At 44.5% G+C, this 141,844-nt stretch overlaps 6 protein-coding genes and 1 long non-coding RNA gene across 11 annotated transcripts in view; 3 read left to right on the top strand and 4 right to left on the bottom strand.

The window, feature by feature from the left end:
• Positions 1-22,257: 22,257 nt before the first annotated feature.
• On the top strand, positions 22,258-58,615 carry CARHSP1 (calcium regulated heat stable protein 1). Of its 2 annotated transcripts, XM_068206724.1 has the most exons (4): positions 22,258-22,377; positions 41,095-41,287; positions 44,332-44,454; positions 56,927-58,615. In XM_068206724.1, the coding sequence occupies exons 2-4, from the start codon at positions 41,115-41,117 to the stop codon at positions 57,087-57,089; spliced, it is 459 nt and encodes a 152-aa protein (XP_068062825.1). In that variant the 5' UTR covers positions 22,258-22,377; positions 41,095-41,114; the 3' UTR covers positions 57,090-58,615. The 2 variants fall into 2 exon arrangements, with proteins under 2 accessions (XP_068062825.1, XP_068062823.1); XM_068206722.1 differs by lacking the exon at positions 22,258-22,377 and having other exon boundaries at positions 41,050-41,287.
• Positions 58,616-59,156: 541 nt separating this feature from the next.
• On the bottom strand, positions 59,157-60,051 carry LOC137483542 (uncharacterized). The gene is made up of 2 exons (XR_011004504.1): positions 59,566-60,051; positions 59,157-59,535 (listed from the first exon to the last, which is right to left on the bottom strand). It is a non-coding gene; the product is annotated as an uncharacterized lncRNA (long non-coding RNA).
• Positions 60,052-60,138: 87 nt separating this feature from the next.
• Positions 60,139-65,612, bottom strand: PMM2 (phosphomannomutase 2). The gene is made up of 7 exons (XM_068206721.1): positions 65,455-65,612; positions 64,506-64,582; positions 63,837-63,928; positions 63,051-63,150; positions 62,526-62,601; positions 61,289-61,404; positions 60,139-60,303 (listed from the first exon to the last, which is right to left on the bottom strand). The coding sequence occupies exons 1-7, from the start codon at positions 65,549-65,551 to the stop codon at positions 60,199-60,201; spliced, it is 663 nt and encodes a 220-aa protein (XP_068062822.1). The 5' UTR covers positions 65,552-65,612; the 3' UTR covers positions 60,139-60,198.
• A 292-nt stretch (positions 65,613-65,904) lies between these two features.
• TMEM186 (transmembrane protein 186) lies at positions 65,905-69,440 on the top strand. The gene is made up of 2 exons (XM_068206715.1): positions 65,905-65,913; positions 66,507-69,440. Exons 1-2 carry the CDS (start codon positions 65,905-65,907, stop codon positions 67,242-67,244), a joined length of 747 nt encoding a protein of 248 aa, XP_068062816.1. The 3' UTR covers positions 67,245-69,440.
• On the bottom strand, positions 68,541-118,254 carry ABAT (4-aminobutyrate aminotransferase). Of its 2 annotated transcripts, none has more exons than XM_068206713.1 (17): positions 118,128-118,254; positions 96,300-96,428; positions 85,757-85,854; positions 84,890-84,919; positions 84,166-84,283; positions 80,223-80,272; positions 78,641-78,721; positions 78,435-78,527; positions 78,006-78,068; positions 77,408-77,471; positions 76,633-76,781; positions 75,313-75,450; positions 73,983-74,150; positions 73,111-73,257; positions 71,985-72,096; positions 70,269-70,702; positions 68,541-70,226 (listed from the first exon to the last, which is right to left on the bottom strand). In XM_068206713.1, the coding sequence occupies exons 2-16, from the start codon at positions 96,367-96,369 to the stop codon at positions 70,581-70,583; spliced, it is 1,503 nt and encodes a 500-aa protein (XP_068062814.1). In that variant the 5' UTR covers positions 96,370-96,428; positions 118,128-118,254; the 3' UTR covers positions 68,541-70,226; positions 70,269-70,580. The 2 variants fall into 2 exon arrangements, with proteins under 2 accessions (XP_068062814.1, XP_068062815.1); XM_068206714.1 differs by lacking the exon at positions 118,128-118,254 and adding an exon at positions 110,609-110,732.
• Positions 118,255-123,476: 5,222 nt separating this feature from the next.
• On the bottom strand, positions 123,477-132,184 carry METTL22 (methyltransferase 22, Kin17 lysine). The gene is made up of 10 exons (XM_068206712.1): positions 131,913-132,184; positions 129,132-129,482; positions 128,731-128,771; positions 128,501-128,645; positions 127,984-128,055; positions 127,835-127,888; positions 127,222-127,302; positions 126,477-126,579; positions 125,526-125,694; positions 123,477-123,810 (listed from the first exon to the last, which is right to left on the bottom strand). The coding sequence occupies exons 1-10, from the start codon at positions 132,040-132,042 to the stop codon at positions 123,775-123,777; spliced, it is 1,182 nt and encodes a 393-aa protein (XP_068062813.1). The 5' UTR covers positions 132,043-132,184; the 3' UTR covers positions 123,477-123,774.
• Positions 132,185-138,704: 6,520 nt separating this feature from the next.
• Positions 138,705-141,844, top strand: part of TMEM114 (transmembrane protein 114) — a 15,387-nt gene continuing 12,247 nt past the window's right edge. For 2 of the 3 annotated variants that reach the window (XM_068206717.1, XM_068206716.1), the window contains exons 1-2: positions 139,250-139,512; positions 140,568-140,648. In XM_068206717.1, coding sequence (XP_068062818.1) covers positions 139,329-139,512; positions 140,568-140,648 — 265 coding nt within the window. In that variant the 5' untranslated portion in view covers positions 139,250-139,328. Of the gene's footprint in view, positions 139,013-139,249; positions 139,513-140,567; positions 140,649-141,844 lie in introns of those variants that run through there. The other variant, XM_068206718.1, reaches the window with a different exon arrangement.

The raw sequence follows: 141,844 nt of genomic DNA, 5'->3' as shown, positions 1-141,844 counted from the left end.
CATATTTCCTGTTGCAAACTCTTCACCTGGTTCCCTTTTCTTGTCTGTTGACTGCCTTGACTCACTCCCTGATAAGTGCACTCACAAGGCTGCTGGAAAGACAGGCACTGCCTGGGTTTTCCAGTCCTGTCCCACATCAGATGTTTGTGTTAGGTTAGTCCTTCATGAAGGGAGCCCTGGTCTATAATTCAGCACATTTACTGCTCCTGTCGCTCTCACCTTAAAGCAATTCAAAACACTGTAAACTTTCACAAACCTTCTAGTCTGGAATTATTAATAGTAGTTTCTTGCTGTGTGCTATTGTGCCAGCATCATGCTTTTACAGAAAACCTTCTCCCCTTCAGCCAGCCCAGAGAATGTTTCTGTCCCTTTGCAGCCTCCCCTTCACAGGACTAAGCAAGGTTTGAGTCCTTTTCATTTCTGTACAGTGAATTCATCCTTCTTGTCCATGAATGGTTGGTGACCTCTGTCCTCAGCCTATGGAATGGTATGAATGTCATCTTGTATTTAATGGAAAAGTTGTCTGCAGCATAATCCAGCAGCACTTACTTCCTTTTCCCAGCCACCTCACGCTGGTGGTTTGTATTTAAGTTGTCATTAGCCAGCAGCAGGTCTTTCTCCTCCAATGTCATTCTGTACTAATGAACTCCCAGCTTGCAGCTGAAATTTTTGGTAGTTTTAAAGTGGGCTGCTTTGTTGCATTATAATGCACACAAATACTGCCACAGCAGGTCTCTAACTTTTCTTATTCCGTGTAATAGATTTTCTGCTCCCATAATTTGTTTCTTAACTCATACATTTTATTAGCCACTCCTATATTTCTGCCAAGGTTACTAATTATATTACTGAATAAGATCCATCACTGCTTTCTGTGTTAACCTTTGATGCCAACCAGATTTATCTATTAAACTTTGTTCCCTAATTTACTGTTTGAAGTATAATCCCTTGTGCCCTTGAGATGACCAACTTTATTCACATTTGAAGGGCACTTGCTGTGAAGGGTGAGCACAGCTGAGCCCTGGGATTGCATTAAAACTGGTCCCTCCCTAATTACCATTCCAAAAATAGAGTAATAACCACCAAAGGGAAGCATTGTCCAGTGGTTTGTGCATTAACCTGGGCTGAGGAAAAAAAATGGGCTCAGTTCCTGTTCTGCCACAGTGACGTTTAGCAGTTAATTAGTCTTGGTTTTCCTTAGCTCTGTTGTGGACAGAAATACTGTTCTGGGGAGATGCTACATAAATTCTGCTGTGATATGGTCACATTTGGTTATGCCTTAAAACTTGAGCAAACAGAAGATGGGAAATGCTGAGTTTAGATTCAGCCTTTGTCCTCTGTGAACACAATTTTGTCTTTCACATTCCTTTTTAGCTTTCAAAACTGAGGGCAGCCTTACACAGTTGTTTCCAGCACTTAATCAGTACTTTAAAAATTGATGTTTGCCAACTTTTCATTTAATTCCTTTACAGATGAACATTCCCTCACCAACAACATTGACTCATGGGTAGGCAGGATTTCATTTACACCCTTTTAAAAATAATGTCCATAACTTGTCCTTCAAATGAAAGCTGATAGAGCAGCTCAAGGAATGTGTCCTACAGCACCTGGAGCTGGTTTAGCAACTCTTAAAAAGTTATTATGAATAAATCCACTTAAAGCAAGCAGGTATGTGCCCTGCTTTTAGGTGTGAGCTAAGATCTTTCCTATGGCGCATTAGTTTTAATTTCTATCCTTATTACTGCTCCCATTTCCACCTTCTCAGAAAGCTCCTTTTCCTCTCTTCCATCTCTGATCTGTTCTAGGAGAAAGAGGAAATATCCTGAGAAAAATCTTTGTCTCCGGATTTTAGGAACAAGAGAGAGGCTTGCAGATTCTCAGAGCTTGCCACGAGAAGTTAACATTGACAAGAGAGAGCCACAGCTGCCCCACTCCCTGAGCTCACAGTCTGCTCCAGCCCTGTCACCTCCTTTCTCTGCCTCCCGGGGAGCAAACACAGCGATGATCCCAGGCCATTTGAAAGCTCTTACCTTTCTGTAGCTCTGGCAAATCCGGGGAGGAGAAAAGCTTCAGCAGGTGGTCACTTCATCCATGTCTGTGCCCTGGCTGTGCGTGGGGACAGAGCCCACGGCTGGGCAGGGGCATGGCCCTGGCTGCTGCCCGCTGACATCCGTGGAGGCTGCGAGTCAGCCCTGCACAGTGTATAATTACCAGTTTGTCACAGCCCCAGCCTCTGCTCACACCTGCTCTGTCACACCAGGAATGCTGTGGGACTGGCTTGCACCAGAGCTTGTTTTTGTTGGTTTGTTTTATTCCCAATATCCCAGAAATTTTCCTCTGTGCTGTGCTGAAAGCTAACGGAGGTGATGAGAAGCAGCACAGAAATAACTTGAGAGCAATGGAGAGAAAAGTGTGTATCCTCACCCTTGGTGCTTCTCTGTGAAAAAAGGAGGATGAAAAAACACAGGTACAGGTGTATCTGGGGCTCTGAAATTTTATTATTGAGATCAATGATCACTTAAAATTTCTGACCAATTGAGTGTGCTTAGATCAGCAAGGATCTCAGCGCAGGCTGGTAGCTATTGATATTTTAGCTGGGATCTTGGTAACCAGGTCTGTGGCTGAACTGGGTTTTTGTTAAATAGATGCTTTGTGGTGGGTTGCCAGATGCCCACCCAGATGTTCTTGTTCTCCTTTTCAACAGTGAAAATAAGATGGAAATGTTCTTCAGGTGAGATGAAGTCACATACCAATCACCATCCCAGGCAAACCAGACTAGGGGAAAATGAACTGAATTTATTACCAATTAAAATATATTGGAAAGGTGAGAAACAGAGACAAAACCACCTCCCTCAGATGCCACACATTTGGCACCTCCAAGTGTAACAATGGCTGTGTGACCCTCTCAGTAAGAATTGCTTTTATTCATCTGAACCTCCTGCAAAACTGTTTTGCACAAAGATCTTCCTCCCCAGGAGGAGCCTGTCCCCAGTGCTTCCTGCAAGGATGGAGCAGGATGCCCTGGGCTTGTCTGGCAGAATCACATCACCAGCACAGAACATGCTGCTGGCTCGGCTCCTGGGAAAAATCTTGTCTAAGAAAGGGCTGCAGCAGGGCAGGAAGCCCCTGAGCTTGGAAACTCAGGATTGCACAATAATTAGCAAAATAGAATTTTTTGTTTCCCAGTACAGCTGGGAAACTGCCATGGGAAAAGGAAGAAGGGAGGGAACTGTTGTGCACTCCAAGTCTTCATGCCCCTTTTGTCACCACAACTTGGAAAGTCTGGAAACAGATTTTTTGTTGTTGTTAATGGATGTTTTGGTGGGTTTGGATGCTGTTGATGGTGACAGCACATCACCTGCCTCTCCTCACACTTACTCAGATTTGCTCCACTGCCAAAGTGGAGGCTCAGCACTCAGTGCATGACACACATCATCAGAGCAGCTGCAGACTCACCTCTCAAGAGTCACTTCTCCAGGCTAAACTAAGAATGTGAAAGGATAGCTGACAATATCTGGGGCTGATCCCATTTCTGCCTTTCAAATCTTTGCTCCTTCACAGGCTTCTTATGTGTTATTAGACAAGTTATTCACTTCTCTGTGTTGTCTTCATGTAAAGAAAAATAATAGACTGATTGTAATAAATCAATTTTAATGGAAATGTTAAGATGCTGCTTTATTGAAACTCAAATGCTTTGTGGAGAGGCTTTATTTTGACAATATTTTCTTAGGAAAGTCACTGCATATTCATCATGCAATGTACTATTTCTTAAAGAGGTGCTTTAAGGTCTAGAAAAAACACTCTGGAAGAAAAAAAAAGGAGAAGTATCAAAATAGTAATATCTGTAGAAAAAAACTGATTTAAGAATACTCCTTTTATACATTTATATATCAGAAAATCAGTGTGGGGAAAGGGGCCATTTCTTAGGGGATGGGTGTCTTTTCCTCTCCTTGAACAGCAGAGGAAAAGAAGTGATGAAACCACGAGTGCATCCAGAAGTACTCATGCACCAGAAATTCTGGCTGTGGTGTAGGATGGCTTCAGTGCTTAAATATTTAGAGCAGCTTTAATTCACTCAGCGTGCTGCCAAGCTGGCACCTGGGAAAGGCCCTGCCGTGGCTGGAGCTCCCAGAGCTCTGTGCAGGTGGCAGTGCCAGCTCTGTCCCCCTGCTCCCGGTGGCACTGGGTGCTCTGTCATCTTCAGCCTTTGCTGCAGCTGAGCTGGAGGGGTGCAGAGATCCTCCTGTCTCCTGCCAAACTGCTTTTGTCCCTCTGTGCTCCCCTGCCAGTGATTCCCCTGCCTGTGGGGGGAAGTCGGTGGTTTTAAACTTGGGTTTACACGTGTATCACTGGCTTTGTTTCCCAACCTTGATTACAGTGCTTGCTCTGGAGAAACAGTGTGCTGCTTGGGAGGAGAGAGATTGTATCAGCCCCCTGAATATCGTGTCTGCTATCAGGGACAAACAAGGGTGCAATAATCGTTATAAATTAGTCCATCAGATGATGACTGCTTTTCCTATCTTTGTAAAAAATAGCCACTTGCTGCATCTAGGAGCTGTTCACCATTATTGGTGGCTTCTTTCCCATTTTTGCTTACATTTTCTCATAGGATGGGAAAACTGGATTCAAGATTTTTATGGGGTTTTTTTTTCCTGCATGAAGCTGGTAGCCCTGTTTCTGACTGTGGGTGTTGTAACTGTGGAGTTAAGATCAGAAGGATCTTTGTGTGAGATAAAGACTGTCAATTCTCACCTGGGGATTTCTGCAGAGCACTGCTGGATATCAAGCCCTACGTGACCCAGGTAGGGGAAGCTGCCCCTGGTGAGCTCTGTGAGGTTTGGAACCTGGCCCAGGACAGGACAGATCACCCATTAGAGCAGTGAGGACAGATCTCGTTCACCCACCTGTGCAGGTGGAATGGGGCACGAAGGAGATTTCTGTGGCTCTCCATTGACTTGAGGGGGCCTCAGACAAGTGGCTCATGCTGTGCTCCTGACTTGTAGGTGGGTGAAATTGAGATTTAATTCTCTCTTTGATCCCATTTAAATAGTTCATATGTTCTTTGAAGCAAGATCAACAGATCATCTCTTTCTTGCTGTTGTATGTTCAGGTCTAGCCCAGCTGACTGCAACCTCTGTTAAAGCATGACAAAAATAAAGTTGAATTGAGATCTCATTAGAGATAACTCATATTTTGATATAGCTTCTCTGCTCCCGGAAAACTAAAAATGGGTACAGGTCCTTTCCTAATAAAGCTTGGAGAAATATCTGAATAGTTTTCCCAGTTATAGAAAGCAGAACCCTTGTGCAGTTGTCCCCCTGTTTACAGCAGCAGGTGTTTGTGTGCAGCCAGTGGGATCTGGAGCTGTGTTTTGTAATTCAAGAAATTCAGTGTTTGTGAATATCCCCGCTATTGTCTGCCGTAAATACAGTGCAGGGAGAAAGAATTCCTTTCTCTTGTAAAGTGCCAGTTCACTACAGGTGAACCCAGCTCCTCTTGGCTGGAACTGGCCTGTCCTGTTTGGTATCTGAATGCAGCATTTTCTTGGAACACTGATTACACAAGAAGGGTAAGAGTGACTCAAATATGAAACACCATTCTTCTCAGATAAGATCTAGAGATGAGTTGCTTTAATGTGCAAAGTAAATATTTGGGTGACACATGGCACACAGCTTAAAGCAGAAACCACTTCTGTGCAATGCTTTCCACATGAAAAATTATCTTCATTATGACAAATTGGACCCTGGCTTTTATAGTAATTTGCTTGCTGAAATAAGATGTAAAAACAGCACCAACAGCACATCATGCAGGAATCTGAAAAATCACTGTAGCCTCTGCAACTCATCTGATCTGAGACCTCAGCCAATAGCTAGTTTTATTAACAGCACAACAGTTATGGGTTTTCCCTTTCTTTTTTGTTCCTTTTAAAATAGCAGTTTTGAAAGCTCTGAGCTTGGTGTTAGAAAGATGGTTATAACATCCATGTAGTCTTACTCATCAATGATGTGAGGCAGAAAGCACTTAAGAGTTTAATTCAAAATTAATCATTGAATCAAAGGAAAATGAGTGAATGTCTCTCTTGGTTTGCAAGGAATACATTTATGAAAAGTATTTTATTGTTTTCTTATTTTTAATTTTGAAAAAAATCCACAATCCTGAGTTGGTATTTGAAAATTTTTGAAACAATACATGGGAAAAGTCAGTGAGAACATTTCAAAATTTATTCTTTTTTTTTTAATTTTTGCTGGTTTTGACCACCGTGGCTGTTAATGGTTTTCAAGAGCAGACTGTTCTCTTAGGTGAGAAGCCCTTGCACTCACAACAAATTCTAATTTCCTGCAAATACATCCCTGCCACCGACAGAAATTCTTGTGCTTTCTGCCCAGAGCACAGTTTGGTTTGGACAGGGCAGGCAGAGCTGCAGGGAACCTGTGGGAGCTGCGAGGTCACTGCTGAGCCCTTGGTGCCTTGGAGTGATGGAGCACAGTGTGAAACCCACAGCAGACAGCCTGCTACAGCAGTGGAATTGCATCTCCTGGTTATTATCACACCTTAACAACTGCTAGAGCCAGAACTGTGAAGGATTAGACTCACAGACTGGAAAAAAAAAAGAGAATTGTGAAATTTCATGCAGGGAGAACAAAGCCTGCTCTGCTGACGTGACCGTGGTGCTGACAGTGGTGATTACACACTCGGCTGTGCTTGGCATGTCCAAGAGGTGTCACATTTTCTGCTTGCATTAAAGGGATTTCAGATTTTTCTAACAATGGGAATCAACAGGATTGCCACCTACATGATGCCCATGACAAAAACACCTTATAGATCATCATGCTGATCTGGGAAGGAAGAGGAGTGGACCCTTAACCCTCAGGGTCATTTGGGAAGTTCGTTATCCAGATCCAGGTAATTAACTTCAGTGGTGAGGACTGAGACGCTGGAAAGAGTTGATCAGCAGAGCTGGCTTGCAAGTGTGGGATGTTTCTGATGTAAGGAACAGTATGTGGTCAGATGCCTGAATTATTGTCTAATTGCACACTTTGGTGCACCACAGGAATAAGTATCTCAGGATTCCAGCTGTCCCTAGAACTCTATTTTATTTTAATTATACAAGTGGACAACGTGGAAAGGAGATTGAACACAGTTTAAATAGGCCAAGAATAGGACAGTGCTGACTTAGCACAGGCTTTGCAGAGACTTGTTGCAAGTGCAGTCCAAATATTTTAAAAGTTGCTTCCCCCAGGGAACCCTGCTATACATAGAGGTGTGAGTGCATTCCTGTCTTCCACCACAAAGTCGAAGGATGCCAAAGGCACAAAACCACAGACTCCCAGTGCCTGATGCCTCTCATCAGAGGGGCAGCAGGTTCCTGCAGCCAGGAGGAGCCTGAGCTAAGGGAGCTGAGGTAGGCTCAGCCTGGGAGAGGCTCCCGGAGACTCTGGAGTCCTCCAATTAACCGGGACAGGAATTAACCTGAGTCCCTGCATGGGGCCCTGCACTGGCAAATGCACCCTTTTGTTTATTTTGAGCATCCATAGTTTAGGAGTTAGATGGACTTTTTTGGTTTGGTTTGGTTTTGGTTTTTAGGTCTGTGATTCCTAAGTTTAATTTTCAGTAGTCCTGTGAAGAGCAGGGAGCTGGATTTGATGATCTTTATAGGCCTCTTCCAACCTGCCATATTCTGTTTCAGCCTCTGGAAGCAAACAAAATTATCTGAAAATTATGCTTTTTTCTTTTTCTTTCCAAGAGAATTAAATTTAAATTGTGAACACCTGGACCTTCCTTCGATTTCCTCACTTGAAAGAAGCAGCAGGTTAGAGCATAGTTCCTATAAGAGAAAGCATGGAAAGAGCTCAGCACAGCTGCTGTTAGTTGTGGCAGGTTAATGGTTGAATTACTGCCATAATCAAGGATACAAATCCCAACCAGTAAATCCCTGGAAATGCAAAGTATTCTTGGAATTTCTATGCTGAGATTTTCTTGGAAGGTTGCTTCACCTGCCTGGTAGGTAGAGAACGACATTTTATAAGAGAACATACATTCCTCTTTTATAGTTCATAACCATGTCTTTTCTTTCTTCTTTCCCTTGACTGAGCTTGTAGAGCACTTAGCAAAAAATCTGCCAGAAAAGAGGTGCCACTTAGGGAGAGCAGCATTCCCTGGGCTCTGACTTGCACAAGGGACCAAGCAGCTTTTCTGTGTGCCTGGTGTCTTGATGAAGATGGTGCTGGCCAAAGAGTAATTTACACAAGTTATGTGCAAATTTAACTGTATACAACTTCAGTTGTTGAGATTGTGACTGTGATATGTAGAAAGCAATGTAATAAAATCCAAAACCAAAATGTGCATTAGTATCCCGTTAGCAAGTAGAACCAATATTGTATGAAGATGGAAAACCTCGCTGGAATTGTGCAGAGAACCCAGCACTCGTTGTGTAGGAGTGGATTCCAAGGCAGGAGCACCCATGGCCTTTGTCCTGGGTGCAGCTCACCCTGCTGGGGCTGGGTGAGAGGCTGCTGCCCTCTGCAGCCTGCAGAGCTCCAGAGCTCCGGGACTGTGGCACTGACAGAGCCAAGACACCTCTGTCCCTCTGCTTCTTGCTTTTAGAAGCCTCAGGTTAAAATGTATTCATATTTGATATCCCTAAAGGTCTGCGTCCACGTAGTTTTACAGAATAGTTAACAAAATTAGGGAATTACAAAACCAAACAGAAGTAATGAAAAACCCAGAGCCATTACTTAGATCTTTTGTCATCTATTCCATCAAAAATAAACCAAGAAATACTATTGCCTATTAATGGTCACTCACAGGGTCTGTAGTCCAGTATCTCACATCTTACATGAAGATTACAGCTTAAAAGCAACGAATCCTTTCCATCACTGAGTTCAAAGTAGGCCACTCAAAGATCTGTGTGGGGACAGGATAATGGGATTTTCTTCTGTAGCTGAAGTTGGGGCCAGAACCTGCAGTCCTCCATAATCCCATTCCTCACAATTTAGGTACCTTTAAAGTTATTTTTGGACTTGCTCCAGGAGCCCTCTGATATCTGAATGACCCTGTTGTTGAGCCTTGAGCAGCAGCTGAGGTATCAAGACCTTACTAATTAAAATGATCCCTTCTACTTTATATGCAGTGTTTTTCTTGATGGAAACAAAAGACACAGCAGGAAGTTAGTTTTGTGGCTGGAACAATTCTCTGAAACTTGTCCAGCAATGTCCAAATGTTTATCCGTCTGTGTCTGAAACTATGTCAAGAGGGACTTGTAGAGAGTTAAAGGTGTGCAGAAGTAGTCCAGGAGATCAGGGAGGGGATTATCCTGAAATCAGCTGTAAGCAGGACAGGTGTTAAGGTACTTACTGTACTGAACTTGCCTAATGCTCTCCTTCAGGCTGTGAAACCACATCTTTATCTTGGGGTCCCTTCTAATTTGCAACTCACTTCTGCTCAATTTAAAGCCATTTTCTGCTATTTCAGGTTTGAGTATCAAAAAATACTGAAATTCCACCCTTTTTTATGCAGTCCTTGCTCTGCAAGCCCTGTGAAAAAGTAACCAGGTACCTTGCAGATGTAGGTCGTTGTGATCACTGTGGACAAGTGAAAACCACACTGATCCAGCTTTTTTTTTTTTTTTTCTGGCCTGAAGAGAGAAGCTCTGCCCCTTTTTACTCTTGTGGGTACCAGCTGGCTGGGCTGCTGTGTCCTTCACTTGGGTGGCAGCTGTTCCAGCCTGCTGAGTGAGCCATGAAACACCCCTGTATTTGGTGATAGCAAAATAATTAACCCCCCCAACCCCCACCCATGGACCAGAATTTAGGCACACTGAAGAACTGACCAGGCTGGGTAATCCAATAAGTGCAGGAATGGGAATTGTCCTGGCTATGTGTGTGAGCCTGTACAGAAAGAAAAAAAGAATAAGACAAAAGAATATGTCAAAGAAAGAGTTATTGTGCTCAAAACTCCCTGGGTTGTTCCTTTGGAAGGTCCTTAAAATCCTGACCCAGGAAGATGGAGATAACTCCAACAGAGCACATCCAAAGGTAATTTGTGTGAGCGTTGTCAGGAGGCACTGTGGGAGAGAGCTGATGACTTTGTGCCAGCACAGGGTATCTTGAGCACCAGCCAAGTGCTTCAGTTGTGAGTTTAGCTTAGTTTTGAAGTGTCTCAAGCTCTGTAATGCCGTTATTAATTTTTAAGTGGTTTTGAGTATGTTAGGCTGAAAAAGAAGATACAGAGAACTCCTTCAGCACAAAACTCTGACCTGAGTCAGCTGTGTTTTACTGGACACTGGTTTCAGGAGGATTTCAGGGCTGCACATGAGGTGCTCTATTTGCTTCTCAGATATTTTACCAGGCAAGATGCCCAGTGATTATGCACTGAAAGATCAAGAGACACACTGGTGCTCCTAACCAAATGATTTCCCTTTCATGCAAGTGACAGGTCAGAGAGCAGATTAATTTGAACACTCTGTGCTTCTCTTGAGCAGCCCTGCTTGGAGGGGAAGTGTTTCTTCTCAAAAAATAATAATTAAACAAGAGTGAGTTAGATGATGTACCTCTGGATATGCTTTGCACTGCTCTGTCTCTCATTAACTCTTGCAAAATTACTGGTCAGAGAAATATATTATAACTCATCTGTTTCATGGTTCTTCTGTCAATTAGGAGCAATGACATTATGCAAGAAATTAAAAGATGATAAAATTTTTAATGGCTGAACCTAGTCGTTTTCCTTGACCCCTTTTCTCCTGGCATCCATTTCATTTTATTTCTCATAAAATGGTCAAATCACTGATTAATTGATCCACCAGTGGTACTGCTCTGAAATACAGATTTTTTTCTGCAGAGCAAATGGAAGTATTTCTCTTGCTGTGCTGTTGGTTGAGTGCTGCTCTCAGTGGCTCGTGGTAAAAGGGCTCAGAGTTTCCTGGAGCAGTCAGACAGACCAGTGCATTAAGAAGCTCAGAAATACTATTTTTCCCCCTTTTTTGTCTGTCAGCTGTGACAGTTTCCCATCTGCCTTTGCCACCCATCTCTGGCTTGTTGTAACAGCATTAATCAGCAGAGTTGACAAAACCCAAATGACAGAGAAAGACCCAGAGCTGCCTCATCAATGCTTTTGTAGGGGCTGATCAGTCATGTTCTGCCCGGTCTGTCAGCTTGCTGCCCTGCTCTGAAACACTCCTGGGTATTCCCCGAGCAGCAGAGTCAGGGAGCTCAGCTTTGGGCTCCCAGTGTCTCACGGGGAGGGGCTGTGCCAGGATCTGCTGGCAGGAGGAGTGTTCCTGGCCTGTGCCTGCCTGGGATGTGCTTTGTGCAGAGGAATTACTGAAAATAAAGCAGCAGCACTCAAACACACAAACAGTGTGAAAAGTTCTATCCCTCCCAGCCGAGCTGGAAGGATTGGGTATCAGTACCCTGTCCAGCTGGCATCCTCTGGGAACAATGTCACTTCTAGGACAAAGCCAGGAAATGTTGATTTAAGCCTCTTACATTTACTCCTGACAAAGTCACTCATCAGTCACTCCCATAAAACCAAAGCTGATGGCCAAGGACAGTGCCAAGATGTGTTTCCACATTCCTGGGAACCCTGTACCCTGTTCCCCTTTCTTAGCCAGCTTGGTGCTCCAGCCAGCAGTAGCACAGCCATTCCAGCTTAAATTTATAACCAGATTTTAAAATCTTTTGCAGCATTTTTTGAGTAAAATCATTATCCTGTGACTTAGAGTCTGCAGCATCTAATGCTGCCCACCCCTTAAAATTAAGAAGGGTTTTAAGATGTGGAGCTGCAGCATCCTAATCACTGAGGGATGGCTTGTGTCTAGAGCAGACTACACCCAAAGCAAAGCTAAAAGCAACAGGCAGTTTCTAATGATGATTTATGATAGATAATATCTTTAGCCCTAATTGTGTTTACTGTAAGTGAAGCCCTTGAGGGAAAACCAATATAAGCAGTTTCTCAGTCAAGAATGGAGCCACAAGACAGGCACATTGTTTAAAATAAAATCCACTGCCTGCTTGTGAGTTTTAAATTTTTGGAAGGTGGAATACTTGCAGAGTAAATATTTGCCTGTTAGGGTGATGCTGACTACTAAATACTTGACAATTGTGTCAGCATTTGCAGAAATGGAGACATCCTGGCTCGGCAGCTTCCTGGTTCTTGTGACTGGGAAATAGCTGAGTTTTTGGCCCTGGGACAATGGATTTGGAATAACTGACAATAGTGTAGTTTCCTGTGTTGCCATAAGAAATAGTCCATATTATCTCAAATAGTCCCTGTTCCAACACCCCAAATTAAGACTTAGTCCATGTTCTCTCTGCAGACCACAGGCTGTAAAACACTGGTATGGACTGGACACACGTGGTAGGATGAGAAGCCCCAAAATAATACCAAGATTGCTCCAATGCAAGAGCATTTTTTGGGTTCTGTGCAGAGAGTAGCCATGGAGTTAATTAGGGAAAAGGAGAGAGGAAGCATCAAAGCTGTGAAGATGCTTTGTCAAGGAGCTGTTGCTTCTGTGCCAAACAACTGGCTGCCCCCAGATTTTATGCTTGAGAGACAGCACAGTGTTTAAAGAGCTGAGAAATGTGTGTAGCTTGAGAAGATGGAAAAACTGCACCAGGCTGTGGCCTGGGATGGGAGGGGAGGGCTCTCTCTGTCTTTCTCTGTCATTTGGGTTTTGTCAATTCTGCTGATTAATGCTGTTACAACAAGCCAGAGATGGGTGGCAAAGGCAGATGGGAAACTGTCACAGCTGACAGACAAAAAAGGGAAAAAAAAATAGTATTTCTGAGCTTCTTAATGCACTGGTCTGTCTGACTGCTCCAGGAAACTCTGAGCCCTTTTACCACGAGCCACTGAGAGCAGCACTCTCTGAGCTGCTGCTCAGATCCTCCTCCTGAGCTGTCCTGGTGCTCTGAAGAGCTGGGATGCAGACTGCTTGCCTTCCCCAAATTCAGGAACATTCAGAGAGTGAATGCTGCAACCCCTGAGCAGGGAGTGCTCCTGCTGACTCCTACTTTGAAAAAACAGGTGTTGCTGGGGTATTTGAACTTCAACAGGGTTCAAGCTCTTTATTTTCAAGTCTGTTTTATCAGTACATTTTCCTTTGTTATGAAAGTGCTTGAGTACATCATGAGGAACTTGAAAAAAACAAATAATATCTGGTTTGGTTTGGTTTTGTTGGGGTTTTTTGTTTGTTTTGTTTTATTTTGTTTTTCTTTTTTTTTTTTTTCATTGTTGTTTGTTTGTTTGGGGAGGGTTTTTCTTTTGTTTGTTTCTTTTCTTTTTCACATGCATAGATCGTGAATGTCTCAGGCAAGAGGGAGATCTGGGACTGACCAATTTTTTCAAAAGAAAAGCAAGTCATCCCTGAACAATTCAGTACCTGGTGGCAGCACAGTGGTGAGGCTGCGGGGCTGCTTCTTCGATTGCCTGGCTGAAGTGAAAAATTGAAAGCAATTTCACTCTGAATCAGCTCAAAACAAAACATGGATGGAATTGGAAAATATGGGTTTCACTAAATGGAACATTGTATTTGGCATAAAGCATCTCTGCCATCATGCTATTAAGATATTTACAAAGTAAGAATAAGAATAAGAATAAGAATAAGAATACAATAAACAACAATATAAACAACAGTGATAATAAAATAATAAAAATTTTAAAATAATAATAATAATAATAATAATAATAATAATAATAATAATAATAATAATAATAATAATAACTGTCTAAACCTATTACTGAGGAGGTATTTCCAGACACTGTAGAGTGATAGCATTGATGGAGTTGCAGCAGATTTATCAGAATGGGGAATCACCTCACTGCTCACAGAATTAATTTAGTGAGCACTTCTCTCGAAGTCAGCCCAGAGATTTTATTCCTCTCGTGTCCACTGAAACATTTATGTGTCTAGGTTAAGTATTGCACCACGTACAAAAATGTATTTGATTAATAAAATCAACCTTTATACAGCAAATTCTGGTGCATTGGTCCGGAATTTGAGACTGCGGGCGGAGGATTAATGGAAAAGCACAAGGTTACAGGAGAAAATTGTAAAAAGAAACAAAAAGCAGTGCTGCAATACTGTTGTCACCTGGAAACAGCTTATACCTGGAGAAACCCTAAAGAACAGGAGCCCTCTTCTTTCTTTAGTGTTTATGATCTGGGACGTTGATTCCTATTTATTCCTGTTTACTGCTCTTTACTTCAGCAGAAAGTGCAGGTAGTCATGGGATCATTTTAATGTTTAATTGAACCAAATGCTGATTCAATGCCATCCTGAGAAAATCAGAGCTGGTAAGGGCTTCTGCCTCTCGTGTACCCTGTTTTCCCCAGGCTTAAGGGTGTGAGACACATCCCAAAGGTGTCACTAACACATCCAAAACTGGGCATGTATTGGAGTTATTGTTCTTAAACAACACTCTACAGGGGTCACTTTCTACAGGCTGACTGTGAAATCTTTTCTAGGGACAGAAGATAATTAGAGAGCAGCAGAAAGGAATCAAACACACACAGAGTTATGCAGCTGCAAATCTGGAGAGAAGGATGAGGTGCAAACTGACCTGATGAAGTAGTAGGAAGTGTAAAATTGATTTATTTTTAAATATATATTTTAATTCAAATAACGTCTCTGGGAATTTTAATATTTTCCAATTACTTGCTTCATCTTGAGGAAATATGGCTGATGGAAAGAGAGTAGGTATAAGAAATTCCCTGATCAAACCACTCTTATTTTGGCTTTCTCCTTGTCAGCTGCCACAGTGTTGGCATAAAATAATTTTCAATATTCTCTAAAAAGCCAATGAAGACGTGACATTTCTGCACCACTGAAGCTCATCATAAGCAGAAAGGACAACCTCCTTAAGCTGTCATCTTTGTGCAAACACTTCTCTTGTGTTTCCAATCTTCCCCTGCTTCATACCCTAGTGTGATGCAAACATGAAATCCTTCTATCCTTGCATTTACCATACAAAGAGGAATTCATTTTTTAGTGCTGCATTAATGCCTCAAAATTTTCTGAGAACAACAAGAAATTGTGGGACTGCATTAAATTCTTTGGTTGTTTTTGTTTTGTTTTGTTTTTTCGTGAAAATAGAGCCAGTGGCTGACTCTGCTGAAATAACTAATGAAATTAAACACCTGGAAGTGTCAGTTTAAAGAGTTAAAAAAATACTGTGATGCCTGCCCCTGCATGGCCAGTTCCCACTGCCAAAGGATCCCAGCCTGTCACTACAGAGAGAATATTCATGAACCATTTCTCCATGCTATGAGAACAGCCCTCAGCTGAAAGGAAGGAAAGGCTAAAACTAAAAGCAGATGTTGCGAGCCCTCCTGGTTTCATCCTTCTTTTTGCTCCTGCCCTTTTCCCACCCTGAGGGCAGGAGGAGGGAGAACCCCACAAGACACTGAAGGCTCCACAAGAGAAAGCTGAACTGTGGAAGAAGGAATTTTCGTAAACACTTCTCTCCCAAAATAGGCAGGGGCAGGAAGCAGTGAAGGAGATGGCAAAAGACTGGGAGTAAGGTAGCTGAGTATTTCCTCTTTGCTTTATCTGGAGCAAAAGGGCTGGGAAGCATTTCCTCTTGGTGATGGGAGCAGGGTCAGAGTGGGAAATGTGTGTGTGTAACATCTGCACAGCCAGGGCCAGCCCGAGCTGAGGATAACTCAGCAGCCCTCTGTGCTGCAGGATGTTCTGGAGCTCGCTGCTGCTGCACAAACAAGGTCACAGTGACACGGTGGGACTGAGTGTCACTGACCTTTGCAGGCAGCACTGCAGGGGACTGAGGGGCTTCCTGCTGGAGCACCCTTGTTCTAGATCCTTCCCCCAGAATGGCTGCAGGGAGCCTCAATACTCATCCATCTAATGGACATGGTGCTGTCTGGAGATTTAAAATCTTATTTACTTATTTACTTGTTGACTAAATACATTTACTCCCTTACTCCATCAAATTTGTACAGAGGATTTGACCTGTCCTTGACTCCCTCCACACACACACATTTTTGATCATTTTTTTCTGATATTTGAGCTCCTGATGAGGATTCAAAATTAGATGAACAATTTCTATTCAGTTTTTTAATTGTCAGGTTCTCTGTCAGCCTTTGGTCTTTCCTTGCACACAGACTTGCAGGAAGTACATTGAATTCCTTGCATCAACTGTTGTTTATGTTTGCCTGTACCACATGTGAATGCTTCTGTCAATATAAAATACAGAGTGAGCAACATCTCTACTCACTCTGTGCAGTTTCCGTGCATTCAACTAAATGCTGATTTACAGGATTAAATGGTTTGTTGTATTGGGACCCCCCTTATGTGTTTGGAGGGATTTCCTCTGAGGTGGAATGCAGCAGCAGTTTAAATGGAGAAGTGTGCAGCTCTGCAAGACAATGAGTGAAAATATTCCCATACATTTTCCACCCCAGTACACTAATGACTATTTTCTTACCGCTCATCTGATCTAGAAAAGTACTCTCTGAGAATGTTACAATCATATTTAAACATGTTTACCTTTATCAGCTCATCCTATTGATCAGTTTGTAAGATGCCATCAGTTGTGGCTGTCCTGGACTTCCCCCAAAGGACTGTACAATTGTCATTATTGTATAAAAATAAAGCACAGCTACATTTTTTCCTAATCTCTATTCAAATTGTACAGTTGAGAAATATGAAGTACCATAAAAAGAACCTGAGAACATTGTGGAAAGCATAAACAAACTTCTTTCATAAGGACAAGCTGCAGTTAAAAAAAAACCCAACAGCCCCACTGTTTATTGGGCGGCTTTATCAAGCCAGATCAATCCTGCTGCTCTGTAAGGAGAGGTTTTTATCCTTGCATACATCAGCCCCCTTTTCCTGCCAACCAGAATTCTCACTAAACCTCTTTCAAACCAATTTTGGTTTCTGTTATTTAGACATGAGTATTCATGATGCATCATCATCTAAGCATCAAATGCAGGGTGCAAAACCCTGGGCCCAAAGGCAGGCTGTGCTCATGAGCTCTCACCAGCTCAACTTCACGGGGCTGTAAGAGAAATGCCAGGGTACAGAGCACTTTTCAGTTTGCTTCATTTGCTTCAGTTAGAGCAAAATCATTTCCTAGTAATTATTCTCTGCAATGCAAGATGTCATAAACCTCAGCACTTCACCGAAGTGTTGTGGAGGGAGTGGGGTTTAATCTGTTCTTCTGTCTGAATTGATCTGAGTCTACACCCGGAACGTGAATCTCTTGGGGATCTGTGTGGTCTTCAGTCCTGAAGCTCTCAGTCAATGCAGTTCTTTTTGCTAAGAGTCCAAGGTTCATTAATCCAATGGTGAAGGAATTAAAGGATCATCTACTGATGAGAGGAATCTTCTGGATGAAAAGAATCCAGAACTCAAGCCTCCCCTCAGATGATTTGTGCATTTGGGCCAACAGAGACCAGCTGAGAGACTCAAGCAGTCTTCTCTTCCCTAGGAACTGCCCTTGCTGGAGGATCCTGTATTCATTGGGATGGGTCAGGAGACTAAAAAAAGGGGGGAAGCACCAATCCCCCTCTGCCTATTGTTCTGCAGAAAGGAATGGGGTAAATATTTGGCTCCAGAAGGGAGGAAGAATTGGGAACCCAAATCGGAGGGGGAGGAGCATATGGCTGGAATTCCTCAGTTCTTTTCAAAAGATGACTTCAGACACACTTTTCTGACTATTTGTCAGTTTTATTTCTTCTATTCCATCAGCCCCAAGTGTGCTCCATGCGGTTCTAGAACAAATGGTGTGCCCCACTGCCTGGCTGAACCCAGCCCATGTCTGTGTTCACCCACTGCACAGTTCTTCTGCGTGTGAGGTGCTTACATATGTCCACTGCTTCCCAAGAAAGAATTTTCCTTATCTCAACATTTAAAAAGTTTCCATTTCATTTAATTCTACGTAAAAAATGCCACCAACACGAAGGATATAAAGAAAAGGCTTTGTAAAAGCCAATTTATCTCAAGGCAATCTGCCCCTTTTATGGCTTCAGTTTGCCTCTAATGGAACAGGGCAGAGAACTCTGCCTCCCCATCTCTCTTCCTGGCAAGTGTAGCCATTGACTGCTTGGTGTGAGAAGCCTCTACATCACAGCCTGATTGCACTTTCTCTACAGACTGGTATCTAAAAAAATAATTGATTAGGACAGTGAATGCTAAGACTGATCATTAAATATTTAAACCTGGTAGGCTTTCAAGAGTGACAGGCTTGCCAGCCTGTGAAACCACCCTTGTTTTGCCAGATCTAACTTGCCATTGTCAGTTTTCAGAAGGCTTGAGGTAATGTGTACATGAGATTTAATATGCAGAGTTTTTTAAGGGAAAAAGAGGACAGAGACTGTGCCTTTAATTGTATCTTGAAACAAGATACAATTGAAACAAGATTGAAACAAGTAACCATACATTAAGAAATGTAGCTAGGAGAATGCAGCTCTCCCTCCCTGATGTGGGAGTGAAAATGCTGATGGGATCATTGCCCAAAATTAAACAAACACAAATATTCTAAGCCATATATCACACTGATCACTAACACAGGAAATAGCATCTTGTTACATGGACTGTGACTGTGGTTTCTGCTCCAAACTTCTGGAAACAAGAGAGCACAGAATCTTCTGGATGCTGGACATTGGAGCCTGGTACTTCTCTCTCTCTCCATTGCATTATTTTCCATCTCTGTTTTCATTCACTCGATAGTCGTAGCACCATGAGAAATTTTATCTAAGCCTTTTTTCAGGAAAAAAAATCCTGTTGTTGATAATTTTTTCTTGCTGTGTTGTGCATTGCATTTTCAAGTGTTTTGGAAGAATCTATTTGTCCAGTCAATTCCTATTGCTAATATGAGCCAGTCTTTCACCAAAAGGGAGGAAAAGATATTTGTATCAGTTTAATCACAGCTATGACAGCATGTCAATTTATAATGAACGGATCTCTTTGCAGGATAGAGAGTTTAAGTGCAGATGTGACCTCTGTGTGCAATTTGAGATCTAAACAGAATTGACAGACTGGGAAATGAGGACAACAGTGCATAATCTGAAGATGGACAGGTAGACAGGGAAGAAGAAATATGGAAATTCCCTCAGAAGAAGAAATGTGGAAATTCCTTTCCCTTTCCTTTCCTTTCCTTTCCTTTCCTTTCCTTTCCTTTCCTTTCCTTTCCTTTCCTTTCCTTTCCTTTCCTTTCCTTTCCTTTCCTTTCCTTTCCTTTCCTTCTTTCCTTTCCTTTCCTTTCCTTTCCTTTCCTTTCCTTTCCTTTCCTTTCCTTTCCTTTCCTTTCCTTTCCTTTCCTTTCCTTTCCTTTCCTTTCCTTTCCTTTCCTTTCCTCTCCTGTCATCCTTACAAATTATGTGATCATTACCATCATTCTTCATCACCATCATTCATCACTGTGAATTATGAATACTATCATCCAGTGTGTGGTAAAACAAACGTATTGAAATGACTGCAGATAACACAACATGATATATATGAGCAGTTTTTTGCAGAGTGCTCAGCAGTCTGACTTGATGCCATCTTTGGATCATGACAACTGTCGGAACTAGTTAAATATGAGTCAGTTGATCTTTGCTTCAGTTCAAATTTGGAAACCTGTATGAAGGCCATGGCAATATGTTTGTCGAGCAGCTGCTTTTATATTTTGTATTGCAAAAAGCAGCTGCCTGATTCAGTGCTGTGCACAGTGAGTATGCTCAGAAGGTTCACCCCTCCTCAGTGCTTGTCGTTGCTTTGTGCCTTGCACCGCACTTGTAGATTAACCCCTTGGTAACACTCTGTACTGGAAAGGAAACTTCAGCTGTGATGCTGCATCTCTCTTCAAATGTTAATGCCTTTGCCTATCAGTTCCTGCCTGACCCTCCAGCATGCATAATGCAAACCCTGCGGGTCTCAGTGAAGAATGGAAAGCAAGCTGCTTGGCATCTGATGTTGAGCTCCAGCAAATAGGTCTGATGGTGGGTGCAGTGCTGAGTTGGTCAGGGCTGACTGGAGGCACAGGAGAAGCTTTCAGGACAGGCAGAGGCTGAGGGATGTCAGTCTCCACAGAGCAAGCAGAGTGGCCAGTGAGGCAGCTGGTGATAATGACTGAGAGTAAATGCAATCAACAGGAGGAAGGGCAGAAGATGGCAGCTGAAGAACAGGGAGCAGGGGACAGTATTTTATATGTGTCAGGTAGTCAGTATTAACAAAATAAAAAGCAAATGACAGAAACAGTTCTTCTTTAAGGCTGTGTTTTTCTACTAGAATGGGTTTGGGTTATTTTAAGGAAGCCTATTGCATGAGAAGTAAAACCACCAAAAAGGCGAGACATGTGGTCTTAAAACATCCCAATTTCCCTGGAGCTCACCTTGCTCAGTTTTTCTGTGTTTCTACTTCAGCACAATCCATAGGTGTTATTTTTCCTGAAGTAAAAAACCTATCTTTTTGACTGTGAAGCAAATCACCTGAAAAATCAGATTTGAGAGCTGAGTATTAGGTGACTGTATCAGGACCAACAGAGAGACAGCCTAACTGACCTTAGAATCTTTGGTAGCTGTGTAGCTTCTGACTGATTTCATGCATCAAAAGATTCCTCTGCTCATGATGAACATAATCTTTCTTTAGAAGGAGTGGAACCTGAAAAAAAATAGCAAAAAGAAAAAATAATCTGCAGTGACTGGGTGGATTGTGCCACCTGCCAACCTGCTCACTGATGACTTCTGCGCTGTCCCTTGTTTCCTGATAAAGAACCTGGAACTGTTTTAGTGTAAGAAAAGCAAAAAGGGACATAAGAAGATATCCCTGCTCAAAGCAAGCTTGTACCAGCTCACAGTGTTTCACTAGCCAAATGAAATAGCCAGCTGGCCAGATTAGGAGTTAAGCAATACCTGTTTGGTAGGGTTTTGCTACACCTTCCAGGATGACAAAATGGGAGGTGATTACAACCTGGAGCTGACCTACTCCTTGTCCATGACATTGTGTCCCAGTCTTGGCTGTGGGGCTCAGGAACTAATTTCTCACCCTGCTATTAAGAGTGCTCTGGATTTGATAACTAAGTGTGGGGGCTAAATCCTCCCCTGAGGGAAAGGTGGAAAGATGTTTGTTAAATTCTTTTTGAGAAGGTTGTGTTAGTGCTACTTTCAGTACACTGTGTTATTGATGACTATGGGGCAATTTGGGTCTTTGTTTTTATTGTTTCAAATCTCTGTAAACTATTTGCAAGATTATTTGTACCTTTTGTTAACATGAATTGAATTTTAACCCTAACCACAGAGGAAGATTTGTTTCTTTGTGAACATTTGTTTTCCTGGGTCTTGCTGCTATGATTTATCTGAGAACAGCAAAGACATCCTCAGTTCCTACGCTTTGCAAACTGAGAGAGCTCATCTGAAGCATGATTCAGAATTACAGATGATTAAGATAGTGAGAGCACACAATAACTTGTCAGATGCCTGGTAGGAAAAAATTGATCTGGTAAAATAGAATGAGTGAATCCCATTGTATAGTAAACAGCCTTAAATGAAAGGCAGATCCCACTCTTGGGGCTGGCACAATGTGGGTTCCAGCCTGCCTTGGGACTGGACATGAGAACATGAAGTGCAATAGAGCAGTCTGGACTGAAGCATACTTAACATGCCACATATTCAACGAGTTAAGGGTACTTTTCCTCCTATTATTCTCTATTACAATCTTATTGCTCTAATCTTTAAGAGCCTGCTCCTAATTTCAGGCACAGTTCATTCATGTCCAGCCTACACTCTGTGCTTGTGCCAACCATAGCTTTTAGATTAAATATCTCTGAAGCCCAGTCCAGAACAGGAAATCAGGATTGCCTTTGTGATGTGTGGAGCAATCCTAGACCAATTCATGCCTTTTTAATAGAGGTGTGCAATATTTGCCCATGTTGACAAGCAGCACCCATCTAATTATTTAAGAGTTGTTCAAGCCACCTCATCCTCAGCAGCACAGGGACATGTATCACCCACCATTACTAATGAATCACATTACCTGATACATCTCCCCCCTACACACTCATTTCCTCGACTCAAATTGTGTAAGTAATTTCACTTTGAATACTTTAAATGAATGAAAAGGGTTATAATGATGCTGTGCTATCAATAAATCCTTCTGGTTTTTTTTTTTTTTTCCCCTGTCAGGACTGTTGAGGGAAGTGTTCAGTCCCTGCAACTGCCTAGAGCTGTGTCTGAGTAAGCAGAGGATCATCCAGCAGGAAAGGAGAGAGGCAGGCGAGTCCTGCAGCTCTCACCTCCTCCTGCCCTCCTCCCAGCCGTGAGGTGCTCCTTGCTGGCCCAGCCCAGCACACTGGCTTTAGGGAAGATTCCCAGCTCTGCCTGCATCCTGGGAAGGAGCTGCCCTGCTGCCGGCCACCCCACACCAGGGACAGAAGGAGCAAGGTAGGCACGTGGAAATGATTTACTGATTGCCAGTAACTGTACTGAGAGAAAGGAGAAGGGGAGAGAGACAAGTTGGAGTTTGGGGAAGCTGGAACCTCTCCTGTCTCCAGCAGCTGTTGAAAAAAGAGGCAGGCAAAATCCCATACCCTAGCTGGGGGTACACACACACTCACACTCTCGGGAGGGTCCCTCAAATCCCCCTCTGCTGTTGGAAGCCAGCCTGAGGCTGTGGGCATCCATTGCCATGGATCTGCCATGGGCTGTGCTTCTGCCTGGGAAGCAGAGAGAGAGGGAAGCAAGAGGGATGACTCAGGAGTGCTGAACCTTCGAGGAAAGCACAGCTGTAGTCCCAGATTGTGTGGCTGAGGGGACGGCTCTGAACAGTGCTTGCTTATGTAGTGCATTCATCCTCCTCCACCTTGGAAAAAGCTGTTTTGGCACACAAAACAAAGGAGAAAAGATTTCCAGGAATAAATATTTAATTGTAGCTTTAATTAATATTTTAAGCAAAAGAAGTCATCAGTCCTGTAACTGTATCTTAGAAGGAGGTGAGATCTTGTGAGGAACAGAATGGGATGGAGAGGTAAAGCACTTTGGAAGACAACCATGTGGTTGACATAGGAAGCTGATTGCTGCATATTGTGAGGCCTCTTCTAGACACCCTGTCTCAGATCAAACACACTCTGTTATGGGTCTTCTGTTTGCTTTTTCTCATTAAAAAAAAAAAAAAAAAAAAAGCAAAAAAAAAAAAAAAAAAAAGCCCTGATAAGATTTGTGTGCGGCAGCTTTATCACAAATTGCCCAGTGCTGTTTCTTGTGTGATTATGGATTATGGCCAGCTAACAGAGTGTATACTTCTGTCTCCAGACTCTTACCTTTGTAATGATATGAGGGCATGCTTTGTCTGGTATCTACAAGTGGAAAATAACTAGAATGGATTCACTTTCTAAGCTCTCTTTGTAAAACCATCTTTTAAAGTACTGTGAGTTATCATCAGCTAGGAAAATTATGCACAAATGAAAGCACTGCTGAAACTGGATGCTGGATGAAGACAGCACACTTTGTCCCAAGGTCTCGCAGGGATTTTTGTGCTCCCAGTAAAGTCCGTGACCATTAACTGGGAGCCTGTTGTCACTGCCCTCTGTGCCATCTGTTGTCCTGCTGCAGCCGCCACCGCAGGCCCTGTGTGACAGCTCTGGCCCATGCAGGAGTTGCCAAGCACACCCAAACGACAGCACAGAGCCCACCGTGCGCTGTCTCGGCAGCGCACCCACAGCCCCGCTCCTCGTCCTCACCGCACCACTCGGGAGGATTTACCAGAGCTATTCATCTGGAATTTCGCTGGTTCTATGGAGCTCTCTGGCCATGCCGTCGTTCCCTTAACACCGTTTCCCGTCGGCTGTTGCAGTTTTATTTGCGGGCGGGCGTTCTGGGGCCCGCAGCATCCCGGACAAGTTGCGGCGCTGTTGGCCGGGCCAGGTGTCCCCGGCAGCGCCGGGCGGAGCGGGGCGGAGCGGGGCGGAGCGGGGCGGAGCGGGGCTCCCGGCCCGGCCCTCCCGGCACAGCAACGGGGCCAGCCCGACACCAGCCCGGGCAGCGGGGCCGCCGCCAGCCCGTCCTGCCCAGCCCAGGTGAGCGGGGTCTCTCGGGAGAGACCCCCATCCTTTGGGAGGCCGGGGGGAGCGGGCCTGGGGAGCCCCGGGAGGTGTCGGTGCCGCCTTCTCCTCCTCCGGGGCGGTGGATTGATTTCGCCTCAGAGACTGGGGCCAGTTTCCTTTGTTTTGGTTTGCTTGTTTCGTTTTTAACACATTCGCTTTTTTGTTGGCTTTGGAGCTGGGGATGTGACTTGGTTACTCGGAGAATGGCTTGTTTTAGAAATGACGACCGAGACAAAGAGCGCTAAACAAGAGCCTTGGAGCGCTGGGAAGATAAAGGACTCCCAGCGCCGGCTGCTCTGAGGGGCACTGCAGAACTCGGAGCCTCGCTAGGGACCCTGTTGCTGTAGCGTGAACTGCCCGCTCTTACAGTCAGCACTTCTGTTCAGGAAAACGGGACGGCAAAAAAATCGGGGAAGCGACCCTTTTATTGCATTCCCTTTGCATGTTGGATGTGCGTGCGTGTCACTTCTTGCTCTTGTAAAGAAGCCTCCGAGGCTGATTTTTGGATCTGTGCCTCTGAATTTGGCTTTCAAGGAGGGGATTTGGAGCTCTTTTCTGATGCTGTTTTTGCTGGCCCTGTCGAGCTACTTCTGAGAAATGTTTGCAAAACCTTTTGTGGTGCTCGATTTTATTTCTTAGAGAGTCTCAGAAAACTTTCAGCTGCTTTGTTGTGACTCTCCTAGTCGTAATTTTTGCGAGGTTGAAAGAGTTTTTTTCACTGCTGTTTTTAACCTTTACTTTCTGATTATTAACTTATGTTTGGCAAACATAATTCCTTTTCTTCTGTTGATTATGAATAATGGACGATAACAAGGCCTGTTACTGTAGCTGCAGAGGCCTTGGGCTTTCACAAATACATCTTGGTATCTCATTAAATCTAAAGAGGTTTAACTAACATACAGCAAAAAAGTTTAAAAAAGCCCCAACTCATATGAAGACTTTGGGTTTTCACAGGAAAAAAAGTTGCGTGTGCCAAAGAAACAGTAGGAAAGATGAGCCTGTTCTCTGACAATGGGTTTATTTTCACATTCTTTGTGGGGGAGTAAAGGAGAGAAAACACGTTTCTTCTAAGTGGCCCTTTGCAGGGGCAGAGGTGAGGCAGGAGCTCGTCCCAAGGCCTCGTGTGGGACGTGACACCCATGTGTGACGTGACACCCATGTGTGACGTGACACCCATGTGTGACGTGACACCCACGAGTGACGTGACACCCATATGTGACGTGACACCCACGTGTGACGTGGCACCCACGTGTGACGTGACCCAGTGCATGGTTGTGCTGCTGCCCTGTCCCCCCCTGTCCTGGACACCTGTACTGCCCTGAGCTTCTGCCAGGGTTGTAAGTATTTTGACCAGCACCATCCTCTCCTTTACTTTTATGCATGTAAGCACAGAAATGCTTATCTGCAAGTAATTTGAAATTAGCCAGATAAGGCCAGGTAATGCTGCCTTCTGTCTTCTCTTACCACTGTGGCTTTCTGGGTAGTGCTGTCCTTAGGGGGAATCCAGGTTTTATATTCAGTTACAGAATGAAACCCACCATGAACATAAAAGTATCTGCTTCAGTAGAGCTCTCTTACAACAAACTGCCAGGCCCTGTTCGTGCACCACATCAAATGTGGTTCCTGGCAGGAAATGTGTGTGGTGTTCTTTCTAGGTCATAGGACCAGCAGGCTGTGTCAAGGTTGTTCTTGGTGTCAAGCCTGATAATGACAGAAGTAAATAAATCCTTTCCCTGCTTCCATTTCACCGTGAGTGCGCTGTGGGGTGCAGAAGGGGTTGGGGTCTTTTTTTATTGTGGCTGGAGTATCTTCAGGGTGAAAGCTGAAGTTGTTTATTGAATATTTTTGTCTCAAGTTTCTATAAGGAACAATTTTTGAATCACTGGGCATGAAGTAGAGTTGGCAGGGATTGAGAGTAACTGCTTGAAACTTGGGAAAAGGCTGATGGGGATCAGCATTAGCAAAATTTATTGATATTGTAACTGTTCAAGTCTAAGTTGATAAGTATTCTGGATGGTGGTGAGAGTTGTTGGTTAATCTGCCGCTCATCTGGAAGAGTTTCTGGCAGAGACTAAGGAGAATTCAGCTTGAAAAGTGTAAACCCTATCAACACCAAGGGGAAGGATAAGTGGGGATCACATCCCTTCTCTGGGGTGGGAGCTGCCATCTCTTGGGGCCAGTAGGCTGGGAACAGCATTGCGCACAGCAGAGGGATGGCAGTCTTTGAAGAGGTAAAAAAAAAAGGGATGAAATGTTTGTTTTTCTTTCTGCACAACAGTTTTAAAAACTCAAATCCTGCTTTTTGCAACAGGTTGATATGGAAAACCAAACAAAAAAACTCAGCTGAAGCACTGTAAAGAAAGGAGAGATGCAGAGAGGTGATCTGGGTTTGTTTGATGTATCACTCCCCAGCACAGTCCAGATAAAATGAAAAATAGAAAGTGTTCATCTGACTGACTGCTTTGCCTTCCCTCGGAGCAGCATAGAGGCAATTGTTCCGCTTCCTTCTCTCGCGGTGTCTTTTCCTCGTTTCTGAGGCGACTCCCATGCCGGATCGGCGATCTTTATTTCCTCCCCCTCCCGCACTGATCGCGGCTCCTTTCCGCTCCCGGGGCAGCGGGGGCCGAGCCGCGCCGCTCCTGCTCCCAGCGCTGCCGCTGCGCTCCTCGGAGCGAACCTCAGCCGGCGGGGCAGCGCTCTCAGGGCTTGTCTGCGTGCCTGTTCTCCTCTTCGCGCCGTGTGTGGCTGTGGCTGCCGTGCCGGAGCCCACGTTAGCAGGCAGAGCCCGCTGGAGGCAGCGAGCGGGGCGAGCAGCCGGCGCTGTGCGGGCGCGGAGCTCCCTGCTCGCCAGCGCTCCCCGCCGCCTCCCCTTCCCGAGGATAAACAGATGCCTCCTGGCTTCTGTAAACAAGCAGAGCGGGATCGCTTTCTGCCGAGATCTTGGTTTTCCCCTCAGCTAGTCGCTGAGAAAAAGGCTAAGGTACAGAAGATGCAGAGATGGGATCCCCTCTGACAGGAGGTGACACCTCGGAGCATCGTCCCCGCCTTGGTGGCAGCCGGGAGAGGAACCAAACTGACGCTTTCTTTGTCTCTGCATTGTGCAGGAAGACACTCAGCTTTCGTTTCTGTCATTTTTGGGGCATGTGGAGCACACTAAAGTGGTGTGTTTGCCACCCCGAGGGAAGCTGTAAAATACCGTGTGGGTCAAATCGCATCTGCCCAGGCTTGGCTGTAGTGCCTCGGGGTAGGTGGGGCGTGGGTGCTGACCTCGCTTTAATGAACGGGGCTTCAACAGCCTGGAAGCCCCTCCTGCTTCACTGGGATCCGCTTCATCCCTGTGGCTCCTCCATTGCTACAATCCTACTGATTGATTCCAGAGCTTTGCCAGTTCTTTATTTGCTATTGGTTTGCACAGCAGCTTTTTTTCTTTGGGTCGATTAAAAAAAACAAAAACAAAAACAAAAAAAACCCCACAAAGTAACCTATCCAATCTTTAAAAAATAACGATTGTCTTGGGTGTAATGACACTCGCATTGAGGTTCTTGCATTATTAATGCAATTTGGAAACTGAATAGAAATCTAAAGAAAATGAACATTAAATTTTTGACCCATGGTGTGAGTGTTAGGCTCTGCTCACCTTGAATTGTGTATTCCTGCAAGGAGGAGCTGGTGATAAGGTCAATGTCTCAACAGATGTTTAAATACTAGGGTGTTTCAAGGACAGCAAGTATGAATTTGACCTTTGTGTGCTTGCCCAGCTGTTTGGGCAATAATTGGTGGGCTGTGACCACACTTCTTGTCCAGCACAGGGACCTGGGAAGGTAAACCTGGGCTTGAGCTGCAGCCTCCCAGTGATCAGATAGCAGAGGGGTGAAGGCACAGAGAGCAAAAAACGACCTGTAGTTAAATCCCCGAGGGGTTGTGAACTGCGAGGGAGAGCTCTGTTACCTTTCTCTGGAAAAAGCAAGCAGGCCTGTGTGCACCACGTGTTCCTCACGCCTGATCTGATCACAGAGCGCTTTGTGCAGGACCCAGGAAAATGGAGAACCTTGACCTGGTATTTTCTCTGGAGTATTAAACCTTGCTGGTCCTTTGCCATGCCTCATGAGCAGCATATGACTGGGGAAGTGACAGAGCATTAAGAGCTCAGGCTGGTCCCAAGGAGGGAAGCAAAGCGTGTGCTGATGTTATCCAGGTGGGAACACCTGTGCCAAAACGCCGGGGGCTGCCTGGCAGCTGGAAGCCAGGCTGGATGGGGCACTGATGGTGCTGCAGCCAGGAGGCCCCAGAGGAGCGTGGCCAGCGTGGGGAGAGCTCCCAGAGCACGCTGACAGAGCCGCTAGCAAAGGGTCTGTCCTGCTCAGCCACTTGTCACATCAGCCATGGTGTACCTGTCCCATGGTGGAGGACAGGCTGCCAGCAGAGACACAGCTGCCTGCTGCAAGTGCAGATCTTGGTGACTAACAGCAAAACCAAAGCATAAAATTGCTGAGAATTGGAGTGGGAACTTCTGCTTCCAAAAGACTGTGTATCACTTGAAAGCTTGCAGGAGGTTTGCAGCCCACTCAGCATCTGATGTTCACCTTGTCTTCCCAGTGCTGGTTTTGGGCAGGGTGGGGGGCATGGTGAGTTCTCTGCCATGGGCTGTTCCTCCAGGCACAACTCTGTTTTCCAGGAGTGCTGCTTTTCCCAAGGTTTCAAATTCTTTGCCACTTGCTATTTAAGAGAATAAGACTAGACTGTGTCCAGGAAATAAACATTTAATCTTGCCTGTCCAGTGGGGGAGGAATTTTCTTTTTATGTCACTCCTGGTTTAATGTTTGGTTTGTTTATGTTGCACAGCCAGTCACGCTGGTGGAGGCCCTCTGGCAAGATGGACTATATTGTTTTGTGAGCTCCTGCCTTCTCAGTGCTTCTTGTCTGCCAGCTTTCCCTTCGTGATATGATTTCAGAAGGCTGGTCAAAGCCATTTGCTTGTTTTCAGTTGCATCAGTTACTTGATAAAAGTAAGTCATGGTCGTGACTGCAGCTTCTTGACAATTACTTAAAAGGGTAAATGAAACTGCCAGAAAGCAACGTCAAAGAATTTCCTGTTTACAAAATTTATACCTGTTACTGGAGTGTAAATGCACATTAAATGCATGATTTGGATCTTCTCACCCAGCTTATCAAGGCAGTGCCTTTCTGTGCAGTGGCAGGTCCAGAACAGGACCTCTATTGATCTCAGCCAGGAAAGGCAAAATTTACTCAACTGTGAAGACTGTGACTTTATTTTCTCCAATATTTGAAGAAAATGTAGCAATGAGAATTACGAAATGTAGTGATAGCCTTTTCATGGAGCCTCTTTGTGATGGAGATTGGTAGGAGAAGTTCTTAAAGTTATTTCAAACTATTTAAACTAGTGGGTTTTTCATTTGCAGGTAGAGGAGACAGTAAATAGACTGAATATTGATTTTCTGCTATACAGTTTTCCAGAAAGTGTGTTTGAATCTTACACAGGTCTCAGTTTCTGAATAAACATGTTCTCTTTTTTTCTATGCGGAAGGGTGGTTTTTCCCTATCCTGGGAACTGTGTCAGTCCTAAAAATTATTTTCAACAATGTTTAGGACACCAGGAGTAGGAGTATCTTAATATACTTATATATTTGTGCTGTTCCACTGTTTTCTGATACATTATTTTTTACATTGATTCTTTCTTTTCTCCCTGAACCAGGCTTAGACAAAAATGGTCTCTGTCCCTGGGGATGTATGATCCACTGCAGTGTCTTTTACCCATGGCAGCAGGGACTTCAGGACAGGAACTCACTGCTGGAATCCAATCCAGGCTGAATCTGGCAGAGCTGCTGCCCAGGCACTGCCAGCAGCATCCCAGTATCATGATGTCACCATGCTGCTGTCTGCACCACCCATTTTTCACATGCTCACCTTCCCTTCCATCCCTCAGGCTTTTCAGGTAGACAAACTTCACCTGAAAAACATCCCAGAGGAATAAAATAAGAAACAAAGGCAGTGCAGAGCTGTCTCAGCACTTACCACAGCCCCATGGGGACAAAAGTGGTTTTGCTGGACACTCACTAGACTGGTACGGCTGGGGTCTGGGATTCTAATTAAATCTGTTCTTGAACATTGTAGTGTGTTTGCCTTGCCTCTTCCCTGGCGTGGATCCTGAGGAGGAGCTCTCTCTGGCACCTGTGATGTGGAGCTGTGCAGTCTGGGGTCTCCTGGCCACCAGGACCAGGGTGAACCCACAAGATGTACATGCCTGCACCGTGTGACACGACTTGTTCTGGACTTGGGGCTTGTTGCTGAGGCTTGTTGCTTGTTGCCTCAGGCAGACCCTGAGGATTCTTAGCTGTGCAGCACCAGGTTTCACACAAAGCATTGCTCTAGATAAAAACAACAAAGGCACTGTTAAATATATCCCTGTCTTTGTTTTTTTTACTGATCTCACATCTCTCTTGGTTGTGGGTCTGGCCCAGTTTTGTAAGGTCATGTGGCTAAACAGGTAAATTGAATCAAAACAATTTTTCATAAAGGCATTCACTGCTGCTGCTGTGTGCAGTGTTTGCTCTGCTTGTGTGTCCCATTCCCTCTGTGATTGAAGTTGAAGTAGATGCAGTTTTTTGGGGTAGTGATTGCTCTAACACAAAACTTTAGTGCCATTTTCTATTAACCATGTGCTTCTATACAGAGGTTTAGTTTATACCTGGAGAAAGCACGTGCCTCAAGATTTGTCTGCTTTTTTCCAACTGTAACATTTGATTTTTACCTTGCCTGAAAAGCTCGAGTTGCTTATTCCCTTGCTGTGGTCTGTATTGACTTTTGAGCATTAACACAGCAGCCACAAATAACACAACAGTGCCTGTGGTTCTGGACAGCTCTGTCCTGCTCAGCACAGCACTGGGGCCATGGCTCTGGAAATCACAGTGCAGTAAATAGTTTTGTTGCTGTGTAAGTGGGCACGGAATGGAGCCCTGCACACGTGCCCGTGCTGGCTCTGCGGTTTTGCAGCCACTACAGCACAGTGTGACTCCTTCTGCCATTTGCTGTGAGCACAGGCTGGATGTGCTGAGCCAGAAAGACAGGTTTGTGCACACATGATAACCCGGGAGGGCAATCACGCTCCCAAAGGTCCATTTTCCCATGTGTTGCCTGCAGTAGGCTGGCTGGACTAGGGGTACTGTAAGCATTTTTGAGACTTAAAAGGAATTTTTTGCCTAGAACTCTAAATTGCCTCATCAGTGGTGTTTTCCAAGCTGCCATATGAGAGGATGTGATGGAGGGTGTGCAGCAGCTGTAGCAGCCAGTGGATTTGGGGTGTTTATTGGGGTGGCTGGTGTCCCTGGAGGCTGGGAGCCGCAGGGTGTGCTCTGGATGCATCCCAGGACTGATTGCACGTGCAGGCACTGCCTGTCAGTGCAGCACATCACACAGAGCTCTGTAAAGCAGCAGCTGGCCGTGGGGATAGCTGTGCTGCCAGGACTGAGCAGCTCTGTGAGGTAAAATGCAGTATTTTCTGTTCAGACAAGGAGTTTGGTTATCTATGTTTGCTTAAATATTCTCTGTTCCATGAGTTGTCTGGTTGTGTAAGAAAAACCAGACCTGTGCATCGTGTATATTTATGTAGTTCTTATCCTATAGACCTCAGTTAAACATACTAAGACAATTTCAGCTGATAGTGAAGAGGTAACCATTAGTTTTACAGTGTTGATGGAGCACTTGGCTCCTGCTGGAGCATGAAGACACAGAGGGGTCTCAGGGTCAGGAGCACAAACTTGTGTACAGCATGGTGAGATATACTGGAAATTGTGTTGAGGGATGTAATGGAGGGAAGAAGAACCAGAAATGGAATTGTTAAGTGGGCCTGTGATCTTTAAACATCTATCTGTCTGTCTGTCTGTCTGTCTATCTATCTATCTATCTATCTATCTATCATCTATCTATTTTATATAAGTTTCTCCACTGAAATTTAGGTCTATCATCCCATCAGATGCAGAGCATTTTCTGTTTCTTAAAGTATTTCAGTCAATTTTATATCTTTCGGCCATTGCTTGATATTGATGTAGGTTCATAATTCTGTCTCCATCACAAACCATTTGTTTAATAGATTTCTGAGTGATCTGTTTGAAATAGACCCAAGTTATTAGCCTGGGATGCTTAAAAATATGCATAGAAAGTGTCAGGCAGTGAGACTGGGATGTGGCCTGTGCAGAACCAGAAAGTAGAGCCTGGCCTGTCCAAAAGGGCATCTGGGGTCTCTGGGTGCCTCACAGAACTGGTGTGAGGATCAAGCTATTTTTGAGTGGTTTCTGACTCTGTACCCTGTCAGCTGAATCTTGCTGGAATGCTGGCAGATGAAAATACCCTCAGAGGATTTATTTTTTTCTTTGCCAATACACGTATGCCTCATAAATTTCCATGGTTATAGATCTCTGTAATGTGAACTGTTTTCCCCTATTGAAAATGTTGATTAGGGAGGAAACACAGTGAACTAATTGTTCTTGAGTAACACTTGAGCCACATAAATATTTCAGGGGATTTCAGTAGCCTTAAAAGGCTCAAAGTGCACATGAACAAACGTAACCACAATTGTGCCTGAAGTTTTGTGATGTGAGAGGAGGCTGAAAAGGGGAGAACTTTTGAAAAGTGCCTAGGGATTTCCATATGTATAACTTCTTTATAACAGTATGACACTGTATAACCCATTTGCCTTGTAAATGAGCTTTAAGATGCTTAGATACAAGACACATGAGAGATTTTCATGTTTTGGTATGAATATTTTCTGCCAATATGAAATAAATCCTGGAATAAATTCACAGAGGATGCTCCAGCATGGAAGCAATGGCAGAGGGAAATCTTCAGACTTGCAAAAACACAGGAGGAGGAGCTGGGTTCCAAAGCTGGAGAGCAAGCACTGGAAAGGACAGAAAGTTCCCTTTTCGGCCATATATTGTATTTTATCTGGGAAATACATCAGCTCCCTGTGACTGAGCATGTTAACAAGCTTAGGATGAGATATATGAGGTGTTGCCTCTGCTATCCCAGAACAGTTCCCAGCCCTGGCTAATGGAGGAGTGATGAAGGCAGCAGGAACTTGGAGTGACCAGCACAATGGTTCTGTGCTGGGGACCATAAAACATTGAACAGATAATATCTGCTTTCTGGCCCAAACCAGCTGACTTGTTGACAAAGATAAAGCTTCAGAAATATTTGATACTAGGGTTTATTGTCTAAGAAAGAGTCATGGCAGCCAGTCAAGTGACAAAGTGGGGAGTGTTTTGTTTTAAAAAGGCATAAAGTTTTTCATTTGTACTCAGAAATTTAAAAGGGGGTGGGGGAGCAAGAGCACCAGAAACAGCTTGTAACTCTTCTTGCTCTCTAACCTCTTTATGTCACTTCTGCTAGAAAATTTAAGGTTCAATTTATGAATAAGTCTGTACACCCTTTCTTGTGTGCTCCTCTAATGTTTTTTACCATTTGTTTCTTCACATACTCCTTCTCCCTTTCCTCTCCTTTTCTAATTTGCTGTTGCCTTTTGGTCTCACTGTCCTTTCTAAATTTCCCTGTAAAAAGGGCCACTCCTCACTGTCCACTAAAAGGAGTGGAGGCCCTTTTTCATAGACAGTTAAGCTGTGGGATTCCTTGCCATAGAATACTGCAGAGGTTAAAAGATTTTATGACCTCAGGAAGGGCCTGAAAATCTCATAGGAGGTTATTAAATACCACTATGCAACCTTTAGTTTGCCATTTCTTCAAATGAGGCTGCAGGAAAGGTGTTGAGAGTAAGCACCACTGTGCACTCACCTTGTATTTAACTCTGACCTGGGCAGCCTCACCTGTGTGAGGCTGTGTTGGATCAAGTAAAGTCATCCTGATGTTCCCCAGCTTTACTGCAAGGGTCCTTTGGGGTCTCCCTTCACACTTCCCTGTACCTTATCCCACCTGTGTGGAGACTGGGGACACCAACACTTGCTCCTGGAGGTGACCTGTTTTGTCCTTGGCTTCAGGGAAGGAGCACCTGGGTTGGAGCTGGGCGTTGGGAGTTGGTGTCTGTGTTTCGGCTCCGGGTTCTGGCACTGTGGGCTGGCAGTGGCTTTGGGAGCAGCTGGGCACTGCTGTGGCATGGTGTCCCAGCTGGCAGTGGCTTTGGGAGCAGCTGGGCACTGCTGTGGCATGGTGTCCCAGCTGGCAGTGGCTTTGGGAGCAGCTGGGCACTGCTGTGGCATGGTGTCCCAGCTGGCAGTGGCTTTGGGAGCAGCTGGGCACTGCTGTGGCATGGTGTCCCAGCTGGCAGTGGCTTTGGGAGCAGCTGGGCACTGCTGTGGCATGGTGTCCCAGCTGGCAGTGGCTTTGGGAGCAGCTGGGCACTGCTGTGGCATGGTGTCCCAGCTGGCAGTGGCTTTGGGAGCAGCTGGGCACTGCTGTGGCATGGTGTCCCAGCTGGCACAGAAACAGCCGGGGCTGGAGCCTGGCAGCTCACACAGCAAGCAGCTGGCAGACCAAAAGCAAGGCAAGATGCTGGGCATCTCCCCCCAGGCTGGTGCTGGCTCAGTGCCCCTGGGTGTGCTGTGGGCCATCAGCTGCACAGGGATGGGTGTGACAGCCCATGCCACAGGGCACTCCCACCTGTCTGGTTGGTGACAGGCTGTGGTGTCCTGCCCAGGTGAGAACCCCCCTTTTCCTGCTGTCATTTAAATACTTGATTACATTAGCCAATACTGTAGGTGCACAGCAAATTAAGTCACTGGGCAACACTTGCACCTGATTACCACCATCATCTTCAAGCACCATCTTCATCCTTGCCTGGAAGAGCTCCCAGAGGAGGATGCTTGTCTGGAACCTGTCACTGCTTGTCCAGCCTCGCCATGAGCTGGGGAGAGTTTTCCACCTCTTGCAATCTGTTCTTTAAACAAAAGGAGCTGGATAAGTGAGATTTTATAAGCAAACTGAAGGTGTGGGCTTGTCGTGTGAGTGTGAGATAAGGTGTGCAGGTCTTGGGGCAGCTCCCAGCACTGTCCTGAGGAAGTTGCCTTACCACTGGCTGCTGGTGTGTTCTGCTCCCACTGAAGTACTTTTTTACAAGAGGCAGGATGGAACCTGTCCCTTCCCATGTGATTGTGCACACTCTGTCCCCATGGCAGCTGACGGTACATCTATTACAGCCTCCTGGGCTCACTTACCAGCTGAGGACACTGGCTAGCGCTCCTCAGCTTGCAGCAACAAGTTTGTGCATCATCAATCATGGCAAATACTGGTTTTCCAGTGAGAGAAGATCCTGATTCCTCTGTATTTTTGATAAAAAGAGCCACAGGGTATCACCATATATCCTTCAGTATAATCCTAAACCAGTTGAAACACGTACTTAACTTGACTAACCACTCAGTTCCTTCACCTAAACTTTTTTTTTTTCTAAGTGTACCTGCCAGCTTTCATGAGCAGTGGAAAACATGGAACTGCAGGAAGTCCTGATCTCTATCAATGTGCTGTATAGGCTGCTGATGACTGAGTTCCTCCCCATCCCTCTTTGTGATCACTGCTGTGCAGCCTGGGTTTGTGCTGCCTGAGCAGTGCTTCCTTCAGACACAGACATTGCTCACTGCAGGAGCAAAAGGGCACCCCAGCATTTGGGGACAAAGGGTTCAGTGCTGAGATTGCTTGGAAATAGCTGCTACTGTTTGTAAACCAAACCCTCTTTTAATCCAAATGAATTTGTACACCCAAACAAGCTATAGAAATTTCCTTGTTGTATTTTGCTTACCTTACAATTAGGCTTTTACTGGACATGTCCTGGTCTCCATTAACTGACAAATCACTCCGGTATGTGGGCACTCTGCAGCCTCCAAGAGCATCATGCTTACACTGTAATCCTCTGTGGCATGTCACACGCATGTTGCAACTCCTCTGAGTTTCAGTGCTAATTGCAATACCAGTATTAATTGTGGAAAGCTCGTCACGCAGACTAAGCCGGAAGGGGAAGCTCTCGGAAGCTGTTTTGTAACTGGCTGTGCTTTGGAAGTGCTTCACCCTGTGGTGCAGGGCCAGTGCTGGGATGCTCACAAGGATCCCAGGATCCTTGTGTGCACGGGGTCCCAGTGCCAGAAAGGGCTTTGGAAGGAGCTCCAGGGAGGAGCAGTGCTGTGGCTGGTGCCCATGGCACGGGGTCCCAGTGCCAGAAAGGGCTTTGGAAGGAGCTCAAGGGAGGAGCAGTGCTGTGGCTGGTGCCCATGGCACGGGGTCCCAGTGCCAGAAAGGGCTTTGGAAGGGGCTCCAGGGAGGAGCAGTGCTGTGGCTGGTGCTCAGGCACCTCGGAGAGTGAGCTGGGAGCTGCTGTAGGACTGGGGCCACCCTCAGTCCCTCACCTTTATCGGGGCACAGAGCAGGGAGTCCTGGTGCTTTCACTCTCAGAGATGGGAGCAAGGGGCTGTGGATTTTCTTGCTGAGAAGAGGTTTTCTAGGTGTCAGCAGAAGAGCAGGTGAAGCCGAGGGGTTTGTCTGCACAGCTTCCTTAGTCATGGAAAGAAATGCAGCTGCACAGAATAAATTTGGAAACCAGGATGTTTGAAAGTGAAAATTAAAAAAAAACAAGCAGAGTTTCTGGTGTTGTTTCTAAATCCAGGAAAATCCCAGAAAACAACCAGATTTTCAAATGTCTTTTAGATATATTTTTCAGATTCCTCTTAGAGATTGAAATGAAAGAGAACTTGCAGAACCTGCATCTGAAAGCAGCTTCTCTTGGGGAGCTTTGTTCTGTCTTTGAGGAAAAACCCTAATTTTCCAGGCAAACATAGCCAGTGCTGTCCTGTTCATGGACCATTACGGTACCAGCTGAAAGCAGCTCCTCCAGACAGGGCCATTTCCAGACTAAGGAGGCCAGGAAGAGCATTTTCTCCATACTGGAGCACTGAAGGATGCAGAACAACATTCCCTGAGGATGTTCCCTGTGCCCCTTCACTGGAGGTGTTGCAGTCTGTGATGTGAAAAGGAAACCATTCATAGATGGAGAGATTTCATGGAGCCTGGCACCCTGCCACATCCATTTGGACTATTTTGGGCATTTACCTGAATTAAAAGTGAGACAAGATTTCTGTGGTAGTGTTGTGCTGGTCAGAATGGATAACTTCCACTTAGGGTATTCCAAGAGGTATGGGGCAGACTTTAAGAGAAATAAGATGTACAGATATATAGAGAAATTATGATGACATTTATATACACCCAACTTTAATAGCTTTTTAAAGTTATTTTACATGGAGAATTTCAGAAATTTCTCCTGCATGTATTGTGCTCTTTGTAGGTCACTTGTTACAGGTGCTTTGTAGGTCACTTGTTGCAGATGACATTTTGAGGTCTCTTTCTGCACACATTTGCCAATTTTTCTAAAAAACGTTTGATAAAAAAATAAGATATTTTGGCTTTGAAATGTTAAATTAGTCTATTTTTTGCCATGATGCTACTGTAATTAATTTTATTTATATTCCAGTTCAGTGAATTCCTAAACATAAATATTAAAAAAAAAATCACGTTGGAGAAAGATAAATGGTGCTAGTTGAAATATGGGGCAATTTCAGGGTAATGCAGCATGTGGCTGGAGTTTCCTAAAGAGCCTGAAAACATCACCACCTTACATCATGCTGCATTCACTCTGAAAATCCCTGCAGGCACATGTTTTGCTGGCTCAAGCAGAAGAGAGCTGCTGTCTGTGCTGTCCTGCTCCCTGGCCTGGCTGGGATCTCACACTGCTGGGCTTTCTGCAGTGCTGGGTCTCTGCTCTGAAGTGCTGGCACAGGGGGATGGGTGCTCCTGGCAGCTCGGGGTGGCTGCACTGCTGGTGTTCTTGGGCTTTGTGGGATGCTGTCCTTGCCATGGCCAAGGGGAGAGTGCTGGCTGGGCTGGAGGGACAGGGAAAAACCTAATGGACGTGGGTTGGGAGATGTAGGGGGCTTCTGAGAGATGGAGGAAAGTGGGTTCGGTCAGCTAGGGAAGGGCTGGTAGGCAGCCACCCCCTGGCAGTTCCAGGGGTGATCCCTGATTTACAGGGAGTCAGTTCAGAGCCCCGGATAACATCTGGAAAACATCTCTGAAGACTGCTGGTAACTGCCTTAGGAAGGCAAAGCATTTTTGAGGAGGCGGCTGGGAGGGCTGGGCTGTGGGTTTTGTTTTGTTTTGAGTTTTTGCTGTAGGCTTCCTGTGTCAACACTGCCCGGCCTCCAGCTGCGCCAGCGAGTGGGGAGAGTGTCTCTGCTCCTGCAGGAGGGCTGCCAAGGGGAATGAGCTAATCCCTGCATGAACAACGTCAACAAGTGGCCACACCAGCAGGAACTGAAATAGCCCAGCTGCACCTTTGTCTTTGTAAAGGTCCTGATGAACTGATCTTCCACCGGAGGCGGGAGCTGCTGCCATCCTGCTGCACGCACACGGTTCAGCTTGGTCAGTCAGGCTCCCATCCTTCTCGTTGTGCCTGGTTTGTACAGCTGTCAGAGAAGCCTGAGAGGCAGAGGGATGAGTAGTGCACTCTCCTGTGCAGAGATGCACCATAGTGCCCATACAGGCTGAGCTGCAGCACGGGCACAGGCTCCTCCGGCTGCTGCTCTGCATCCCCCGTGTGGTTGTGGTGGAGGTGAAGCCAAGTGTGGCTGCTGTTCTCCTCTTCACCCAGCCTTCAGCTGAGTGTGTTTGGGTCAGCTCCCACCCAGCTCCGTGTTTGGGTCAGCTCCCACCCAGCTCCGTGTTTGGGTCAGATCTCATCCATTTCTGAGCACAATGAAGGGCTCATGTAATAGAAGTGATGAGAGCTGAGGCTATTCACCCACCTTTGCCGTGGGCAGAGAACAAAAAGGACATTTGTACAGTGAGCGGGTACTGAATGTTCTACATCCCTGTTTTATTTTAGGCGTATGGAGCAGAGGGCACCAAAATAATATAAATAGGAACAATAACATATGGTAGCACACTTCTAACTCCATTTAGTCTTTTTTATTTGTAAATATTTTTGTGGTTTGTCTGTGTTTTAATGAAAGGAGGGAAAATTCTGCCTCTCTAGCCTTGTTTGAGGAAGGGGACGGGCAGCACTCTGTGGTTGTATTGCAGTTGATGGGTGAATACTCTGCATTTTGCTTGTCACCTGACAAGCTGATTTATATTTAGATGAGGAGAGAAAGCATGAGATTCTAAAAGCTGTGTTTTCACTTGTGCCAGCTCGTGTGTGCTGAGTTATCAGAATTAAGTTTTAATTGTTTGCTCTTATTTTTCCTGCGACTTACTAGGGCTATGGTCCTGCCGTGTCAAACACATTCCTTGAAAGCAAGGTGTCCAAAGGTCTTTAGAAAATTGAGACTTCCTCTGTACCAGCCAGCACAGCAGGTCTATTTTGACGAGGAGGAAGTTTGGAAAATCCCAACCCTTTGGTGTTATCATCGTGGTCTGAGCTGAGCACTGTGCTGTGACACTGGGCAGGGCATTAGCTCATGGGTGACAGATACCATCCATATTTGAAATTCCGTCCCTAAAGCTGGGGTTTTGTTCTCAGCTGAGCTGCTCTTGAGAACAGTGAGGAAAGCTCAGGCTGGTAGAGGAGGGGGTATGACTGTCTATTCACTTCTCTCTTCTGAGCACCCTGAGCAATTAAAGACAAAAGCCTTTGTTCCCTGGTGACTTCATTCTTAAGAAGCCTTTTTAATTTTAGTCTTTACTTTCAGGAAGAAATAATATGGATTTGTCATTGACAAGAAGGCTGCATCTCTCAAATGTCATGTCAAGGATCCACTCCATAATTCATGGGCTGGGGAGTGTGGGTGTCAAGAGGATGGTGCATAATGGATATGAGAGATTTCAGTTCAATTAAACTATTGGTCTTAAAGGCAGCTTTTCTTGCCTTCACGATATTTTCTTGACTTAGATCGCCACATTTTTTGCTAACTCACCCAGATAACCAGATATTTTTAGTCTTCTTAAGTAAGACTGTAGTGGGTTATTGGTTATTTTTGCAAATCATCTTCCCCTTTCAGTGTGGATGGGGACTTTTATAGTAATACCAGAGCAGTGTTGGTTATTTCCTCTTATTTCTGCCTCTGCTGCTGTAAGCCATGCATTTGTGTGTGTAGAAGTGCTGCTGTTTCTGGTCCTGCTCTTTGCATGGATTCTGGGGGTTCTGTTGTTGTGTGATGAGATGCATTGCTGTTGGTGTGCTGAGAAGGGGAACTTCTCCCTCCTCTGCTGTAGGACCTGAGCGAGAGCAAACCTGAGGCTGCTGGGGGTCTGAATGAAGATGTGGACTATTGGCTTCCTAGCTGCTGGGAGACCGTGGCAGACTCAGACCTCCCAGAGGGGATTGCTGGATCTGCCAGATCTCCCCAGGTAGGAGGGGTCACCTCCTCAGGGCTGGCACTGCCTGCCAGCTTTGCCTGTGCTCCTGTCCCAGGCAGAGTAAATCAGTGGCTGGCTCAGTCTGAAGGGATTAAGGAGCACTCCTCTGATTCTCTTCTCACAGTCAAGCTGGAGGTGTTAGGAGCTGACTGAGCTGTGTGAATAAGTGAGCAGCAGCAGCAATGAAGTTATCATGGTGATCACACACCAAAACCAACCTGCAGCACTGGAGGTGCAGCTTTATCTCAGCATTTCTTCTTCAAGGGCTTCTTTCTTGTGACGTGTGTTTGTGTGCAGATGCAGGAGCTCCTCTGAGCTGCCTGTGGTCACAGCCCACCTGCCTGTGGTCAAAGCCCCATCAGTCTGGAAGGTGTGTGGGGCACACCAAGACCAAGAGTTGGGGCTCAGCTGTGCCTCAAGAGCCTGTGAGTGAGGCAGGAGTGAATAAATACATTAGTTGTGGAGTAATCTGTTTGCAGAGGAGCTTCTAGTACAGCAGACAAAACTGTGACATTTGAAAAGAAATAAACTTTACAAACCATCAGCTCACTGGTACAGAGCAGGAGCTGGTGGTGGAGCCGTGTCCGTGCGTACGTCTGCAGGAAGTGAGTCATGTTCTTACAAAATCAGCACTGCAAGTATTTGTGGCATTTATGACAATTCCCGTTTCGGGCTAAATCAGATCTCTTCCTCTCTCCAGGCTCTCCTCAGGCCTCAGGAATGTCTTCCGAGCCCACCTCATCCTCCTCGCAGCAGCCCCCTGCCTGTCCCCCGTCGCCCAGCTCGCTGCACGTGCCGGAGGGCCGGCGGCCGCGGGAGCGCTCCCCGTCGCCGCTGCGGGGGTACCTGATCCCCAGCCCGCTGCCCACGCGCCGCACCAGGACCTTCTCGGCGTGAGTACCCAGCTGCCCGCCGCGCCACGGCCAGCAGCGCCCTGCCAAGGCAGCTCTGGGGCGGAGGGGGGCCTGTGGCTGAAGGTGCTTTGTGATACTCTTCGCCGAGAAGATGCTTTAGACTTTCGGTCCAAATGCCCGATAGTTTTTCAAGTGCTCTGTTTTAGTAAAGGGCGTTCGAAGTCTCTTGGCTCTTTAAGACAAGAGTTTTACAGGGAGGGGAAAATACACCGAGATTTTTCAAAACAGAGTTAGTTGTCTGAAGGTTTGCTTCACTTCAGACACTGGGTTGTGGCTTCCAGGACCAGTTTGTGTTGGTGCTTCCTTCTCAGAGCCAAATTGTTTTTTTTGGCATGAGCTCTCTATTCACTGCCCCTGAAGCGCTGGACCAAACCTCACTGGAAGTTTTAGGTTTTTTACTCCTGACACCTGTGCTAACGTCATCAAAGTTACTTTTTAGGGATACTCCATCACTTTTCAGAGGAAAGTGATTCCTTGTTTCCTTTTCTTATTCAGTTTTCATACCTTCATCTTAAGATTGCTCAAATAGACCTGTTAAGGAATATGCTGGTTATCAGGGTGTGACCCCTCATCTCTTTCTCTAAGGTTTTTTGTATGAGGTTTTCCATGAAACGAGGTAATATTTGAAAGAAGAGCTGGCTTTCCCTGAGCTTTCCTGGGGCCCCGTGGTGCTGTGCAGGCTCCTGTGAGCCCTGTCCAAAGGGAACTCCTCCCCAGCACAGCAGCAGAGGATGGTGTGACCAGGTTTGGCCATTGCAAAGAATTCCCAGTGCCTGTCAGGGGCCTCCCAGTGAGGGCTGACCTGAAGAAGGCAATGTGGGCTTTGTTCATCTCAGAGCCTTTGAATCAGGGTACAATGTGAAGCTTCTGCCACAGCCTTTTATTTCTGTATGAGGAAGGTCTGGCAGTATTGAGTGAATGCTGTGGCAGTAGGATCTCAGCCCCACAGCCAGCCTGATTTGGGCCACTCACTCTGGTTTGTGTGCTTTTTCCCTTTTGCTTCTTGCAGTGTTATCTAGCTCTTTTCTTCCAGAGTTATCCATGAGGATTTAAATAATAACAGCCTCACTGATGCTTCATATTATTACTTCTGAATTCTAAATGAGGCTAAAAAGAAGAGGAGCAGAAGAAAAGTTTATATGTTGTCAGTTCCAGAAGCCTTTAAATGCCCTGAACTTCCTGATGGAAGTAGATGGCTAAAAAGAATATAATTGACTTAATAATTGGGGTTGCCCTTAAAAAGCAAGTCCAAGCTAGCTTGCTTCAGTGCTGTGTTAATAATGAACTCTTTGTAAATCTTCTCAGCTGTTAATCTCAGTTTGGTTCTTACAAAAAGAAACAATTTGTTATTTGGCTTCCACAGTTCTTTAATCATTAATTAGTGTAGGAATCTTGCTGTATTTGTTTGCCCTGAAAACCAAAATAGCTCTGAAATTTTTGTGTGTGTGTCCTCTTTAAACAAGAGGAGCTCTAGGTGAGCAGTTGTATGAAGAGATGAATGTGACAAGCAGTGGCTTATTATTCAGTGGGATTATTTAATTTTGGTTCACTGGGAGTGGGGGGCCTCATCCCCTACAGTGCCATTTCTCTTTGAAAGATGCAATTGAACTTTAATGGCTTGTTTAGGACAGTGAGTGCTTTTCTGTGTAACAAGCACTTGTGAAGTCAGGTGTGTTGACAGCTTTATAGAGCTGGAAATGAAGTGATTTAATGGAGATTCCTTTCTTTAGCACTTTCAACTGCATTTCTTTATTGTTAGTTTGATTTAAGGAACAAAGTTGCCACCGTTTTTTTAAAGCAATTTCATTGAGACTTCAGTAAAATTTAAACATTTGGGACAGTGATGTTCAAATTGCCATGAGGCATGCAACCAAAAGGCTGCACTGTCAATGTGTTTGAAGAATTGCACCAAAATCCTTGTCTAACATGGAACCTACTGGATACTCCTGGCATGGAGAAGGTTCTGATCTAGCAATGCCCAGAGTAAACTCTGTAATATGTCTAAACCAGTTGGTTTTCATTAATGGAAGTGGATCCCTGGATCCAAACCCTGGATCAGTGTATTTGATGCAGAAAAGGGTTTAACCACACAGTTTTCAGGACAAGTTGGTTTTTTTGATGGCAGTATTGCAGACTGTAGGTTCTGCAAATGTGTCTCATTTTAAAATACAGGTCCCATGACAGTGGAGGAGTTCAGGCATGAGTCTTGCTGTTATGCACTACAGCTGGGCTTCACACTTCCTGTGAAATCTGTGAAGCACAACACTTAGGTGCACACTTAGGTACTCCCAAACTCATCAAAGGTAGAAGATTCTTACATTTAATATTCTGTCTGGAGGAAAACTTGGCACTGTGACATTCACATTCTCTGGACAGAGAGACATAATTCTGTCTCTCAGGAGAAGCACAGAGATAAGAAGAGAAAACAATCTTTATCTCTGCTCCTTTATTCTCCCCATGTGGAATGTGGTGTGGAGATTGTTTACCTGCAGTGATTGCTGGGTTGGATCCTGGTGAAGGCTGTTTGGGGTCAGTGACCAATGGGGTCCAGCTGTGGCTCGGGCTCTCAGCAGAGTCACGAGTTTGAGTTAGTTAGATAGGTAAGTAAGAAGTAAGTATGCAGAATAGCATAGTATCTCTTTAAATTGTATATTAATGTAATATACTATAGTTTTAATAAAGCTATCCTTCAGCCTTTTGATCTGGAGGCAGACATCAGCATTCCTTCCCTGGACCTGGGGTTTGCCACGTTTTACTCTATGGCTCTATGGTGATGAAGCAGTTCAACTGAAGATGGCAACTGATGCATTACAGTGCCAGCAAACATCACCTTCATGTGTGTCCCTTCCAAAGGCAAAGCCTGTGCAGTGTGGGACAGTGAGAGCTGAGCAGCTGCTGCAGAGCTCTGTGCTCACGGGAGGGAGGGAGGGAGGGCTTGGCCTGCCGAGCCTTCTGCTCGCTGTGCCCTGGTGACAGTGGGAGTGTGCCCAGCACTGAGCTGCTCTTTGTGCTTCCTCCTGCAGCACGGTGAGAGCCTCCGAGGGGCCCATCTACAAAGGGGTCTGTAAGTGCTTCTGCCGCTCCAAAGGCCACGGGTTCATCACCCCTGCGGACGGAGGGCCCGACATCTTCGTGCACATCTCGGAGTGAGTTCTGTGTGTGCCCAAGGAGGGCTGCAGCTCTGCTTGGCCTTCATCACCAAATGCTTTTGACATTTCAGACACAAGACTGGTTTACAATCTGTCACCCTTACTCCAGCAAAGAGGGGTTATGCAGATGTTACTGGCAGCGATAGATTATGCAGTTCTTTCCCCGTATTATTATAAATCTGTTAAGTTAAAGACTAGAAGATGATCCTTAAATCTCTTCAAATAAGCTATGAGTTTTGCCCAGACCCAGAAACCTGCATTCACCTGAAGCAAATATTCCATGCAGTGTCTAGTTTTAATGTAAAGATTTACAACACTGAAAATTCATTACTTTTACTTTGCACTGCTTGTACCATTATTAAACTAAAGGTTAATTGCCTTTACTGTTGAGAAAAGTCACACTTTATTACTTCCTTGAATTTATCTAGCTTAGGATGTGAGCAATTTATAGTTAAAGCTTTCTCTGTTAAGGGGTTCATTAGTACTTGAACCCTTTTTGTCCTGAACACATTGAGAACCACCTCCTCTGAATTTACCTTTTGATAAACTAAGCAGATAAAGCTTTTAGAGTCCCTTGCTGAGAATTTTTCTCCAGTCTAAGCCAGTCTTTGCAGCATACTTAGAAAGAGACTGAAGAATTAAAGCATAATTTTAAGACCATACACTGTACACACACTTTCAGTGTAAGGAGATAAAATCTCCTCTAGTTCTGCTCTGTTTCTCTTTCTGTACATCCCGTAATCTCATTAGCCCTTTATCCCCAGCCTTTGCAGAGTTGCTTACCTGCTGTGACCTCAGCATCCTCTGCAGTGTCAAAGTTTGGCGCAGTCCCAGACCCAGCCTGGCATTCCCAGCCGTGGCTGCGTTCCTGATTCCTGGACTCCTGCTTTGGCTGCAGAGCAGCCCATCCCACTGGGACAGGCCCTGCCTGCCCAGGACTGCCCAGCACAGCCCATGCCTGCACTGCCCTTGGTGTTTATGGCTTGGCTAATCTGCAAGGTTGAATGGGCAATTTTAATATTTGTTCCTAGGCCGAGATGTTGACTGGTGTTGGGGCTGCTGGTCTCTGAGGGGGTGTGTGTGTTAAGACTGATGTTTATTCTCCTGTAACCTCTTCTAGATCTACCACCAGTTTTATTTTACCTATTATTCAGTACTTATTATACAGTACTGAGGCTGTATAATTCTTATTTGTTCTCAGAGTGGTTATCCAGTGGTAAGTCAACAAAAGCATTACCAAACCCACTCACATTGCCCCAGCTGTCTTTCCTGGTTGCGTGTGCAGCATGCGTCCTTGGAGAAGGAGCACTTGGCTTTGCTCCAGGTTTCTGGAATGTTACTGCACCATGGGCATTGACAACCCACAGCTTTGTAGGGCTCATGGGCGCAAATAGGCTCAGTGGTCTGACTGGTATTCAACCCAAAGAAGTGACATTTAATATCTCCTTTCTCTTTTGTCTGATGCAAATGCACTATTTCTCCTCATTTCCTGAATAACTTAAAAATAGCATTTCCTATGTCACAATTTAAAAAATTTAACTGTGAACATCTAGTCTGACCTATACAGTTACTGATCAGCAAGGGTTTAGTTACGACAGCCTTCTCACAGAAACATGAATTTTCAGCCTTCTAATGAATTCCTTTTAAAGAACTGTCTATTTTCAGTCCTGTTTTTTTTTTCCCTGTACATTTTCTCTTCCCATTAGTTCAGTAAAATTTTCTTCAGTTATGTGAAATTACTCCTTTTAAAACCCCAGAGGTTACTTTTTGATTGGGGTTGCTGTTTTGTTTGTCTGTACAAAATGTGAACTGCTCTTTCAGGTTCCTGTCCTATGACCCAGCACATCTTTCTGTCTTGAACTTGATTCTGAGTGCACAAGGTGTTCCTGCCCTCAGTTCCCCTCCACTCAGTAGAAACTTCAGAGATGGTTTTTCTGTTTCCCTGTTTAAGACTCCCATATGTTTCCTATGCTGAGGTCCCAAGTGACATGACAGAAATAACTTTGTGTGCTGTGATTTTTGGTGCTCTGTGCGAGGCCCCTGTGGCAGGAGTCCCCTCTCGTGGGCTGTGCTGTTGGTGTATTGATCCCATCTGCTCTCAGGCTGCTTTGACTGGGAGCCATCAATAAACTGCATTGGAGTAACCGTGCCCTCAGTGTGCCGTGCTGCCCTCCCCTTCCTACCACCCACTCCCTCCACCCTAAAGCACCACTGAATGAGTCAAAAGGCTGTAAAAGTTTATGGCCAGCCACATTTCTGGAGGTGTTCTCAGTGTGTTTGTTTGGCTGACACAGGAGGTTCTGTGCTCCGCCAGCCTCGCCCAGCCGTGCCCGCCACCACCCTTGTCTGGGGAAGCTGGAGCAGGGGAGGGCTGAGGGGCAGAGCTGCTCTGTGGGCAGCGGGGGAGAGGCTCTGGCCCCTCAGACACAGCCCAACCACGGGCCCAGCCTGGCTCTCTGTTCTCAGCCGTGTCATTTCAGTGCAGCGCTCACACCTGGAGCAGGCTCCATGTGCTGTGCTGCACAGCGCTGTGCTGTCCCTGCAGGGCAGCAGCAGAAGGCTGGAGGGCACCTCCTGTACCCCATCCACTGCTGGGAGGCACCTGTGCCTTTGTGGCAGAGGCTTTGCCCAACCCATGGTTGGCAGTTCCAGTGCTGAGGGTCCTCTGCCTCCCTGGGTGATCTTCTCCTGCCACAAACAGGCTCTGAACCCTTTGTGGTGTTTACTTGACTTGACTTTCAACATGGGCTTCCACTTCTCCTCCCATCTCCACAGCAGGCAAACCATGCCCTTCTTCTTGTAGAAACTTTGTGTGTTCAAAGACTCTTTTCCTTGCTCTTTCAGCAACATCTTACAAGGTCAGTTCGTACGGATTTTGTAGGACTGAAGTGTTTTGTGTTTTTACAGCTTCTCCGTGTCAATTCTGCTCTCTTGAAGTCAACAGCAGCTTTTCTATTGTACCAGGAACGGGCCACTGTTTTAAATGTTTCACATGTAGGTACTGTCTCAGAGCTTCAGTTCAAAAATAGCTGATGTTCCTGCCTCAACCTGTTAGTGAAAAGTGCTATTATTGAAGCACTGAAGGTTTCAGCACATTGTGTTCTTTAATTACTCAGAGTATATTTGAGTTGCTGGAAACAGCTTTTAGTGCTGGAGGGTGATGGTATCACTGTCTTAATTCTGAAGCAAGGCAACACTGGAATTAGTAATGCCTTTCATTTCAGTTTATTTCCCAGTGAATTTGATAGATTGCTCTTTGTTAACTGGAATTGCTTTTTGTGGCAGCATTCTGTAACCAGGCCTGTGGCTCTGGGGACTCCAGTGACTCTGGTTTGCACAATGTGAGTTTTGAAATCCTCCTCATGTTTATCAAGTGATTCTTTTCTATTTATTCAGTTAAATCTGAATGTGAGAGAGGTGTTAGCCTGTTCACTGTCTCAGTGTGATACAGGCATCTTCTCGTTAAATGAAAGCGGATTGTTTCTCCCCAGTTCTTCCCAAAAGCTGGGGTTTCAGGAGCTTGGATAAAATGGTTATGCCAGTTTGGATTCACCAGGATAGACTGTTCCTCTGTGCTCATCACTAAGCTGTGATGATTAGTGAAGATTTTAAGCATAGGGACCAGCTGCCTATCTTGCAGATTATTATAATTTTCAACATAAACATTTAATTTAAGGAATTACATTATTTTCTTCCCTAAGCTTTGAGGAGCTGCGAGGTTACACTTTAGTGAAAATGTCTTCCATAGGATGGGATGTCTGTTTTATGTAAGTTTCTTTATTTTTTGTAAGATAATAACAACACTTAGGCTGGCATGTCCTTTCTATAAGTGAGCATTAGCCCAAAAATAAAGTCAAATGTATGTGGCATTCAAAAGCTTCACTTGATGTCTGCAAAATTTTCTGTGTATCTGTGCATGAATGTGGACATGTAGACATGCTTTATGAGTGGAACTTGCACCAAAGCTGCTTTATTGAGTTGGACTTATGAGATGTGGGTAGAAATATGGGATCACAGAGTTGTTAGGATTGGAAGGAGCCTCTGGAGAACATCTAGTCCAGTGCCCCTGCCAAGGCAGAGTCAGCTAGAGCAGGGTGCACAGGAATGCATCCAGATGGGTTTGGAATGTCTCCAGACAATTCATCCCCTGGAGTTCATTCCCTCCCTGGGCAAATCCAGTCACCTTCAACAAAAAGAATTTCTTCCTCATGGTGAGGTGGAACTTCTTGTGTTTGGTTTATGGCCATTGCTCCTTGTCCTGTTGCTGGGCACCACTGGAAAGAGCCTGGCACCATTCTCTTGGCAACCGCCTTTGAGATCATTAAATCTAATGAGATCCCCTCTCAGTCCTCTCTTCTCCAAACTAAACGGGCCCAGCTCCTGCAGTTTCTCCTCACAGGAGATGCTGCAGACCACTCACCATCTTTGTGGCCTCTGCTGGGCTCTCTCTGGTAGCTCCTTGTCATTCTCCTGAGGAGCCCAGACTGGACACAGCACTGCAGATGTGCCTCAGTAGGACTGAGCAGAGGGCAGGGTCACCTCCCTGCCCTGCTGGCCACACTCCTCCCAGAGCATCCCAGGGTCCCACTGATCCGCCTGGCCCCCGGGGCACACTGCTGGCTCATGGTCAGCTTGTCACCCACCAGTACCCCGAGGTCCTTCTCTGCAGAGCTGCTCTCCAGTGGGTCAGCCCCAGCCTGTTCTGGTGCTTGGGGTTATCCCTCCCTGCCTGCAGGACCCTGCACTGGCCTTTGCTGAACCTCAGGATCTGCTCTCTGCCCAGTTCTCCAGCCTGTCAGGGTCTGGCTGGATGGCAGCACAGGCTTTGAAAGGTGCTTTTTGTCTGCCTGGCTTTGTTTTAATGAGTGGCTCTGAAGGCTGCAGAGATGATTTGTTTTGGTGTTTGATAACACTTGTGTGGAGCCTCTTCTCTTTTTTAACTGATTGGGTACAAGTGAGTCCTGCTTCCTTGTGCTTACTGGGGACAGTTCTCAACTTGGTATAAATAGTTGTGCTGGGGAAATGTCACGGCTCTTTGGTGTGATGAGCTTTTGTTTTTCTCAGATTCATACTTCACCCCTCTGTAGAACAAACACAAAATATGCTTGCTGTAGTGAATATAAACCCCTAGCTGGCAAGCATGGAGGCAGAGGAGTTGCTGAGATAGTAATTCCAGATAACATCTCTGGAAAGCAGGAAGCAAAGGCTTTCACTCCAAATGAATTTTCATTTGCCTGGAGTGAAATTTTTAAAAAGCCCATAATTGCATTTTTAATAGGGACATGTACTGTTAATGCTTCCGTTTCCACCAGCCTGTAAGATGATCCACTGTCACCAAATGGATGGTGGTGTTAGAACATATGTGAGAGCTCTATCCTCCTGTATGTCACCTCCTTGGCTCGTGCTCCATCCTAGGAGTAAGTCAGCTCTCCCCGATGCTCCCTGGTGTGGCTGTCACTGGCACGCAGTGGCTCTGGTGGCCTCCCTCTCACCCTCTTGCTGTTCCACCTGTAGCTGTGGGATGTTCCCCGAGAGCAGACAGGGACTCCCTGCAGTGCTGGCTGTTGATGTCCCCTGCCAGGTGCTGCCTGTGCACACAGGTTCACATCAGCTTCCCTTCCCAGCTGGGCTGCTGAGGGATGGGGGAGCAGATCAAGTGTTGTGCATTAGAGCACTGCACCCACTCTTCTGCTTCCCCAGGGCATTTGGGAGTGGGCACATAATGGAGACTGGTTTGTGCTCCAGGCTTTTGCACTTATCTGGGATTTGGCCTGAAGCCTGTGTGCCTGCAAGGGCAAGGCAAGGAGGTGGCTCACCAGAGAGCAGTGATGGATGAATGACCACACTCAGGTTTTTTTTAAGATTTTATTTTGCAAAAGCAGCATATTTAATGAGAGAGAAAAAACGTGCAGTGCTTGTGGGTTTTCTGCAGTTTGCCAGCACTTGGCTCTGAAAGGGAAAATGCTGCATTGCAGAGAGGCCTGCAGGCTGTCCTTCAGCTGGATTCCTGACCCCGTGGGTAGTGATGGCTCTGGAGAATTGATGCTGTGCTTCCCCAGGGACACTGGCACACAGCACCCCTGGGTCCCCAGGGACATCCTGTGCTTGCTGTGCTTTAGTTCTCCGTTGTGTGATCTCAGGTTTTGCCTCCAGTGTCTGTAACTCAGCAGGGCTGAACACTTGAGGGCTCTGGCTGGGCTCCCAGGTGGGGATGGTCCCTTCTGCTCTTGCATTCCAGCTGCTGGCTATGCTGGAGATGTTCTGTCAGCTGCATCTTCCTGTGGGGAGAACCCAGCTGTGTCCCTGCTGCACCGAGGAGCTGGCTCTGAGCTACTTGTGTCCATGGAGAGATCACCCTTTCATGCTTCTTCCTTTCCTCTGATTTCCTGCCAGATCACTGTTTGGTGCAAAGCATTAGTGCCACATCTCCTGGCTTCTCTGTGGTGCTGTTCCTCTGGCGGAGTGGAACAATATGGGTTGGAAATTACCTGATAGCTCTAAATGATCTGAGAGCTGCATCTGAGCTGAGAGAACAAACTTCTCTGGCCTCTCTGGCTTTTCTGTGAACTACCAGCAGAACAGTTTCTGGTGACTGCAACCAACTGCTCTGGGAGTGCTGGGAAGCCAAATCTCAGCTTTCTGATTGCCTTCAAAATACTGGATGACTTATGTGCTTTGGACAGCACACATCCTTCCTGATGTGCTCCCTTTCTGATGCTTTGCTGCAGGGTGAAGTGTCTGAAATAAGTAGATTACCTGGGGCAGGAAGGAGAGGCAGCAGAATTCCAGATCTTTCTTGAGAGGGGTTTGGAAATGAATAGAACATGGATAATCGTTTTTCCTAAGGGATCTCCACCACCCCAGCTGGCTCAGAAAACTCACGTTGCAGTGGTGCATGCAGGAGAGTCAGGTGGCTGTGGTCATTATTGCAGAGAAGTCTTCCCAGAATCTTTCCCTAAAGGATCCAAGCTGCAATAGGTGAGAGCCAAGGCTGGCACTGCAGGCAGTGGCTGCTGGAGGATGGGGGCTCTGTGCTCAGTGAGCCCCCAGCTCACTGCCCCAGATTTGGATCCCAGATACACACAGCAGGTGGGATTGTGACGGGATCCAGACTGGGTGTCTGCAGGGACAGCTGTCTTCTTTGCTTGGACTGAGCCCACAGAGGCATCTCTGGAAAGCTCTCTCCTGTTCCTTCCTCACGGGGTGTCTGTGCTGCCTGGGCTTGAATTAGCTGCTGGAAATACATTTGGAGCCATAACCATCCCTGAATGGAGATTCAAACACCATGGCCCAGTGGAGACCTGGGCAAGAGGATGGTGCATCCACTGAACTGGGAGAGAAGTGCAGCTCCTGGGAAGTTTTCTCTGCAACAGCTCAGGGACCAGGGAACCCTGAGCAGAGATCTTGGATATTAACTGCTGGGATTCTTCAGTGTCTGAGCCTCTTTACGCTTGTCTGTCCCAGCCACAAGTGTAACTGGTGGGGAGAGGCAGCCCTGCTCCTGCCAGCCAGCTGCCTGAGGTCACTGCTGGCTTTGTGGTGGGTGCTGGGGCCCTTGGCTTGCACATGGAATGCATGGGAGAGCATTTGGGATTAGTAACTCACAATGGCTCACTATTCTGTTGTAACTTGCTGTTAAAAACACCTCAGGTTTCTTGAGACAAATGTTGAGGTGTTAAATGAACTTCAAGAAGCCCAGGAGGTAACAGAGCCTGTGGAAGTGCTCCATGGTGTGGTCCATGGCAGGCTTGGTGACCAGCAAGGCTCGGAAATCGCTGAAAAGTCTTGTTCCAAAATGTTTCCATGTGACTTTGGCTTTGTCTCAAGAGGTTTAACTAGAGTCCTGGAATATGAATAGCAGCTGTGAGAAGGAAGAACTAGAACATTCCTTATTCAGGTAATTTCCTAATAACCTCCCAGTTCCCTAAAAATAGTGCAGGATAAAATGCTCCACCACACCAGGCTGGCACTGAGCTGGGAAATGGGAGTTGCTGGATAATCTAAAACTCACTCTATTGTGTCTCTCTCTAACATCAGGGAAGCATTTCCTATTTTTAGCTTGAATTTGAAGTTGTTGAAGTGTCTTAAGATTCCTGGGTATGTAGATATTCATTATTTTGAATTGAAAGTGCACTCCAATACCTCAAATAGCAGTGGAAACCTCCACATTCCTCTAGATCAACATTTAATATATATGGAGGGTGAAAGTAAAAAATACAGATCTAAAATTATTTAATCAATATGTAACATCAAAAAAGTCCACATTTAACTTCCTTTACCAAATTTTCCAGGTAACTTACATTGTTTACAGAATGTCTGTTGTAGGCTGAGTCTGTCCCAAGAACTCTGTTTACTCTCTCTGATCTTTTCCAGCTCATTTCCTGCCCAGTGCTTGAGTCTTGCCTCCTGCTGGAGGATCTTCCCCCAGCTCTGTGTAGGGCTCTGCTTCCACTGCCACCACCTCACCCCCTTTGGAGTGCCATCATATTGTTCTTTCTGGATGCCACCACAAGCACTGCACAATCTGGATGTTTGTTTCTCCTTCCAAGCATCACATGTAGTGATAGCAGGGCTGCAGTAGGTCTGTGTCTGTCCCAGAAGCAGCTTTTTGTGGCAACCACTGCCCAGGGGACACTGTTCACTCTCAGCTCTGCTCAGGCTGCAGACCAGGACCTTTGTCCTCTTGCTTTTTGTGTGCACTGGGGGCAATGAGCTAATGATCTCGTATTTGTTAGGCACCAAGAGTAACTAGTGATCACAAACCTGCAGGAGACAAAAGGATATCTGATCTGTGGGAGGAAAGTTTAAAGGCCAAAAGCAGAAAATGAAACTGGAGACGTGTGTGTGGCCACAACCTTTATACACAGCTGTGCAAGGACAGGCCTGGCCTTGGTGGGATAGGGTCACCTCAACCAGTGAGGAAAGACAGCAAAGGAGGGGTCAGATGAAGCTGTCCTGGGGTTGAATGAGGTTTTATCACAAGCTCCACTCACTTGTAGTGTCAGCTTGGATAAGCAGTGAAACTCAGAAAGGATCTGATGCTGTCAGCATGATGCTCAGCCCTGCAAGAAATGCTCTCTAGCAGAGAAAAGTGCACCTGTCTGGTGTGGGTAATGCTAGGGCTCTGCAGGTCCTGGGGATAATCTGATCTGTTCAGTAGAAGGAACACGAGGAATTCACCTCATGATTCAGCATAAGAGTGGGTCAGCAAATATTTTGGTTTATTTCTTTTTCCTTGGCAGACCAGGAGCTAACAGAGGCAGTGCCCCAAACACTGACCTCCCAAGGCCTGAGGGACGTGGTGGCTTTCAGTGAGAGCGGAGTGTGCCCTGCAGTCTGGGCTTTGGCTTCCCCTCTCCCTGCAGGGGGGGTATATTGGCCATGTTCTCTGTGTGTGTACTGGTTCACTTGGTCTTATTTCTTGGGAAAGCAGAATCACTTTGTTACCGGTGTACCTGCAACACCCATCTTACCAGAACCTGCCCAGGTACATATTCATATTTCCATTTTAAACAAAACATGCCCTAACCAAACACCCAGCCTTTTTAATGCTCAAGCTGTACTTCTTCCTCACTTGATTTTGAATATTCCAGTGACACCTAATTTACCTCCATTTTTCAGGAGCTTAAAGCTTTATTGTATTGGTGCTTCAGGAGACTGCCAATCCACTTTCCTTTTGCATTAACCATATTTACCTACTTTTGCAGATTTCAAACATTTATTTTACTAACCGTGGCTTATCCTGTTTTACAGGAGATTTTAAAAAACATGTAAGGTTCCTGTTTATTTAAAAAAAAAAAAAAAAAGATGTTTCAGCCAAACCTGAGATCCCTTCCTGGGCAGGGCATCTGTTTGGTTGGGTGGCTGTGCAGTGGTGACGAGTTCCTGCTCCTGCTCCCTGCAAGATTTTTTTTTCTCTTTTGTTTTGCAACAAAAGATCAAGAGATTCAAGAGGTTTAAATAGGAAAGGTGATATAATTTTTTTAATATACCATTTTTATTTTCATTTCTGGTTTGAGTCTTTCAACCCTTTCCTGTGTCTCTTCTTGGGGCTTTGTGTCCCCTCATCAGGTTCCAGTACATCCTTGCTGCAAAACTGCTGTTTCAAGGTCAGGGTAAACTTCTGGGTCTTTGGTGGCAAATTCCTTTGGCACTAGAAAAGGTAATTTAGTTTCTGCTCCTGGAAGGACAGTGAGGGTTGGGTGTGCAATCCCTTCACACCTGAAAGGATCTTAAACCTGTTAGAACTGGGGGAAGTGGGGCATAAATGCAGGCAGTGACTGGGGAGGACAGCCACAGCAAAGGTCAGATGTGAGAGCTTGAACAGAGCCTGTCCAGGGTGATACTGGCTGGGCTGACAGGGTGGCTGGAGACTTTGGAAGTAAATAAAGGTCAGTTGGATCAGCCTGCGTGGGTTGGAAAGGGCTGTCAGGTCTGATGAAGGAGCCTTTATCTTGATTTTTCTGTAAATATTTCTTCTGCCTTCAATTTACTCCCATTTTGCCAGGCACTGCTCTGAAGGGTTCAGCTTAGGACATGCCCTCCTGGGTCTGATTGCCACGGTCAGGGGCAGCTCTGGAGTACAGGTATTTCCAGGGAAATAAAGTTTGAAGGACCTTATTCCCTCAAACACTTCAAACCCCAGGCCTTGGGAATGCCTTTAACTCCTCATAGCAGGTTTTAGATTCATATTTAGATACAGAAGCTTTTTCAATATCATGCTGATACAATCAGCTAGCAAACAATGACTTTTCTTTTGAATTTCCCATGGGAGAAGCCTTGATTTAGGGGTAATTTTTAGCTTCCCTCGTACATGCCTGGTTACCCTGTCCTGTCTGGGTATGGGCTGCTGCTGCTTCACCACAGCCTGGCACAGCTCCCTGAGCTGCACTTGCAGTGCAGGGGTCAGACAGGAGCCCTCAAAAGGGGAAGGGCTGGGGAGAGGCAGTGCTGGAGATGGAGCTGGAGAAGTTTTGCAGAACTGCGAGGAGAAGCAAATTCTGATGTGAGGTCAGAACTGGCAGTAGGGGCCAGTGTATTTACCTCCTATCAGTCCTGCCAGCCTTTCCTGCAATAGAAAAGCCCTGAGATTAATGGGTCACAAAATGAGAGTGGATATAAAGGGTACTGCTAAAATCTGAGATCCCTGCTATTAACAAAACATGGGGTGAAATTCCTGGGTGGGGTGAGCATGCTCCCAGTGTGCTCTCAGACAAGGCAAATACCAAATTCAGTGGTGCATTACAAACTTCTGACCTAGTCCAGATTTGGACTCCAGTGTAACAGGAATTCACAAGCAAGTCTCACCAATTAGGCATCCAGTAGAATTTATTATTAGTGTTGATCTCTTCCCAAATACAGACCCTGCTGAGAAACACTGAGGACCTTCACTGAGAAATGCAGAGCCTAGGCTGTCAGGGCAGGGGAAGCTGAGCATGGGCTGGTGTAAGGTGCATTTAAAGAAAGGTGAAGTGGCATCTTCTGTACTGTCAGACCTCATGGCAATGCAGGAGGAATCTCTGCCAGTGGTCAGTGGCACGTGCTGGGATTTTTATTACAAAGCTCTGATCTCAAACACAGGGTGGAGGTGAGGAGGGCTGTTTGCAGATCTCTGTTTCATCAGCACCTTGTTCTGAACAGAAGGTGAAGCTCTTTTGGCATCTCCCAGTGATTCCAACCACGGGCTCACGTGCAGTAGCAGATGCACAGTGCAGGTCTTGCAGCATCCCCTGGCATCACTCTGGGGGAGGCCAGCTAGGAGCCTCCTGGAAATCTCCCTGAGTGCTGCGTGAGTGTTTCTGCAGGCTACCACATCAGGGTAGCAGAACTCTCTTTTCTCACAGCAAGTAACTTTGAAATATTTGATACCATATCTCACTTGGGCTCTTTTTTTCTTTTCTCCACAAACTGTTTTATGGTGGAATAACCTTAAGGTAAAAATCTTGTCATTACATGGTATAATTCTTTTTAAGAAAAAATGAAAAAAAAACAACAACTGAAACTTTAAAAGCTTAAGTGAGAAGGGGGGGGAAGTTAACCAAAAAGAGATCAACTTTCTTTAGTTTAAAAACCATATCCCCAAAGTCAGTGGCAGCCAGTGGCAGCCCTGCCCTCTAGTGCTGTTGCAAGTGAGGTGTTGGTGCAGAGCTCTCAGTCCAAGCCTGGGATCACCTGAGTATTCTTTAAGGCAGATTAGAGTGGGGATTTTTATGGGCTTTACTGGGTTTTATTTTTTACTTTTTGTGGTTGGTTGATTTTTTTAGGGCGAGGGTGGTGTTTATAGTATTTTCATAGGATTTCACTGCAAGACAACCAAAATCAGCCTCAGACTTTGATAGATGACAGGCTCTATAAAATCCCTGAAGTACTTTGAGCATCTAAGATAACAATTATGATAAAAAATTCAGTAAGCTGCAAAAGAGAACGAGTGTTTATGTGATTCATGACTGACTGGAGCTTCCCTCCACAGCATTGAAGGCGAGTACGTTCCCGTGGCAGGCGACGAGGTCACCTACAAGATGTGCACCATCCCTCCCAAGAACGAGAAGCTGCAGGCAGTGGAGGTGGTGATCACTCACCTGGCCCCTGGCACCAAGCACGAGACGTGGTCGGGGCATGTCATCAGCTCCTGAGGTGTCCCCTGGAGCGTGGCTGCTGCCAGCGTGGGCTCTGCTCGACAACTGGCTGCAGGACCTGGCTGAAGAATATTGTGTGTGAGGAAATACTGCATTGTCAATAAAGCAGAAGCAGGCCAAAATTACCATTTTTTACAGCTGGCCTGATTAAAAAAAAAAAAAAAAGGCAATTCAAATGCTAATGAAAAAAATATCTAGCGTAATGTGTTTACAAGAAGTGTATTTAAAGAGACCTAGTTTGTGTGCTTGGTGGAGGAGGGGAGGTTTGGGTTTTCTTTTGTCTTGTGAACTGATTCCAGGAAATGCCCAGGGGAAGGGGGGAGAGGTTTCAAGGAGAGCTCTTCTAGAGCAGAGGGTCCAGCACAGCTCTGAGCCCTGGGTGCTGGGTGAGCCCTGTGTTCCCTTGGGCTGCTCTTCCAGGGCTGCAGTACCTTTATTGCTGATAACAGTGCCTGAATGCCTTGGCCTGACAGACAGAGGTGTTCATTGCTGATCTGTTTTCCTCATGGAAGGAAGTTCACAAACAGAGCAGCTGCCACGGGGTGGAAAATCTCCATCAGGTGGTTATGCTCCAGTGCCCATCAGGTGCACCACTGCAAATGGTGTGGCTGCACGGTGTGGAAACTCTGTTCTACTGGTAAAGCTGGGGTTTGTGAATTTACTTAGGTGCCTTGATGGTTGATTAGCAACAGATTTTATAGGCCAGTATTAAAAAAAAAAAATCCATCCCAAATTTAAATTTGCTTCAAGGTTAAGTGGTAGAAAACTGTAGTGGATACTTCATAGCCTCTGAGCGTGTCTGAATGTTGACAAGGCTGACAATTTGCCTTCTAGACTGCATACAGCTGACTGCCATGGTGTGCCAGGGGGCAGGCAGGACACCTGCACTGCTGCCCAGCAGGTGTGTGCTGCCCAGGTGCCTGTGTATGAAATACTGTGTGAGTTCCTCAGCAGGCTCAGCTGCCTTGGTGAAGTAAATTCTGCATCTGTCTCCCTGGCAAACTTGCTTGGTAGGATGTGATAGGGCCACCCTTCCCCAGACTCTTCGTGTAGTTGTAGTGCTACAAAGTTGGTTTTGTTCCTATTTGCCTTCCACATCTTTTTTTTTTTTTTTTTTTGAAATGAAGCATTTTACTCTGTTATTTTCTTAACAGTGGATTTTTATTGACTTTGCAAATAAAAAAAAAAAAAAATGAGGCACAAGTCTTGTTAGTTGTATAAAACAGTGTAGCTTCAGTTGTGTATTTGGAGCTTCACCAAGAGGTGCTCGCTGTCAGGATGTGGCCTGAGCCTTTCACAGCAGCTGATCTGTTCCCAGGTGTGATGTGGGGTCAGGAACTGCTGTGCTGGCTTGCTTTCCCTTGGCTGTGCCTGTGTTACACCACGGTGTACTGGGGGTTTGGGTTTGGTTTTGTTTTTTATGACCCATAAGCCTTGGTAATGGTGGGTTTATCACTGTGCAGCTTGTTGGAATATCATCTCCTGCTTTCTTTACAATAAATGCAACCATTTCAGAGCTTTAATGTGTTTCCAGTCTGCTCCCTGGGTCGCTGGTGCTGAAGAGGATCAGCTTTAAAGAAGGGGAGAATGCAGGTGCCTCCACATGCACCCCTGTGTGGTGACTGAAGTTTTATTTAAGGAAATGTTTTCACAGCCACTGACTGCAGTTACCAGAACAATTAGGAAATAACAAGGCCAGCACATGTCAGAGGAGCAAGACAGAGCAGTCAGCAATGTTGTGTTTGGGGCTGAAAACAATGAACGCAGCAGCTCTTAAATTGTCTGTCCTTAAAGAGCATTCCTACACGAGGGATGGTCCTGCTCCCAGGGCAGCTCCCATTAAAACAGGAGTTAGCTAGGGAAGAAGTGTGCTAGAAGACAAAACAGTTTTGGTGCATGAGGTGCACTGCAGCTCCCTCGGTTTCTGTAAGCCCTTTTGGGGGTTTCAGGTGGTACACAAAGATTCTGTTCTCTGCTCTTTTACTCTGCAAGTATCCCATGAACCTGGAACTGGAAAGATTCAAATTACTCATTTCTTTCTACAGACAGGCAGCATGCAACAGGTCTGCTTCAAGTATTTTATTTACCAAAATGACAAATCAAACCAGTATTTTTTCATGATAAAATCAGATTTTATTGTCCTTTACTAAGTCAAACCGTTTATACTCAAGATTACTTTCCGAATGCCAGATGAGAAAAGTAAATTACAATTACACAGACTGTCAGGCATTGACTTGAATTTTAATAGGAACATAATTTAGGTAATTTTTGTAGTATGAAAAATCCCACCTACTCTCAATGCCTTAACCAGGAATCTCAGAAAATCATCAGAAAATGACAGAAATATATTTTGCTAATATGCTGAAGTTATTTTAATTGAATTTACAAATGATTTTTTAGATTTGGTCTGCACAGAGTGTAGGTACCATGATCTGACTTGTGCCTTTGACTACATTCATTCGGAGGAGGGAACTTTGGCACCAGCTGGTCCAGCATTCCTAGGGATGGCAGTCAGGAACTTCTGGTTCAGTGCCACCTTCCCAACCCCAGGAAGAAATAAAATCATTCCCTTTTACTCATCTTCCAGTTTTAGACAAGAACTGTCTTATAATTCATGTTAATTAATATAGCACATGATAAGTATTAAAAAAAAGAAACCAAGTGCATCTTTTAAAAAGCTGCCTCAACATAAAAATACTAGGGATTAAGCCTTTCAGGCCAATTTTGAGACCATTAATCAACTAGAGGCAGAATATGCCTCCCCTTCCCTCTCTAAATTGTAATTAATTAGGTAAGGAATTTTATAAGGATCTTAAAAACCAACCCAAAATATATCCCAAACCCCACAACCAAACAAAAAGAAAACAATTTATGTGATTGGAAACTGAAAGGATACTGCTAAATGAGCTCTGCTGTGTTCCCCCAGTCAGCAAGGGGTCTTCAATTAAAACATTTCCCTTCAGAAGGGAAACTTTTATAGGACTGACCTGCAAAGCACCTGCTATTCATGACAAATTACAAAAAAAAAAACAATACAGAATGAAGATGATGTTTCAAGTTATTTTGCTGTTTTAACCGTCTTGGAAGTGTGAATTCTGGAAGTCTTTTATTTAAAAAATAGCTCTTCACAGATTCTTCTTGTATCCTGTGGGGATGTGACACTGTGGCCTTCTGTTCTGGAGTCTGTGAAAATTTCATAGTCATTCCCTCCCTGGAAGCAGAAGATTATTTAATTTTATTTAACATAAATCATAGTCACAAAAAGGGACACATGAAAGGAAACAGGGGAAAATTGTCTTTTTCCAACAGCCTGCCGTGATTAGGCTCAGTGAATAACAGCACTGCCCCTGTATGAGCACAGATCCCCAAAATCTATCCATAGCTTCATTCCAAATTTCTGTCTGCCACACTGCTTCCACAGCGTCACCATCAGCTCTCAGTACTTCAACTCTCTGGAAATGCTGCACTGCCACTTAGAGGGTCTAAAATGAACTGTCTGTAAGCTCTGTGCCAGAGGGACAGGTGGTTATTTTGCAGCTGATGTCGAGGGAAAAAACTTTAATTTCAAGCTTGTCTTCTTCTTAAAAACTTTATCTTTTTTGAGTTCTTATCAAACCAAGCCCTTTCTTATAAAACTTAGCCTGACACTGTCCTTTGGCCATATTCAGACAACTTTAATTTCAGGCAAGTCCTTGTGCTTGCCACTGCCCTCACAAGCTCTTGTCAGGTCTCTGTTCACGATTTTTAAATGCCTCTGAATTGCCCTGCAGAGCTCTGCCCCACGATGAGGGACAAGGGACTCTGTTCAGTTCCCCAGGGTGGAGACAGACAGAGTAGTGAGCAAAGGCACAGCGATAAATAAGACAGGAAATAAATATGTTTAATAAACACCAGCCAACAAAAAAATCAATCTACACTGACCAGGCAAGGACAATCAGTTTCACCCAGTCATGTCACCTAGGTGTTTAACAGAATTACAGAAGTTCAATTTTAAAACAACTTCTGTTAAGGCAAGAACCGCGTGTTCAATTCAGGAAACAAGGAAAACCTCCCATCTGCAGCCAGGTAAACATGGACACATGTTTATGCCCTGACTTCAGCTCTTGCTGGGATTAAGGTTATAAGGTTAGAATCTGCACTCCTTGAGGTTTAATCACAGCAGCCTTCAAATCAGTGCATCAAACTAATGTACTCACTGGCATGGTCTTGTCTCCAAAGAAATAAATAGTCTTGTATCCATCCTTGGCAACAATTCCTAAGCAGTACCTTTTATCCCAGCCATCTGGGAACACATCGATGCTTATCTGTCCTCCTAGGAGAGAGAGGAACCAAGACTTGTCTCATTTTAAGAATGTATGTCTCATTTAAAGAGAGGAAGTGGGAAAAAAAACCTAAACTGGGTAAGATTTTAGGGAGAGGGAGCTTTGCAGAAGACACAGAAATGTTGTGAGACCCTGGAGTTAAGTTCTGCAAGTACAGAAAGTGTTTTATAGGGTATCAGTTATTAGTGCTGTGATTCAGAGATTATTTATCCATTCAACAAAGTCTGAGCATGTTTCCAAATACTCACTGCTATCCAAATGAACCTTTTAAAAGAATTAAATTTAACCTCTTTACTTTTAGAAAAGACAAGTGAACACAGCCACTGATACATGTACAGCCATAAAATTGTAAGCAGAAGACTTCCTAAGGCTTTCAGAGTAGGAAAGGGAAGAAATCAGCCCTTTCAGCACACCCTAACAGGACAACAGCTGTTCCAATTCTGAGCCCTTGGCCTTCACCAACACCTAAGAGCATGACTCCCAGCTGGAGCAGGTGTCCAAAAGGAATTTACAACATAAAGGAGAGAGGAGAGCTGCACTGCACAGCACTTTTGCCTTAGTGCTTCAGCACTAATGCCAATCATTCTTTGCAATTCTGAAAAGTAATAAAAGGCAGGAGTGTGGTAATATATTAGGAGAGATGGTAAAAAAGAAAAATGCATCAAAAATTAATTCTCCCTTATTATATTTTTCCCCTTAAGCTTGCACTTGCTTTTGGATTCTTTCTTTCCTCCCACACAATGCAGATATAACTGAAGAACTAAGGGCAACTGGAACAGCACTGAGGGAGTAGTTCTGATCAAAACTGATTCACAGAAACAACTCTGACTAATCCAAAACATCTAATATGCTCCAAAATGAGCAGAATCAGTCACACAACTGACATTAAAGGACAATGAACTGATGACAAGAAATGAAGTTCTCTTTGTTGATGGATTTCAATTAAAATGTCCCAACAAAAACCTGAGAGGAAAAAGAGGCTCAGTCTCGCAACCACCCCCAGAGAGACCTGTCACACAAATGAGATGGGATGTCACAGCCTTAAGAGAGTAGGACTTAAATGAAATTTAAATTAATTGATGTTTTAAATGACATTCTTTTAAAGTATTACCTATTGAAAATGTGAGGCCTTTGCCTGCAAATTCTCTTTGTAGATCAGCTACAAATTTCTCTCTTATATGCTCTTTCTGTTAAGGAAAAAAGAAAACAAAACCAAACAACAGTTACATGCTGTAACTGTGTTGATTTACCAATGAAAAGATAACCCAAAACCACCTCTAAAAAAGAATGGTTTTACTGATTTGAATGGACCCAGGCTGATTACACTATAGAGGACACCAAGAAAGTATGGTTTTACCTAGGACAGGGTTTTTTACAAACCCCATGTACAGAAGCAGGATGCTCATTACACTGGATATTGGATTAAAAACATGAGCCAAACTCACCCTTCTGCAAGTAATCCTTTTATTCCAACAAAAAAACCCACACTGCCAATTTCCTGAGGTCTGAATAAGGAAATTAGTTAAACCACATGGAAAGGATTAAAATGAAAAAAAGAAAAACTGTACAAATTATAAAAGTTTTTAAAATTGCCTCCTCCAGGAGAGCTAGGCATTTTTCAAGAGCTGTAACTCACTTTATCAAGTTCATAGAACTCAAGTCGTTCTTCCTGGCTGCAGCTTCTTCCAATGGGGGACACATTTAACATCCCATTTCGGAACTCGATGAAAGTGCCTCTGCAAGGGAATTGATAACAAGACAGAAAATAGATGAGAAAATTGCTCCAAACACTAAATATCACAATAAATTTCCATTTAATTCTAAAGGCAGTGAGAATCACCTGTCTCACTACATGCAGGTACCTCTGGCACCAGTAAGTCTTTTGGACTTTGAATATGGCAACCTCCTCATCATCCTTACTGGCTTTTAAAAGTACCATTTGGTTTACCAAGTGTGACTGGAGCATCCCATCAAGCTCACAGCCTGACAGGCCAGGCTGTCAGCGTGGGGTGAAGCCGCAGAATTCACAGCCATGTGGGCAGTGTCCTGCCCTGCCTCACCCGGCACATTTCAGTGTCTGCAGCAGCTGCAGCTCACACATCACACAGAGCTGGTCTGGCTGCACATCTCATCTCTGCAAAACACTATGCTGCTCAATTCCAAACGTGGCAAGGGAACACTCCTACTTCAAAACTGAATCTCCTTCCCTCTGACATAAAAGTGACGAATCAGCATTTCAAACCCTGTGCTCCAGCTGGGAACTTGTCTTTGTATGCATGGACAGGGCTCTGTTTCACACACATAGCACTGCTCCCCAAGCAGAAATAACTCTTTTTTTTTTTTTTTTTGTTGAGCATCCCGAGCTGAGCTTTATATGCCCCATGGAGAACAGGGCCACACTGAGATGCCTGTGTGCACATACCTCTTCTTTGGTAATTTAATCTTTGCAATGTAACTCAGGCAGTAGTTGATGACATCTTGAAGGATATCCTCGCCCAGGTGGCCCTGAATGCTCTAACAAAACAAACACCATTCAACCAAGGGTCCAGAATTTGAGATTCTAAAAGCAAGTCACATGGAAAACACAGACATTGGGTAATCAGGCACGGTTAATAGCACAGAGAAACAAACATGCCTTCAATCAGTAACATCAGCTGATGCTCACATGGTACTAACTAAAGGCTCTCATTTTTATTTTTGTTCACTTTTTAACACCAAACTGTCCTTTAATATGACTCCTACTTGAACCTGCTTCAGAAGGAAACTGTGCCACAGGCAGCAGCCCTAAACAAAAAGCTGCATTTAATGTCTGCTATAGCCAAGCATGAAAAAATGGAGCTTGTTCCTGCAGTAAACTGGAACCACTGGTCAAGGCAGCAAATTCAGCCAGGATCTCTTTTAAATGTTTACTCTCTATTACTTATGTTAAACATTACATGCCAAATGAATGATCCATTAACAGAACGAATATATGAGAGCAGCGGCAATTTTAGTCTTTGAAAGGGTGACTACAGAGGAATACACTGTGCAAATAAATCAAAATCTTGTTTAGAAAACTTCTTTTTCTCACTATTGGAAATTTGACACTTACCTGCTTGCTCAGGAATTTCCCATCTTTGTATGCTACCAGACCATTTTCTGAGAACACATAGTCATATTTTTCAATCACTGCAAACAAGCAAAAAGAGAGTAACTCTTCATTTCCCCTCAATGCTTAATGCAGAATTGTGTTAAATGTTAAATTGGTTAAAATACAGCAAACATTAGCTCCTAAAGCATGAGAAGTTTCAGCAGCATAGCATCAAGCACAAGATTAATGCTAGACCCATTTCTCACTATGATCAGCGCACACCTCAAATCACGTGAAGTCATTTGCTTGACTTACCTGTGGTTTTACTTAGAGGCATATGACTCTTTGCATTAAATGTAAAGGAATGACCAAACACCTGGCACATGGCCTGGCTCGAGAGCAAGTCAGAGACTGCCCTTTAGGTTTGTTTCCTCGGTGTCACTCATCTTCAGCAGATGTCTGGGAGTTGTGAGTCTCAGCACAACACGAGATGATATGGTTTACTGGAGACCACTTGGAAGGCAAACGAACTCAGCTGTCTGGGCACTACAGTCAGTGGCTTCAATTAAGTAAAGACCATAAAGAATAAAGGACTAAGGCAAGAGTGCATCATGAAACCAGGTCCTCTGGGAAGTGCTCGACAGCTGAGCAGCTCACACGTGTATGTCACATAGACGACTCCACTGAACACAGCAGTGTGAAAATGCCCTCCCAAGGCTCTGTCACCAAGGCAGGATTTCACCATTAGCAACAATCTCTTGATTTGATCTCGAGACAGCTGTACGGTGCAAGCAGGCTGCGATTTCCAAATGCCGGTCAGCAGCTCCGCACAGCCTGAGTGCAACACTACACCACCAGGAAGACAATTAAAAGCAAGGGAAGGGGGGGATGAACGGGGTTCAACCTCCCCTTGCCCTTCACGGCGCCCCCGCGGGCCCCCGAGCGCGGATTGCATCAGCCCGGCCCTTACCGTCCTCGCCCAGCTGCTCGCGGATCTTGGCCATGTCCGAGCCGCCCACCACTCCCACCTTCATCTTCTGCCGCAGCCGCTGCAGGAACGCCGCCATCTCCGCCGAGATTTTCTGGGGTCCAAAACAGAGCCGTCAGATTTGCCAGAGGCCAGCGCCTCCATTCCGCAACAACCAGCCCAAACGCGCGGCGCCGTGCGGGTCTTTAAGCAGCGTTAAATGAGTTAAGCGTGCCCGCGGCGTGCGGCACACGGTGTGCCATCCGCCCGAATCCCCGCGGGCTCGCAGCCCCGTCCCGCACTCGCCTGGCGCGGGGCCGTGAGGGTGCCGTCCACATCGAACAGGCAGAGCGCGGAGGGCGGCGGCGCCATGGCTGCGGCCGCCGGGGCCGCCCCTCCCGGCGGGCCGCGCGCGGGCCGGGGCGGGCGCAGGCGCGGAGCGGCGGCGGGGCCATGGCGGCGGTGAGGGCCGGGGCTGTGGGGCGGGCTGGTCCCCCTTCCCCTGGAGCCCCTTTCTAGGCTCCTTGCCTTTCCCATCCCTGTCTCCATCCCGTCGCGGGCCGCTCGGTGACGGGTCCTTGCACGGACGCGTGCCCGCGTGTGGCAGCATGGCGGGGGCAGCGCGGAACTTGCCTTCCTGCCTTCGCTCTGCAGTTCTGCGCCTTCCCAGCGTCTGCTCCCTTCTTCGGCTTGATCGCGCTCTGCTCCCCTTTACCCTGCTTAGTTCATTTTTCTTTTCTGTTTCCCCAAATCTGCTGTTTCAGTGGTTATTTAACGAGTCGGCGGTTTGAGCAGCTTTCCCTGGGGTGCTGCTCAGACAGCGAGAGGCAGGGGCTGTGTAAGGGTCGGTCACTGAGCTCACTGATACCAGTTGTATTAGCAAAGTTTTCCAGGGATGCGAGCACAAAAACCACTTTCTATCAGAGCACTGCTTTAAGCTTACAGTGTCCCGGGGGTTGTGCTTTACTGTCTGTAGGCCCCCGAGGGACCAACTGTGAGCTCACTGGGTTTTAAAGAGCACTCAAACGATGACCTGTGGGAATCTTACCTTACAGGCTTGGCTCTGCACAGTTAGGACTAAAGTCTGCACAGCACCAGCTTTTGGGAGATCTCTACAGAAGGAGCTCTGCACAAGGTCGTGGAGAAGGGAAGCTGCTCACCTGCCCTGGATTTTTGGTTCGTCGGAGAGTTTGCAGTCACAAACCCAGCGAGTTCATGGTGTCAGTAATTATCTCGGGAGACCGCGAGAGCCGTCTGTGTGTCTGTCCCACTCGGCCCCTGCTGCAGTGGTCCAGCAGAAGGCTGTGGATGGGAGGACAGAAGAGTTCAAACTGGTCTACAGGTTCCCAGGGATAAAATACTGCAGGGTCCTGTCGAGACTGAAGCTGCTGCAGACTGCCACCTCCATGGTCATGCTGCCTCCCATCTGCTACCTCTACCTCCAGGGCCAGGTGTCTCAGAATATCCTCTTCTATACAACTGGCATGGCTGTCTTTGCTGGGGCAATGTTGTATGGTATGAGCTACTTTTTCAGAAGAGTTATTGGATTCATCTACTTAAGTGAAACTGGACAAACTGTCAGGGTGGCCCACTTGACATTTTGGGGAAGACGTAATGATATTTACTGTCCCATAGAGACAGTGGTGACTTTGGATGAAGTTGGAGATAGCAAGGACGAGCTACTTCAGCAGTTCAAACGGTATAACAGTACAGATACTTTGTATTTTACAATTAAGTATGGCCAGATTGTAGACAGACAGAAATTTACTCAAATATTTGGAGAATTTGTGTGACATAGCAGCTCATTTCCAATGACTTTCCATGTTCCATGTTCACTGTGCTTATTGTTCCATGAGGTTTAAGTAGTTTACCAAACTACACATTCCTGTTCTTTTCCTGTGCAAAGCCTGCTCTAAATGCACCCAGTGTAGAAAGTCACAGTGGTAAGGCACAGCCCACTGGATTAAAAGTCTTGCAGTTTGTATATGGTGTGAGGAGTGTCTGTTCCATGTAGGATTCAGTAATGTCACAGCATTCCAAGCCTGAAATGTCCTTGGAATGTGCCATAAGAGGCCAAATTACTGGGGCTGACCCTGGCTGCTTGTTTCCGTTGGCCTCTTTGGTGGTTATGAAACATGAAAAATATCTTGAAATGAAATGCAGGAGCTGCCAGAGCATCCTCACTTCAAACTCAGTGTTTCTTTTAGCTAATTTCAGGTTGGCTGGGAAGCCTCTGGAAATTAAAGCTGGTCTGGTACATCCATATGATGGGTACTGCTGAATGTCAGAGAGGGACATGCTCACGTGTTAATGCAATTGAGGGAACTGGGAAGGTGTGTGGGCTGTCCTGGCCTCAGGAGGGTCCTCCAGGATGGGAGTGGAATTGGGCAAAACAAGGGTGTGGGCTACAAGAGACACTGGCAGCTCAGCTGGTAAGTTAAAGGCTGGGACAATATTTCAGGAGCGTCTTACAGAAATTGCCATTCTTCATTGGACTGGGAAAAGCAGCACCTGTCTCCATGAAGGACTGTGGTCTTATTCCATGGTACTGGTATGATTTCTCCTTTTCCAAAATCTCGGCAGAAATGAGGAATTTAAACCCAAGAAAGAACCAAACATATCACCTATAACATGTAACACATTTTTTGAATTGTCAGAAGCACCCCTCTTCTAGTTCTAGCTTAATTTGAAACTGGCAAATAAACTGACTCACCAATAATCTGGGGTGTTCTTTCCTTATTTTTTCCTCATGTGAAGTGAAACCTCTGTTTCTTGGCAGATCAGCAAAGGATCACTTAAGTAAAATTGCCATTTAAGTGCACAGGGTAACCCTGAGTTACTATTTCTCATGTTTAACTTTTCCTAATGGGGTTCTGTGAGTTTAAATTTTGGCTGACACTGTGTAGCACCACAATATCAGAAGAAATCCAAATGTTCCTTGGTGTAAACACCATGGTAGCAAAATACAGTGGGCTGTACAGGTATACTGCATTTTTTGGAGGTTTATCTTCATCAGGATGTATTTAATATATGCACTAATGGTTCAGTTTAGGCACGTACTGGCTGTAAAATGAAAAGACCTGGAGAAGTTCAATTATAAATATTTTATTTAAGAATATTGATTACACATGATTGATGTCATTTGTTATGAATCTGTGTACAGTTACTAGTTACACCATGAAGTGTACTTAAGTATTTGTTTAAACATTTATTTGGCACTGTCTACAGTATGCTGTAAACAATATTAACTTCATATGCTTCAGCTGCAGTGCTTTCTATGTATTCTCTAACGATTTCATCAACATGTTGTACACAATTATACAGTTACTGAGTGTCAGTAAAAATTATAAAAACACCTAGAGTAGTCATAATAAAAGTGAAGATGTGGTAAGACTTCAAATTACTGGACCTTTGCTTCTGTAAAAGTACAAGACTTGCTAGAGACATTCACTAAAACTACTGCACTGATATGTTGAACAAACTAATTCCCAAAATGCTGTCAAATCCAGTTCTTGGTTTGACTTTCCTTTTGCTGACAATACACTTACGAGGACAGTGATGACAATGAAGTTTTGTTGAACACCAATTTTTACCAGTCCTTCCCCCAGATTTCTACAACCTCTGTTCAAGAACCTGCTCAGGTTCTGCCCAGCTGGCACAAGAATTCTGCTTTCTGCAGAGGTTTACAGAAATCCCAATGGGTTTAAGCTGGCAGAAGTGACTGTGCTTGAGTTTCCCACTACCAGTACTTTAAAATGGGAAAACCATGATGAACATGTCTCAAAGCAGGTAAGGAACCTTTTCACATTTTGGTAGCTGTATTAAACATGTAAATCTTTTAACTTCTCTGTTTCTTATTATGCACTTAAAAACTGTGGTCAGATCCTGAAAGGGCAACTGTAAAAGTCCATTGTGGTCCCTGTTTTTTGGTGCACAACAAAAAGTTAAACTTAGTAAACAAAATCCAGATGCTCACCGAGAAAAAGAAAGGCACCAGATCTATTTCAAGTCAGCCTTCAGCAAACAGTAAAGAGACATCCAAAACAATTCTCTGAAGAAAAACAAATTAATGAACTGTTGACACATTTTTTGATCCTGTGGCTTTCTAGAAGATCTCTGAAGTATTGATGACTTAGAATATACTGTTAGAACAAAAATAGGATTACTTTGCATTATAAATGTGCAGTCAGGACTAGGCCTTCACTGTAGTGGTGCTGATACCAGATAATGGCATTTCTGCTTTAGTTTTACAAAATATCTCAAGTATTCGTGTAGAAGTTATAATAGATAAATTAATGGCTATTGTGTGTTCTGGGCAAATAGTAAAATAATCTGGAATCATTCTAGACTGCTGGCAGAAGTGGAAGAATGTGCTTTGCATGGTTCTTTAAGCTTTGTCAGATTACATACTTCAGGGTAGAGTTTTCTCTGTACAAGTCTGCTTGTAAGAGAAGTCAAAAGTTTTAAAACCCATCCGTGATGAGGACAAAAGGACAAGGGCTTCAGTGCCACCTGCAGTGCTGTAGGTGTGGCTGAGGGCACCAGTGCCCTGTGAAGCAGTGAGTGCAGGCTGGGCAGAGCTGCCCTGATGCAGCTGGTGTGGCAGATGCCTGTACTCGAGGGAATAAAGCTGGAAATTATTCTGTAAAATACTGTGCTTGGCAGTGGTGGAAAGCAGAGCTTTCCTTGAAACACTGATTTGATTCCAGCTGCCATCAGAGAACGGCGCTCTGTGTGGCAGGCGTGTGGCTCTCAGTGTTTGGCCACACTTGCTGCTTCTGGATGCAAATCTACCAGGGTCACCAGTGGAAACAGACTGTTCCAGGTCCTGCTCAGACAGTGCAGAGTCAGGGACATGGCTGTAGGGAGGACTCTGCAGTTAACATGGCCCAGGCCAGAAGAGGGAGGTTCTGGGGATGCACAGTGAGGGACAGCTGCATGTACCTGCTGGTGACCAGTGCCAATGCTCTGCCTGGGGCGCGTGTGCATGGAGCAGCTTGCCTTGGGCAGGATTACAGACTGAACACAAACCTCAGTTTATGACTTTACACTTATCTTGTAAGTAGAGAAGACATGAATTAATGCAAACTAATTTCATAATCAGCTGTTCAGTGCAAGGGAGCTGCTTTTTACTTGAAGTTTGCTAAGATGTCACTGAAAATGTTCAGGAAGAGGTGTGCGTGGTGGTCCTTGAAGATCAGCGTGGGACGAAAACGGATGGATCTGTCTCCACAGCCTCCCAGGACAACACCTGAAATGAGAACACAATAGATCCTCTAGTCATTTCCATCTTTGCCAAATAGCCAGAAAAATTCAGGTCTCTCGGTGGGGATACCCTCACTGTGGAGGGCCAACAGAAGCTCCCCAAATCCTGCTAGCCACACCATGATGCAGCACATTGTGGTGTGAATGGCCTCAAGCTTCACAGCAGCTTAGAAGAACACTGTGCGTGCCTGGAGCTGTTCTATAAAACACTTGGAGTATTGGGACTAATCCTGACAGCGATGGAAAGAATCCATCCAGCACAGAGCTCAAACAGCATCTGAGATTTCAGAGCTGCAGTACTCTCCTGGTGAAGTGTCTTGGTGCCACAACAAGACACAGGCTGTTTCTTTGCATTGGTTTTTAAACTAATTTGTTTTTTTGTGACAAAAAGTTAAAATGTCTCAGTGCCTGCAAACCTCTCCCTGCAGTGCTTTAAATGCACTTTTTAGCCCAAAATAAATTCTTCTAAATGTTTGAATGAGAATCCATATTATTAAGCTGATCTTACCCTGCCTCAAAGTAGAACCAAGGTTTACCATGAAACAAACCACTTGTCTTCTCTCCCTGCTGGCTTAGTTTCCAAGAACAAAAAATGGTGTCTTTTACACTATAAAAGTTTGGCTTCACCACAGTTTAGATGCACCCTACCTGCTTCTTTCAAGAGATAGGAGTAACAGCAAAAAAAGACAGTAGCAAATATAGGGCCCACACAGTTAAAGACAAGGTTAGGTGTGGATCCCAAGGTTCTCCTGGATACCTGGGCCTGTCTGCAGCTGTTAACAGTTCTGTGGGAAAACGGATATCACTGTAGATCTGTGCCCATTTTGGGCACTTGTATTTAATCATTAGGTATTCCTAGGTATAGGAACTATGTATTTATAAAACTCATAGTTCTTCTCCCTGTGTTTTCCTGAGTGACATTAACTTTCCTGTTTCTAAAAGTAAGCCATGTCCATGGGCACCTAAAGTCACTGCAGAGGACTCTGAACCTGATGTCACAAAAACTCATCCCCTACACAGATCTCTTCCAGTAACCTCAGACCTGCAGAGACTGGTAAATGTACACACCATGCAACAGACTGCTCTGAGGTCTCTTACAACAAGTATTTCCAGAAAAGTCCTAATCCAACTTTGTCATTTCACTACTGTCCTCTGATACTGAAATACTCATGCACGATATGAAAAGGAAAATGTGAAGCATTACCTCCACAAGTGAATGCTACTGTTTGTCACATGAAGCTCATCCACACACACACAAAGTTCCTTACCTTTGTTTCTGGCTATGGTAATTAACTTGTTTCTAGTTGCATCATTTGGAGTGTCAAACGAACAGAATGTTCCTCTTCCTCTCACTCTGCTGATGAGATGGGGGTAACGAGCCTGCAGAGAGAGGAGAGGCAAGCACATGGCAGGTGCTGCAACAGAGGGCACCTGGTGGCAAGGCTGGCTCTGCCAGGTGGAAGCCCTGCTGCCTCCTCGCTCCGCTGGAGTGGAGCGTGGCTCACATGGCCTCGTGCTCTGCTCAGCCTGCAGAGCCCCACACAAAGGGAGGGAGAATGAATCTGACCCGTGAGCTGGGTCAAGTAAAATATTCTTTGGAACGAGCATAACACACCTTATTTACCTCTACAGTGAACTCCAGGAAAAACTGAGCATAAACCATCTGCACTGGGGCTAGAAACTAGCTCATTCTTACCCTGCACTGAGACCCTTGCCAGTAGTATCTGCATCACTTATTCTCAATCACAGTCCTCATCTTTTGGAAGAGCAACCTTTTGGATAGGACCAGTTGTATTCTGGCTCTCCAAAGTATGAGATTATAGTATTCTCTCTTCTCTTGCCTGCTATGTGTTAAAGGTGTGGAGAGAGCAGAGACTGTGTTTGGGATTATTCTGCGCAAAATGCCTTTGGGAGGTGAGCACCTGCAAGCCTATCTTTAAATGCCTGTCAGTAGAGCTCCACAGTATAAGCTGTAAGGAATTTCCCTTAAACAAGGGAGGGGAAAATACAATTTTCTTATTTCAACAGCCCAGCAGAATTGGAACAAAATATGAAAGGACCTTCCTTTGAAAAGAACTTCAGGACAAGGAAATACCAATGGCTTACGGTAATAAAGCCTTCTAGCAAAGTAATTTAATTAGCTGCAGTACATATCTTCGGATATTTTGGGGATCCCCCTTTATATTGGTTTAAGCTATATAAACCCAGCATTTTTAAGTCAGTAAAAAAAAGTTTACTTCAATTCCAAATGGGACACAGTTATTCAGGCCTGTGTTGAAGTTACTACAATGGTCTAGACCCCAGCTCTAGCTCCTCAGCCCAAGTGTTTAAACTGGATGAGGTCAGATCCTACTTCAGCACCAATTTCTCCTTTTTATCCTTCCAGATGTTTACCTGCAAATCCAGCAGCCCAGTCAGTAGTGCTTTCCCAGCGTGGGTTGCATTGTTTAGAAGGTCTTCTGTTTTAATAACCTTAATAACTTCAGCAAGCATAAGGTTCTTGGATGGATCTCCAAGCCAGGTGTTAAAAATCCGGTAGGGCTTGGGAAAGAGTGCAAAAAGAGTTGTGGAACATGTTATCAGGCAAATCACTATAAATTAAGAAAAGCAAAGCATCACACTAGCAGTGCAAACATGTGGTGTATGAAAAGGCATGCACTAATCTCACCAACCCCCCTTTTTTATGTTGTAAAGCAAAATCCCATTGCTGAGCTGAAACACAGGGTGATTACTTCATGCTTCTCATTTAGTGCACTCTGCCTTGCTACTCTGATGTCTCATAGAAACACAGCTACAGATGACAGGAAATCAGCAACATCTATACAGGCTTTACATCAAGCTTTATGTTCTTCCCCTTATTTGACTTTTCATTTATTACATCTAAAATGTCATTAGTGCAAAGAAGAATTTTTGCTGACAGATTCTGTAATGCTGACATACAAGCTCCGAAATTCCCAAGTTGCCCTACAGGAGAAGGTGTCAGTTTGTGGTTTGATTTTGTACTGAAGGTTTATTCCATTAGGCTTAACCCGATTCTCCTCTCCCCCCTGCCAGCTTTATGACCTTGGTGACTGACAACTACTGGAATAAAAGTGAAGAGGTGATGACAACTGTTGTGTGAGCACACAGGAAGTTTCTGTAAAACAGCAACCCCATCCAGCTGAACCTGCTCTGCTGGAGAAGCCTTGTCCCTTCCACAGATGTTACAGACACTCCTCAGGGGGTCACCAACTAACACAGAGTCCAAGTTTCATCAAAAATCTTACAGCGTTTGGCCTGAACTCCTCTTTGTGGAAAAACCCTCCTGTCATCATCTTCTTACTGAATGTTACCACATCAGCTGGGTCATCCAGGCCCCAGTGCTCGTGTGCCCAGAATTTTCCTGTGCAGCCGCCTCCCGTCTGCACCTCGTCCACCAGGAAAGCACAGCCATGCTGCAGAGACACACAAGAGGAGCAGGGAATGTGAGCCCTCCTTCCCAAACCAGAAACACCTCCCTCAGTGAACACAAGCCAATCACAGGCTACACCCCTCCTTCCTCTCCCTGCACCGCCCCAACCTCCCCTCCTCAACCCCTCCACCAGTGCCACTCATGTGTCAGATTTCACAATTAATAATTCAGCTCTTTTTTCAGGAAGGCACTAGAAACTTGTTTTCTACCCATACTCATCAAGTACATGTTTTTATATAGTCTTGAGCATTTCTAGAGGACACCTGAAAATATCTGGGAGGAGCAGAGGTGGCATTTTCAAAGCCCCTGAGGGAAGCAGAGTGTCATTTCCAGGGGCTTTGTTTGTTAGAAATATGAAGTCTCTGCCCCCAGTCAGAGTCGGACATTATGTGGCACAGAGGCAGTACCAGCAGCATGAGCTGGTCATTTTAGGGGGCATGAAAAGCTGCCTTTCAGACAACTCTGCTGAAAGAGCTACTTGTGAGCTGGCACTGTGGGGTTTTTATGTGAAGGACTATTTTGTCCAAACTTTGTGACAAGGAGAGCAAGCTATATCATAATTCTGTGTTTAAAAGCAATGGGTAAGTACTTTGGCAGCATCTCTTCAGCACACAAATGGTTTTTTTGAGGGTGAAAAAAAGCATGGAGTAAGTATTACTGAGGGTCATAGCTTCTAAATAGGTAACTTTATATTTCAAGTACCAAGACATCTGTCCTTTTCATTGTTTTATTGGAACATCAGCACTATGGCTGGACTCAAGTTGTGTTTCAGCTTTTTTTTTTTGCAATTAAAAACGTCATTAAAATTTCACACTTTTCACAACCTGCTTCAGAAGCAGAACCTCCTCAACCAACAAGCATGATCATTTAAAGAACACACCTGCAAAATTCATAGCTAATGAATCAGAGTAATTTCTCTCTCACTTAGAAATTAGAAGATTATTTATTGGACTAAGAATTAGGTGTGAATCAAATGGAAGAGAGCAGGGATTGCTGGTATGTGGTACATAACTACCCTGACTGCTGCTAAGGAGGCCTGTGAAACCCTCCAAGAGCCTGGGGCAGGGCAAAGCCTCTGGAGACACCCACAATGTGTGGGTGCATGTTTTAGCTACCCCTGAGTGCCCAGAGAAATGTTTTATTACCTTTCTGGCAATATCTCGCAGCTTTCTGAAGAAGTCATCTGAAGCATGATTGTCCCCACCCTCTGACTGTATGGGTTCCACAATGATTCCAGCCACAATCTTCTTCTTTTTCCTGTACTTTACAATCAGGTCCTCCACCTGTAAAACAAACACTTGTGGTACATCCTCCTTCCAGAACATTTGCACATTTCCTCCCAGCTAGATGAAATCTCATCAGAACTTCAACTTTGCATGGAAATTCCTGGCTATAAAGGTACCAGGAGGCACAGAGGATTAACAAGTGGTTCCTCCAGCATTTACCACTGCCTTGCTGTTCCTGAATGGGTTTAAATCACACTGTAACTAGCTGCACATTTATCTACAGTGTTGTGAAAGCTCTAGCCAGGTTCAGCTGGCAGTGTGCTGAGCACCACTGCAGCTCACTGTGCCACTGCTGTCATTGCACCTAAGTGATATGGAAGGGGATAGATTTTGTGTCAGAAACCAAAACTCTGCTAATGTATTAGGAAAGGTAATCTGGAAAACTCACTTTTTCCAGTCACCCACTTCAGATATATTAAAATTAATTAGATGAAATAGTGCAAAAATCCTGTTGTTGTAAGGAGCTGACAGATAATTCTCATTAACCTCCTAGTGCCAGTTGCTGCAATTAATGGTGTGTTTGTGATTGAAATCCCTCTCCCAGCCTTCAGGGCCACAGCCCCTGCAGGCTGTGCAAGGCAATGGTTTCCAAAGGGGGCCAGTGAGCCGAGCACAGACTTGCTAAGAAACTGTTTGGCTTTTTGGTTTGTTTTTAAAATAATGGTGTCCAGCATTGCACTTCTCCCACCAAAGCTACCCTGGAGCAGCCCCAGGGAAACACAGCATTTGCTGTGCTGTGTTCTCTGAAGTGAGGCAGGTTTGGCTAAGTGGACTCGCAGGTTCATCTCTGCACAATCAGAGCTTTATGCCAGAAGCTGCCATGGAGAAGCTGGAAAGGCTGACATACTCTTAGAGGTTCTCTCTGCAGAGAGGGTTATCCACAGTTATCCACACTGTGCTCTCTCTCAGCCCATGGCCCTTTGGCAGGAGCTGGCAGACGAGTTCACTGTGATACAACCAAGTTCAGAGGGTGAAATTTCACTTTGGTATCACTCATGCAGCCCTGAATTCCCAGTGAGCTGGCAGGGAGACAGGTCTGACTGTAAACAGTGAATGCTGGTCCAATCACAGGCTGTTCCAATCCCTGAAAACATTCTTTTAGTGAAAAGCACTAATCCTACCAACACTATTCATTATTTCAAATCAAAAACAACAGAAAGCTGCCAGGGAATTTTTTACCTCCTCTAAACAACGGGCTTCTTCCTGTTGATTCTCTTTCACAAAGTCTTCCAGGGGATACTTTAGCCTTGGAAATGGAGCAATAGGCCAGTCCAGTGAGGGAATGTCCAGTTTGTGAATTGCTTTAGAGTGAGTTGTAGCTAAGCAACCTAAACCCAGAGAGGGAAAAATTAAAATAATACCCATCTAGGACCAATACAAGAAGAAAAGCCACCAAGAGGTGAAAAATGGCCTGACTGTAGAATTCTCTTAACTGCTCTGTGTTTTTACTGTCTTCTGAACTACTGGGTAATTGGATTTAGTCAGGCTTAAATGGATTGCTCTAGATCTTAAGCATCAGTTTCCACATGCAGTGTTCCAGAAGAGCAGGAGAGCCTCTGTCAGTCTGAACAGGTTGCTCAGACAAGGTGGATTTCATCCCTCCAAACACACAAAGCTCACAGTTACAGCACTCTCAGGCAACATGCTTAGAACAAGGCTGAGCTGATATAAACCAGTAAAAGTGAGTGACAGCATGTTTGTGGTGATTTTACCCCAAGAGTTAGATTTTCATGAATACAGACAGGAAACTGCAGATTAAGAGTGAAAATAAGAGCCTGTCTGAAAATAATTTTTCAAAAAACACAAAATCAATTCCTACTGCCACTCAAACATTCCAGTGCTGGTGGGGCTTCCAAGGCAAGCCTTAATGAACCCACAGCTTCTCCACTGGTACTGTGTGTGTAAGGACAAGCACAGTGAGCTGAGGGGTGAGGGGGGACAAGGGACAGCTTACCCAGGGTCCTGCCGTGGAAGCCGCCCATGAAGGAGAGCATGGCATAGTCAGGGCAGCCAGGGGGCTGCAAGCAGAGCACACAGTGGGGTCAGCCAGGGGCAAACATCCCCCCCACTGCCCCCTGAGCTCCTCTTCCAGCAGACACCACAAATTGTTACAGCCCCCCTTCAGCAAGTGCACTGGTCACCCCTAACCCTGCCCCAGCTCCCAAACCCTGGTGTTTACACGGATGAATCCCTGGTGTGGGTGTTGTGCCCTGACATCATGCACAGGTGAGCCCAGACCAGGCTGAGCCTTCAGCACAGTTTTTTTTGAACACAAATTAGGAGCACATGTTTATGGGGTGGCTGTGCCTGGGGGTAGCCTTGGGGCACTGGGGGCTCAGTGAGGAGAGGCTGGGGCTCCGCTGTGCTGCACCCCCATGCGTTCCTGATGACTCCCTGATAGTTGTTGGGAGTACTCTGTGTTTCACCATTTCCTAAATGTACAAAGCCCAGATTCCACTTCATGTGTAGCAAACCAAACTTTTCCTCCCAATCTTCCCTTCCAAGCCCAAATCAGTGGTACATCTGTAGGTGTGGTAAAGAACAAATGTTACCTGGTTAATCATGCAAGATTCCAGTTCTTCTTTTGTGACATTATTATGGCCCCTCTCCTTGTTCTGCAAAAAACCCAAACAACCCAACATGAGTGTTCCTGTAGTTGTAACCAATGCATTTATGGCTGAACCACAAACCAGGAACGCTGGTAGTCAGGACTGGAGTCAAGGAATACCCTGTCTGTGGCTTTCACATACTGATTACAACCTGCATTTTCTTTATTTCCTTTACTTTGTAACTTCTAAAGTTGTGTCAATATAAAGTAAAAGCTTAGACAAAGAGGTTTTAATAAAGATTTTATACTAGATTGAATATAAACATCATGAGCAAGACAACCTCCAAGCCTCACTTTGTTTTGCAATAACAATTCTGAGTAAGTACTCATTTCTACATCTAAATCTACAAAAATACCTTAATGATTTACTTACTCTGTACCACATGAATATTGCTTTAAAGGCATTTTCGTTAGAGCAGGATCCACAAGACATGGTCATCACCTGTGACAAACCCTTAGGAGCCACCTGTCAGCAAAGACAGAAAATTACTCTTGAAATACTGAACACAAGTATAGTGCAAAATGATACTAACAGTGGTGATAATAATAGTGATCAGTCTACAGGTATCTCAAACTTACTGATAGCAAAGACTCCTTCAGTTTTTCTGTAAAGTTTTCTGGAGGTAAAATCCCTAGGGCAGGTCTGTTGATAAAAGTGCTCTAAAAAGACAAAGGAAGAGGAATTATTAGGTCTTACTATCACATGGAAAAAATGTTTATATCAAAGCAGTTCCATTTTATTCTAATTATAAATACCAGGCAGAAATTTGTATCATGGCACAAGTAGTTTTAAGGTAGAGATTACTATTCCTGCCTTAGCATATTTTTTTCTGTCTAATCCTTACTACTTTAATTCTTGCAGGACACCTTAGGAAAGATGCATGCACACTGACATTTCCTCTTCAATTTTTGCCATTTTAGCTGCTCAATCTTCATTTTCCTTATACACAGGAAATATGCTTTAAAATCTTTATTACTTGCTTTCAGTTTGAGTAGCTGAATTCAGTTAGGATATCAGCATTTTCATCCTTACTGAGCTTCAAGACAGACCATTTTGGAACACTGGGAAGGTGGAGCCAGGCTCCAGGCTCTTCAATGGATGATGAGAAGCCATGGGCATGAATCAAACCATGAGAAGTACTGATTTGGGTATAAGGAAAAGGTTTTGTAGGAAGAGAACTGTGATGTAGTGAAAAGGGCTGCTCTTTGGAGGTCTTCAAGGTCCCAGATAAAACCCTGAGCACCCTGCTCTCATCTCACAGCCACCCATCTTGGAGCAGGAGGCTGGCCAAGAGACCACCTGAGGTCCCTTCCAGTGTCAGTGGTGCAGTGCACAGGCCACATCAGGATTCACACCTTTGGGAAAGGTAATTTTGGTGTCAGGGAACAGCAGCCGGCATCCCACACAGGGGTTTCTAAGGAGCAGCTCTGGAAAAAGCCCTTCAGCCTCCCCAGTGCACTAATGGAGATGAATGTCACATTTATGCAATTAATTTAAATTGTGTCATGGATTAAAATGGATTCATTGCTGTTCTTGGTCTTTGTGGGTAATCTTATTTGATTCATACCGTGCTACTTTTTATTTTAAATTAAATTTTCTCAGAGAAGGACAAGCTCAATAAATTTGCCAACTGCCAAGCAGCTTTATTTGCCCTTTTCTTTTGTTTGTTGTTTTTCTTGTTGGACAAGTAATGACTGAAATTAAAGGTTGCGCATTGATAAGTTAAGTCTCAATGGGTCTCCAGAGAGGACACACAGCCTCCCCCGAAACACTCATATTTTCAGTGCAGCTCAAGCTTGCACATTTAGCAGCATCCTTCAGTCCTTCTCAACACAAATATTCATTCAAAAAATCTTCAGAAAACATTATTAAAATGGTAAATTTGAGACAGTACATTTGAACTATGATTTAAATGTGGCTGCAAATATATCAAAGGCTTGCAACACCCAAATGTTTAGTATATGTAAAACTTCCTGGAGGTTTTGGTGTCTTCTTAAACACTACAAAGCTCTTTTCATCTAGTGAGAAGTAAAGCAAGCAGATCCTATCGTACATTAAATTGAATCATTAGCATTCACTATCAGTCTAAGAAAAACAGAGAAAGCCCACAACAAGGAGAGAGAGAACTCCTTCACATCCTCCATGTTCTAATTCACTTACCAGGTTCTGTGGCTGCTGTAAAAGCTTGATCAGAGAGGGATGGCTGTAACCTAATTAAAAAGAACAAAGAAAGAAAGAAAGCAGTTATTTTTTATCTGGTTTCAATGAAGTAATGTAAAGCATAATCTAGAGAATAACCATAACTTCATGCTTGATTGCTTATGTGCAACCTGTATATTTTTAACTACTAAAAATGGAATTATTTTAAAGTAGGACAAACTTCTGGGCTCTTTGTCCCACAGCAGCCTGTCTGGGTGCAGGGCACAGCACTGCTGTTGGGAGCTCTGGCACACCCATTTCCTTACTTTGAGAAAGTTTTGCTTGAAAAAAGATGCAACAGTTTATCCTTCTTACTAAGAAACTAAGCTTCAGTTTTAACACAATGAAGGTGCTTAATTTATACCCATTGATACTCTACAGGATAACTTGCTTCTTACAAGCAAAACCAATTTATCTGCTGTTAAGAAAAATAATCTTTGAAGGAGGCCAGGAATTTCATTTTAAGCCTGATCTCTAATGTATGAAATACCACCATCAGAGATTAACATCATCTTTTAAATTTCCTTGTAGAAACAGTTGGAAACCTCATCTTCCCTACTGCTCAAGAAGTTAGACCATGGTAATTTTGTTACAAAAGCTTATTGTGCTTCTGCATCCCCATTCCAGTGGAATGACAACAGCCCTGATTAATCTGTTTAAGCAATGGAGCATTAGGAGACGGTGTTAACAAAACAATTATAAATTCAGTTTGGAATATTTTAGCTGTAAAAAAGAGAATATCCATATTGTTTTAGCAGTATGTCATGCTGATAAATCTGTTACAATTATTATGAAGAAAATAATAGTAGCTATTTGGGACACAGAACAAGTAAATCTGCATGGCATCTGCTGTCATGGGAAGAGCTGTTGTTCAGCTAGAGGGAATGACACATTGAGAGCTGTGTCCTTGAGAACTGCACCTGTGGCTGCCACTGAGAGCCCCTCTGAGAGTAAATAAAGTGTTTTGGACATCTCCAAAGCACAGCTACTATTGTTTAGGAAGCTCGAGGATCAGCTCTGGTGTTGCCTGTAATCCTGTTGCTGGTGTTACATACGTGCATGCCATGGTATCAGAGATACCATTCTCTTACATAACACAGACCTCTGTTAGCCCTGATTTACCCTTTTGCACCCACACAGAATCTCTCTCCCGTTCTCTTCACTTCAGGCCAAGGGGTCTGGTCTTCCTCCTAACACTCCCTCATCCTTGTGCCTCCTCAGAGGGGCCCCAGTGAGGAAGAGAGGATCCTGAAAGCCCAGCTGCTGTGACTGGGTCAGGCTGTGTGACAGAAGCTGAGCTGGCATGTGGGTTCACAGTCAGGAACTAACACCAGGAAGAAGTAAAAGCTTGAATAACCATTATGTAACTGTGGTAGACAAGTCAAACAGCTCCAGGCTGGCGTGGCAAACAGGCACTAACTCTTTGCAGTGCCATGACCAGCACAAGGGTTTGCAGTGTTACACATCTGCTCTCAGAGCTGGCTCTAAGGAAGGGCACCTGCTCCATCACTCTTGCTGGTTGTCTGGATCAGCGTGACAGGGACGTACATGTCCTCCAGGCTCATGAATGTGCCTGTCTGCCAAAGGAAAAACAACTAGAGCCTGCTAAAATAATGAGATGGAGAAAGCCCAAAGAATCCTTTCAACTGAGCAGCAGGCTGCTGTCAATAATATCAAACTACACCTCTCTGTATCTCCCCAAACAAAACAGACCTTCCCAGCACTGAAAACACATTGTTTCACTTTCTATTCCGGGATGTTTTCTGGCATACATGACAATAACATCCTTCTTGCATTTGGCTCCATGGGGTTTCTAACTCTATTAGACAGAATAGATGCAGGATGAAAGGAAGCTGTGCTACAACTGCCCATAAAAGTGTGGTAAAAATCTATTTCAATTTTTGTTTTTCAGCAAGAGACAGCCTAGAGCATCTTTGCCTAGAGGTTTTTTATACTTTATTTCTTATCTCTCCACACAGGCACTTATTACTTTTCAAGCTCTGCTGATAAATATATTCTAGTGTAACAGATCATTATTAAATCTTGGGGAGTCCTGACAGATTCATGAAAGGTTTTATTGGATTTACTTGCAAAGAGATAAGCACAGATGACTAACAAGCACCTTGTGATCTTGTTTTGCTCTCCCAATCCAGGCCCTACCTCTGTCACCAAAAGGGACATTATTAGTAACCTGGGCAGCTTCAGATAATCTTGTTATTCAGTACAACTGAAACATATAAATTAATGTTGTGTGTTAGTCTTAGGTCAGCCTGTAAATCTGAAATTTGCATTTACTCTTTGTTGCTGCACATCCCAGAGGCATGATCTGAGAAGGTGCAAGAAGCACTCTACTGTAGTTCCTTTGGGACGAGGAATGTGCTCCCTAGGATAAAACCCAGCTTCTCCTCAGGAGGGCATTGCCTCTTGAGAAGGAGGAACCACATGGCTTAGGAGGGTCAGTCACAGTCACAGCACTGGAGTCTTGTCCTACATCACCAGTTTCAATCAACCAGAGAAAGGAAACTGCAGAGCCCCTGCCCCTTTCTGCCCATTAAGGAAATATTTCCTCCACAGTACTTCAGTATTTTATACCCAAAACTGTATTAAAAGAGGTATGCCAGCACCAGAAGGTCAGAAAGCCTCAGTGCACTGTCTGTACAGTTTCACTCTTTTGGAGCATGCACTGACTTTCATACTTTGGAGTGTGCATTTGACTACACGACCAAGACTTGTTTCTCCCAATCAATTTCTTGTGTGAAGAATGGGAAGCCACGTAAATGCATCTCCTTTCCTATAACCTAAAATCCAAGCTCATTGGCATACAAGCATTGTGCTCCTGTGTCTCACTCCTATTCCCTCATGAGCAGAGGCCAGATTATCTCAGTGCAGCCTGAAAGATACAAAGCAGTGAGAACTTGTGTAGGGGGAAACAAGCTACAGACATTGCAGGGTTCTGGAATGATTACACTGACTGAATGCTGCAGGACAGCAACAACATTGGCTGCAAAGAAGGCTGGGATAAGTGAACACCCATCACAGTCACAAGGTCTTAGATGCCAGAAGTTTGGTAACAACCTGAACATCATCACATTGTTTCCCAAGAAACGAGGCCTGTAGGGATGATTTTGAGTCATCATCACAGTGTCTATACATAGCACAAGATCTACCTTTTAAATCACCCCGGCACTTCTGCTCTTTCTGCCTCTGCAAAGTGTATTTTTAAGCAGCTGAGAGGAACCATGGATGAGGAGCAAACAAACTGAACTGAACTCCTACTGAAACCTGTATGCCTTGCAGTTGGGGCTCACATTTCTGCCTTGCTTCTGCTTGAAAGGCTTCACAAAGCAATCAGCTGATTCTCCCAGGCACTTGCCAGGCCCCGTGTCTGCTCCCCCAGACAAATGAGCCGTCACCTTTGCTTTCAGTCAGCACCACAGCTTACTGCTGGGCTTGTTTCATCCTGCTGCAGTCCACATGGCCCACTCCTTTTTTTTTTCCCACTTATTTTGAGATAGAAATGTTAACTAAAGCATATAATTTCATGTTATAATGTCCACATTATGCTTATTAATGTTTAAAACAGTAACATACTGTTACAGATCCAAACCAACAAAGACAACCTGAATTGTGGAACTTGCACATTCAAATTGAGATTAATACTAGAGCTTCTTCCTGGCACCACGGGCACTTTAAGAGAGCTTTAGGTAGAGAATTTGTAGTTCCTTCAGCGATCCAAACCCACCACTACACTACAAAGCAGTGAGCTGTCCCTGATCACAACAAGGTGCTCATTATGTCACCTCTGTTTTCTAAAATTAATCAACCAACTTCCCTGGTAGTGCCTGAGATAAGAAAATGACAGGTTGAGGACAAAACAAAACATTTTGGTACAACTGCCTCCTACCTATTGGGATGGAAGAAATCTGAGAGTAGAGATCCAACATACGATTGCCATCTACATCTACGAGGTAGTTCCCTCGGCTCTCTTCATAATTGCAAAAGAAGTGCACAGCTTCTGCATTCTTCAAGGAAAAAAAACCAATTAGTGCTTTAAAAAGGGGCACAATTAGTGCTTTAAAAGTATGTAGGAAGGTGCAACTAATGGTTGTACAGCTAAGTCTGATAAAAATATCTAATGCTAGGAAGAAAAGGCACATTATATTTGCTGCATGGGAATAACTGTATAGCTATTTTTATAATGACTGTTAAAAGGGCAAGTCTTTAATTTTTCTACAGAAATGAAGCACAGATGTGGATAAATTGCTCATCTTAGGAAGGCAATATGTACTTAGGCTAACATACTTTTAAACTCAAGCCATAATCTACCTTGTTTTCATTGGCCACTCTGTAACAACTCTGAAGTTTTTCTTTAAACACACATCGTTTAAACACATACGTTGAAAGAAAAACCCCTGATGCTAGCAAAATGATCCTGTAGTATTCAAAATATACTAAAAAAGATTTTAATCAAATGCATAAATAAACCACACATAATGTACTCAGTGTGGAAACCTGGAGTCAGCATTTCACCTTTCTGTGCGGCACAAACATACAAACCAGGATTTTAATACAAGTTCTGAAATTGAAGTGTTAGCACCCCCCAAAACACAGAAAACTTGACAAATTACCTGAATGCCATTCAGCTTCTTCATTAATTCCTGCACAAAAACAAATGTCTCAGTCTCAGGTGTGTAATTAGCAAATACTGATGGAGAATGTATAGTTCTTTTTTTATGGTACCATAAATCATAGGCAAACTTTGTAGTCCTGTGTGCTTACCAGGCAACTCTACCTGCCACAGGAACTTTCATGGTGCATCTTGCAAATATTACAGTCAAAACTATGACCTGTGGCATGCAGAGCTAAACGGGCTGCAAACACAGTTTAACTGTAAATCTCCAAAAAGGGAAAGCTGCCTCTTCTATATTGACCAACTGAACTGAGAAAACAAGAGAGAAATCAGAAAATAAGAGAAGCCAGAGTCACACAGAAGGGATACTGGTACATTGGTTCTAGAAAGACAGCTCCTTTTCAATAAAAACAACAAAGAAACCTCACAAAAACCAAAGCCCACCACATGCACAAATGCTGAGTCTGCCAGAGTAAAACTACATCCAGCAAATTCAAACTCTTGCTTCATTTCAAAACCAAAGCATTATTTCACATCAGGAAAAGTTTCTATTTCAGCAGGAGGACAAGTGACCAAGCCTGATCAGATGTTTTATTAAAATTATGCTCTTTTGCTCTGATTATTCTGTAGGAATATTTATTATCATTATATGGGAACTTGGCAGTTGAGATTCAGTTCTGCCTCTCAGAGAGGGGCATTTTATTCATGAACTCTTCATTCTCAACCTCCTGATAAAAGTGGCCGTAGACTTACAGAGTTGTATTTATTCATATCAGATTTAAGGTTTGAAATGAATCTGTTTTCTAGCAAGTTAGACACAGCTGAAGATAAAAAAAGCCCAAATTACTGTACTTTGGAAACTTACTCTAGATCGTGGTCCAGGAACTTCTGTCTTCATCAGAGGTCCATCATAATCAAAATCCACATCAATTTTAGCTGCAGCTTGACTGATATACCTGTGTCCTGTAAGAAATAATGAAAACCTAAGTACAGACCATATTTTCTGCGCTCTCCTTTTAGAAGATACATTCATACCTTGCCTGACTGAAAACATGAAAACACTTGACCAATTGATGAGACCAATTACACTGAGCTGTCTGAAGTGAACTATGTATCTTATCTTTGACCAGTCTTAAAATAAAACCAATACCAGTGAGGTGGCTTTAAAAAAACCCAAACAAATGAAAAAATCCCAAGAGAAATCACAAGGCAACCCTAGAGAAACAGAGGCAAATCCTCCTGTAAAGCACAGGAGGATTGAGAGCACATCTCTTTCCTTCTCTTTTTTTGAGTCTATCCGTTATGCCCTGTGCAAACCTTTGCCATAAATTCCCCACTTCTACACAGAGGAGGTCAACTACCAGTAATAACCAAAAAGCCAGATGGAGTCTACAGGAAAAATCCAGTATGATGCTTTTCAATAGCCCAAAGAACACTCTTTGGGAAAGATTTGTCTCAGAAAGGTAAATGGCCTTGTCTCACATGAAACCAGAACCCTGCAGTGCAGCTCTGAAATCTGAGTTCCAATCAGTGCCAGTTTTCCTTCTGATCTTGCTGGTTTTTATCCACATGTGTAGGGAATCATAATTAACTTGACACCTTAATGAAAACAAAAGGCAAAAATCTCCTTTGCTTTACCAATAACAGGCTCTGCTTCCCTTTCTGAAATAACTGTTTTAAAATACAGAGTTTAGGCAAACTTCATATGACAGTGACAGTTCTGGTAAGCATGTATTCCAAATATGCACATATTCCATTGAGGGGATTATGGGATAATATGGGGATTGTACATTTGCAAAAAAAAGAAGCTCTACCAAGGTAACCAGCAGACACTATGAGCTTACTCTGGTTACATATTGAACTAAACCAACATTCTTGGCAATTATATTTTTGTCATGGAGCATCTGCAAGCCTCTACCCAGCATGGTATCAACAACAAGCTGCTTGTAATACTCTTAACTTGTGGGGGGAAATCACACTTGGACCTGAAAGAAGAGGGCATAACTTTTTTAATATCTGTGATAGGCATTTTTAAGCTGGTGTAATCTGGATGGCCCAAAATGAAGGTCCTTAGCTCTCACTGTCACCAGCTGCAGCTCAGATCCAGGCTCAGCATGGCAAGTCAGGCAACACCAGCTCTTGCCCGGGGCTCTTGGAGCGGCAGGTTCTGAAGGTACCACTCACCACATCCTGCTGTGCCAGGGCTATGCTGCCAGGTGCTAAACCAATAAACTGCACCCCAGTTTGGCACAGGTGCAGGGAAGGAGACGCCTGGGCAGCCAGGCCAGCAGTCAAACACAAGGAAATCCCTGGGGTGCAGCACTGCCCCCAGAAACCCTGGCAGCACCAGCCCCTCTCCACTTCCATCCATACCCACCTCTCACTGCCAGAGCTCTGTTCCAGCAATGTACTGAAAATGTTTTGTGTTTGGAAGTAACAGTTGTTAAATAAAGCAAATATTTATCAAGGAAAACAGAAGGTATCCTGTGATACTGCTCGGCACTGATCCAAGCACAGCCATTCAGCTGAAATTTCCAACAGTGACTCGAGGCATTTGCCTCAGCTTGTGTCAGCCCAAGCTGGGATGTCTCAAGCAAGCCTGATTTCAAGAAACTATTTGGAAAATCACCACCCTTTGAAAGCATCTTTGAGTACTTAAAGTCACTGCTCATCTTGGGAAAACTTAGTCTGCAAAGATGATTATTCTCCCCAGCTTTAATTCAGATGCGTCAGTGCCTCTCTGCAGAGCTATTAATAGGTTTTGTTACAGCAACACCATTTTTGTGTCATTCTGTTTAGCATTCATGTAAATTGGAGACTGCATGGCAACTGCTCCACTGAGGGGGAAAAAGCTACTGCATATAAAAGATCAAAATCTCCACAGTTCATAGGCAATAAGGCTGCAGATTTAGTAGACACACTCTCAAGTCTAAAAGGAGAATAGAGTGAACTTACCCTTTTATGCATCAACTTCTTCCCCAGTGGAGATCCCACCAAACCAGCTGCAAACATTTCTGCTTCTCCTATGTCCCCTTCTCTCCCTCCCCCCAGGCTCTGGGTGGGGAAAACACCCAGAGGCACAGAACATACACGACATTTTGGGAGTCAGCACTAACAGGAAACATACAGAAACCCAGCATCAGACTTGGAACCCTTTGACACAGCTGCGGATTTAAGACAGGTGAGCTACAAGCTGCATGCATAGTCCTCACCCTCCTCCTGCCCATCCTGCCCTGGTGCCCTGCTGCCAGAGACCCTGTGCCACCACATCCCCTCTGCTCATCTCCCAGGATCCCCTCATCTGGAGAACACCTCCTTCCTTAAACTTTTCAACCGAGTTCTCACAAAAATGCACTTGTCTGGACCATGATTAAAGATTTCCTCTTCTCCAAACACCCAAGCCATTCCTGCAAGGTCCTGACTGCCAGGCTGGAAAACCCAGAACAGTCCTGTCCACCACCTGGGAGGGGTGGATGACATTCCCTCTCTTCTGTTTCCCTGAAGGATGATCTGTGAAATATTGTAGCAGATAAGGATTTTAACTTAAACACAAATTCAATAATTTCTCTACACAAGTTTTGTTGTGGATACTGCAAACAGCATGACCTCCCCTACAAAAAAAAATTCCTATTTACAGAGCTGTATAACAGGGACTTAAGTTGGAGTATATTTTAATCTTGCTCTAACTTGTTTAACAGCACAAATCAAGAGGAGGTTGTTTCCTTCAGCCAGGCTGTGTAACAAAGACCCAAGTGGGTCAAGTCTGCTTTGTAAATTTTTAATCATCATCATCTTTTTGCTACAGTTTATGCCACAGTCTCTTTTGCACGGGTACATTGAACAGTCTCTTTAGAACAGGTACATTGAACCAGGTATGTAAGGGCACATCTGAATTACCAAAAATGAAGGGCACCTTGCTGTGCAGTGCTGCACTACTTCACCCCAGCATAGCTCATGTCTATCAACAGACAGGTTTTCAGACCGCAAAACTGGTCAAGTGAAACCAAAACATACAGGTCTTCCTAGAGAAGAGTTAATTTAAAGATAATTTTTACCAAATTAGTCATGTTGGTCAATTTTTGAGATTTTTTTTTTTAAGCAAAGGTTTCAGGAGCAGCTTATCCAAACCACAATAATTTTCAGTAAGTCTGTGAACCAGAGTCAGCTAAGAACTTAGCAACACAGGTGAACAGGCTTCCTTGTTCTTGCTTATCTCCTAAAGCATATTACAGGCCATCAGGCTCTATAGGCAAGCGATTTCTAGGCTGATTCACTGATATAAATTTAATTTCACATACTTGTTTCCAGGAGCCCACAGAATGTCTCGTTTTATTAACTTCAGTATGGCACTGAAACATGCCAAAGCATTGTTTCACCTCCTGGCTCAGGCAAATACTGTGGCTGGCATCTGAAGAAACAGCTTGCCATAAACAAAACAAAAATGTCCTGTGTCACCAGATCAAGGGATTTTGAAAAGTGGTGGTTTGTTTTTTTTTCCTTAGGTACAGGATGAATAATATAGGCTAGATCAAAACCCTCAAAAACCAACATTCCAACGTACTAGCTAAGTCTTTGTAGTAAAAGCTAAATCAAAGTGAAGTAAATCCTCAAACTTTATCTTTTGGTGAAGCTCTTCTCCTTGTGAGAGCATAATAAATGATTGGCATAAACTCACACAATTTCTAGCAACGTCAGTGGATTTATCCCAAATACCCGACTCCACTACTCATCAGATAGGCATATTTGTTCACTGATTAAAAATAAACAAAAACAACCCCAATTTTAAGAACACAGAGAAGTTTCTCTGCTTCCCTCATCTTAACTCTTTTTTTAGTCCCCTACTCTTACTCAAGTAAATTGGGCCTGTGATCAGAAATGGTATTGACAGTGAAAGGGATGGCTCCAGCCAAGCTCCGTCTCTGTGGGACACTGGGGGCACACACAGGGGACACTGGGGGCACACACAGGGGACTCTGTGGGCACACCCAGGCTGTGCCAGCCACAGCACTCACACACGAGGAGCTCTCCTGGCTAAGGGCACCTGAACAGCACAGACAAACTCTCTCACATATGGCCCAAGACTTATGCAGCCCAATGCTCCCGTGGTGCTCAGGACGTGTCCAAAGCCTTGTGGTGACAAAGGCAAAGAAGCCCAGCAGTTTGGAGTAGCTGAGAACTCCAGCTCAGCTGAAGGCAGCAGTTTTCTGAGCACAGGGTATGGCCCCAGCACTGCTCCCCTTCACAGCCCTTTTCCTCTTTCCAGCCTCACCACTGCCCTGGCTCTGCAGGCCAAACAGGAGCTCAGGCCACGCTCCAAAGGCACAGAGGACATCAGAGCACTGCCAAAGGCAGCCTGGGCACCCCTGCCCGGGCACTCATGGCTTTCTGGCACCCCTCTCTCCACACCCCCTGCAATGCTTTGTTCTGCAGGCCCCGGAGAACAGCAGGACACGGGTGCTGCCTCCTGCTCTCCATTGCCTGTGGCCCTGCTCACAGCACAGCTCTGGGTCGTGGCTGCTCTCCTGCAAAGGCTTTTCCAGGCACTTGGACAGGGTGATGGATGGCTGCATCAATACCTGCTTTGTTTAGCCTGGAGGAGGATTTCAGGCCGTGCTCTGTCTCCCTTGCTTCCCCCCAGTCTCAGCATCAGCACCACAGTCTCCTAATGGTGCAAGAAAATGCAAATAAATCAGGTCACTCACTGTAGTGCTTCATCCCCTGGGAAACTGCAGCAGGCTCTGCTCAGCTGGCATTTCTATCTTGAAGGTACTCAATGAGCTTTGCAACTCAGCCCAAATTTTTCCTGTTTGACTTTTTAATATCAACTTACCCTGCAATAGAAACCCTAAAGATACAAGATACAATGTAATTAAGGCTACTCCAACTGGATATTTAGGAGTTTTAGACTTTTGCAGGCCGGGTCTGGGTTTTTGCCTCCCAAAAAGACAGCAGAGATGGGGCAGGTGAAAACTGAGACTGTCATTATGACCAAGCAATGTATTTTTCAAGAACTGAGAATCCCTGATAGCTGGTCCTTCAGTAAACTAACAGCATTAACTTTGTAATAAAAGGTAATCCCTTGATTTTCTGTTCACATCTGAACAAACTGCCTTAGAAAAAGGGGATTTTGTGTTATATTATCTTAAGAACACGAGCAAATGACATAACCTCAGCTCTCATGTTACAAGTGTGTAGAGCTGATGGGCTCTGACCCATAAAGAAATATTACCAAAGCTCTTAAATTACATTTAGCTGACATGACCAAGAACAGCACTCTTTCTTCCCTGGTAAACAAAGCTGCCTCTTTTTATCATGGCAGAAGTCAAAACAAAAGCTTAGGTTAATGAACCTCATTCAGAAAGCACATAGGTTGAACAACTTGCACAGAATCTTCTACCCATCCCATTTAAAAAGGTGGGCATAATAAGTTAAATTCTACTTTTCTTGCAGACTTCTCAAAGCTCTCATCACACAACATCTTTCTGAACACATCAACAAATTATCACATCCTTCATTTTCATCCAACAGGATGTCATCACTTGCGAGCAGGCAGAAAAGCTAATTTCCCAACTTTGCTTCCTCAAGTTGCCCCCATGGCTCACCAGGAGTCCCAGTCAGCAATTTAAAAAAAATACCACATTGCTATAGCAACATAATTAATATAAGTGCACCCTGCTAATTTGGTGATGCTGGTAGTCACAAAGAGCACCACTGTTGGCAGGTCTGTGCTGAGTGCTGATCTCTGATAACAGAGCTGCAATCAAGGCAGGGCTAGAAAAAGCTTGAACCTCTCATGCGTTTGACCAAAAATAACACTCACATTAGCACAGTTCCTGAGTGTGCAACTGGATATCAGCTGGGAGAAACTCCAGTGGAGGCACTGAAAGGACATGGGTGTAATGAACAGAAGGAACAATGCCAAGGAAAAGGAAAAGAAAAGGAAAGAAAGCCCATGCTGGCATAAGCAGGGCTCTCAAACACAAGTGTCTTGCTGTGAAGGGCTTAGAGGGGAAGCTCTGCAGTGCCCAGGGAGGCACATGCCATGTGCCACATCACTGCTGCCCTGCACATGTGTAGACAGGAAACCTCCCTTGCATGCCCTAAACTTCCCCTCCACAGTGTCGATCAAACCACCTTCCAGACAGAATTTTTAGAGCATGGAGGCCCTGACAGCCAAAAGTAGGAGGACTGTGATTTCCTCTGAGTCCTCTTTTATGTGTTACAAGTAGAATCTGTTACTAACAGATCTTGAAAGGGAATGGCAAAAGGCCAGGCTAGCTAGAGATGTTTGGGAAATGAACATCACTATTGCATAACATTGTGAAAACTGAGATTGCTATTTACAGAGTGCTTATGCTGCAAGATCAGAAGCTCTTCCACATGGGATTGTCTGTGTTTCAGCACTCCCACATACACACTTCGGATTCTCCAAAGATGAAGGAAAAAACTAATACCACACAGGCCATAAAGAAGTGGAAACTCCTGGAAGAAAGAACTCCTGGAAGAGAGAAGTTCCCCTTCAGCATCCCAGCACAATCCCAAATCAACTCCTCTGGAGAGTTACAGGAGCATCCAATCACTGGTCTTGTAGTTCTTGTGATCTGAACCAGTCATAACATCCTCCCTCTTCCAACAGTTCAGCAGTTACACAGCTCATCAGGGCACCTCTGGAGGTGAACAACCAACCGCAAGGAACACCCAGGTGGGGAAACAGCCAGCACTGCTACAGCCACCCTTTGTGGCACAGCAGGAACTGCATAGGAATACCACATTCACTCAAGGAACTGAGAACAGCAGTCCCAGCTTGGACTCTGCCTTGTACCAGAGCCTGCTTATAACAACAGGTTTGATGTGATTGTTTTTATATAGCTCAGCTGTTTGTGAAAGCATTTGATCAGACAGAAAAGTAAAGGTTCCTCAGTCCAGCAGGAGAGGTTGTACTCCAGCTTCCAGGGCTTCAGTTGAAGCTGACTTCTACAATCCCAAGAAGGGGATTGTTCTCTGCTTCTGCCACACATCCCTCACACAAGTCCAGGCTGCTCTCTCTGATTTCCTTAGGGAGACTCTTAATGTACAAACCAAATAAAAAAAGTAAAACATCTTAGCAAGGATCAATACTGGAGACAAAAGTGTGACTGAGAATAAATCATTCTCATGGCTTTCCAGCCTCTTTGTGGTATCTGTGATGGGGACAAGTCAATAACTAGTATGAACATCTCTCAGACTTTAGTGCAGTGCACCCAGGTGCTAAACATTATTATTCTCTCCAGAGAGACAGGAAACAGGCTGAGTTAGGTGAGGTACAGCCTCAACAAGTGCTAGTCTACTTAGTGCACTGCAATGGAAGGACACAGACTCTGGAGGAGAAAAATTTCAGCTACAAGGAGACATTCAAACAGTGTTCAGCAGAGAGAAAAGTGTGAAGTCTTGGGGGGGACAATAGTTATCAAACATGTAAAAGGCTGCTGCAAAGAAAAAATAAACATTCCAGCCTCCAGGTCATTTGAGGGCAGGACAAATAGCAAGGATTTTATTTTTTTCCTGTTTTGAAACTTAGGCTAAATATTAGAAAAAAAAAAGTTTTAAAGGTAAGGTCAGTTCAGCAATAAGCAAATTGCATGGGGAGGCTGCAGAAGCTGCAGAACAGATCAGCATCCCAGAAGGGCATGGGCGTGTACTAATGCAAACTGATGCTACCTTCAGGCAGCAGCCTGACCTTCTGCCATGCTTTCAGTGCAGGATTCAAAGATAAATTCAATCCCTTTGGGTAATCAGCAGGAAACTGAACTACATCTCTGGAGTGCCAGCCTGTCCTCATAGCTATGGTACTGCCCTACCAGCCAAAAACCAGCTGCCTCCAAAGCATGGAGCCAGAGCAGCTTTCCTGCTGCAGTGCCCAGCTGCTAAAACCACAGCTGGCACAAAGGGAATAAACATCGACATGCACACTACCAGTGCAGCACACCAGGCTGACAGAAGCAGCAGAACTCAATTCAGGTAAGATGTAACACCAAGATACAGCCTCATTGTCCACCATCAGCTGCCTCTCCTGGCCCTGCCTGGCTGATTCCCACAGACAGCACAATGCAGGAGCCTTTGTAAAAGGAGGATTAGGTTAGTTACTCACTCTATTGTCATTCTGCCACCCTTGAAATTCTAGTGAACTTTATCTTTGAGGGTAAACTATCAAGCAGATCAAACAGAAGGAAAATAAAAGCATACATGATTAAGGGCTTATTTTCAAGAAGGGCATGATATTTACAGGCTTCACATTTTTTGGTAAGATTTAAGTTGTGCATTACTTATCATTTATTACATATTATCTTGTGTTTTGCTTAGCTTTTGCATTTTGATCAACTTAAATCATTTCCAATTTTCATTTCTAGTTTGCTTGCCAGGGTTTAGCACTGTGTGAGTAAGGAGAACTGTGCAATGCAATGGTTAAGTAACAAAGATTTCCAACTAGAGAAACAGTCAAGGATGAAAAAAATCTCTTTGTGTAAATAAATTTATGGTAGATTCAAGATGAACAGGAAGATGTGCTTAATGCACACATACAACTGAAACATGACAGCCTACAGACACAAAGACCTACCAAGAAGCAATCTATTCCCTCCTCTCCATCTCCATTCCCCCTTGGCAACCCTGTCATTTCATTATCCACAAAAAAAAGTACCAGCCCAAATGGCGCCACAGGATTTCTGTGGGAGTAATGTACAAGTCTCTTTTATAGCCTGTAAAGCTCTGAATTTGAGTGCTCAAAAATACCTTGGAGGCAAGCACTCTGGAGCAGAGAGCTCCTGGACGTCACCCTGAGCACTAAAAGCCACAGAGCCCAGCAGCACTGCAGCCTGAGCTGGGGCTCAGGAAAATGGCCCAGAGCTCCAGCCTTGGCTACAGCCATCAGAGCCTCCTGCCTGTTCTGTGAGGCAGCAGGGTCCCAGGACACAGCTCCTCCTGTGAGGGGCTCTCCTCCTGCTCCATCATTCCTGATCTCTGCTCTCTCACACAAGCGTTCAGACCCAAAGGCCACAGGTCTCTTACACAGCCTGTAGCCAAGGCTCTCTATTATTTACTTCAGTATTTTAGCAGGCCAGGAAGTTTCCTGGGAGCAAGGATGGATTAATGGAGTCCTTCCATGGAGAGCTGCCTTCCTTTCTTATGAGGATCTACACTCCCTCACTGTTGGTGAGAAAGGAAGAGGAGTTTGTGCACCTGCCCTCCACTGCCCACCTGCACCTCTGTGCTTGGGAAGCAGTATGGAATTGTACAAGACACTGGGAGGGACAGGGAGCACTGAGTGACACTGAGGTGACAGATTAGCTCATAGGACTGACAGCTAACGAGGCCTGCTTGCTGCAAGCACTTTCCATTGCCCAGGATCAACCCAAGGATCCCTGCTCCTGCCCAAGGTGGATAATCAGTGTGTCACTCCCAGAAACAGACATGCATCCTGCACTGAAACACTGACCTAATATTTTCTAATAGTTATAAGACCTGACTTGGTGTTCTTTAATCAAAGGTCAGTTGCTCCCTGAAGTGTATTATTTAAAAGGAAATCAATGATGTTTAAGTTTCTGAGCAAATGGAAGCGTGTGCTTGGTTTATCCTGGCAGTGGCAGAAGGAGCACAGTGGCATTGCAGAAGGAAGGTGGAAGGACAGGAGAAACACTGATTTACTCAGTCACAAAAAAGCCATTCAGCCATACTGTACTCAGTGTAAAAGTACATGGAATGGATGGTCTTAAGCCTCCACACCGCTTTGCCCAACACAGTCAACAAGAATTTAGTTTATCTATTTCACAGAGACTGCAGGTTTAATACACACAAACACATGCTAAATTTCAAGCCAGGGCCAAGCCAAAACTTGCCATTCACTTAGGAGAAAGTAGTTTGATGCCGTGTGGCAGGTTTTTATTTCACGCTAGAGCTCACTTGAGGCAGAAACACACAACCCCAGTGAGGGTCACATCTTCATGCCAGTCACACAAAACCTCTTCACAAGGGAAGATGGGCAAGGTTGTGCTACACAGCACAAAAAGAAAACCCAGCTCATTTTGATGGATGATTGTCTCATCTCTGCACCACGTAGTGCCAGAGAATAAAAGCAGAGTTCCAAGGGCTGAAGAGCTTTACTTCAGTTAGCATATTTGCAGGGCAAATTATTAACTTGATACATTCTTGTTTGAAGAATAAAAAAAAATCAGATATACTTTAGACTACAATTGTGGTCCACCTTGGATTACAACTGCATCATTATCTAAGATGCAGAACATCACATTCCTCAAGTTTTGAAAGACTCAACACCCCAGGACAAACCCCAGCAATGTTCAAATTGGAATTCTGTCCACTGGCATAAAGTTAACACTTAGCAAATACGAAGCAGGAAAACGCAAGGAAACACTTACCAAATACCAGCAGTCTGGAGTTTTGCTGCAGGCAACAGGTAAGCTGTCGACTAAGCAACATTGACGCCATTTTACCTTTTCTTTACTGAAAAAGACTCAATCTTGAGAGATTTCTTTCTGGTTGATGTTCTGGGAAAAAAAAAAAAAAAAAAAAGAAAAGCACACACTTATTCATATCCCTATAGATGCAGCCACTATTACTGCGCTGTTCAACTCCCCCTTTCATTAATTTCCATTCAAAGACACCGAGAGCATGGTCTGATGGATTAATGCTGATGTTCAGAGCAGTGTCAGGATTTAGCCCCACATCTGATTCTTGGCTTGGTCTTGCTAAGGCAAATGACTTCTAGGCTAAAGCTGTATGTCCCAGCTTCAGCAGGGCCAGGGGGTAAAGGTTAGTACCTATTTGCCCTTGCTTTTCCTCTGTATATGTAGCCTATGTTGAACTTTAAAAAAAAATGTTTCCAGTCAATCTCTCAAGCCAAAGCTATTGTTTTTGATTTGACCTAAGTATATGAGAAAAATCTCACCTAATACAAAAGACAGCAGGACAAGCATTAGGAAATAAAAGAAAATCAATCCCCTGAGAAACCAGCTTTTTACCCATTAATCACAACTCTGTGAAGAGAGAATGTGAGAGCTGAGATTGTCCAGCCTGAAGAAGGCTCAGGTTGCATCCCATCAGTGTGTAATAAATACTTGATGGGAGGGATTAAAGAAGGAGCCAGGGGCTTCTCAGAGGTGTCCAGTAATGGGATAAGAGGCAATGGGCAGAAACTGAGCTCCACCTAAACACAGGAAAACTCCCAGCAGGTTTCCCAGAGAGGGCATGGAATCACCATGCCTGGAGATATCCACAACCCAAACAGTCCAGAGCAGATTGCTTTAGGTGGCACTGCATGGGCAGAGGACTGGACCAGACCCCTGAGCTCCCTCCCAAGCTCAGCCCTTCTGTGGTTCTACCTCAGCTGGTTACATATAACTGACCTTGGAAAGTCAAGTATCATGAAAGATAACATGACTCCCTTTTCATATGGATCACTTGTGCAGAAAGCCTGGCTGGAAGTCAGATAAAACCGGTCATTGAGTTATTCTCCAGGACACAGGTTAAATTCAAACTTCACACTTATCAGCATGGCCCCTGTGTTCTGCGTAGGACACTGAAGCCCTTTGCCTGGTATTTGCACCTTGCTGGATGCACACCATGGAGCAGCAGTGGACCGAGGCTTGCAGTCCAAGTGACAAAATGTCACTATTATCCATAAACCTGGAAAAAAAAATCTGTTTAACAAGTACACTCAGAGTAGAGCTGATCTTCCAGCAGAAAGAGAACACAGTTCACAGCTTCCATCAGTCCTATGCCATCAATAAAACATGCCAGCAGATGTTCATGACCAGATGCAGGGAAGTAGCTGAACTATTGCTACCATGACAGCAAGTATCTCATACCCAGAACTAAAATATCAGAAATTTAGTTTCTGTATTGTGTTTATACAAAATATTATTTGTTCTCCTTCACACTTGAGCTTTTTCAAAATATATAAAAGAAAAAAAAAAACTTCTTGCCTACAGAGATTTATACATTCATAGACCTATTAAGAGTCAGGGACAAAGCCAATTCCCTGTGCCTCCCCAGACAATTGACATAGCACTTGGCTTCACTTAGTTTAAGTTAGAATTCAAGGCAGTTTGCCATGTGCCAAGATGAGCAAACACTTGCACAACACTTGTGCACATGCTGAAAAATAAGATTACCTTCCTAAGGCTTTGGGTCACAATGCAGAGGGAACTAGTTAATTTTGTTTCTAGTGAAGAGTAACTTCACTTATAAGACAAGATTAGTTTAATTAATTAATTATGTTTTCTCTCTCAGTTACTTTCTTTACTTGTGCTAATTTTTGCATGATCAATATATGAAGAAATATCCCAACACCATGGATTTCTTATCTCATGAACACCCTCTAACAAAAACCAAATGCCAGTTTAAGTCAGTAAGAAAATGCCCAGCACCTCGACTGATGTCCTCTGCTCAGAGCTGTTTATCTGCTCTGTACTACTCCAATCTCCAATTCCCTCCATAAGCTTGCTCTGCAAAGTGTTACTTTTTCAGAGTCTTCAGGAAGCTGTTAAAAGGTGAACACAGCTGTGCAGGAACTCACAAAAGGAGCAATGCAAACATACTTAACATCCCACCACGGTTCACTCCTTGTTCTCATGCCCTTCAGTCATCTCCCATGGGGGTTTTGCTGCCAGCTGCCCAACTTTCATTCTCCACAAGGATGACATGCCTCTTCACATACAAATCAAACACACCTTCCATGGCTGTACCCACCCACATCCAGGTTTCCCTTCTTCCTTCCCTAGGTGAACCATGCCTATGTCTGCTTCCAGAATGTTATTTATTTCTAAATATATTTACTGTTTATCTCAAGTCCTTTAATAGTTAAACTACAGTATTCATTAGAGGCTGAAAAATATAATTGGGAATGATATTGGCTTTCTGAATTAGTCTTAGAAAAAAAAATTACTGCATGAGGTTTAAAGTAGCTTAGCCCTAATTTTCCTTGACAGTTCTTACATAAAAAGTTTTACCATTTTCTAGTCCAGAGTCAGAATAAATCATGTAACATCACATGTGACTATAACTAAACCCAGCATCATTTCCATCTCCATTATGCACACAGGCTCTCACAGGAGATCAGCTGATGTGATAGGGATCTTAGTCTAAGCACACATTATTTGGTTATCACAATAACCAATTGAATCTTGCCTCCATAACCCATCTCCTGATCGATTCCCACTGGCCCAGCCTGATCCAGCATGGCAAGCAGCAGCAGAGTTTGCAAGCCAGCAGAATCAGCTCTCCTGCACGTGTCAGAGCCGCAGCGATGCCACGCTCCATCACCCTGCTGCTCCGGAGCCACTGCGGACACAGAAAATCCCAAGATCCAGACAAAACACAGCCACCAATTTCAGGTATCTGACAGGAAAGGGGATGGGAAGGACCATTAGACCACGAAGATGTGACACTCTTCCAGAAAAAGATTCATAAGTCTTCCCTAAACATTTTTCCTCTTCTGTCAGCTGTCTGAGCTGGAGCAGGCCCTTGGTGCAGATGACTCCACAGAACTGCTATTCTGAAGTGATTCTCAGTACCTTAATTTTCCAAATAGATTTGCATAATTTTGTCTGTAATTTTGCATTATATAAACTGTGTTTGCCACTGCATGTGTTTAAGTCACAGCCACATTCTTTTAGTAAGAAAAATTATTTTCATTTTCAAAGAGGAAGCTCAGTCTAGTTTATCAAAGACATGAAACATAAGGATATGTGAATTTTTTAAATGCATGCTGTGAAATTGGATATATTTTTTTATACAGCAGCTGCTGAATTTCTGTACCAAGAGATTATTTCTGACAGATAAAACTAGTTACTAGAGAGAAAAGCAGTTAGCAGCAGCAGCAGCCTACTGGGAACACAGAAAGAAGTATTGTTTCCATGAGTGGAAAACAGCACAAAAACCTTGTGTTTCCTGGTGGGGGAAACCCTGGAAAAAGTTTTAAAAAGAGGGGGCTTGATCCTGATACCAGAGAGAAAACCGTCAATCTAGGAGTTTGTGCAGCAATCTCACTCCCTAGCAGAGAAGCTAATGCAGCATGACATGGTGTGCCAGGCTGCAGCTCACAGAACCTGCCCTGGAAAACATCCTCTTGGGAGGTGCAAAGGTAAAGGCAAAACTCAGAGCAGCAGGATGGGAGAAGTCAGCTCTGCAAATTTGCATCTCTTTCTTGCAACTCTGCCAAAGACACAGAAATCTGTTTGAAATTCATGGGGGCACATTCATCTATCCCTCAGCTGCTCCAAACCCATTTAACCAGGAACAATTAAGTGGTTTAGAAACAGCAGCACAAGCTGCATTGGGCAATTACTTCACAAGGCTCCCAAAAAGTGGATCTGGGGAGCAGAGAGGGTCCTAAAGGCAAATTCATTCATTTTTTTTTACTGTTTTCCTTTGCTTGACTCTTCTGGGCTGCACAGCAAGGGTACAGTCATGCTAAGTGCTAATTGTGAAATTTCAAGCATCTCTAATTATCCCTTAGTCCCGTTTGCTTGGATCCAGCTGGATGTGAACCCAGCAGGAGGCTCACACACTGTGAGCTGCACAGGAGCTGCTGGTGGGTGCAGGGGCTGCCGAGCCCTGTCCCTGTCTCGGAGCTCAGGGCAGCACCAGCACCGTGCCCCAATGCCAACCCTCCCTTCACACAGCCAGCCTGCCCTGGCACCCCCAGGTGAGCTGGCGCAGGCTGCAAGGAGGGAGGCCCTCCAAGGGTCTTTATTTCAGAACTCAGCATGCTTTAACACTGCTCTTTCTGCATCTGCCTTTTAACAGTGGAAGGAACTGGAAATTGAGGAACCAAGTCAGCTGTGACTAAAAAGGACAATGTTGAAAAGTCAGGCAGGACCCAGGTCCATTCTGGACTTGTTAAAGGGGTGCAAATCTCCTGGTTTGTAATGTTCATGAACAAGCATCTTTACTGACATAGGTGATTTAGCTCAGGTGTTTTACATCTGTGAACAGCTCAAGGAGATCCCAGAGTCGGGAATAGCCCCCCAATTACACAAAGAAATTTAAGTATGGGCAAGGTAGAAGACAGTCAGGGCTGTCATCTGTTAAACATAATCATGTCCTTCTTTAGTCTGCATTTGAGGAAGAATCAGGTAATGCAATGTCACATGCATAAAAGGATCCAAAGAACACAGCACTCCCTGTTTGAAAATGGCACAGCCCCACCCCTCCCTTGGGGAGTCCACATCCAGCAGATCAAAGCAGGAAACAACTGAATGAGTTCACCAGTTAGTGACAGAGCACAGGGCGATGTCAGAAATCCTGACTTGCTGCTTTAGCCACTTGAATGTAGTAAACAATGTAAATAAAGAGGCCTGGCAGCATGTTGATGTATTTAACTGCAGTTCACTTGGTCCCAGGAGCAGAGTTAAGAGTTCAGTATAGACTATGCATTTATGAAAGCCTGAGTACACACAATGAAATACAACAGGCCCTTTTACTTCAGCTGGGGTTTTATCCCAAAGTATGGTTCTGAAACCAATTTGGATTAGCTTACTGTTAACAGCATTTGCAGGAGAAGTCTGTAAGAGTAACACCAAGAATTTAGAAATTCAGTCAGAGCTAGGCCGAAGTTATCTCAAATGAAATAGGATAGAATTGTCCTGTTAAGAGGAGTTGGAAGAAAATTTACATCTGGTGTTCATAAAAGCATTAGATTTTTTTCATTAAGTACCTATACAAACTCAGCACAAAACAGAGCTGGAACCCTCAACTTCGAGAGGAGCACTACAGAGGCAGCATCCTCATGAGAGGGCACAGAAAAGAAAAAGCAGCTGCTCAAACCCCACCTTGGTCCACCGAAGGCCACAGCCTCGTGCTCCAAAAGTGAAGGTGGTTACAAGCACCCCACAACATGGAGCCCACACAGAGATGGACACTGAAAGAGGTGTGCTGGGTCTGCAGAACCCAGACAAAAGAGACCTGAGCACTTTGAAGCTCAACACTTATGTGGCCCAATTTCATGGGCAGCAGCCAAAAAAGAGCAAAGTGTGCCTGTCCCCAAGGCCTGGTGAGCCTGTTCCTGCAGAGCTCACCCAGGCAATTCCCACCAGGAACACCAGTAACAGACTTGCACATGGAAACGTGTATCCACCACCTACATGGATTTTGCCAAAAACCACTTCACAAGCTGATAGGCTGTTTATGCCTCTAATAATCTTAATGGCTTTGTGTAGAACAGGATGTAATTGAAAACTCCATGATTGTACTTAAGTTGTCAAGGACACAGTTGTCATAGTTACAAGTAAAGCTCAAGTGTTGGTTATTCAGGGTTGCCTATTTATTTATCAACACAAACAGCGTTGGACAGTCCCACGAGTCCTCAGAAGAACAGAAATGGAGAGACTGGTTTTGTCCTTCAAGTCTTGAAAAAACAGCAAATATTGCACACAAAAGCATAATAAACTGCTTTTTTTGCACAGCTCTCTTCTCTCCCTCCACATGCAGCTGGCATTCAAGTCAGTCTGCTGTGAGCACTGCAGCAAAAGCACAAACCAAGCTGCACTGCATAAGATGAAAACCTCACATCCACACCTTGGAAGTACTGTCCAGTATCCATCATGACACGACAATCCCTGTTTCATGGCACCTGCTTCCCTACCTGCTTCATGGCACCTGCACTCAGGTCAGGGCTGAACCAGCAGCAAAGCCAGAACAGGTTCAGCCCTTCCATCAAGTTTTAAAACTCATTTGGAGTCTAAAGTCTCACTACACTCATATGTCCAGGTTCTCTTCTTCAGGTGCCCTCTAAGCAGGGTTTGGTGGCTGGATATGAATACATTATTTTCTTTTTTATTAAAATAAAATCCTTCTGCCCTTGTCTCTGTTTACCCTCTCTCAAAAAAATATTGGCCAAGGAAAGACTTCTGGTCCCTAATCCAATGAACAAGAACAGGCAGGAATGTTGTGATTTTGGCACACTAGGATTCAGGTGACCCACTAAACTTCTGAACAGCTCATTTTTGGTCCAAGAACTATTGGCACAGCTAAGGTGGGATGAGATGTGCCTATACCTTCCCTGTGAAAGTACATTGTCTCAGGAAAAGAAAACATGGAATTGAAAAGCATCTGCTAGAAATGGGGAAAGTTCCGGATGCAAAGCCAACAGTACCTACATAAATGGTAAAATGGTACATAAATGCTGATTAAAACTAAGTGCAACTAAACTTACATTAGCTAAAAACAATCTAATTTTTTTTAGGAATTTCTTTGTAGCTCCTCCTGAAAAAAACCTTCACATTGATATTTCAGTGAACTTTACCAGTGAGGTACATATAAAAACATCTCTTCAAGCCTATATTAAACATCCTTTCAATGCATATTTTAAATCCATTATTTTAAACGCAGATGGCAACAACGTATCCAAACCATGCCTGTTCATTTCCACACACTTCCCAGACAAAAACAGCCCAGCTCACAACGGATTAAACAAATTATGGCACAGCCGTGCTTTTCACTTTAGTTGCTCCAGAAGCATTTTGTAGTTTTGAAAAAATTAAAGTATTGCAAAATACCCTCAAGTGGTATTTCCAAGGAAATTCAGTTATATTCCATGTAAGATTTTATTCCTAGCATCTTACTGCTGCCTCCTCAGAGATCAGGAAAATGGATAAATAGCACCAAATAAAAGCACAATTTATTTTCCTGTGCCATAAGGCATAAACTAGCTCACTTGGAGACAGCCTGCACCAAACCAAGGGAAACATCTTAAGCTGGGGCGAGAGCTCTGGTTTCTCAAGGTGACCCCCATTCCAGCTGAGGACATGGAACAGCAGAGCCATGCAGATTTCTTGTACAGGAGGTCCAGAAAACAAACCAGGAGCAGCTATCCCTGCACATCCACGGCAGGGACACGGTAACAACACACACACACACCTGCCCAAACCCAAATCCTCACGTTCCCGCTGGGCACAGAGCGTGCAGCGGGACCCGACTCTGTGCCCACCCCACCGCCCGCGGACACACGGCAAAGGCACTTACAGGACTGGCACGCAAAGTCCAGCTCTCCCGTTGGAAATGCTGCTCCCAGGCTCCCCACAGCCAGCTCCTGGGCTGGAAGTGCTGCTCCCTGCTTCACTGCGTGCTTCCCTTCAGCGCAGGCTGCTGCTGGTCGCGCTGGTGAGGAATGCCATTGCTGCCAGCTCCTTCCAGCAGCCGCGCAGCGGGGACAGGCATCACCCAGAGGAAGCCCTGCGCTGCAGCCCCGCAGCTCAGCCGGGGGGGATGCCCCACTTAATGAAGGTTAATGGAAGCAGCTCCTGGCAGCTACAGCCTGTGCTCAGCCAAAGCCAGCGGAGAGGAACACACGACTCGTCTCAAACCTGAGAGAATATGGCTCTGGAATGCGGGTGTCCAAGTTCATCCGAAAGCCTCCTCGGCAGCTTTCTGAAAACAAATTCCAAGATGCAGAGCCAGACTGCGTTAAGGTTTGAAATGGCTCCTTAGTTTCCAACAATTGTGGAAGTTGAAGAACAGGCTTTGTCCCTAATCCCCTTATTTTTACTCTGGTTTGCAAATCTCCTGAGGGTGACACCCAGGCACACGACTGTCACAAAATAACCTTGGTTTGGTTCATTCCCTCCAGGTGGTGCGCAGGCAACACGGCAGGCAGCACGCATCCCAGCGGCGCCTCCCGCTGCACACTGCTCCTGACGGGAATGGGGGGATGTGGATACCCACAGAACACCAGCAGCATCCTTTCAGGCACAGGGATGCAGGGAAAAGCAGCACAGGGTGCCATGGCCGAGGCTGGGCTACCATGGCCAGGTTGCCATGGTGCCGGGGGGCAAGAGGGAAGATGCGCCAGAACAGAGAGAGGCTGAGCCGCTTCAGATTTAAATCCGTGTGACAGCATTTCGGCTGAGCCACTGCACGGTTGCTGTGGCAACCAACGAGTGAAAAATCACAGAGGAAATCTGTAATTATTACAAGTGAGGTGGTGACTTACCCACTTCAGTAATCAGAGCATTAAAACAGCTTGAGCAGAGGAGGGGGAGTTCGTGCCCCCCACCAGGCAGGGCTGCAGTGCAGCAGGGAGCCAGGCACGAGATCCGAGATGGGTGTCCTGCTTTAGGCTCTGCAGGCTCCAGGTGTGGGATGCAGCCCTTGGGCAGGATGCTTCCTCAGCACAGGGCTCTGACTGAGGTGTTGCACCCTGTCTGCAAGGGGGGAGATGAGGGAGCAGCCAGAGCGAGCCCCGGGCTTGTGCTGCTGGTTCAGCACGAGCAGAGTCGGGCGCAAGGAAGGGCCTGAGGCAGGCAGAGGCAAGGACAGATAACAGCAGCAAGGGACAAAGATGGAAGATGCAATGCTTACAGGAGGCAGATAAGGTCCCTGGAAACTGCATGACTCCAGTTTGTGCTGCTCCTTCAGCATCACCTTCCCTGTCCCCCTTCTCTCAGAGCAGGCACAGCAGCAGTATTGGCTTGGTTGTGGTGGGTGGTGTGATGGTCACTGTGCTAACACAGGAGCAGTGAGGGCAAAGTCATGCAGGCAGAGCAGACACACTCTGCAGTGTCTCTGTTGGAACACGCTACCTTGCCCAGGCACACACCAACAGATGCCACATCAGTATCCACGCAACCCATTTACACCCATTAACGGGAGAGTGCAAGTTTTTAAGTCACCATGTTGTTTTCCAGAGCTTTTCTACACAAAATGGACAACTGATTAGCATCCAGACAAACTGCCAATCAAAATGCCACTAACACCAACAAGGAAGAGAATGCAGTGGTAAATTGGTGATTAATCCTGTTCTGGTTCCCTTCTCCTTTGCTGGAGACTGTAGCCTGGGATCTCATGTGAATACTGTGAGCAACTACCAAGAAAGGAGCCCACACTGCAGTTATTTGTAAGACAGATCCCATAACAAGCAGTTGATTTGATCCAAAATAAGAACAGAACCTCATCCCTCACCTTCTTCATAATTTAAAATTTGTCATTAATTGCATACACAGACTGTAAACAACACATTTAAACTGGCCTGTACTGGTTACCAGTCATTAGAACAAACTGGTGGTTCTAAACTGAACTTGCTAGCCAGACAATCTACCACAGAAAGTGCCACAATCCTATTCAGACTGATAGTTAATGCAGGTACACATCACAAAGCAGAGGGGGAAGGACTGAGAAAAGCTATGGGTGCTTAGACTCACCATGTATAAAACACTGAATTCAAGAGCAATTCATTGTGTCAGTGATTTATTACTACACTTATTCAGTGCAGTAATAATCAGCTCCTAAGGAAGACTGAGGTTCTTATGCCTCTGCTGAGTGTTGCCTCGGATGATATGAGGCTAAACTCATTAACCAAAATGATGCTGGATGAAAAGTACTTTGTGCTGCAAAGTGCTAAAAGTTACATGGCAACATCATCTAGATCTCAATCTAGAGACTCCATCAGCACCGTGTCCCTCCGTGCTGAGTCACATCGTGTCTAACTGCTTGGAACCCATCCTGCAGAGAGATAACAACTCTCTTGTACACTTTTATTTGTAGTGGATTTCTTTTGCTCTAACCCTAGCATCAAATGGCTTAACACCAAACTGCCACTTTCTGGGTAGAGCCGAAAGTGTTGCTGTTCTGTATGGCTGCTTTCATCCCTCCATACCCACAATTACCCTGCCTGGCAGGCTGGATGCACAAAGAAGATGACAATGATTATTTAAGTCCTGTTGCAGGGCAAAAAACTTAGAAGTCCCATGTCAGTGATTTGAAGCAACTATAAATATTAAAAATTTATTTAAGATGTATTAAAAATGTGCAGTTCACAAAAGTGGGAGCTGTAACCAAAACCCCATGGATTTGCAATTGATTTAATCAAGATAACATTGGTAAAGAAATCTGTTTAAACAGTCTGTTATTGGAAAGGATGTGACCAACCACCTGCACTAAGTTCACATTCTGCTCTAATTTGCAGTTGTCAAAGGAAGATTCACTCAGTACACAATCCTTCACTGCTACAAAGTAATCTCCAGCTTCAGTTAGTTGTTAGTATATTTCTATCAATACTACAAACATCCTTCTGAAATAAGCAATGATGATACAAGGCAAAACAGGGATCAGATTCTGGCCAGGCTGGTCCACAACACCAAGAAAAGCACGCAGTTCGTATCAAAGATATTTTGTTTTTATGGAAAATATTAGGTTTACTATGTTAGCAGTGCATTTCACTGCAAATGACGGCAAATTCCTCCAGAAGCAACTCTACAGCCTTCCTTAACCCCTGCCTCACACTCTAGAAAGCATCTGCTACACTTTGTTATGAAAAACAAAGCATTTCAAAAAATACAGCTACTTGAGGAGAATTCAGTATTCAGAAATAGCAGCTCCAGGGTAGAGACAAGATGTCAAAACCCTAAATGTCATACACATCTGCAAGAAATGGGAACAAAACACATCAATACCACAAAGCAGAGAGCAAAGCATGCAGGATACTCAGCACCAAGTCTTAGGCCTCCTTCAAAAAACAGAGGTGGCACAAGAATCAACAGCAGGACCCCAAACCTGCAGGAAGAGGGAAAGCAATGCTTCTCTTAAGGGCTTGTTGTGTTTGGTGAAGGAATATAGCACCAGCTGGAGTGTCAGATCAACTTTTAGGTACTGTGAGCAGTAATCACTAGGTTCACCTTAAAATATATTAAAAGTATTTCAATACAGTTGGAAGGAAACAAAGTAAGACTATATAAATGGTGACCCCAAGTTAATGACAAAAATCTGAGCAAACAATTTGCAGACAGTAGGATAAAGATCTTATTTGGCCAAAGAGGATTACTATGAAGGGTAAATCAAAATAAAAAGGACAATTGGGATTGCTTAGCTTTGTGGGAAAGACAGCACACTGCAGCTTTCCAGCCTGTGGCTGGCCAGAAGGCTACTTCCTACCTTAGCACATCCAGTAACTCTACACTCTGTGCACAGAGGCAGTTTTTCTTTTGTGAAAGAAGTTAAAAGGCCCATGAACAGAGTGGAATTCAGCACTATCAATACCACTAGCTGCAGGGATTTCATTTGGTGGGCAGATGTTGAGCTTGAAAAAGTCAGAGGTTGCACGTGTGCAGGGCACACCTGAACTCCCCTGCACTACTCACTAATCAGTAACTGCTGTAACTCACACTGACCCAGGCACAGGGGCATCAGCCCCTCTGTTCTTCAGATGTCAACTGCTTTAATTCCCATTAAACCTGAGAGCTTCACATTCAGAAGGAAAGGGATATAGGAATTAAGCACAAGTACTATGAAAATTCTACTATTCTGAAGTCCTATTTTTTCTTGTTTATTCAGGCAATAGGTAAAAAAGGGACAGCAGTTGGGGAGTTTTCAGAACAGTTCAGGAAACACAGATATGTACACAGTGTTAAAAAGACTCAGTTACTAAATTCCCTAGTATGTTTAGAACATTATTTTTGAGCTCCAGATGGAGAAAGAAACTAGTGCCAATCTGATTCAGCAAGATACGTATTTCTCAGGTGGCCCCTTTTACTTCACTGGGCCCATTTACAAAACCAGAGTTGGGCATGAGCCAAAGAACTCTGCTGAATTGAGGCAAGGTAGAAAAACTGGGAACTGGAAGAATCTATGGTGATCAAAACCTGAAAGTTACCTACTAGGGAAAAATCCACAAGGCTGCTGCATGAACTGTGCTTATTTACTCCTTCTATATTGCCTGTTTAACCAAACTAATGAATCTGCTGCACTATTACACAGGTATTAAATACCTGGATACAGATTTGAGGAGATGAACTGGAGCTTACTAAGTGTGCTAATGGCTAAACTCACTGGTGAAGGCTCATCGAGGTACATCTCTACTGCACCCTCAACTCTCATGGTAACACTGACACCCACAAAGAAATTGGGCTCTGCTCTTCAGTCTGGCATATGCCAAAGGACATTTTATGCACCACATTCAGGTAGTTAAAAAGTGTTGACCAGTTTTGGGAAAATTTCCATAAAGATTTGGACAAATCTTTATAGGAGTTCTGATAGAAGTTAAGCAAGTCCAGTTTACTTGCTGGGGTAATAGAAGAGAGACCTGGAATCAGGAAACCGATGAAGGATGCCTTGTATTACTGTGATGCTAAGAGAGGCTGCATGAACAATGCGAAACCAACCCAGGATAACTGCTCCAGGATGAATACAATCAATATGGAATAATGAGCTAGTAGTTAGATAAATAAACAAGCTGTTCAACCTAACAAAAACTTTTTGTGGGAGATGTTTATCTTCCTAATGGCAACTTAAAAAAATAAGCAGCATTAGCACAATTGGACAGCGAGTGGTTCCCTTCAGAGTGCTGCCCTCACTAGTACTTAACCTCTCTCAAGAGCACTGTCACAGAAGCTCAGGAAAAGAACAACAGCAAATTTCCCTTCTCCTTCATAAAGTCAGGGTTTCACCAAATGGATGCAACTGCAGGATTTATCAGTAATCAGGTAATTCTTCACAGAAGATACATCATGTGCTTTGTTAGAGTCAGTATCATCTTAAGCTGCCCCTTTTCCCCTCTCTGCTGTTAACTGGTGACAATAAATAAACGATATTCAGAGGTTGGAGTTTCACAAGAGATGAGAGGAATGTGCCTGCAAGCCTGCTAATCTTGCTCACCAGCCAGAGCAGAGGATCAGTTATGCAAGGCTGCATGTGGATTTTGACCAGATATAAAAAACAGTTCATTTCTCCTCTCTTTCCCCTTTGGAACAACAAAAGAGAAGCTGTGAGCCATTTCCTATCATTTATCAGATCACTCTGGAAACTCATTTTCTCTGCATATTTTATGTGAAAAAAAAAAAAAAACTTTATGCAAGTGCTGTATCCCAAAATTATGCAATCAGCTTTGGGTTTGCAGGGTAGTAGCACCTTCTGAGCTTATTTTCTTAAGAGCTAGCTTTCCTGCCACTGGTCCCATCACTCAGTGTCCCACTCACACCAGAGAGATTCCTAATCTGAGGAAGAAAAATCACCAAACCCTTCTGGTGTCCAGTGGAGTCACAAATTCAGCTCGGAGCAAACCACTGAAAAGAAACAACCAAGCAGTGTGAGGAACAAGAAGTCCACCCTGAGGAGCCACCACGGTTGACTCCCTGTTGAAACATCACCTACCCATGGAAACCATGGCCATAGTCAGTCCTACCCTTTTGATTGAACCAAATCCTACTACATCAAAATCTACAGAGAAGCAAAACAACAAACTCAAAACTGATACACAATCAGGTAATGGTCCAATTTTTATGGATAAATGAACAGCAGGAATCCTACAGCCTGCATCAGAAACAAGAGGAGTTTTCCAATCACCTTCCTGGCCAAGGGAAAAAAATTACTGATGAGAAATTAGGCAAGCAGTCTCCTGTTACTGCTAAAAGGAAATGGCATTTGAATTTCATTATTATAAGAAGAAAAGCACAAGATTTGTCAGTGATAGTTACTGCAAAGCACAGATTGTTGCCGCAATCAGTAAAGTCCTTCTCAAAGGCCCTACAACATGAATCCAGCCCCTAGCACTGCTTGTCATTGTCTCCACTTGCCTCAACTCCCTCCCTTTGTAACACTAACCAGCTCTTTCTATGCTTTGCTTCAGCTGCTTTTCACAACAGCCAAGGCAGAAGCATCTCATTCCAGCAGCCCCTTCCAACACCCAGTGCCCAAACCACAGAACAAAGAAAGATCTGCTCCCCCGTAGATCCATTACCTGGTAAAACCACCCTGCAAACAAGGAATGTGGAGTTCATCCGAGCCCAGCTCATCCTCTGCTTTCCTACCTCCACCAGCACACTCTGATTGTGTAATCCTATTTCCCTCTCCAGGAAGCTGCATTGCAGCAATAGCTGTGGAGCAAAAAACAAGGCTTGCTTTACACTGGAGCTGAGAGGGGAGAACACGATAGAGAATGGCAGCTCAGTCCATACAGGTAAATCCCATCCTTCACACCCACAGCTCAGTCCATACAGGTAAATCCCATCCCTCACACCCACAGCTCAGTCCATACAGGTAAATCCCATCCCTCACACCCACAGCTCAGTCCATACAGGTAAAACCCATCCCTCACACCCACAGCTCAGTCCATACAGGTAAATCCCATCCTTCACACCCACAGCTCAGTCCATACAGGTAAATCCCATCCCTCACACCTGCAGTATGGTCCATACAGGTAAATCCCATCCCTCACACCCACAGCTCAGTCCATACAGGTAAATCCCATCCCTCACACCTGCCACAGGGGCCCATCAGTGTCAGTGTGCTCAGCTTTGCCTGAAGTGATGCAGCTGTTAAGGATGGAGAAGTCATGGCTCTTTGTGGCAGGATTACCCTCTGGCCTGTTGCCAAAAAGTATCTTATGCCTGAAATCTGTCCAGAGCAGTTTGGTTTGATTTCTAACAGCTTCATTACTTGTCATGTTCTCTAATTCCCACCAAGGCAATAATTTATATAATCAGATATATACAGTGAGAGCTGTTAAAAATGCTTCAATATGAAGTTACTAGCTCCATTTTGCTCTCAGTGTCCTAATTTTTTTTTTTTTTTGTGAACATCACAACATCAATATGAAGCAAGAACCTTGCAAAAAATGTGTAATTCATGACAGATGTGGAAAGAGATTTAACAGAGAAGAACAAGATGGCTGGTTCCCATTATTTGAGAAGGAACCTGACAGACAAATTAGGAGGAAACATAATACAAACAGAAAATATTACTGCTATTGGGTTACACCAAGCTTATTTAAAATACTTAATTTTAATGATATTTATGTTACTTATGCACATTTCTGTAGCATTGCCAGACCAATTAAAACATATGAGTTGATTTCAGTTGTGTTTGTTGTCAAGAGATGCTGCCAAGAACCTCCGCACATTTCATCTTTCACTGAAAGAGGAAGCCAACATTGGCATGCAGTGGTGATGTTCCAAGTCTTTAATCAAAATTGAGCTTGATGAGTTACAAATACAAATGAGGGATATTATTCTTTCCTTTCCCTGCAAACTAATTTTCTTTTCCTGTTTTCCTCAGTGGCTTCTGAAGCCTATATTCCTGCACTACCTCATTCAGAAAGGAAAAGACCTGGAAGGGCAAGAGGTGGTATCTCTTGTGAAAAAAATCTGTAGGGTTGTTCATTTGCTGGGAGGAAAGAGGAAGAGGAAGGGGTGATTTATATTGAGAGTACAGGCAACAAAGCCTAAATGAAATCAGCCAGCACTGGGTTAGAAATTTCTATGAGGAACTTGCTGCCCTGTGCTTTGTCCAGTGCAAGGCTTACTGATGGAATCTGAATGCTTTAAAATTGAGCCAAACATAAAAAATAGGACACCACAAAAACATCATCACTAATTTATGTTTTCCCAACACCCATTGTTCTGTTGTGTGAGAAACCAGTGATGAAACCAAGGTTACAAGGGGAGGGGGAAAAAAAACAGCCCTGAATAAAACCCAATATCCCAACACAAAACTAGAAAGAAAACCTCGTGCTGGCAATCCACACTCTTGGGTAACATTTTTCCACGCTTCCTGTAAACTTTCCAGCCACAGGTAGGCTGGGTAGTCCAGGCTGAGCTGTCCACTGATACCACAGGCAGGGCAATACCTCTCCCACTGCTTCCCTCAGTTCACCCCATCCCCCTGCCAGCTTCCCTCTCCACACGAACAGCTCCTTCACCCAGCAGGACAGTGCATGTTCTGCCGTGCCTCCTGCAGAGCTATAATGGTCTTCTAGGCAGAGACATCTGTTTTTAGAGCTGACAGGTAGGACTAAGAGCTCTTAAAACAGCTCTGAGACACCATAAATACAAGAGCTGGAAAGTGTGGGAAGAGCAGTGGAAATGGAGAGCACATCACCCTGACACTGTGGGCAGGCTGAAAGGCTCCAGAAGAGGAAATCTGGTGCTCGTGACATGCAGATGGCAGAAGAGATGAAAGCAAATGCATGAGAGAAGCTCTGATCCCGATTCCAGGATCACCCATGGTCCCAAACATGGCCCATACAGCTGGGACAGCGACATGGTCTGTGGGGAACTGAGAGCAGACTGACACAGGAACCTGAACCCAAAGCTCCCCACTGACCCAGCAAAAGGCACCTGAGGGAGCCAGCACAGAATACAAATGCACCAGAAACCAAAGGAAGCATGCACAGGTTTCTCCCACAACAGCAGCCCTCTCCTGAGGCAAAGGAACAGCTTTCTGCTTGGGAGGACATCTCAGGGATGCACTCAGAACAGTCTGGGTTCCACCAGCTGCCCACACCTTGGAAAAGGCACATTGTCACAACCCAAGCAGGTCAGGGTTAAATTGGATTAGTGTATTCCAGCAGGTGCCAGGTCAGGATTGCCCAATTTCTTTGCTGTTATCCAACCAATTTTCAAGGTACTTGAACTTGCCAGGTTTCAAACTTCAGGCATTTTGAGGCTTTTGCTAAAAATTCCTACGTAAAACAGAATTATACATGGGCACAACAGCTGCAAAGCAATGTATTCTCATTTGTAAAATTAAAACTGAACTTTGTTTGGAGACAGCAAGGGAAATTCCTGCTGAAATAAGGACTATTTTAAAGTGTTTGAGATAAGGAAAAGCTTGAGATAGGTTTACAAGATTTTTCTACACTCAGAATTACAGCTACACAGCTAAACCAGTAAGTTTGGCACTTCATCCTATCACCTGGAGTGTATTTGAGACATACTGACTTTTTACATGAATTCTTTAGCAAGCTGCAGAACATCCCTCAGAACACCAGCAGAACTAGATGTTAGTGTTTAAACTGCCAGGTTTCCCAAGAGACACAAGAAGGTAAACATACCCTGCCAATGCCAAGTTGCATTTCAGGAAAATTACAAAATGTAAATGGGAAAGTCACCAAGTCTGAAGCTTTGCTGCCTTCAAAGTGCCTTGCACCTTGCCACAGAAATTCTACAGTACACTGCCTTTCAGCCAGAGCCCCAGGGAGGAGTTTGGTACAACACAAGCACGCACTACACAAATACTTTATCTCCTGCATAAAACTGAGAGAAGCTCACAGAAATAATGGCAGAAGACATTACAAAGGAGAAGTAAGTGTGAAAAACTAAGTTCACATTTCTTCAAGCTGACAGCATTCACTTACTAAAGGCAGAACTTTTAGCTGAGTGACTTTGGTGCTTTCTCACATCAAACAGGACAGCACAGCTTTATCATTTTATAAAAGTTGAGTCCATCACTAGGGCAGACCTGTGTCCTGGACACTGCAGGTGCCCAGCCCTAGCCCTTCACAAAGGCACTTCATGAAATCAGCTCCTCACTGGCACCATAAAATCATTCCATGATGGTCCAGCCCTTGCTAGGACATGCATCCATTTCCACAACAGAATTTACAGCCGTAGAAGCTATCACACAAAATTCAAAATACTCCAAATGCACAAACTAGGAAAAGGAAACTAAACTTCATGCTGCAAAAAGTGGGATTTATTTTCAACAAGAAAATCACACCCTTCAAGAATATTCTCTCTGCTGCGAGTACATGCACCTCTACTGGGCAGCAAGAGAGACAAGCTGCTCCTTCCACACAGCCAAGAGCTGCAACACATAAGCAAGGTTCCTACCTCATTCTTCTGGTGAATTTCTAGTACTGGCTAAATGTGGAAAATGAAGAGTAAAATAATTTGTGAAAGGAAAGACAAACAAGCTAATACAAGGATACATTACAGAACCTTACTCCCACACATCAGAAGAGAGTGTGAAAGCCACAGAAATAGTTTACAACAATATTCTCTGTTTTAGACACTTTGCTCGCTTTGGAAAACCCCCAGAATACTGTCATTTTTGCACAAACACCATATTGCTAAGAAAATATCAGTTTCTGTTTTCCTGGACCATAGCTGTCATTTCAGGCAACAGGACCATGATCTGATAAAACAGATCACAACATTCAGAAAACCAAGAGGGGACAGAGGTGGTTTTCAAGCCACAAAATAGTGGCTGGAAGAATTATCTACTTTTAGTTGGTAGCAGCTCTGACCCCTAAGGCAACCTCTTCTATACATAAAGAAGAGAACTTTGAAAGGAGATCCATCTGTAAAAAGAATAGGGTGCTTTCAGCCTCTGGAAAGATAAATCTGTTACATAACTTTTAAAGCATATCCATCTTTCCACAGGCAATGGGGCCCACAGTGATAATTATCTGTGTGGTGGATTCTTGGTCTTTAAGCTTCACTGCTCCTGATGTGTCATTTTTGCATTACTTACCTGTACTTTCACAGCTCCCTACACACCAGCTGCTTTCCTTCTGATGGAAGCCAGCTCTTTTATGTTACTTATTCTCTCAAATGGGATAAGACACCTCACTATTTGATTCAGACTTATCACTATGCCTGAAAAACTCTTAAGAGCTTAAAAAGAACTGCAAAAGAAGAACAGGTACTACTGGAAAAGCCTCTTGAACAAAAGTTGTGCACACAGATGGACAAGGTGCAACATACAAAGAGGAACAAAAACGTATTTGAAAACAATAATGATGAGAAAGGTCTTACATGAAATCTGAGAATTATTCAAGATCTATTCTCCTCCCTTCTCCCTCTGACAAAGGCAAAGCCAAAAGCAAAGGAGATTTATCCAAGTTCAGAGTCCTCATTTGATTTAAAGTTTCTGGTATACAGCCAATCCAGCAAGATTTAAAGATACAACTGGTTTGTATCTTTACAACAGAGATACAGCAGTGAGTGCCACCCTGTCCATATAGCACCTACACATACTGCCACTCAACAGCCTTCTTTCCTGAGGCACTTCCACAAGCTGTTTTCATTTGGGTAAGAAAGGAAGGGGATTTAATTTGTAATTGAAACAGACAAAAAATTTTAGCAGTGTTTCTGGAATGGACTCTCAATCCTAGAATTCATGAAACAAAGCTCGTAAACCAAGAACCACATCCAACTGGCCTTAGAGCAGCTGTGAACTCTAATCCTGTGAAGCCTAATAATTCCTGAAATGATGAGGCTAAGCAGCAACACAGGTACATCATGACATCACCTGAGCTGTTTTAATTCAGGCCCAACACTCAGAACACAAACCCAGAGGAAAACTCTGTACTCCCAGGGCAGGAGTGGTGCCCGTGCAGCTGCACCTGCACACACAGGCAGCTACAGCTGGCCTGCTGCCCAATGTGCCTGTGGGGAAGGAAGGCATTGCATAAATTGCTCTCAAACTTGGCTGTTAAACAGCACACCATGCAGACAGGGCAAGGGGAACCACCTGGAGACCCCCAAGCTGCTGGCAGGGGCAGCAAGAGCTGGTTTGAATGAACATACACTTGGCAGGCAAGAATCTGAATTCCTCCCTGCCTCTGAAAAAATCCTGATCAGGATGTTGTCCTTTCCCAATGACAGCACAGCTGCCAGCAGGACACCTACTGATTTGCTTGGTGTTTATTTGCATGCTGTGCTTGCTTACTGCCTCTGGGCATAAATATCCAATTTTATCCACTTATTTGACTTTACTTTGTGTTTGAATGCACAAGACACCTCACTGTACAGTATGCCTCCGAGGCTGTCATCCCTCAGAAGACTAAAGGCCTAATGAAAGATTAGTAAAACAGTTTTATTGCATTTTCCCACACATAATTTGCAAGAGGTCAGCTTATCTAATAGCACCACACACGTACTGACTCAGGTCTCCATTTATCTGCACATCTCTGAATCACTGTCCTCTGCACTTGGGGTGTTCAGGAGGAGACACACACACAGACTGCAGACACAAAAGACCTGAACACTGATTCCCAGTCCACAAGGCTACCCAGCATGTAACTTACAATAATAGCTCTCCCATCTATACAGTCAGACCAGTGATGTTTGATGAGTGCTTTAAACAATACGGATGAGAAACACTACAAAATCCAGATATTACCCTTCAGTGCATATGCTGTGCTTCAGTATGGTGAGCTGTGATCCTGCATTTGAATCACTGACCTACAAGTCTGCATTTGTAACTCCAGTCAAAGAAGACAAACTGCTCCCAGACAGAATTTGCCCAATACTGACACTACAGAAAAGACAATTACAACAACAAAAAAAAATGCAACTAGCACTGCAAAATTGCTAATTCAGTTTATAACACAATAACCAGATTACAACAGGATTCAATAGGTAATTTCCTTACTGCAGAGCTTCCAGAAGGTAACCCTACTACTACCCTCCTTTTATACCAGTTGGCTTTCAATCTTTATCAAATTCCGTGCTTCAAACTGTAAGAGCAAAGACCCTTTTAAGAGCCCATACCCAGTGCCTTTGAACTGTAGGGCAAAATCCAGTATTTGTAAGCCTGGACATTCATTACTGATTACAAAATTACTTGGAAATCTCCCACAGTAGTTCAGTTTCTTTGCATATCATTTCCTTCTCTGCTTATTCCATAAACAGAGATGGAGAATCACAGAGGCAAAAGCCAAGCCAGGCAGAGGCAAAAATCTGGCTGAAGAGCCCCGTGCTACTTTAAGCACTGTAAGGGAAGCGATGCTAAGGATGTATCAAACCCAAGCCCGAGGTATTGGCTTGGGTTTTGCATCACGAGCACCAGCTGGAGAACAGGAAACTGAAAAGCCCAGCTGAACCTCAGCTGAAGTGCAGCACCAGGCCTCCCCTAACACCATTACTCAGCTGCCTGCAACACCTCACCCAGGGGCGCCCTCCACGCAAAGCCAGTGCCGTTCTCCCCACGGTTCGCAGCTGTTTTCTCACGGGTTTTGCGCCCTCCCGTTTCCTTTTCCCCCCGCTCCCCGCCGCAGGTCCGTGCCGGGCCCACCCGCCCGCCGTGGGTGCCGCTGCCGGGGCACAGGGCATCCCAAACCCGCCTCCCGGAGCGGCCGACCCCTCCTGCGCTCCGCGGTCCCCAGGGGCCAGGGGGACGGCGGCGGGCCCCGCCGGGGTGCGGCCCACGCTCGGGTCCGGCAGGGCAGGGCAGGGCAGGGCCCCCGAGCGAGCGGGATGGCACCGGCCTCCGCGACCCCCGCCCGCCAGCGGAAGCCCCGCGGTCGCGGCCCGGCGCCGCCCCGCTCCCCGCAGGGTGCGCTGGGCCGGGGACCCGGCGGAAGGGCATCAGCGAGCGGCGGGGGACGCGGGGCTGCCCCGGCAACGCGGGCACAGGCGCCCGCGGGGATGGGGATGGAGACGGGGGCCCGCGGGGAGTCCCGCTGCCGGGCGGGAGCGACGGGCGGCGAAGGCAGCGGCCCGTCCGCGGCCCCGCGCGGTTCGGGCGCTCACCGGGAGGTGCGGGCTGCGCGTCCTGCGGCGGCCGCGCCGGGCTGCGCTGCGCTGCGCTGGGCCGGCCGCGTCCCGCCGGCCCCGCCGCCGCCCGCCCGCCCCGCGCGGCGCGACCAATCAGCGCCGCCGCCCGCGGCCCCGCGCCCGCCGCGGCCAATGGGAGAGCGCGGCCGGGGCTCGCCCCCGCCGGGAGGGGCGGGGCCGGCCGGGCCCCTCAGGGACGGCGGGGCCGGGGCGGCGGGGCTCGGACCGGCCGCGTCCCTCGGCGGGGGCTGCGGAGCCTCCTCTCCGCCTGCCCCGCGCCCCCTGCTCGGCAGCCACCGCGCATCCGCGGCAAGGGCTGCGGAGCCTCTTTCCTAAGCGCGATGGGAATCCGTGCCTGCACTTACAGCTCCACAAAGACCCGCTGTCCCTTCCTTATTGCCTCGTGTTTATCTGCTGCCACTTGGGACATACTTAATTTAGCAAAGGCAGCAACTAAGAAAGTATTTTGGTCTTCTATCTCTGATTAGAAATTCAAATTAAACCTAGTGTGATGTCGAACTCCAAATTTAAAACCCAAATCTTCACCAGCATTTAAGGCTGGCCTGGACAAAACACGTTTTTGTTGTGGACGTTAGAGGACTGAAGCAGCTCAAATCCCACAACGAGCCCTTCTGCTCAGTTGCTGCTTGGTTCTGCTACAGCACTGTGGTATTTGCAGGCACAATGCTGCCCTTGAAGCTCCAACCCAGTAATAAATATTGTTATGTATCTCATCCACAACAGGACCTGTGGCAAGCATGTTGAACCCTATCTAGACTCTCATCTTGCAGAATTCATGTCTCGTTCACAGCCTTGGTTTTCTTCAAAACCTAAGACCTGGCTACAGAAGGCCAATGCATGTACACCTCTGTCCCCTCTCCTGTGGGCAGCACAAGGGCACCCTCTCCCTGTCCAGGTGACTTCTCAGAGCTGGGGCTCATAACGGGTGCCCACAAGAGAGGGGAGCTGTCAGAGCCTGCCAGCCCCCGAGGACCTCCATGGCAGGCTCCAGGGAGTATCCTGGAGCAGCTGTTGTGGCAGAGCAGCTGAAGGCCACTGGACAGAGCACCCAAGCAAGGCAGGAACGCTGCAGGCTCTGAGAGGCCAGAGCTGTTCTGTGCTGCAACACCATCAATTTGCAGATGGTGTTACAGGATCCTTCTGTCCCTGCACACACCACTCGAGGCTAGGCCATCTACGCCTCCTCATTTCCACTTACCCTGCCCAGACCCCTTATGTCTGTCAGTCTGTTCCAGTTAGAAAGATTTAGTGGTCCAAAATCACAAGAGAGGCAGCAGTTTAGCCATTCAGATGGCAGTAAGCCATTTGTACCATAAAGGACAAGGAAGCACTAGGACAGATTACAGGATCTGTATGATGAGAGCCTTTGATAACAAACACTTATCAAGATTCTCGGATGAATATGATTCTACTTTGAGAGGAATACAGAACAGATAATTTCAGATAATTTCTTGGTGCCCCTTCTGATCATCCTACAATGTAAACCTGTTACTGATATCCCATAAAACAAGAACAGAGCAGTAAACTTTACTTTTTTCATGCTATCTTCTGTCCAACTCCTCGTCAACTTTCTTGCCTAATTTATTAGATGTATTTTTACTTAACTTTGAGGCAGAAATGATGTTACTTCAAATTATTATTAACATCTTATATATCTTACTCACTACCTGACTAGTATCTCCTTTGAATATTTGCTCAAAAAGCTTAGAGAATACACTCAGCTTGCTTGCAAGCTAGGGATGTTCCTTTGCATCTCTTCTTGCTCACACCAGTGCTGCTGGCCTGGGCAGTGTGTAAATAAACACACACACACACACACATACACACACACATATATATATATATATATGTAGATATTTTGTTACTGCCTTTAGGTGCTGGTATTGTTAAAGAAATTCCATGTGCCATCTGCTGGGGGAAACTTCCTCTGAGGCAATGTGCCAGTGTGCTGTACTGACACAGCTGACTGCACTGCTGGCAGCATGAAGAGGCACTTATTTCTCAAGAGGAAGCTTTATTCTGTTAATGCATTAACTTCCAGCACAGATGCAAAGGTCAGACACAAAAGGTCAGGGTCAAGATGAGTCTGTAAAAGGACACAAACCTCTGAACCTGTGTCACAGCATGATAGCCTGGCAGCAAGAAGTAGCTCATTTTCAAATCCTACTTCACTTGAACCTCCAAAGTGTTCAGCTTACAAATACCATGAGTACACTCAGGAAGTGAACTGCATTTTAAAGACAAGTTACTAAGCATTAAGTGAATAATTCTCAATTTACTTGCAGATTGAAAAATCTCTGCAAGCTTATGAGAAAGGCAGCTTTTCTTGCAGTGCCATAACAAGCAGACAGGAATTCAGCACCCACTTTTCAGAAGCAGTCTTCAGTTTCCTGTACCCAACACTCAGCACCAATAACTGTCTTTAAAACCACCAGCAGCATTTGGCTGTCACACTCGTGGCAGTCTGACTCCAGGTAATGTGGTTTCAGGCACAGGACTGAGGAAAATCAACTTTGCTAACACACCCTGCACTGCCACATTGGGAGCAGTTACACATAACTCCAAAGTGGACCCAGATATCCATTGCCATCAAAATAGCTGGTCTGCTCTTCCTTTATACCCCCAGCAACAGATCCCCACTGATGGCCCTGACTGATCACAGGAGTCAGCTGGATTAGGTCTCATTGATCCCCTAGAAAACTACACTTACAATTAGGTTTCCTGGGAATCAAAAACATCAGAATCCAGGTTGCAAAATTGCTGTAAGAAACACTATGAAAGGGGAAAATATAAAACTGTAACGTAAAATAAGCTCAGTAAGTAGAAATCTCAGACATACAAAATAATTTCTCCAAGTTTTAAGATGTTGTCTACCAGAATTAAAAAACAAAGCAAACAAAACAAAACCCAGAAATGCAATTGCCAGGGACATAGCCCTTAATTCTCTGGTGAAAAGGGAAGAGGACTGGAACTAGTGGTGGATGTAGAAGTCCACAAACGGTCGCGTTAATGAACAGGCAATCTCATGATAGTTTCCTGATATAAAACTTTGAGATCCAATTTAATTCCTCACCTTCTAAGGAATGAGAAGTTCCTACCACATACACACAAAGTACATCTACTTTTTCCTAGAATGTTTTCTGAAAACCCCAAACTGCTGGAGGCAAAGCTACTGTCACAAAGTAGGCAAGTAAACACCATCTTCTTTTCAGGATTATTTCCACTGAAGCTTCATCTGCAAGTCTAGGTGAGAAGTGCAGAACCACGCATGCCACCTAAACTGTTACTCCAAAATACAATATTGTCAAACTAGAAAGGAACAGGGTGTTGAACAAACTGTAAAATGTTTTGACTCAAAGTGTTGTACAGCAGATGGAGCTACAAGGATGGCCTACAAATAGCCACCTACACTTGAGAACACCCAACAATGATAAATATACAGAATCTATCCCATCAATGGAGCATCTTCAACTTTCTTCTACTGCAAAATGACACACAGATGTTCACAACAAAGCAACACTCAAGGTTTCACATCAACAAAGATTTAAAAGAAATAAATGCAATTAGTTTGCAATACTTATTTGGGTGTCACATAAAAGTTTGACTTCTTCTCCTGACCAATATTTATAATTGTGTCACCTTTTATTCTCTTAAGAGATATAAAAACAGGAGAGGGGTTGGGACTGAGAAAAGGCATTTGTTTCACCATATGGCCGTGACAAAAGTGAAAATCATTTGTTTCAAACCAGATTCCAACTGAGGATCGTTTGTCTATCCATTACCATGCTTCCCAAGAAGATTTGGACACTCCTCCCTTTTATCAGAGCTAAGTGTACTGCAAGGGTTCCACAGGTTCCCCTTCACCTCCTCTATGTTCCTCTCTTCAGAAAATGATCCATCTGGATGACTGCTGGATTTGCCAGCCAGATCCAGAAACGCTCCCAGCTGCCTGATGACTTTATTTAGCAAAAGAGAAAGTTTTCCAAGTGAAAACCTAATCACCACAGCCGAGCAGAAATATTCATAGGTTTAAAATTAAGTGCCTACTTTCTCTTCCTTCACAGAAATGAAAGACTTGCAGGTGAGTTTCTGTTGATAATTCCAAAGACTTTGAGAAAACCTGTGTGAGAAAAACCACAAGATTCCCTAACTGCTTACACTATTTCACATCAGCCTTGTACATTCTTGTACAGCCTTCAAAAAAATCACTACCGAAATAAGCAGCTACATTCAAAAATAGTTGAATCTACCAAAGTTAATAACATTACATAACAAACCAACAAACATTAGTTTGGGAATCTTTGGATTAAAATACAGTTTTTCATCCTTGAAGTTCAAATGAGGGTTCTGAGAGAGATGTTTTGTATTAATCTAGGCAGATAGGTGCTAACATAATGTAATTTTTACTTTGTACTCATAGGCCATCATCTAATAACCTTTCATCCCATTAAAGAACACAAAAAATAGATCTTCACATACATAAGAAGGTTATGGAATAACTGACCTACACCAAATGTGAAACAGGCTTTCAAGAAGTCCATCAGATGCTTCTAATGAATGTCTTGCACACTCCCACAAGTCCCAGGCTGGAACAGCTCCATCACTGAAACTCCTGGCGCTGAGGAATGCAGTGGGCACAAGGATTTCCATGGCAGTGTACTTATGGCAAAGTGATATAAACACAACAGTGCACATAACATTTATAAAAGTGCAAGCAGATTTTTGGATTCATTAGTAACACAGGAGAGATTTAATAAATATGTTTTATTTTAATCCAGAAGTAACATATTGAAGGCCCACTTTTGTGTGGGCAAGACATTCTTGGACACTTCCCTACCCCCAGCCTCATAAGTATATGCTGAGGCTAGAATTCCAAATATTTCAAGAGCTGTAACATGTCCCTTCATGTGGTACCTTCTCACTCTCAACCTGCTCAGGACAGAATAGCTTAAAATTCCTGCATGACAATATAGGGTTGACCTCCTATACTCCAAAACCTCTGTGGAATATTTTTAGTCTCAAACAAAATGCATCTTATTTCCTTTCAAGTCAGATAGTGGTCCTAAACTAGAGTGACTTATATAGGACAAACTGAGAATTAAGGGCCAAGTTTCACAAACAAGTTTCTTAAAGAAAATTTCATTCATGACAAACAAGTCTTGTCCAGAGCATCGTTTCACAAGTGTTGATAAATGCAAATAATGTGTGGAACTGGGATAAGATTGAGAACGGTGTCCATGTTGTGTAAATGAAAAAGGGAAACGCATGACATCTGCAAATCAGTCACATGGAAAAGGTTAAATACTTCTTTGCCGGACTCTAAGAGTGAAGTCATCAACCCAAAGAGCAAGTCACCGTGTCACTGCCACTGCCTGGAATCCAGCAGGTACTTGGAAACATCAAAGAAATCATGTCCAACTGCACAAATCCAAGAAATGAAGTGCCAAACCCAAAAAAGTAAAGCAAAACTGCATTGCAATACTTTCCGAGAACACAATTCCACCAGGAAGATGCTTTTCTTGGGATGAAAATCCTTTTCTTAACAGAACATCAAAATAGCCTTTCTCCTTAGGTAAAGATCTTCTCTTTCCTCGTGGGCCTGTCACGTTAGGTGGTTAGCCATGATCTTCCACAACTCCTGTAGGAACAGAAAAAATACATACCGGTGTTTTCTCACATCAGTAGGTTGCAATTATGAAAACGTTCAACATGCTCACTGTAAAACAAGTTTTATGACATACCCTATACCTCCATCTATAGATAGTATCCATCTATGGATAGATAGCAAATCCATGTCTGTAATTTCCTGGAACAATTACCAAATTATCTTTGAAACAGAGCACTACAGTTGATTGCTTCATTCTTGTGGCATGATTTAAAAAAATAATGTGCATTTAGTATAAAGTAGTTTGTTCTAAAACAGTTTGAAATTAGCTCAGTTGGTCAGAGCATGGTGCTAATAATGCCAAGGTTGTGGGCTGGATCCCTGTATGAGGCCATTTATTTAAGAGCTGGATTCAATCGTCCTTGTGGGTCCCTTCCAACTCAGAATGTTCTGTGATTCTGTCATTTCACTGATGTGCATGATCTTGACTGATAATCCTGCTAATCCTAAGCATTTTGACTGATAATCCTGCTCTTTTTCTTAGCCTGTGTTGACAAATGCTTTCAATAATGCTCGTAAAAAAAAAACCAGCTGAAGAAATAATTTACTGAGGAATCAAAGTCTCACAAATGCAGAGCTTATATAAACACACAACCCTCCTTCTCAATCCCATAGACAGCAAGGATGAAAAATCCTTAATCACTTCATTTCTTTAGAATACATTAATATACGCTTTGTCTGCTCCACAGAGCATAATTAACCACACTATCACATACTCTTCACCATGGCATCTTTGAATTGTGGCAAAAGATTTAATGATAAATAAAAACATAGGCATTTTAAAAATGCATAGATTTCAAGGATCAGCAGCCTTCTCAAAGCAGCCAGGGAATGAGTTTACACATTTATTTATAATCCAGGTTACTTTTGTGTACTTTTAAAACTTTAAAACAAGTTTTACACACGTTTTATGCCTGAAGATATCAGCATTAAGTAAAATAAATCAATCTTATGAAGTAACTGTGGACCCTGTCATCTCACTATGCATCCACACAGTATGTTGACTACAACATAATTTCTTGGTACCAGATTTGCAATCCAGTGCAAGATTTGCATCTCCTCTAAAAAGATTCATTAGATTGGATTGTTCTGGAAGCCTGTTAGCTGTTAGTTACCCTGCATAATATTCCTAAGAGCAGATAATTTGGAAAAAAAATGGAGAAAGAGAGCCATAAGTGCTTGGGGGGTAATTAGATAACCAGAAATATTATATATATTATTTCTCAATAACAGAAGTTTACAGCTAATTGACTTCTTCATAGATATTAGAACATTATGTCCTGAACTCTGAACTGGGGAAGAAATTTCACACTGAAAGTGTGAAATGAAAGCTCTCCTACAAGAAAATAAATGAGAAGAGATATTGGTCCCATTTTCCAGTTCAGTCACAAAAATGGCATTTTACAAAGTAAAAGTCTTTTATTCTTTGAGGAACTGAGGGCAATCTCAGCCACTTTACTGCTGGTGACAGAAAAACCAGGACATGTCAATCTAGTACAGATTATGTAATCACAAACAAGAATCTTTTTAAATCAAAGAAACTAAGGGGAAATAAAAGATAAATGTAAGGGGAAATAATAAATAAATGTTTATTCTTCTATTCTTCCTTCATGTTACATAAACAACCGATAACTAATTTGAGATGATTAGCCTAACACATTTCATTTATTTTCATGTACGCCACTTACCAACTGCTCAATCCGTTCATAAACAAGGAACTGGCAGAAATCAAGCTTAATGGGCTCCACTGTATATTTCATTTTTCCATCTTGGAGGTTCTCCAGATCATTTATAGTATTTCTAAAGTGACTGTAGGCTTCACATGTAATATCCATATGTCTTAAAGTGAAGTTCAGCCTGGCAAAAGAGTATTTCATTTAGAACATCTCTCCTACACTGGCATCTTAAATAGGCATGTAACTTCCCTTGGCTAATGAAAAAATGAATCTTCTCAGCATAATTAATTAATTAATTAGGCATAATTAGCCAAAAAAATGTATACGCCCATTCCTGAAAAGCAGAAAAGATGTTATGTCAGCATCAGTACACAACAGCTCCTGGATGAACCTTTCTATTGATTTTAGGGCACTTTGCCACAACAGAATCATTGGCTTGGCTTCCTGGACAAACACCTGGCAACAAATCACAGGAAGAGTTATTGCTTACACATCTCTAGGGATTTAAGCAAAGCCTATTTGTGTATCAGCTTATGAATGGACTGCAACACACAATTACTTAAAAACATTCATTGATTCCTTGAAAGCAACCAAGAGAAACTGTTCTAGAGTTGCTCAAGCTAGGAAATAAATACCCTAATTCTAAACCACTTAAATCCACTCTGTGACCTCAAAAATATATAGCAAATGTTGTCAGGCATTATATCAATCTAGCCACCTATTTATCTTTATTTGCACAGAGGGTATCTCAGGTGAGGCAAAGGTAGGACAACAAAAGGCAAACTCCTGTTAAACTAAGATTCTGAACTGATAAAAATTAAGCATGTAGAAAAAAAAAGAGCTTATCCTGAGCATATACTGCAGCCTGTGATCATCTGATACAATGAAAATCAGAAGCCAACCTTTAATTAAAACACACAAAGTGTTTAGTGGCCTTTATATTAAGTTCTTGGTAATACTTACCTCTTTTCCAGTGCTAAGTAAACTGTGCAAGAATTTCTCAAATTGTGTGTGATTCTATACAGAGTTCTGAACAAGGCATCTGTCAGGTCATCATCATAGAACACTGTAAAAAACAAGATTAAGAGCATATGTATAATTTAGGATATAATTTATTTAAGTGTCCATTATGAAACAACAACAGGTCTTAGTCTGATTACTCCAGTCAAACATGTCAGTCTTTTATCTAAGTGCAAAGTACATTTTTAATGGCAACAACTGACCCTGTAAGAGTATTCACTGCTGTTATTTATGCCAGGCTTTCTTTAAGCTTTCTCTCATCAGAATGGGACTCATTTGTCAGACAATTTACAAGCTTTGACAAGAATTCTCTCAGCCTGGGAATAATCTTACTACAAAGCTAAAAAAAACCAGGATATTAGAGAGTAGAGAGCCTCTTTCCTCACAAAAACCCACACCAGGCCATAATTAATTTACTCTTATAACCAGATCTCCTTTGAAAGCAGGATACACCAAAGAAAAGGAAGAGCTACAGCTTGCAACATCTGTTCTCATAATTGCTAATTCAGAATGTAAATATAAGCATTTAGAAAATAAAAATACAGGCAGGAACACTTAAGGCAGAACTTCGTCAAATCAGGTAAGGATCTGACCTATCAGATTTTAAAAGCAAATTAGGTATGTTTAAATTATTACCCATAATGTTTTGAGTGTTTGATTTAAAAGCTTACTGTTTATATTTCCCTACCATCAGCTGCCATTATCACAGAACAGTGATCAAGCAAATCAGCAATCTCTTCTTCAGACCAGCTATAAGGAGCTTCAGGATCTGTAAGAAAGAATATGGCTTTGGTGTACATGATTAAATGTCTCAAATGCCTGGAGAAAAGGAACTTCTTATCTCCTGTGGGCAGCTGCTACTCCATAAACAGAGCACACCACTCAAGGGAAATCAAAACCTTCCCTTTTCATTTTTTGAAGTTCTTTCAGACCTCTGCTTTCTCTGTGTTATGTCCAATCCTCCCAAGGCTGACTGGAAAGCAAAAGTTTTCTTGCACTTCAGAATTCACAGTCCTGTAGCAATCACAGCTTTAAAACATTAAAGCAAGGACAACTTTAAACAAAACCCCAGATATATTCTTATATGTTTCGATTAATCGTCCTATTTTATCATGCTTTTAAAAATGTATTCTTCATTAAAAGAATCTTTACCTGAAAGTCTAATAAACTTAAAACCTTTTCAACTGGCAGTATCAAATATTGTCATTAACCAGAATTTTCTCTGAGGCCCAAGAGAGGCTTTTGAATACGTAACACCAAACACCAAGCCCAATCTAAAAGGAGCCATTATAAGCACCTACCAGTGCAGAATTCATCTTTCAGCCAATCCAGTTCTTTCACTTTAATTTCCCCTCCTGGGAGTGAACAAAGATCACATCAGTCACAAACAGCCTTTCAGACAGCACCTGGGCTAAAGTAAAGAGTCAAAATGTGACCATACAGCACCTACCTCCTGGCTCCATCAGGTGCTTGTTTAATGCAACATTTTGCTCACACATGGCCAGGAGATCTTCACCAACATCTGGAAAAGAAGTGATTATGATACTAAAACCAAAAATATGTTGCATGGGCCATCTATACCTCTCAGACTCAAGGTTTCAAGCCCATGAGATAAAGGAAAATTCAGAGCAACTCTATCCACTGATGACTGCTCCCCTAGTATCCTTCCTCCTTTTGTCTTTCAGTTCCAAGTTCTGAGCAACCCTTGAAGAAGTTAGATCCTACCTATTTTAATCTGGACATGCTATCTTGAGTTCACTGCAACATATCTTGCTTTTAAACCCTTGAGCTTTCTCAGCCCCTTGAGAAAGTTCCTGTTATTTTTCAGTAAACAACACAAATTGATACACATTAATAAAAAAATAAATTATTAACTATAACTGAACAGACGAGTCTGAAAATACCAGGATGAAAGCACTGCTTTGGCAAGTTTCATGAAAATATTTAACTGAAAGGAACAGCCTTACCTGTGCAATAAACTCTTTTGGCAACTGTTCCCATGATAATGCTGGTAATTCCAGTGCCACCTCCAAGCTCCAGCACAGAGCAGCCCCTGAACGTGTCCCTTTTAAAGAGAATGTAATCAGCCAGAAGGAAGGCAGCACGCCAGACCTGGGGACAAGGGAAGCACTTAAAACTGAATCAGTTCTGAAGCACATTCCATGAAAATGAAGATACTACAAGGCAGAACACGTACTTGTTTACCAACGTCTTCCAAGGGGGTTGCCATAGTGTGTTCTGTGGAAATGAGAGTAGAACAGAAAACAATTATCTCAAATTTGTTCAAATCAAGTTCCACAGTGTCAAGTTTGAAACTAAGGCTATGCTTCCCTTTCAAATATAGAACTAAACACTCTTCATTCTATAGAATAATGTTGGATAATGCCAAACACCCACTCTAACTAAGGAGCACTGAGTTCCCCGTGGTATACAAGTGCCCAAATCCCTTCCAGAGAAAAAAGGTAACTTTTTATATGCAGTATCACAGTGTTGTGTTCATTATTTTCTTTCACTTAACAAACTTTTGTTCCATTTCTAAAGAAAACCAATTTTTCTTTATTTGCCACATTTCTCCCAGACTTGAAACTCATTATTTACCAATTTTAACAACATCACTGCGAGTGCACTCGTGCTCTTCATCTTCAAAAGCATCTTCTTTCCCTTTCATCAGAATTACAGGGCACACTATATCCCTCAGAAGATCCTCTCCTTGCAAATCAGAGGCATTTCGAGGCCTTCTGACCACTTCCAAGTCTCCATCATCATCTAGCAGAGCTTCTACTCCTTCACTATTTAATTCTCCTTCTTCTTTCATGTTACTGCTGTCCTTGTCACACAGTTCATCTCCACTTGTGCACTGGTGTTCTCTTCCTGTGGTAATTTCTCTCACGTGTTTCCCAGATGCCAAATCTTCTGTGCTCCAAAGGAGTGTGAAATATGACAAGAATACTGTAAGAACACAGTGTGGGGGAAAGGTTAGACACCAGCTGAGGCAGAACCTGTGCACAACTTCCACATGCATGAGATTTTGTTATGCCTCACATGTATTAAAAATCGACAGAGTAAAACATGATACAGGTAACTTGAGATACAGTTTTATTTGCTATGAAGAAATACTTATGTTATGAAGTTATTAATTATTAATTATTCTGTTATTAAGTTATTAATTATTCTGTTATTAAGTTCTGTCAGCAGAAATTAACAAAGCACTTTCACAGTCCACTGGCTGACTCAGCATCTGCACAGCCACAACGGACACATTCATCTGATTTAGTAATATTTATTTTAACTACTGGCAGAGGGGATGTTTTCTTACGTCCTACAAAAGTCCTGTTCACAGAAGTTCAAACTAAGTTGAAAGCAGAATTGATATTAATTAGAATTCATTTATTTTGGTTAAGATTCCTATCTTGTAAGAAAGAAGAATGTTCTAGTAAAATGCAAGTTGAATTTTTGTTTACTGCTTTGAAAGTCTTTAGGAATTCACATAACTTCAAGCCTTGAAATTTGCTCAGCATGTAAGAGCAGAAATAAGTGCACAGGAGGCAAAGCTGATGCTTCTGTCATTTTTTTGAACTGTTTAAACTGATTATTCAAAGAGATTAAACAACTGAAGCATTCTCAATGACCAATTAATTAAAAATCTTTTACAACAATCACTCAGTGACATCAGCACCTATTGAAATTTTAAGTTATTAAAACATGGACATTGCAATTTTAATTACAGGAATCTGTACTGCCTGAATACCATACATAAGGAAGAACAGACATTCCATAGTCCTTCCATCTATGTTCATTCCCAACAAAAGGGAAGAGATAAAGCACATGCCACCACTGCTTTCAACAATTTCACAATTCATGGAGTTCTACTCCAGTTTCTTTCGCAGGCAAGATGTTCCAAGGTGGTCTACTGAAATCTGACTGAGGTTCCTCTCTAGTGAGACCATTTTTAGCCAAATCTAATAAAATCTTCAGTGCCTGTCCTAGCATGAGAAATTTTTAAAGTCTCCACTGTTTGCATGATGGCCAGATGAAACTAATTGGAAGAGGATGCCATCAGTGAATGAAATGCTTTGTTCTCCAAGTCCATTCTGATCCTCTGCATTTCTACAGCATTCAAAAGGTGCAAAGTCAAACTGACTCAAAGGGGAAGAGACTAAATCCCCATAAACTTCCCCAAAACACAGCAAAGTGGCACTGGTACATTGTTATGGCCTTAAAGGCTGTCATACTACAATGCAATTCTTGTCTCCATAACCGGAGGAAATGTCCCAGACAGAGCTCACTGAAGCAGGTAGAACACACTGTCACTTCCTTCTGCTGAAAGGCTCTTTGCACCAAGCACAATCACAGCTAACACATACCAAACAGCATGAAGACCCACCACAGCGTTAATTACCTGTGTTTTGACCTGAATAGGGTAAAAATTATTATTAATTTCCTTGTCAGGCCTACTTTGATAATTTTTCACATTGTCATACACCAGAACAGCTGCAGCAGTTACTCTTTTGATGTCACAAATGGGTTTGAAAAAACAATTAACATTTCTGTCACAGCAGGACTTTTGTACAGAACATTTTGCCAGCAGCTTCAAGGTCAGTTCCCTTGACAACTTTATAGTAACCTACAAGCTGGCAATCAGCCAGGGGCATTTGCCAAGTCATTTCCTCTATAGCCTTGACTCTTCAAATTCTGTCAGTTAAAGCCATTGCTATGTTGAGTTTTCTTGTTGATTTTTTTTTTTAAGCAAACACCTCCCCCCCAAAAAAACCACCAACCCCTCCAACAAAAAAAAACAACATCAAAAACAAAAAACCACCATGTAGCCCAAAGAAAGCTGTTATGCTCCCCTGGAATAGATAGTAAATCATCACATAAACATTTAATTAAACTTGATAAAATAATTACTGATTGTTTATATTTTAAACTTAAGTTACACTGTTTAAAACCCCTGGGTTCTCACCTTTTGTTTGTGTATAAGAAACATCACAACCTTATTTTAAATCATGACTCCCAAAGTGCTATATTGACAATATTGCTCAATGAACCATTAAATTAAACCTGTAAGTGAGCAAATTTGGTTACTTTTTCTCAGAAAGTAATTCAAAGTTTAATTTTTAGGACAAATCCTACAAGTTTTCCTACAAGTCCTACAAGTTTTAAGACAAATCCTACATGTCTGCCAGTTTGCTTTTTTGGAGTTAATTTCATGAGGATAACACAGCTAGCCCTCTTTCTAAAGACTGAGTAGGAGGTGGTTCTACTTATAACTGGAATAAAATAATTAACTATTAATATCAACCACTTAGAGGAGGATTCAGCCGTGCAAAGATCTGAGTACAGTTAAAATACAGCTCCATCAGAGTCAGCATCCATTACCTGGCTGTCCAACTGCATTCAGTCGCACCATGAGGTGTCTTTTGCTTGGGCAGAGCAAGTGAACATCAGACAGCACAGTGTCACTTCTAAATGTGGGGTTATCCATCTCCTTCTCTGCTAAATCTACCATGGGGTGCTGGTGAGAGGAATATCTGCAGTGCTCAAACAGCCCCTTATGCAGTGCTGCCACAAAGGGATTCTGTTCCCTTCCATTTACAGGTATCCAGTAACAGTTTTGCTCACCAAGGGAAACTCAGGACATCGTTTCTGAGAAGGTGTGATTGTGCAAGCTCCACCAGGCTCCAAGACAACAAGTTACTCATCAGAATATTCAACCTGAAATCAAACACAGGCAGCTTGTAGTGGTAGCTTGACGCTGTCTGAACATTGCTCCAGCAGTATTTCAGAAGATAAAAATCAGACGACACTGTTCAATAAAGTAGGAATGCTCCAAGGCTGTCTTTTACAGAATCCTCTAATATATAACTGTTAGTAGTTCAGTGGCAGCCACTGTGTATTTGAGGAAGAGCTACTAATTTGCTTGTGTTACAAACAACCTCCCCTAAAAAAACCCAACCATTACCATGACCGCACAGAATTACAATGCCTAATCAAGGTCTTCAAAGGGAATAAGGCCACTTCCTGTGTTGGCATTAACATCTTGAATGATTATGCTAAATTTGCTATTATCCACTTGAACAAGATCACTGAATGGTTCAGGCTGGAAGGCTCATCTGGTCCCACCTCCCTGCTCAGGCAGGGTCATTCTGGAGCACAGGATGGACTCCAGATTGTTCTGGAGTATCTCCAGTGAGGGAGACTCCACACTCTCTGTGGGCAACCTGTTCCAGTGCTCGGTCCCTGCACAGGGAAGTTCTTCCTCGTGTTCAGGTGGAGCTTCCTGGGCATCAATTCCTGCCCTTTGCTCCTGCCCCATTGCTGGGCCCCAGGGAGCAGAGCCTGGTCCCTGCTCTGACAGCTTCCTTTAATGTTTATACACAGTCTCAACTTCAGCCTTCCCTCCTAAGAGAGATGCTCCAGACCCGTGATCAACTTAGTAGCTCCCTGCTGGACCATCATACCTATCCACAGTCAAAACACTCCAGGCTTTGGAAGAATTCTCTGCATCTGTGGCTGCGCAGTTCTGTTAACTTCTGCCAGCTCCAAACCTGCCCTATCCCCGCGGGGCTCGGCGCGGGAGCCAGCGCAGCCCTGCCGGGCAGCGCTCCGGCACTGGGAGATGTGCGCGGGGGGCGCCCGTTCCTGCTGCGGGACCCACGGCAGCCTCCGCGGGGCTCAGCGCGGCCGGGGCGAGGCTCCGCGGGCACGGGGCGAGGCTCCGCGGGCACGGGGCGGCCGCAGGAGCGCGGGCGGGACCCGCCTGTCCCATGGCGGCCCCACGGTGTGCCCCGCCTGTCCCATGGCGGGACCCGCCAGTCCCGCGGCCCCACGGTGTGCCCCGCCTGTCCCATGGCGGGACCCGCCTGTCCCATGGCGGCCCCACGGTGTGCCCCGCCTGTCCCATGGCGGGACCCGCCTGTCCCGCGTCCCTCCGGCAGAACCGCCTGTCCCGCCTCCCCGCGGTGACATCCCCCTGTCCCGCTTTTCCCCCGCTCAGGTCCCGCGTTTCCCCAGGCGGCTCTTCCTCTTTTCCTCTCTCGGATCCCACCTCTCCGAGTTCCCCGCTCGGATCCCACCTCTCCGCGTTCCCCGCTCGGGTCCCGCCTCTCTCCCTTTCCCCGCTCGGGTCCCACCTCTCCCCCTTTCCCCGCTCGGGTCCCACCTCTCGCCCTTTCCCCGCTCGGATCCCACCTCTCCGCGTTCCCCGCTCGGGTCCCACCTCTCGCCCTTTCCCCGCTCGGATCCCACCTCTCCGCGTTCCCCGCTCGGGTCCCACCTCTCGCTTTTTCCCCGCTCGGGTCCCACCTCTCCGCGTTCCCCGCTCGGGTCCCACCTCTCGCCCTTTCCCCGCTCGGGTCCCACCTCTCGCCCTTTCCCCGCTCGGGTCCCACCTCTCTCCCTTTCCCCGCTCGGGTCCCACCTCTCCGCGTTCCCCGCTCGGGTCTCACCTCTCGCCCTTTCCCCGCTCGGGTCCCACCTCTCGCCCTTTCCCCGCTCGGGTCCCACCTCTCGCCCTTTCCCCGCTCGGGTCCCACCTCTCGCTTTTTCCCCGCTCGGGTCCCACCTCTCCGCGTTCCCCGCTCGGGTCCCACCTCTCGCCCTTTCCCCGCTCGGGTCCCATCTCTCTCCCTTTCCCCGCTCGGGTCTCACCTCTCGCCCTTTCCCCGCTCGGGTCCCACCTCTCGCTTTTTCCCCGCTCGGGTCCCGCCTCTCGCGGCCGCTCGGTCCCTCCCGGTGTCGCTGGGGAGGGGGCGGCTCCTTCCGGCTCCTTCCGCTGACGCCGCTGCCCGGCGGCCCCCGCGGGTGCTGCGGGCCCTGGGGTGCCCCCTGTGCTCGGGCACCGCCTGTGTTTGAGCATTACCCAGCGCTGACCCCCGCTGAAAGCTTGCCAGGGGAGGCGGGCAAGCGTCAGCAGCGCAGTTCAGGCTGGCGCTGAAGCATCCGCGGGACTTGCTCGGAGTTTCAGCACGCGTTTCCTACTCGCGTTCTTTTATTAATTGTTTCTAGCATCGCTTGCCCTGTCTCGGTTCATCTGTAATTCCATGCAAAATCTACAAACGGCTTGTAAACAAAGTGGGAAGACCTCTGAGGAGGCGAATAAGCGTTTCTTCCTTAGTCCAGATAATGTCAGAATTCTAGTACCACTAAGATTAGCTGAAGCAACAGCTGTTCACTTATTTAGGGAATTGGGGGTTTAGTTGCTTAATTCTGAAGTGTTTAACTACGTAGTTTTTAACTACGTGTAAACCAGATGAAATAAACAAGACTGAGTTAATCACTGAGTGGAAACATCATAACCAGAGTCTTTGGGAGGCTTTAACAACAGAAATTTGCTGCCGGGCTGTTGAAGTTGTTTTATCTTTCAGCAGGAGGATCTTGTTCAAAAGTGGGCATTTACATATTAATTACCTCATTAGCATATGTGCTAATGTCAACTGCTATAGATGATCCTTGTATTTTTCATGAGTAGTAGGAAGTATTAGTCAATGCATAAAAAAACCCTTGGAATGTAATTTATAGTCTGTATCTATTTCTAGATGTCTCCATCTCATCATCTGCCTCCCTCAGCAAAGGCTAAGAATTATTAAAATAATTATTAAAAGAATGAAATAATATTTCCCTATTTTTACGGTCAAGAGTTTTGAGTGGCAATGAAATGGAAAACACAGAAGCCATTCAGATATCTCATTGCAGTTTCTGTGGGGAATTCTATTGGATGAATATCTGACAAAAATGCTTTGGAAATTTGTTCCCTTTTATCCATCTCCTGTGAAAGAGCAGAACATTATTTTACTTCCCGTGGTGATACACTGCCACATAAATTATTACTGCAGTGTCTCTCTCTTCTGGCATGTTCCTCGCTGCTATGGAGCACTAAACAGGCAAAGCAGATTATATTTGTCACAAAATCTCACCAGTCTGCAGCAAGAGGCACTTACTGGTACAAAGGTTTAGCATAATTAGAGAAATAGTTAAAAAGCTGCGTTACATGGGGACTTCTAAACACAAAGGTACATTACGTGAGAAATGGATTTCTTAGAAAAGCAATGCTGCTGCGATTGCTTTTCTAAGAAATGCTGATACCTCATTTCACATATACATAATATTTGGGCAAAGCAGGAATATCTCGTGGATGCAGAAGATCTGTGGCTACAGGTGTTATAAAATAACATAACACAATATAACATACCATGATGAAAATTGTTTAGGGAGCTGCAGTTTCTGTACTACACACAAGAGGGCTTCGGCAGTAAATTCCTGAGATGTACCTCTTTTTTAAGGATGCACCTCAGTTACATTTCCTGTCTTCCTCACAGCCATGTGACCTAGGAATTTGCTTAAATTTACCTTAGATGCCAGACAACTTTACCAGGTTTAATTGCTTGTTTGAAATGATGAATTGGGCCAGTTTCATCCATTCATCAAGTACCAAGAAGCTGGCTGTGCTGGTTGTTTCAGGTATATCCCTCCTGCAATCCCCCTTTGAATTCGATGTCACGTGTTGACACTCCCTGGGGTTTTTTGGCAGATCAGGTAATACTGAGTAAGTGTCAGGACATTGTATGTCTTGTAGTCTCTCATCAGAGATAAATTGTGACTGGTCAGTCCTTTTTAATACATTGTGGGTTGTGACTCTTCAAAACTGAATGTGCACAAGTGCATGATGAAAAGATTAAATCTGTGAAGGAATAGCCAAACCTCAGATCAGCCAGCTAGTAGTTACTAATTTCCAAGGGCAGCGAATCTGAAAATCGTAATCATGTATATTGCCTAACAGATTTTTTCTTTTGAGCCACAGGGGAAGTAGTTGTGGTAAGTTTAAAAGAACAATAAACTCTAGAATCCCATTAGCTTTACTGGAAGACTGAATGGTAAAACTGCATTTGAATTTAATTCTTCATTCAACAAAATTAACAGCAACAACAAGAACAACAACAACAAAACCAAACCAACAAACAAACAAACCAACCAACCAACCAAAAAACAGGAGGAAAAAAGTTATATTTCCTAGAAAAGGATTGTGAATGAAATCATGTGTGTTGATTGTGCTTGTTGCCATGGCAGCAATTAATTACAGTCATTGGTGCACATTTGCACTGACTGGCTTTTCTACAGTCAGGGGGTAAACATCGTGGGAATCCCTCCCTTCTTCAGTTTACAAATAATCTACTTCTAGTAATGCAGTCACCTCTTCACAAATACAGACAGGGCAGAGGAAATGAAATAAAGAAACATTGGGGAAATTTGAGGAATTCAGTGGGATTCTGCTGCACCTGAACAGCACAGGTTCAGAACAGTTGAGAAGGAACTGCCCTAGAGATGCATTTTACCTGGGAAAAGTCCTGGGAAGCAAAGCTGGTGATTCCCAAAGCACCATGAAACCACCAGCACCCAGGCAACCCTGCAAGCAGAACAGAGAGGGTGAAAGTTGCTTACAGAAGCTTTGCCATGCTCATGCTGGAAGAGACTAATAATCTTGCTGCATCACACTCTGGGGACTAATAATTGACTGCAACTTTGAGAGGATAGTCTGAATTATCTTTGTTATTCCGAGCAGCAGATTGACTTTGGCAGATGCAACCAACACCTAGTCTATGCAAAGCAAAGTGTTCCTTCTCCATAAAGCTAAGCCTAGGTTAAAATTTTGAATCTTTTATGGTAAAGATCCTAATTTAGCATTCAAAGGCCTCAGGAAATTGAAACTGCGTCTCTAGAGAAACTAATTTGCACTACTGGTTTTTTCCTTTCATTATAAACATTTCCCAATGAATACATGAAATTGTTTTGTTAACTATGTTTTTAGTTTTCTGACTTTGCAGGAAGCATTTGTTCCCTAGCATGGCAATGAATGCCTAAAAAATTACAGTGATGTGGAAATGAAATTTTTATGTAGTGTTGATTTACTCTTGATATAAATGTTTGTCATCAGTCTGGTCAAAAAAAGACCTGGGGTTAGCAGGCTCTAACTTAGGTTTACTGTAAAGTCAGTCTAGGCAGAGTCTACAAGGACCTCTGCCCATCTTGATGGCTAAAATAGATTACTGAATAATGTTTCTAAAAATAAGTGGGCCTCAAGATCAGATCAAAACCTCTCCAAGACACAGAGTGTCACTGATGAGCATCTCATACCTGATTAACAGCTTGTACCCAGCTGGGTTACATGTTCCTGCAGTTTTATACCCTTTGCTTTCCCTTGGATTTAACTGGGAGATGACAGTGGCAGATCATTGCAGGGGAGTGATGATTCAGGTGTATGAGTGCCTCTGGTTCAGATTTATGAGAAGAGAGCTGATAAAACCTCTGTGTAAGACATGGTATTTGTGAGGCTAATTTAAACTTTCAAGTAACTCTGCAAATATAGTTGGAAAAAAAGAGACAAGCTTGGGATCCCTGTTAAGACTGGTGCCCCAAGCCTTGTTCATTTTGTCTCACTGCATTAGTTAGTCTAACAAAACATTTTGCTTTGCTTCATTAACTTTGTATCACCCAAACATTGCAATTAAAAGAGGTAGCAGCTGCCTGGTTTGTGGAACTACAGAGGCATTTTCACAGATTACAGATACATCTTGGAGATGTGAGAAATAGATGGCAAGAGCTCAGAATGATGCTGTGGCTGCTTAACCGTGTATTCCTGAATATAAAGACTATTATATTCCCAGCCATATACACCTTTCAGTAGTTTTGCAGAGCAAAATGTGGTCTGTAGTGTTGATGACTACTCTGTTTATTGAAACACTCTCTCTCAAGGACAATGTTCCTTTCAACTGATCTTAGTGCTGAAGCCCTACTGGTTCACGATAGCTTGTTGCCATGGTTGGGTAATGATGTCACACATTCTGCCCAGTGTCCATGCCAGAAAATAAATGAGGATGACTTTTTTAATTACTCAGAGTTACTTAGCAATTCCCTGGAAGGCCTAAAGTGAATTGCAAGGAAAAAAACAAGATGCCCTGTTGACCCTACCTGCACAGTATCTTTATGCCAGTGAAGAGACACAGTAAAACACCAGAGTAAATTCTCTGCGGGTTTGAAAACAAGGTTCTATTATTGAAATACACTTTGTTACTCAACAGATTTCAGAGGGCTGAAGATGAGCAGGAGGCTGGGTGAAGTGTGGCTTTAGGGCTCCCACACCAACACCTTTGTAACTATTGTTTCTGGAAGAGGGAGCTTGTGTCTTTCTCTCCGTGGGTGACATTCTGACAGGAAAATGATCCTGAGCAGGGTACAGACATCACTGCACCAGGTAGTAAATGCCACGCTACTGCCTTCTCTCACATCCCCTTTCAAATTAGGTTAGAACTGGCCTTTTGAGGTCGGCATCTGGAAGGCACAGAACGAGAGGGAATCTCTTGTAAATATACCAGAAAGGCTGAAGCAGCACCAACCTTGTCTCTGCTCCCCAAACCTCGGCTTCTGCTTCCTTCTCCTCTCACAGAGAGTGGTGTTTGGAATGCGGGAGCTTTCTCCCCTCCGAGGTGAGCCCGTCCCGAAGCTGCCGGAGCGATCGGGATCCCCATGCCCGTGGTTTTGTCAGCTTGTCCCTTTCCGTGAGCAGCTCTGGCACGCCCGACCGCACGGGGCTCGGCGCTCGCTCCGCACACGCCTGCGGGGACTCGCCCGGGCTCGGGGCTGGCGGCCGGGGGGCGGCGGGGTCTCTGTGGGGCCGGGCCGGGCCGGCGGCGGCCGCGGAGTCCCCGGTCCGCCCGCGGGGCGCGGAGCAGCCGGGGCGGGGCTCGGGGCGCGCTACCTGCGCGGCCGCGGGGCCGGGCGAGGCGCGGCGGCGGCGGCACCATGAGGGTTAACTTGGGCGCGCTCTCCCTCTTCGTGGCCCTGGTGGGACTTTTGAGCTTCATCTTCCTCGTGGTGGCCATCGCGACCGACTTCTGGTACATCATCGATGCCTCCAAGCTGGAGGCGTCCCGGAACGGCACGGACGCGCTCAGCTCGCACTCGGGGCTCTGGCGGACCTGCCGCGGTGAGTGCGCGGGCGGCGGGCCCGGGGCAGCGCAGCGCTCCGCCTGCGGGCTCTGGGCGCAGGGACGCGGGGTCCGTCCGCCTCTGGGGATGCGGGAGTCCGGCTGCGGATCAGGCTGCGGGGATGCAGCTGCAGGGGTCTCGGTGCGGGGTCCATCTGCGGGGGTCCGGCTGTGGGGATGCGGGGATGCAGGGATGGGGATGCGGGGTCTGTCCGGCTCGGGGACAGTGCCCGCTGCCCGCGGAGCTCCGGCTCTACGTGCTTCAAGGGACGGGCGCTCCCCGGCCGTGCCCGGGACCCGTGGGCAGTGCCTTGTCAGTACCTCCCGTGTCACTTGCCCAAGGAGACATGGGGAGAGCGAATTTTCTGCTACTGTAACCTGATTTTACATTAACTTTTAATTCAAGATAATCTAATAAACGTTAACCATTTAGAAGGAAGGAGATGTCTTTTCATTTGGCTCAGGAAATTAAGGAGCAAAAGTTCTAGGTTCAAGCCATTAAAATTATAAATAATAATATAACAAAGAAAAACATAAACACTATCTAGTTTATTTACCTAAACAATACAATTAATTTAAATATAAGTATTATTATGTATAATATCATAAGTATTATTATGTATCATATTATCATAGCATTATGATAATCCTATATATCATATATAGGATTTTCCCCATGTAGTTAATTTATATGCTAGGCATTTAACCTTTGACTTTGATTCCACTCTTAAAAGGCAGGAGTAAGTAATGTTTGCCATAGGCAAGAAAGGATGTTGTTTCCAGAGGAGCAGGGAGAAGGAGCAGGCTACAGGAGTTCTCTCTTTGCTGTGCACTGAGCCCTGTCGCAATGAGCTGATGTTTCCCTGACTCCAGTGGTCAGGCCCCATAGGAGCAGCTGATGCTGCATGCTAAAAATCCTCTCATTTCCTTCCCTACCTAGGAGTGGCTGTTTTAGAAACAGCTAGTATTATATGAATTATATGTACATGCAAAAAACCAAATATCTATGTAGCAAACAGATATAATAGTGTAATTTTCCCCTTTTTTCTAATAGTGAGGAGTGAATGTTACCCTTTGATAAACCCCTTCTGGCACGAGAATGTGAACATCACCGAGTCACACAGACAGCTTTTGTGTGAGTAGCGTTTATCTTATTTTATATTTCCATGAATCCTTCCCTCCCTCCTTGTGGCCACTTACAAGGACTCATTTCTGATTCAGAGGGGGAATTCGCTGAGAAAGTGTTTTGACTCTGTTTCTGTACAATATCTGTCACTGCCCGTGGTCTTTAAGTGTGTTTACTGTTGAAATAACCATCTATTTGATGACAAGTTCAGCTAATTTCTTCCACAGGAGCAAAACCTCTCTGACTGGAATGACACAGGAAGGTACACAATTGCTAAAAATAAAAGGCAAAAGTGTTCACAATCACCTCAAAGGAGTCTGATCACTGAAAACACTTAAGAACACATTTAGACTAATCTGTAACACAGCTACTTTTCTAGCATTTTGGTGGAATTCCTGGCACTGATAAAAGACTTAAGTATGGGAGAATTTAAGAAAATAAATCAATGACCAAAAGCAGTGTTCAAAGTCTTTGAAGAACATTGTGTTCAAAAACATTTATAATATGATGTTTTTCTTATATATTTTCTACTTTTTCTTTAGATTCATTTGTCAATGCCAGAATGTTTTCAAAAAGTCCAAACGGAACATTTTCAAATACTTACAGGCATCTCCTAGAAGATGATTTACCATCTTTGCATCATGTATTTGGCACAAACCTTTCCTCACACACCTCGTGTATGGGCGTGCTTTTTACAACTTTTTAATTTACTCACGTGTTCTCCCTGACTCTTGCAGAATACATGCATTTGTCCTGTTCCTTAAAATGGACCATTCTCAAACCCAGCCATTTTCTGGGCTCCAGAGGGGCTTAAAGGGCCTTTAGTTTCTTGGAGCAGCATCTGGTGGGAAGCCTGGGAGGTGCTGGTGCTGCTGGGGCTGTGTCAGAGCTGTCCTGAGAAGGTCCAGTAGGAGCAGATCCCAGTGAGCTCCTGAAGCAGCCATATAAACACATCAGCAGGGTCAGGACTTACAGCCCAGCATGTCTCTCTGTGCTTTCAAATAGGAAGTGCCATTTCTTTAATCTTCCAGGCTCAAAACAGAGGGCTGTAGCTGCTCCATGGTTCTGAAATCAGTGGAGGTGATTGCTGGATCACTCAAGCCTTTAAGGGGTCAGCACTTTAACTCAGACTGCCTGATCATGTTTTAAGTGTTGGCATCTCCATGTTGTGTTGGTGATAGTCCAGCATTTCAGGATGAAACCAT

This window comes from Anomalospiza imberbis, chromosome 16 (genome assembly GCF_031753505.1).
Source record: "Anomalospiza imberbis isolate Cuckoo-Finch-1a 21T00152 chromosome 16, ASM3175350v1, whole genome shotgun sequence".
NCBI classification, from domain to species: Eukaryota; Metazoa; Chordata; class Aves; order Passeriformes; family Viduidae; genus Anomalospiza; species Anomalospiza imberbis.
This window is presented reverse-complemented; position numbering and strand designations above follow the sequence as displayed.

Bases quoted from the DNA above. Each gene is read 5' to 3' on its own strand.
- ABAT (XM_068206713.1), bottom strand. From the start codon at position 96,369: ATGGCGTCAATGTTGCTTAGTCGACAGCTTACCTGTTGCCTGCAGCAA. The intron at 84,920-85,756 runs GTAAGTTTCCAA...GTTTTTGTGCAG, and splicing joins TTCCTGGACCACGATCTAGA to GAATTAATGAAGAAGCTGAA. The intron at 75,451-76,632 runs GTAAAAAATTCC...TTTGTTTTACAG, and splicing joins AAGCCCGTTGTTTAGAGGAG to GTGGAGGACCTGATTGTAAA.
- CARHSP1 (XM_068206724.1), top strand. From the start codon at position 41,115: ATGTCTTCCGAGCCCACCTCATCCTCCTCGCAGCAGCCCCCTGCCTGT. The intron at 41,288-44,331 runs GTGAGTACCCAG...TTCCTCCTGCAG, and splicing joins CGCACCAGGACCTTCTCGGC to CACGGTGAGAGCCTCCGAGG. The intron at 44,455-56,926 runs GTGAGTTCTGTG...TTCCCTCCACAG, and splicing joins ATCTTCGTGCACATCTCGGA to CATTGAAGGCGAGTACGTTC.
- PMM2 (XM_068206721.1), bottom strand. From the start codon at position 65,551: ATGGCGGCGTTCCTGCAGCGGCTGCGGCAGAAGATGAAGGTGGGAGTG. The intron at 62,602-63,050 runs GTGAGTTACAGC...TTTCCTTAACAG, and splicing joins AGTTCTATGAACTTGATAAA to AAAGAGCATATAAGAGAGAA. The intron at 60,304-61,288 runs GTGAGTACATTA...TTCTGCTTCCAG, and splicing joins TTGGAGACAAGACCATGCCA to GGAGGGAATGACTATGAAAT.
- METTL22 (XM_068206712.1), bottom strand. From the start codon at position 132,042: ATGGTAGATTTAGCAGAGAAGGAGATGGATAACCCCACATTTAGAAGT. The intron at 129,483-131,912 runs GTAATGGATGCT...GTGTTCTTACAG, and splicing joins GAATGCAGTTGGACAGCCAG to TATTCTTGTCATATTTCACA. The intron at 128,772-129,131 runs GTAAATAATGAG...TCATTTCCACAG, and splicing joins CAGTGATGTTGTTAAAATTG to AACACACTATGGCAACCCCC.